The sequence below is a fragment of the Embiotoca jacksoni genome, unplaced genomic scaffold (assembly GCF_022577435.1).
Source record: "Embiotoca jacksoni isolate LCO1_2020_lvr unplaced genomic scaffold, fEmbJac1.0.p SCAF_1, whole genome shotgun sequence".
Classification (NCBI taxonomy): domain Eukaryota; kingdom Metazoa; phylum Chordata; class Actinopteri; family Embiotocidae; genus Embiotoca; species Embiotoca jacksoni.
In genome coordinates, this window is record NW_027185229.1 from 12,891,211 (window position 1) to 13,013,106 (window position 121,896).

At 42.4% G+C, this 121,896-nt stretch overlaps 6 protein-coding genes, 1 long non-coding RNA gene and 1 other non-coding gene across 11 annotated transcripts; 3 read left to right on the plus strand and 5 right to left on the minus strand.

Annotated features, from left to right (window-relative positions):
* Positions 1–19,913: 19,913 nt before the first annotated feature.
* Positions 19,914–27,799, minus strand: LOC138211927 (uncharacterized). Its single transcript, XR_011179381.1, has 2 exons — positions 25,649–27,799; positions 19,914–25,492 (listed from the first exon to the last, which is right to left on the minus strand). It is a non-coding gene; the product is annotated as an uncharacterized lncRNA (long non-coding RNA).
* A 57-nt stretch (positions 27,800–27,856) lies between these two features.
* On the minus strand, positions 27,857–49,250 carry LOC138211744 (uncharacterized). Of its 3 annotated transcripts, none has more exons than XM_069171957.1 (2): positions 48,759–49,250; positions 27,857–30,362 (listed from the first exon to the last, which is right to left on the minus strand). In XM_069171957.1, the coding sequence occupies exon 2, from the start codon at positions 30,337–30,339 to the stop codon at positions 30,214–30,216; it is 126 nt and encodes a 41-aa protein (XP_069028058.1). In that variant the 5' UTR covers positions 30,340–30,362; positions 48,759–49,250; the 3' UTR covers positions 27,857–30,213. The 3 variants fall into 3 exon arrangements, with proteins under 3 accessions (XP_069028058.1, XP_069027994.1, XP_069028141.1); XM_069171893.1 differs by having other exon boundaries at positions 46,651–49,250; XM_069172040.1 differs by lacking the exon at positions 48,759–49,250 and adding an exon at positions 37,443–37,458.
* An 8,787-nt stretch (positions 49,251–58,037) lies between these two features.
* LOC138199565 (transcriptional repressor scratch 1-like) lies at positions 58,038–61,048 on the minus strand. Its single transcript, XM_069151748.1, has 2 exons — positions 60,776–61,048; positions 58,038–58,997 (listed from the first exon to the last, which is right to left on the minus strand). The coding sequence occupies exons 1-2, from the start codon at positions 60,927–60,929 to the stop codon at positions 58,186–58,188; spliced, it is 966 nt and encodes a 321-aa protein (XP_069007849.1). The 5' UTR covers positions 60,930–61,048; the 3' UTR covers positions 58,038–58,185.
* Positions 61,049–69,157: 8,109 nt separating this feature from the next.
* ube2v1 (ubiquitin-conjugating enzyme E2 variant 1) lies at positions 69,158–79,206 on the minus strand. The gene is made up of 4 exons (XM_069172242.1): positions 79,140–79,206; positions 76,026–76,174; positions 75,231–75,356; positions 69,158–70,475 (listed from the first exon to the last, which is right to left on the minus strand). Exons 1-4 carry the CDS (start codon positions 79,159–79,161, stop codon positions 70,329–70,331), a joined length of 444 nt encoding a protein of 147 aa, XP_069028343.1. The 5' UTR covers positions 79,162–79,206; the 3' UTR covers positions 69,158–70,328.
* A 1,838-nt stretch (positions 79,207–81,044) lies between these two features.
* Positions 81,045–99,535, plus strand: LOC138212200 (casein kinase II subunit alpha). The gene is made up of 13 exons (XM_069172525.1): positions 81,045–81,238; positions 85,714–86,012; positions 86,111–86,222; positions 86,312–86,413; positions 89,984–90,034; positions 90,324–90,383; positions 90,706–90,789; positions 91,682–91,792; positions 93,958–94,059; positions 94,830–94,930; positions 96,663–96,811; positions 96,934–97,023; positions 97,894–99,535. Exons 2-13 carry the CDS (start codon positions 85,912–85,914, stop codon positions 98,010–98,012), a joined length of 1,182 nt encoding a protein of 393 aa, XP_069028626.1. The 5' UTR covers positions 81,045–81,238; positions 85,714–85,911; the 3' UTR covers positions 98,013–99,535.
* On the plus strand, positions 90,083–90,219 carry LOC138203604 (small nucleolar RNA SNORA57). The gene has a single exon (XR_011178732.1). It is a non-coding gene; the product is annotated as a small nucleolar RNA SNORA57 (small nucleolar RNA).
* An 82-nt stretch (positions 99,536–99,617) lies between the features above and the next one.
* On the minus strand, positions 99,618–108,448 carry slc2a10 (solute carrier family 2 member 10). Of its 2 annotated transcripts, XM_069172425.1 has the most exons (6): positions 108,406–108,448; positions 107,454–107,529; positions 103,044–104,318; positions 102,692–102,814; positions 100,251–100,386; positions 99,618–100,159 (listed from the first exon to the last, which is right to left on the minus strand). In XM_069172425.1, the coding sequence occupies exons 2-6, from the start codon at positions 107,524–107,526 to the stop codon at positions 100,057–100,059; spliced, it is 1,710 nt and encodes a 569-aa protein (XP_069028526.1). In that variant the 5' UTR covers positions 107,527–107,529; positions 108,406–108,448; the 3' UTR covers positions 99,618–100,056. The 2 variants fall into 2 exon arrangements, with proteins under 2 accessions (XP_069028526.1, XP_069028448.1); XM_069172347.1 differs by lacking the exon at positions 108,406–108,448 and having other exon boundaries at positions 107,454–107,748.
* A 4,169-nt stretch (positions 108,449–112,617) lies between these two features.
* On the plus strand, positions 112,618–114,205 carry tp53rk (TP53 regulating kinase). The gene is made up of 2 exons (XM_069151757.1): positions 112,618–113,012; positions 113,601–114,205. Exons 1-2 carry the CDS (start codon positions 112,682–112,684, stop codon positions 114,086–114,088), a joined length of 819 nt encoding a protein of 272 aa, XP_069007858.1. The 5' UTR covers positions 112,618–112,681; the 3' UTR covers positions 114,089–114,205.
* Positions 114,206–121,896: the final 7,691 nt, after the last annotated feature.

The window sequence follows — 121,896 nt, forward strand, 5'->3', positions numbered from 1 at the left end:
TCTTTGGAAAATCTAGATATGAACTCAGGTCATCTGTGTAGCAACCCAATGCTTGTCGCAGTGAGCTAAACCTGGAGCCAAAGCTCGTTAGGGAACTCCCTCGATGTGTATACACACCAAAAATAGTTTATTGACTCAGAAATGTACTTCATCTCCACTTGAAAGATGTTTCAAATCTCACACAAATTGGGGATTGTCTAGGGAGGCTACAGTCTTCAGTCCATCCATTATCTACACCCGCTTTATGCTGAACAGGGTCACAGGGGGTGCTGGAGCCTATCCCAGCTCAATTTGGGCGAATGCGAGGTACACCCGGGGCAGGTCGTCAGTCCATCACAGGGCCAACACATATAGACACACAGAAACAATTCACGCTCTCATTCACACCTAAGGGCAATTTGTAGAATCACCAATTAACCTGACAAGCATGTGTTTGGATGGCCGGAGAGAATAGGCACAGGTGCAGGGAGAACATGCAAACTCCACACAGAAAGGCCCAAACAGGCCCAGGATTGAACACCTGTCACGGTGAAGCGACAGTGCTAACCACTGCAAATGCTCTTATCATTTTTCAGAGAATCTTTTGAACACTGATTTTGTTACTCTGAGTGAAGAAAAGAAAAAAACGCAGACTACTTTGAAAAAGGGTGTTTTGCATGTATTGTAATTTTTCAGATAAAAACCAAGTGAAAGTGGGCGCAGGCTTTATAAGCAAATGTAGCTCAATAAAACAAACACTTGCATATATATATAGTATAGAAAGAGTAATGTGTACGGTTAATGAATTATTTTACAAAATGCATTTGTATTTAATATAGTGCCCCCTCCTGGGTCACCTGAGTAATGGAAAAGTTTAAGGGCCTCTGATATTTACGAAACATTTTTTATTCAAACACATATATTAAAAACACAAATACATTTTGGCGCAATAACAAACATGGATATTTACAGCTTTGCTGAGGCGCCACCATGTGGTCGATTTGCATCAAAGTTTATATTACGTTTCTGGAACATACATGGTATGAGCATAGCAAAAATTGTGAAATTTGATAAAGACTAAATACAATCCCATTTCCAAAAAGGTTGGGACGCTGTGTAAATTTGAAATAAAAACAGAATCCAATGATTTGCAAATCCTGTAAACCCATATATTAATTGCAAATAGACAAAAGACAACATATAAAATGGAACATTTTTAAAATATTATTGTTTTATGAAAAATATGTGCTTATTTTGAATTTGATGCCAGCAAAATGTCTCAAAAAAGTTTGGAAAGGGTCATTTTTTACCACTGTTTTGCATCATCTCTTCATTTTACAAGACTGTCTGAGGACAGAGGAGACCAGTTGCTGGAGTTTCAGGGGTTAAATGTCCCTTTCTTGCCTAATAAAGGATTTCAGCTGCTCCCCAGTTCAGGGTATCCTTTGTCTTGTTTTTTATTTCATGATGCGCCAAATTCTTTAAATGGGTCTGGAGGCAGGCCAGTTTAGCACCTGTGCCAGAACAATAATCTGGAAGAGTGAATTTAGCGAATGACATACAGAAAACTTGTGGAGAAATATTATTGACTGAGAATTTATGAAAGAAGTTGAATGGCAGTCTATGGAGCCGGAGGCTTTTTGGAGCCAACCTCTAGCGGCACCCGGTGAAATTACAGGTTAAGGCACTTCCGCATCGGGCTCAGAGCCATGTTCATTTTTATATGCAGTCTATGGTCTACATTCACGTTGACCCCATGCTAAGTGATGATAGAACTATCTACAGGACTGTTCTCAGGTTTTTGACCCTGGCTCCTGAATGAATCTTTTCAAAAACGTCTTTGTCTTCTCTGATGACATGGCCAACCACCTCGGTGTGCTTTGTATCACCAACTTTTTGGATAGTAACTGTAATTCAATTACATATTTTTACACAGTAACTGTAACAGTTGTACAGGGCTGCGGCTCAGATGGTAGAGCGGATTGCCCACTAATTGAAAGGTTGGGGGTTCAATCACCTGCTCCTCGTGTCCATATTCCGAAATGTCCATGGGCAAAGCTAAGCTCCAAGTTGCTCCCGATGGCCTACCATTGGTGTGTGAATGTATTCCTGAAGCATGGCAGCTCAGCTCCATTAGTGGTTGAATGGGAAACAGTGCAAAGCACTTTGAGACTGCTAAGGTGATAAAGTGCTATATAAGTGCAAACCATTTCCCATTTATTTATTTTGTAATTCAATTATGTAATTCCATAAAGGTAATGTAAGTTATTCTTCAACAAAAGTAATCACCAAAAGAGTTTAGTATGCTGACTATATGAATGAATTAATATATGTTTCTAAAAAGATACAATGCATATGAACATGACTTTGTGTTTGTCTTTTTAAATGAAAGGCTGCGATAATGTGAACACAAACGGTTTTAATTTGTGCATGTCAGTCACGTTTTGATAAAATCTTTCTCCATGAGTTTATACAAATTTAGCTTTTGACCTTCACAAATGAAGAACGATTTGCAGCCTGACGCCTTATCCTCGGCTAGAAACCGGCCCCGTGCCATGCTGCGATATAGTCCCCCATCTAGCTCCCTTTTCTGTCAAGGGAACACCCTCTGCCCTGATGTCTGGATATCTACGTAGCAACACTGTCTGCTCAAAATCCCAAGCAGTTAACACAGCCCGTAGGTAACAGAGACAGCCAGGGCAGGAATCAAACTTCTGATAACAGTCTAACACACATACACATGCACACAATTCATCAGAATGATAAAAGCTGGTTGATTGTGTCAAGACAGATAGGTTTGGTTTGTGGTTGATTTATCTGACCTGAGCCACCAAGAATTTAAATCAGCCCAACTGCATCGATGTCAAAGTGAAGATCTGATGACTGATGCAGTTGTAGTACTGCAAGCTACCATTTGGTGTCCCTGCTTCACCAATAACATCAAAAATGTCTGTGGACTCAGTGGATGAGGTTTTCTTCAATCTGCTCCCAGTATACTGGCAGAACAGGTGAATAAACTGGAATTCTAAATTAAATCCAGCAGGTCTCTGTTGGATTTATTCTTCTCTCCTCTGTAAGTGTGTAGTATGGTGCAAAAATGTTAATTGCTATAAATTCTTATTCATCATGCTTCACCATTAGGGAGGGATCTGATTGTTTTCCACCTCATTCTTCAATTTAGTTTTACTGGCCAAAAGTTTTGAACAGTGGGCTTCTGTATGTGTGGCACCGTTCGCTCCGTTGAACACATGCACATGAAATAACTCATTTAGTCGGTTATTAATACAGATATATATATATATATATATATATATATATATATATATATATATTGATAATAGCAGCTTTAACTAACTTTGATTTATGCAAGTGAAAGGTGATTAATGTAGCTTTAAACCAGAGTACTATTACCCGACTCTGCAGATTCCCTCAGCTCATGCTTTGAATTTCGGCAAAGTTTGCAATTAGCAAGTGAACATAGTGCAGCATTTAGGCAGATTTTTCCTTCAGAATTTATCAGGTGGACAGTAACATGAGTCCAAATGAATGATAATGGTGCTCCATATCTGTTGGTCTGTTGCTCACTAACACGTGATAAATTTCAACATTATAAGGGGATAATAATATGTTAAAATTGTGTCTAAGGTTTGTTTCTGCTGCCCCCAGATGACTAATTCAGGTTTGTGAGTTAAAGAAAACAACACTACTTTTGGTCAAACACAAAATGCAGACCACAGCCTGATGTGATGCCCTTTAACCAACCCCCATCCCATAACGTTTACCTTTGACAGTCAATGTTAACAAGACTACGCAAGGTTGCCTGTCAGGACAAAATATGTTGTCATTATTTAATCCCTTAAACCCTTTACTATTTTCTAAAATTTCCACCGGAGGGAAAAAAACACAATTCAGTCTGTGACAGATCCACAACTGCAAACTTAGTGCTCCATGGATAAAAGACACGTGGGAGAGTTTTGAAAATCAATAAGTCTCCTCGTCTCCATCACCAGTGACATCTGAAAAGCTGACATTTTTACTTCAGACCAATTAAACTGTAAAATAGAGTATAAATAACAGTTTTATAACAAGAAGTCAGTAAAAACTGATGGTAAAGAAGATGCAAACTCTACATTTTTAATGAAACAGAAGTGAAGCAATACTGCATCCATTCCAATCATATCTAATCTTATGATGTTGCCAAAGTACAGTGCATGTATAGTGTAAGGATGGAATCCTGTGAAGTAGTGAGATGTTTTCCAGATGTTGAGTCAGTTGACCCTTGCGGTGTTATTCTGCATTATTTTGTGTACTGTGAAACTGATACTAGGCTGCCTCTTTGGTGAACATTCCCCGTTCAATAAGCTTTGAAATGCGACAGGTGGCATTTTAATAACCTGGTCCTGGTACAGGGACCCCAAGGTTATAAAGGGTTAAACAAATGTCCAAGCCTGTTGTCGTGCAGCAGGACTGTCTAAAAAATAAAAAAAAATAAAAAGAGTACAAAGATATCATTAAATCAAACCACTGGTAAAATATGAGTATCAGATGAGTGAGTGATATGGTGCAGTCTCAGTGATTCGGCTTCTTTCAAAACAGCTGTTCTGTATTTTTGAAGTTCCAATCAAGGCAAATGGTGAATCAAAGTCCCATAAACACCTTGAAGCTAAATGATTGGACTGTGGGTCAATAAATTAAATATTTACTTAATTATTGTTTATGTGCCCCTCATTTACAAACCTCACTTTACCTTATAGGCAATTTATAGGACGAACCTCACTGATTTAATTTGTTTCTTTAATGAGCCAGCATCCTAGTTGTTATGTGGCGTGTTGATAAACGGACCCAAATGCAGACACACAGCAAAGTCTCTTTGGAACCAGGTATTTATTTCTCCCAGGCAGTGAGAGCAAACAGGAAAACACACCAAAAGTCTGAGTCAAATAGAGAGGAAGAAAACTCCTCCTCCTCTGATCTCCACTGTGGCACAGAGGAGAAACTTCGTCCACAATGTGGACTTCTGTGATCCCCAACACAACCAGTCTCTGAAGTCCAAATGGGCATGTATGAGCTACTCCGATCCGAGCCGGATCGTAGCAGGGTGGGCGGAGCTTCACTGGGGAATCCCGAGGCTTCTCCACAGCAAGCGGCAGGCTGACGTGGCTTGGTGAGAATCCCGAGGTTCTCCACCAGCGCAGCCGATTGCCAGGATCAACTGTGTGACACCCAAGGATCTACACAGGATGGCCAAACCTTCGACAGCTGATCTCCGAGGAACAAACTGGAAGGCTTCTTCGTACAGGTGATAACCGAGGCTCGACCCTGGACGGAAAGGCAGGGTCGACTGTGTGACACTCGAAGCTCGACACAGGATTGCCAAGATTGCAGCAGATGATCTCCATGGAACGATCTGGTATCTTCTTCATTCAGGTGAATGCCCGAGGCTCGACGCTGAACGGCAGGAAACAGGAAACGGAATAGGAAACAGACCGGAGTCAGAACTGGAGTTTCTCGAGAACAACGATAGAACAGACTTACGGGACGTGATGTCGGGTAGGTGGACGGACGGACTGACGGCGAGTTGACTGAAGACCGGGTTATTTAATCCAGCTGGAGGTGATCAATGGAGATGAGGTACAGCTGTGCTGACTGAACGAGGCCCGTCACAGGGCGGAGCTCGGAGGAGGGTACTGTGGAGGAACACAAAACAAAACACAAGCACATGGCAAACAATCACAAACAGACAGGGAAATGACAGCACAGATGAGGAGAGGTGATCGGGGACAAAATAGAGGGAAACACACTAGGATCAGACAGGAATCCTCACACTAGTGTGCAAGTCCTAAGTGGAATTTGTGGCAGATTCATGTGCATTTTAGTCAAAAACATTCATGTGGGCCATTAAATTATCAGCTGTCTCTGGGAAATTTGGAGAAAGCAAATATTGGAAAGCTAAATTATCAATCAATATTAAAGATTTTGTTATCGGCACCCAAGGCCCGTGCGTTACCTGTTGCTAGTGATGTTACGAGATGTGCCGACGCTTCGAAGCGTGTGTCGAGTAATGGAGGGGGCGTTTCCTCGAAGCGCATGTCGAGGCTTGTTTCATTTAGGGGAGGAGCCAAAAATGATGACGTCCGAAGCCTCGCTGCCCGGCTGTACCACGTGACTGCTTCAGGAAGTGGTTCAGATTTTGCCAGGAGGTTTGACAGCAATATAAACCCCTCAGGCTCCATTCAAAATGTGGGTTGTTGGTGGAGAGTTGCGGTCAGTTGAGAGTTTGGATAGTTTGGATCGTGTTTATATAGTTTGGAGAGTTTAGAGAGAGAGAGAGAGAGAGAGAGATAGTTTGGAGATTTAGGAGAGTGAGGAGAGAAGGATAGGTGATAAGATGGAGCCAGCTAGGAAGAGGAGGATTTCCCCTGTGTGGGAACACTTTGATTTAATAACTCCTAATAAGGTAAGCTAAATCTAACTCTATTTCAGACACATTAGGTTTGCTTATCAAGAACTGTATTTTTCACAGTTTCTTATTTTATTCAAAGGTGAGGTGTTTATTGTGCTCCAAGGAGTTGGGGTACAATAACAACACCTCATCCATGCTGAGGCATTACCGTGCCTTGCATGAGAATAAGGAGGAAACTGGAGCTTCACCCAGCCAAGGTAAGTCATTACAATATTACAAATGCACCATCACAATTTTTCCCTGTTCACTTTTGTTTATTGTGCAAATAAAGACAGGTAACAGACACTGTATTTATTCTCTTTTAACCAGCCACCAGAAAACAAGAGCTGGATGAAGCCCTCGTCTCCATGATAGTGAAGGACACACAGCCCTTCAGTATTGTGGATGATGTTGGATTCAGGGCATTTGTGTCCAAACTGGATCCTAATTATGTTCCCCCTACAAGGCAGGTATGTATGGGTGCATGCATGAAACAAATGAATACTTTATTGTGTCTCACAGTTCAGCACTATATATTTTTTCCTTTAGGCTCTGAAGGCCATGGTGGAGGCCAAGTATGAGTCAGCTAAGGAGAAGGCTAAGGCTAAAGTGGAAAAGGTGGCTGTTGTTAGCCTTACTTCTGACATGTGGACATCAACAAAACCAAAAACTGTTGAGAAACTGTTATTTCTGAATAAAAATGAATAAAATGTCCCCTGTCCTGTACATCATTGTCCAAGTTACACAAGCATATTCAGTCCCCTCTTCCTAGTTCCACAAGCACTTTCACTGTCCTCTGCCTGCTTAAGCCCATGCCATTTTCCTAAAGTGACAGAAAAACATTATTACACAACCTGCCATATCATATGATACTACCATTTTGGGAAAATTTACACACACAGAATACATTCAAACAATGTTTTATTATGCACATATGTGATAATTTATGTACAGAAATTATTTGGTCATACATTTTTGTAATTCATAGTCATTCCCAACAGCCATAACAGACACAAAAATTCAATGCATCACATTATGTGGTTCAGATACAGCTGCCTGTGATTATACACTTGGCCAGTAGGTGGTTTCGTGTGCACATGAAGCTCCGAGAAATGAACCCTTTCTTGAACCAATTGGCTGAAGTGGTTCAATGCCTCATGAGGCTTCATCTCACCATCACTACCTGTTGCTCCATGCCGTCATTTTATTTAGGCGTCCACATTAACGGATAAGAGTAACCACAGTGCCCCCTGAGACGCGCATTTCAGCTGTGTCAGCGTGTGCGCTCTCCAGGTACCTCCTCCTCTCAGCTGGGTGATTGGCAACACCTGACTGTGATTGCTCATCAGGGGCTAAGTTTAAAAGCCTGGAGCGGCATACAATGGTTGCCAGTCGGCCATCTGACTCCAAGATGTGCGAGTTGTGGCAGCCCATGGGTCCCTTTGTGGACTGGAGTTGTTCACTTACTCCCTGTACTGGAGAGGCTGTTCTTCTTTGTGTTTAAGTTGATTTTGTCAGCAACAGAGGTTACCAGTTGTCCTTTTTTTTGTTGTATTAGATAGATCTTTTGTTTTACAGTGCCTCTGGCTGTTTGTCTTTAAGCTATCGCTTTTATTAAAAGGTTTTACTTATGATTGGTTTTTCAGCTTCTTTATATTTTCCCCGGGTTGTCTTTTTACTATGTTGCTCCTCACAATTCTGAGCCACTCCGGGGGAAGTAATATATTTGGGAGCTTGTCCGGGAGAAATTCAAAACGGGATCGGAAAACTGATTTGTTAGGCTTGTATTTTTGTAGCCTTAATTAACAGTTGGTCTGGTGAGTATTGTCTGGCCTCATTCGGTGTTTAACAACTTCCCTCAGATTTAGACAGGTGAGGGTTCAGCTGGACTCTTTCAACCTTTCCATTATTGTGTTGACTTTTTTTCTCCCGAGTAATCCTGGGCGGAGATTAAGTCTCCAATGGGGGTAGACTTTTCAGGGCTGTTTGTTGCTGCTAAAGTTAAGCCTTTCAAGTCGACTTGAGCCCGGTACGCTCCAGAAGATAGGTAGGTAAAGTTTATTTTAGCCAAGATTCTGGGGAAAGTTGTTTGTAGAAATCAAACTTCGCTTTCAGGTTTCTATTTGAGGTTCTTCCCCCTCAGATCCTCCAGAAAACCATGTCATGTCTTTTCCCTCTGCTCTCGGTTCGTCACGTTCCTCATCTCTCGTGCCACACTCTCACCCCCGCTGAGGCTTCACTGAGTCAGGCCTTTAAATGCAGGCAACGCATCAGTGGGCCTGGTAAAAAGAAGGATGAAAATGTTCCGAGTAACACTTATTGCCCATCACATCATTGATTCCTAAACATTCAGAAAGAACAAGAACATTTTCAGTAAGAGTCAACTCTAAACAAGGCTACAGCACAAATTCATTTATATAATGGTGCAAACTATTCACCCATCTGAAAAGATATGGAGTTGTGACACAGTGCCACTGCTCAAACTAGGACTATACAAACAAGTTTATTTGTCAGAACTATGGGAATTAGGATAAATTACAAGGCAAAAGGGGTTTCAAGTCACTTTCTATGGGGAAATTTACAGGACACAGTATTTCAAATCTCAGTATACGAGTAAGACATAAAACTGCATTACAAATAAGTTTCTTAATAAGAACTGTGGCAAAGGGGTCTTCAAGTCACTGTCTGAAAAATGTCATAGGAAACAGTGTTTCAAAAACAGCGATACACATACAGGATACAGTATTTCAAAACTCAGTATATCAGTCAGACATAAAACTGCAAACAAGTTTTAGTTAGAAATATGGCAAATGGGATAAATTACATGGCAAAGAGGTTTTCAAATCACTGCAGAAAATTTCACTGGAAGGATATATCGTGAGTGAACACTTTTTGCTGTATTGACACTTCTCCATTTTTCTTTTTTAGATTAAAGATTGCATTGTCAGCCAACTATGCCATTACTTAGTTGTTGAGATGGAAATTTACTGAGTAGAAATTTGCAGTATCATAACATCACATAGGATGTTAATTATAAGGTATGATTCAGTCAGTCATCTAATTCCATGACTATCGTATAAGGCCAATCCTTTTTTGGTCTATTGCAGTATTGCATTCTGCTCCCAACCAGGAGCCATTCCCCGATTTTATGTACTAGTTACTCACAGGTCTTTATTAGGGATTTCGGGACAAGGACTTCGCGCCTCTCACTAGCACCTATGTTTCCCAAAATCTTCAGTCAGCTCTTAATGAGCCAGAAATAGTCTCTACTCTTTTAGACAAAGAGGTTAGTAAAGACTTAATGATCGGCACCTGTAAGTGTCTTCTTTTTCAGGTCTTCTGCACAAACCCACCTGGAGTAGCCACTCAAATATTCAGGAAGGAAGAGGCTTATCCTTGACATGTCCGTACTTCACAATGGCCCATGCCCCGGTGTTAACGCCATGAATCCAGGCGAGATACTCTCTCTCCACAACACAACAATTGATGACACCATCAAGCTTATCAAAATTGCTGGGTACAGAGCCTGGCTTGGCAAACAAGCTAGCTAGCTTGGTCCTTCCCAGGGGCGTATGTTCGAAGCAAAATGGGAAAACCAATTCGACCTTCACATTTGGTTGTCATAGCAGTCCCCACATTTTCAATTCCCTCTCAGAAGCCGTGTGCTGGATCCTGCTAAACAAGATCCACTTCCCATTCGTTCTCCATCATCTTGAATATTTTTTGCTTGTCGATTTCCTATCTCCGAATCCAAGTCCCACACTGTCCAAACTCATCTCCTTTTTCAATCTCTCGGCGTCCTCCTGTCTGCTGAAAAAGTAATTGGTCCCTCCGCTTGCTCAGAGTTTCTCTGCATTATGCTGGACACCTTTAGAAAAAAAAATGCATTAATTCCTCAATTCCTTCCCACTCCAAAATTTGCATCACTAAATGTGACCCATTCTCCTTCCTTGGCTATTTCAATTTCGCCGTGTGCATCCTACATCAGGGGAGATACTTTCTTTCCGGCCTCCCTAGATCTCACCTCAATCACCAAAAACCTTCTCGACCCGGTTACCCTTGACAAGGGCTGCATGTCAGATCTGGCTTTTTGGAAAGCCCTTCCTGATGACTGTAATGAAATCTCTTTTCTCTACCACGACCATAAGACATCAGTAACTTCCCTCCAACTATTCACTGACGCAGCAATCCAAAGGCTTGTGGGGACACTATTAGGGAGAATGGTTTGCAGAAGTGTGGCCCCCTGAGCTAGTCCCATCAGGATTAAATCTTATTCATATAGCGCCAAATCACAACACAAATTATTTCATGGAACTTAACACATTAAAGTCCTTACAGCAGAACTTTGCAACGTTATAAAGAGAAACACAACAATTCAACAATTCCCACATAAGCTAGGAGGGAAAAATCCCCTTTAAGGGAGAAAAACCTCCAACAGAGGGAAGGAAAAACTCCCTCTTAACAGGAAGAAACCTCCGACAGAACGAGGCTCAGTGGTGGGCGGCCATCTGCCTTGACCTGTTGGGGTCAGGGGAGAGCTGAGGCAGAAAAAGACAGTACTCTTGCTACAACATTTTGGATCAACTGCAGGGTTTTTAATGAGTAATTTGGACATCCTAACAACAAGGAATTACAATAATTTGTCACGTTTCATTAACTCGCAACTCATTAAATAACTGTTTCATTAGCTTGCAGTCATTTAGCAATTGAAGAATATTTCTCTTACTTTGTTGTACTTCCCAATTTTCTTCTCTGCTTAAGAAATTTGTAAACCCCTTAAATGTCCTCCTCCCTGCTCCTAACAGTTTTTCACCTTAGGAGCTCCGTTAAGGGCTGGGGATGTTTTGTGAAAAAGTTGTATCTTTACAACGATCTACTCCAAGTGGCAACCAGCAGTGACATCGCCCATTGGTTTGGAAACGACCATGGAAACGATGCCTCGAGTTCGGAATTTGGTCACCGCCCTTTTGCTGGCACTGAGCGGTTTGGAGGCAGTAGTGACCACATTTGGGCGAGCTGTGGGGGAGCGAGCGGGGGATTTGACTCAATCGGATTGGAAACCCGGCGATACTACGTCCTGCCCCACCAATGGCCGTAACCTGACTGCACCACAGGCCTGTCAATCCAACAGAATCCAAAATAAAACTTTTTGAAGGATTATTTTCAGAAAACAAACAAGGAGTGACTTTAGCTAACAAAACTGAGATAACTCCTGGAGAAATTGTATTGACCAAGAACTTTATGAGATTAGTTGAATGGGAGTTTATGGAGCTGGAGGCTTTTTGGAGCCAACCTTTAGCAGCACCCGGTGGTATTGCAGCTACGGATGAGCGAGTACACCATCATCTGTATCCGTCAGGATCACCACCTTTCCCTCTGTTTTTTTTCCCCTTTGTTCTCCCCCATCACCTTTTTCATCATGTTTCCTGTTCCTTACTCTGTTTGTTTTTGTCCATCCTGTGCTCTATGTTTTAGTCTGTGCCTGGAGGGTGTGGATTCATCCACTGCCTGCCTCCAGACACCCCCCCACTACCACACCTCTAATCAGCTGTGACTCATTCCACTAATCACCACCTGGCAGTATATCAACCCCGATTCTGCACTCCACCTTCGTCTGTCCGTTCCATCAGATCACCTGGTACCACGCTTCACCCTCTAGTGCACCCTTCTGCAGTTTTGATTCTGTCCTCTGCCTGCTGCAGTTGCTACCAGCGTGCTTACCAGCCATCCAGTGTGGATCCACGGAAATCACCTGTGAGTAGAAGCCGTGCCTTGGCAATCCTGTGTCGGTCCACAGGAAACCACACAGTCGACCGTGCCTGCTGCCCTGCGTCGGTCCACGGAGATCACCGGGTGTCCAGCCCTCCTGCTCAGCGTCGGTCCTCGGAGACAGGAACAGGAGGGACGGCATCTTCGACCCAACCAGAAGCTAGTGTCCCGGCGTCGGCGACCCACCCAGAATCAGGAAACAGAAGGGAGTCCGTGGCGGCTGCGGGGGCTAGAGAGTCCGTCATCGTGGCTGCCAGGGCTGAAGATACAGAGGCTGACTTGGGCAGTGATGCAATTAAGTCCGCGGCTGCCCGACACATGTACTGCTGCAGAGCAGCAGGGTCAAGACCGGGCCACTCCTATGGTCAAGAAACCCCTCCACGCATTTCCGTAGTTTGGACATATTATTGAAAGTCTTAAAAACAGATGGAATAGCTGTCAGCCAGGGCCGTTCTCTCACTACCGACTCCATCAATCAGAGACCCAGCAAAGTGGTAGTTAAGGTCAGGGTCCAGAACATCGGAATAAAATCTTCCCATGACGGACCTCACCAACAAGAGGTCGTCTGCGAAGTAGGTTTCAGGGGATGGAGAGCGTGGCAGAGCCTGTTGGCTGGACTTTGGGGCAGTGGCAGGGGATGATCCAAGACCAGGGTCTTTCTGGACTGAGCCCGTGTCCGCTGGGTCCATAACTGGTCGGTCCATTCTGCTATGCGGTGTGGCTGGACTGGACCCAAACGCAGACACAGACTCAAAGTTTAGGTACAAAAACGATCTTTATTTTACAGGTGGCCAGGTGCCTAATGTCTCTTCCCCGCTCTCGTTCCACCTCCCAAGTCGGGAGGGAAACTCCACCGAACTCTGACCGGGAGGTGGGGGGGCCAGCTGGTGCGACCACGCACTCAGCTCTGGTCTGGGCAGGATCAGGTGGGGCCGTAGACAAGAGGGCAGCAGACTGGATAAATTGTGTGGTCTCCCCGAGGTCCGACACAAGAGGGCAGGCTGGATCCACCATGTGGATTCCCGAGGTCCGACACAGGGTAGCAGGCAGGATGAAGTGTGGAAATCCACAGCACGTCGACGGAACAGGAACGGACGGCTGGTAGTACTGGCGACAAGTTGCCGGTGAGTGGACATAGATGATGGTATGGACCAACAACCCAGGACTGCAGGACCAGGGTTGATATAGTGTCAGAAGGTGATTTAGTGTGATGAGCAACCGATGTGTCCACCTGCAGGTGGTGATCAGCTGGATAGTCTGCAGCTTTGCAGGCTGATCAGGGGCGTGGCCATGGGAGGTGTTCGGAGGCGGGGAGAGGAGGACACAGAACAAAACACAAAGCACATGCCAAAACAATAACAAACAGACAGGGGAATGACAGCACACATGAGGAGAGGTGATTGGGGACAAAATAGAGGGAGACAGACTAGGGCCAGACAGGAATCCTCACAGGCACTCTGACATTCTCCCTCTCCGGACTCTGTCCAAGTTCCTGCCCCAACCCCGGAAGTGGGTAGTGACTGCTGTTGGCTTCCAGTCATTCAGGACTTTGCTCTGTGCTCGTGCACGATTCCCTGGACTGTTTTCCCTGTTCTGTATGTTAATAAAATGGTCTGTATATTAAGTCATCTGCTGTGTGTGCTGCATTTGGGTCCATTCTCTCACCACTACATAAAAGAACGAGTTAAACCAACTAAATAATCTGTATCTGTACTCGGATGGGTGGGGTTTAACATTTACATTTAGGTCACAATGTTAATTAACCACCCATGTCCTAGTTGTTGTGAAGACATCTTCAGATTCCTTAAAAACTCTTCTAACTTAGTTTTCTCAAGATAAAAAAAAAAGATATTTAATTTGCTGCATGAAATAAATTCTGTTTTGACCTTTATTCTCAATCACGACTAAACTATCAGTCAAAGTAGCGTCTGGTTGCTTTCTTGTCTGAATTTGGAAATAGAGCTGCAACTTTAGAAACGGGTTCAAAAAATGTCATCATTCGATGGAGTGAACATTTTGTGTTGTCTTTGAGGATTCTGAAAATACCTCAACTGACCTTTTGGGGCTATTCACACATGGCCTGTTATTCACTATTGGAAAGATTTGCTCTATTACCTTCACACATGCGAATACAGTAGAAGCAGAAACTTGGCTAGGAAGGGATATCCCCAGAACTACCTTTTCTACATCATCTGCAAGTGTCCCACTTTTATTTTTCTTGAAGTCAGTGCAAATAAGCATTTAATCCAGATGTTTTCTGCTGCTCGCCCCAAACCAAATAGCTCGGTTTTGAGAGGAATTGATTTTGTGAGAAAACGTTGCTGCACTTTAAAGAAGTATGGCTGCATACAAAGTGGAACTGGATGTTCCGCTGACACAGCATATTATTATCATCACTCAACATGGTGTTTGCTCAAGTTCAGCACCGCACCCGGGAGAAACAGGGATGTTAACAACAGGCCCGTCTCTCCAAAAACAACACAGTATTGACTGTTCTTCTTTAAGTCAACAAAGAAGTCACATCCCAGCAATTCAAGTTGCTCCAAAAGTCTTCTTGGACGTCTTTGATGGGGTTTTTTTTTCAACCCTCCCTCTGTGGTGCCGGGTGGGTGGAGTTGGAGAGGTAATGTGATGCAGAAAAGCGACTGGAGCGAGACAGAGCTCCAAGAGAAAGCCCAGGTTCACACTAGGGTGGCTTACACTGCTGCTTTACCCGGTTTACGCACACACACACACACACACACACACACACACACACACACACACAAGCACCTGCGTATGCATGCGCGCACATATTCATGGGTGCACATGCAGTACAAGGAGCGACATACACATACACAGACAGATTCAGAGCGGCTTATGAGTTGTGCACCTCAATACCAGCAGCAGTATAGCCCATCTGTGAGAAGGTAAATTGAATTTTACAGGCACAAAGCCAACTCCCCTGTGGTCTTTAGAAAAAAAAAAAAAAAAAAAAAAAGCCCTACTTTGTGAGTCTAAAGCTTTTCTAAAGCTTTCGTCTCTTCATCGCTTTTTGTTCCCCCCTGTCCTTTTCTTCTCATCCCTCCCCGTCTCTCTCGCTTTCTCTCTCGCTCTGTGAGGGAAATGAACGTGTGAGAAACACTGACCGATACGTTCATTTAAGACTTGTTTCTTTGGGAAGCCTGCAGAGGGTCTGCACAGCGCTGCACAGTGGCAGCCACTGCACTAAAAAAAAAAAGCAAAAGCATGAAACAACATCACTTCTCACAATCACAAAGTGCAAACAGTGCGTAAACACAACTCTCCCTCTTATTTCTCGCTCTTCCTCCTTTTTCTCAGCTGTGCCTCCTCCGCCTCTCCCGTTGCCTCTTCGCTTACCCAGAGATGTAGTTAAAGCACTTTTATTCTGCTTTGGTGGAGGATTTTCCAATCTGTCCATGTCTCTATTATTAGACGCTCCCATACATAGCCCGTGTTTCTGTATTCAGTTAACACAAACAGCTTTGCAGCTAGTTATTCTGCCCACACAATTAACCCCCACACACACACCGAGGCACGGAGAAAAACAAAGTTTGATATGTTTCCTTCTAATTAACTACAGCGCTACCACCTCCACTGCTCTCCCACGTGGGTAGTGACTGTGTATGTGTGTGTTTGTCAGGGAGGAGGGATAGACCCTGCAGGTGGAATAAATTGCCGGTGCAAGGTATCCATCTGTGCAGGGTTCCACCATATGTATTTTAAAAACCTCTGCAACGTGTCAATGCCAAAACATGTAGGAGACGGACACTGTTACACCTGGCAGTACACTGTCTGAGGGGCAAAGGTGTGCACAGGGGCGGAGAGATTATTGCAGTGTCTCGTTTAATGGGAGAAGAGACTAAAAATAGCATTGGTGTTTCAAATTTGTCTAAAAATATGTTAAAAGGAAAGTAAAGTGGCTCATTCGAAATAAGATAAACAACTGGGAAAACGTTTTTTTCTGTGGATTCTCTGAATTAAAGGAATAGTTTGGCTTATCCACAGTTGTTACCAAGAGGAAGATTAGAAGACTCCCACTCAGTCTATTGAGCTGTCTCTTCCAAATGGCGTCATCTTTACCGCATCCACAAGAAGAGTCCATGTGGCTGCCCCCCCTCTCCCCCCCACGTGGTATTCACGACGTCAGAATCCACAAAAGTTCATGAGCTGTGATGTGTTGGAAGTGGATAATAAGTTAACATATTGTAATTTTAGACATAAAGGTTTTCTTCTAAGGAAAAGTTTGACCATCATTTTCTCACTTTGTCCTCCGACATTATGCTTTTTGCATTTCCTACATTACAACGTCCGCCTGCCAGCTCGCTAAATGCCACTGCGGCTTTTAGACATCATCGACGCTGCCGTTGCCTGACAGCGGTGTTCTCAACTCAACCACCTGATCACCAAGCCCACTGTACACACGTCTTCACATGTCGTAACCACAAGCTCATGAAGGCAACAATCGTTCTCATGCTACAGCCAACAGCCTAGCCAACCGGTTAGTCGGACCAAACTTGGAACAAACACCAGCACCTTTAAAGCTCACCAATAACATGCCGTTTCTCATTTGTTTAATCTGTACAAAAGCCACAGTGACTTCCCCATATCTCTGCTGGTAACCCGGCAACCGTATTGCGAAAATCAGCACTTCCAGTCGAGGAATCGCCCTGCACACAACTGAATAATGATGTCTCTCAAAGCAATCGATCTCCTGCACAGCTGGGAGACACCCATTCAAAATTTGATAAAAAAAAAATATCAAAACGATATTGTCATTTAACAAAATATGCCAAACTGCTCAATGCAACAAGTCCTCCAAACCAAGCGACAAGAGCCACGATAGTGTTTTTCACGAGGCTCTACGGTTCCGATTTATTTAAGGGAACGCCTCTGGAATTATGTAACTTTTTAAAAGTGTCGATTAAATAAGCACCCCGTTTTAAATTTGTGCGCCCTTCGATGTGCGCTCGAATGTTACGTGCTTCAAACATCACAGATGAATCCGGACACAAAAGCATGTGTAACTCTGGTGCTAAATTGTGATCATTTGACAAAACTTGTGAGTATTTTACTCATGAAAGGTGTAGCTTCTCTGAGCCCCGTGCACTTAGTTTGCGGAAGAGCAGTGAGGAACTTGCTGATCCACCCCTCGTATTAACAATTCTTCCCCTGGTGTTATGAGAACCGCTTCAGGAAGTAGTTCAATACAGGACAAAAAAAAAAAAAAACCTGTGTCTTAAATATGCCAAACACTGGCAATAATTAAATGTCGAAGCGAACAAAGACCACTCATCCAATATACTGTGTATTTAAATGACGTGCTAGAATGACATTGAGGAGTGAGCAGAAGTAAATTACGCACACTTAAAGCTGCTGGCGGCATTTTCAGGGGATTTCTGTTTGTCTGGACTTTAAAGGACGCAAAAGACAAGGGGGGGATTAAAAAAAAAATGGAATGGTTAGTTTAATCTAAAAATGATAATAATTTGTGTTATGTAACCCAATAAACAGTTTCTTTAAATACAGCTATTGTTGAATCACAGGATTGTCTGCAGTGTTAAGTTCTTCTACAATTGTCTTCCTTGTTCCAAATTAACTACTTGTGTGTTTTAACTTGTGTGTCACGAAGTGACATGTGTAAATGACGCAGTGTCACACTCCGTGGTTTTGCAGGGCTGGCCAGATTACTAAACCAGATTAGTAGATGAAAAGGCTTTTAAATTGTTACCTCTTAATGTGTCATGTAATTGCAATTTATTTGTAGTTAACCACAGTGCCTTCTATATGCTGCTGAGATTTGCTGCTGCATCATGACTCGCACCAACTGCCTAATTCACATCCAATTCGATAGAAAGGACTCAGGTTGATTTTTTATATATATATATATAATTAACTGAATCATAAGGTTGCATTAAAAAATATTGTTTTAATTATTTATCTCAGTGGGATTAAATATGTAGAACAATTACCAAATCTGTCTGATTTGTGGATAGGTCTGTTCATGTGCGCTCTGCCGAATAAAGCCACCAAAACGTGCCACGGACTGAACCTAGTATGAGCTGGCAGAGACGCAAGTTCACTTCTAAATTGACACCAAAATTCACTGTACTGACGCATATTCAACGACACTCCCCCTGTTGCGTCGCTGTGCCCATCTGGGCGCATTTGGGATTGCCTCAGCGGCAAATCATGACATAAATAAGAATGCGCTGGAAAATGCGCTGCGTTTGCATTGGGCTGAGAATTAAAATAGGGCCCTATATGGGTTTTGTCCTGCCAAATTAGGACATGTATAAACATTTTTGCCTTGAGAAGCAGCCGTACAAATCCTAATCATGTACTGTATGCGTGGTTAAAAGAAACCAACACTCATTGCTAGAACAGGTTGTAAACAAAGGGCTTCCCTATCAAACCCCACTGTATTTTTGATCCAACCAGCCAAGTGGACCTCCATTACCCGGAGGTTTTGCGAATTCCTAACAGACAAGGGTTATAATTCCGGCAGCCAGTAGAGCCGGGGACTCCATCCCGTTGCTCGCGTAGCTCGTTACCCGTTTCTGAGTAGCTCGCTGAAGGTTCAAACAATATTCAGTGCTTCCCATACATAGACTCACTTGGGCGGGCCACCCAGGTATGTTGACGACCGCACCAGGAATATTTGGTGATCCATTTCAGAATTTTGTATTTATTTATTTATTTATTAACCTACCCAAAAGAACGGCGCTATCAACGTGATCAATTAACGAGTGGACGATCTCCTCTGTGTCTCCTTCACCTGTTTCTGTGCCAAGAAATGGCTGCTGATAAATTGGGTAAATAACACAAATACAACACAGCTCTAACTACAGCAAAAAACAATGTGCGGAGCGTACTGGATGCGATTCAAACTTCAGCAAAGCTGTGATTTAGAAAGCAAAATGACTAGCACTGAACATAAAAATGCTGTTTGCTTACAGTAACAATTGCCAATCAGTGCAACACCCTTGGGTGAAAGTGTTTGCGGCGTGTGTGCTCAGACCCATGACTGTTGTAACATGAGAATGATGACTGGGGGAAGAACTCCATTTCAACTTCTGGTTCCGATGGTTGGACTGGCCAACTCTGTCAGCCCGGGTTACTGTATCCCTTGCGGATGGTCATCTTGCTGTCACGGTCCGGCTCAAAAGCCGTGACAAAACTGAGGAGACGCAGTTTGAAAGCCAAACAAAACAAATTTATTCATATTTTAACAAAGTTAAATCCAAAAGAACAATGGAAAACACATGATGTGCGGTAGTAAGTTAAGTCAGTAATGAAATGGATGGACGGATGGGTGAGACGGTGCGATGCTGCGTTGTGGGATTTCTCTCTTTATCTCAACGCTGGGTCTCTTCCCCCACCTCTCCTTTCACCTCCCCTACTGATTCTTCCTTTAGCTTGCTCTTATTTCATTATTTATTTCCCCTTCCTCGGCTCTTTTTGGCACAGTTTATCAGTTTAATCAGCCTGCACGGCAAGAGGGAGGAGGTGGTGAGTGAAGACGGGAGATGGGGGTGTGGGGTGGCAGCCAGTGATGTGCATCATTCTCCCAGCCTTGTAGTAATGCATCTTTATTAGGCTCCCAACATCAGCCCAGGAGACAAGTCTCCGCTATCACTGTCAATTAGCAGGGGGAGCCGCTCGGGGAAACGTCGCGCTTCTCTTTATTAATATCTCCAAACTACGACACAGCACTCAGATGTATAGAAGAGGCTTTCTCTTTATTAAAACACACTCAGAGCAGCAGTGCAAACCATACAAGAGAATGTCATCAGGCAGGGTAAGGTGCAGTGGCAGAGCTTTAGGTTTGATTTACTGAGAGAATAAAAAAAAAAAAAAAAGCTTTGCTTTATTCAGCACAGGGACAGATATTGCAATATCATTTCATCATGGCTTTCTGGCAATATGGCTTTTTCAATCAGTGGATACAGATATTATTTATTCATAAATGCATTTTTAAAAGGCACACAAGATACAGTGTAGTCGATCTCCACAGAGTTGACACAATCAAATATACATGAATGTAATATCCGTGTGAGATGGGGGGAGGGGTGGCCGATGGTTCAACTTTATTCATGCGGATAACAAGCAGAGGAAATGGAAAAAAGGATTAGAGAGGACATTTACCCAGCCACATGTATTCCTCCACCATCATTTCTTCACTGAGATTTCTATTCAATTTGTCCGAAGCTGCTTCTGCGTATGTGCCAGTTTCTGTTAGCCTCAGTGTGTGTGTGTGTGTGTGTGTGTGTGTGTGTGGTCTGGCAGTATATCCTTGCTTTAAGGCAAGTGTCTCTTTAATGAGGCTTTGCTGCAAAAGGAGCTCCCTCGGACTCTTGACGTGCTTTGCATTTCAATCGCACACTCTTCTGCACCATGCAGACCACTGGCCCATCCTCTCCTCCGTCTGACACAGACACACACACAATACCTCATGATATGTGCGTGTGCGTGTGCTGTGCAACAGCATTGATTGGTGGGTTTCCTGAACAGAGTCAAAGCTTGTCAATGAGACAACCTTTCTGAAGCAGTATATTTGCCTTCCCTGTTGCGCTCTCACACATTTTCTTTTCTCTTTCCCGCTTTCCTTCTTACTCCCCCGTCTCCCACTGTGATACTCTCTGACCTCATGTTTATGTATCTCACTATGTCGAGCTGTTCATCAGTGCTGCTCTGTCAAAGGTCCCTTCTCCGTTTCTCTCTCTCTCTCCCATCTTTTGCCTCGCTTTTCCCCGGGCCGCAAAGACCCGGAGATATGAATAAAATAACTCCAGAGAAATAGGGATAGAGTTGCACACACTCAGACAAAAAGGCTGTTGTATATATTGTTGGGTGAAAGTGAAGCCAAAAAAAAAAAAAAAAAGCCTAACAGGGTTGGAAGAATTTGCAAGATGCTACAAACAAAATCCTGTCAAACAAAAGTCTGGACGCTCACTGAGAAGCAGTATTAATGGCCTGAATCTGGAGAGCGCAGGTTTGCAGTGTGCCGGACGGCTTTGGCCACGTATTGGATTAAAGGCAGAGACTTTGTGTTGGCTACGACAATATCGTATTCAGGTGAGTGTATTTGCAGTTAAAGCACAAAGGCTTACCACCAGAGCTTCCTAAGCAAAGGCTGAGCCAGCATGCCGTTACTTATTTGGAGCTCTGATGAACTAACAATTTCCAGAATTGGCTCAAGATATAATTGGGACAAGAGTCCTCTGAGTGTGTGTGTGTGTGTGTGTATGTGTGTGTGTGTGTGTGTGTGTGTGTGTGTGTGTGTGATGCTGTGCTTCATTGTTTTCCAAGGATAATTTAATGTTTAATAGAAGATCACCTCATTAACAGCCATGCTGAATGCTCTTTAAGAATGCTATCAGTCGCAAATGAAAAGTATTGTTCTTGAGAACAACTAAATCAAAAGGTATTTAAAGTGCACACTCGCTGCACTCACACGCTCTTCATCAATGAGCCTTCGGTGAAGAGGTCCCAGATGGGGAGTCAACACCATGGTTACAGGGGCTCAAACCCCTCGAGAAATCAAACTCTCATTTAGACCACAGCAACTGCTCAATACCCGCTCCGGTATCGACCAGTAGAAGTGGGTGCATTTATGTGTGGATGAGAAAGAGTGTGAGAGAGAACAGGAGGTGGAGCAGGGTGAAGACAAAAATCTGAGGAAAAGCAGAGGTATTGATTTATCTCCCACTGATGATGGGGATTTGGCATCAAATATGTGGGACACCTGACCCTATTTACAGCTCCCAGTCAATTAGAAAAGTTTTCTTGTTCCTTTGAAAACACAGCTCAATATGCACTCCTTTGTTTTTTTTTTCCATTTCCAAAGCTTATGGTAAATATGAAATAATGTACGAGTGGCTGTGTGAAAATGCTTCATGAGCTTAGATTGCCTCGAGCAATTGTTCAAGTTGTGAGAGTTGTGGAGGACTCCAGCCCACTAAAACTGAAGGCTCTGGGATATTTCCAGTATTTGAGATTGACAAAAATTGGACATTATGTTGGCAGAGCTGCTGCTGCTTTTAAAAAAATGTTCTCATTACCCCCATTAAATCGTGACACTCAAGACTGTTAAGCAAAAGTGCTCCGAAACCCAAAATGTGGCAGTGAACCAGATTATATTCCTCAAAGAGTGTTCCAGTACTGTTCCCGGTGCAGCAAAGTATATACAGTAATCTCAGTTCTCAAATGTTCCGCCAAAATGGAGCCTAATGTTACACCATGACGACTGAGGTGGTGGAATACCTCATTTCCGAGGAAGGGTAAAGACAGCAAAAATCACTGCGTGCAGATATGTTAAATTTTTCCATCTAGTGGCAGAGGCCAAGGATAGACACAAGGGATTCAAATAGAAAGAGTTCATCTTTTGGTGCTTTGATACTGTATTTGTACTTGCAAAACACAGCAAATAGACCTTAAGGTTTTTACAAACTCTACATTTCAATCACCAAACTTAAAATTGGCACAAAAAATACAAGAAATTGGTGTAGGGGGATGGGTTTTTATTTATGGGCACAAAAATATGATTATGGTGTTTCAGCAGTGGAGCTAGAATTTTAAATAGTACTGAGGTTATGAGTCTAAGCCCCTGGCATCCCCACACCCGTAGAAACAATGACCTAACACCAGAAATAATCTTCTTTTTTTTTTTTTTATTACTTGTTACATGGCAAATCATTCAGCCTGTGAAATCAGTTGTATGTTGTACAATATATAATGTCTTTTGTGCATTTTTAGGGGTTTTTTTCTGATTGAGTGGCATTATTGGTTTGTAGCATCAAGTTTGATCTACTTCTTGTCTGCCCAGTCTGTCTGTCTCAGTTATATTGCCTGGATAGTACTTTCCACCACACTGTGTGATATGAAAACCATGTTTCCCCAAATTTGAACTTCAAATAAAAAACAGAAAAGGAGTAATTTACAGCTTTATAACATTGCATGTTTTAAATATTTCCCAGTGGATTGTATAAATTGGTTAATTTAGACCCCCAAAAAACAGGGCATTTTCTTAAAAACTAAAAGAAACAATCATTCAATTTATTAGAAACGCAGTTTTTATCAGCCTATTATTCTGCAAACTACCAGGTAGACAACACTGGTGGGAAAATAATTAATAACTCCTTTGTTTATTTACATATTAAGTCTGAATAGTGGAATCAGCTGATGAAATTGCCACTTAAACAGGACATAACCTTCTATCAGCTTCCCAAACCTTCGCTCAGTGGTGTAACCCAATAGCCATGGACCCAGATATAACAGAGTAACTAATTGTCCTTTTGTTTATGTAGTTCATAAATCATATTGTTTACGTCACATATATGGCTTTTGATTTGTGTAACATGTTTGCTAAAGCTGTACCATGTAAAAATACACATTTCCTATCGGCCAACATAATAAATGTGGCACAATGTCAAAATGTTTTGTGGCAACAGATATGTTCAATGAAATTAAAAAAGTAAAAGTCTAAACAGCAGACTGAGAACTTTGTCCCCAGCCTCTTGAATCTAAACCTTCTCAGAGCCTCAGCATTTAGAGTAGGATGTTCACTGACAGCACTTGAACAGATGTTGTTTGGTCATCAGGTCTTAAATTTCTGTTATATCTTGCCGCCATTTTGGTCTGTCAGCATGTTAAATTGTCAGGTGCAGCTTTAGGAGTGAATTTAAAGAGAAAGAATTACTCGACTTAATTTCGTCACTCCTCAGGCATCGACTTCAACCCTTGAGGGTGTCAGAATTGCTTTTCCATCACAAACAGAGCATTTTGGGTCCGCAGGCGAACATGAGCCGAGATAGGATTGTTGGGGGGGGTTTGGTAATGAACATGGTGCAGACCTGACGTTGGCACAGCAGGATGATATCTAATCAGTGCTGCACCATATTCTAATCTAGATGTGGGGGAGAATTCAATATTTAACGGTGGCAGTTTTGTCTTCCAATCACAGGCTTAGGTGGACACTTTGGTAAGCAGCTAGATGTGTCCAATCAGCTAGTGAAGGTGGGGTGTCCGCGTGAGTTCACGCATGTGTGTGATAAAGGGTGTATGGGTGCTTTTAGCTGGTTAGCACTCTCCAATCAGCACTATTTGTTTGTCTATGCGTGGCTTGCATTGGTGTTTGATGTCTGTACTGGCACAAATTGGCAATCAGATGAGGTTGGCATGGACGCGGGCCTCTCCTCACCAGGATACTGACTCCAATTGGTCTCTTTTCTGCTCTCCCATACGCTCATCCCTCTCTTCCTCTCTCACCAAAGCCATTTTAACTTGACCCTGACAGGTGCTCCTGACAAAACCCATTACAGTCTCAATTATGCTATACATCTCTCTCCTCCTCCTCCTACACTGCTTGTTCTTATCTCCTTTCCTGGCATGGCTTTTCCCCATTTTGTCCTCTGATGCTCCAAGCACTGGTGGGAAATCTAAGCGGCCGGCGTTGGCACTTCCCTCCTGATTCTATCAGCAGTCTATCAGCGCTTTGCATCTCAGCCCTCCTAATTAGCTTTGATGGGACCATCCCTCTCTTCTTCATTTGAAAAAATACAGCAAATGTAGGTGGTCGAAGAAGGAGTAATGGTGGATGCATAGAGGAGACGCAGGAAGGGAAAGAGTTGTGTAGACGGGAGTATCACTGCCAGGGTGGAGGTTCCCATTCCCCAAAGAAAGGTACTCACATATTAATTTATCTAATTGCATGCAGAACTCCAAGCAAACACTGGGTGGATGTGATATTTTTATTAGGAAGATTTTTTTTTTAATTTTTTTTTTTACCTTAATTTGACAGCGACAATAGATGGCCACAATTGAATTGTGGGATGTTGCATGTATATTAAATTCATCTAAATACTGTGTAAAAAGGTAAAATACTTTTTTTTTATTATTATTTTTACTCAAGGTTAACTGGCTAGCTTTTTCTAGAGTTTTCAACTCTAATATGTGATCTTAATCAAAAGTGAAGTTGTTATAAATACCTGCTTGGGTTCTTGCAACCCCATTTGCAAATCATGTAAACCCATATCTAATTGAAAATAGACCAAAGAAAACATCAAATGTTTAAACTGGAAAATATATGCTCATTTTGAATTTGATGGCAGCAACGCGTTTCAAAAAAGTTGGGACGGAGTCAACAAAAGACTGAAAAAGGTGTGTAACACGAAAAGAAAAACCTGGCGGAGCATCTCACAATTAATTAGGTTAAGTGGTAACAGGTCAATAGCATGATTGGGTATAAAAAGAGCCTCCCACAGCGGCAGGGTCTCTCAGCGGTGAAGATCGGGCGGGATTCTGCAGGGGCAAATAGGGCAACAACTAAGAATAATAGGCCTCATTCACTTACATGTGCGTAGAAACATTCTTACTTTGCGCACAAAGTAAGTAGGTGTGCGCGCAAAGTCACCGAGGGACTTATGACACGTGCGCTCCGGACGATTTTGTTCTCACCAGCTTGCGTGTGTTAGTGAATCAGAATCATTCTATATCCGTCGGTCGCTTGCAGCAATTAGCATGCTGCTACGCCCCCGTTTCTCCATGTAAGGACACCCGTTTGTCTGGAGCTGTATCATGAAGAAAGCAGTGAAGTGAAGAGAAGTTGGCAGAGATGGCACAAAAAATGTAAAAGAAAAATTACAGCATAAAGTGAAATAATAGCATTTGAGGTGGAAGACATAAAAGGGTCACTTTTTGAAAGTGTTTCCTCACGAGTAAATATGTTGAAAAGAAAATGAGGCGCAGGCTGCAATTATTGAGGCTGCCGTGTCCCCTGAAATGGTAACTTACTTAAAAATAATGATTACTGCGAACATTTTAGAAATACTTTCAAGGTTTTAATCTTAGAGAATGTCAATTCAAGTGGAGGATCCCCGAGTCCTGTGGGGTGGGGGGGGGGGGGGGGGGGCATTAAAGGTTTAATACGGAAGACAACTATTTCCTTTGCTTCTTACTTAAATCGAATGAGACTGGCAGAGATAAACTCATTTGAGGATGATTTACAAAAACTTGAGCTTGATCAGCCGAGTGAAGGTTTTTCTGAAACTCAAGAGTTTCGCTCATTTTATTTGGAGCTGTATAGTTCCGAAATAACATTAGATGTAAGTCTTTTCTACAGGATTTAAAACTTCCAGGTCATGAAGACGCAGAGTGACTTAGCGAGCCAATCACTCTGACTGAACTGAAAAATGTTACAGCTGGTATGAAAAAAGGCCAATCTCCTGGTCAGGATGGGTGGGGTTTTTTTTTTCATGGTATAATAGCTTAACCTGCAGTATTAATAATGTTAAATTGCCAGCTATTTTGTCTAACTTAAGCAACAACATTCTGTATTTAGTAAAGCGATCAAATTAGTAACATGTAAGCTCCAATTTGAATCATATTATTTCTTTAGCGTTCATCTTGACATGTTTTTCAAATTCATTATTTATTAATTATATCAAATAGATACAATTAATTTCATGTACCGTATTTAAAACATGACATGTCCACCGTTTGCAATTTACATGTCAGGAATAGTCGTAAATTGCTTGTGAAACAAGCCGTGGTCTTTGTACCCGTTCAAAATGTTGCTATTAGAACTGGGCAGCAGCTACAGGGGTAGCAGTCAGTGTCTCAAAGCACCCTCCGTTGCAGTTTGGTTAAGTTCGGTTTAGTGGTTTCATTACATTAGCAAAGTATTATCACGGGCGGGGAGAGGGAGTTCAGTTTTTTACGAGACAGAGGTCAGACCAACATGCTCCCCACTGGATTGAAGAAATAGTTTGACATTTTGGGAAATAGGCTCATTTGCTCTCTTCTCTAATGTTCCATCTGCTTTGGATTTTGATGCTAAGCTAGTCTAGCCGTGCTTCCTGTTGCTAATACTATGTACAGACATAAGGACGCCTTTTCAGCACAAAAGCAAACAAGGTGGTTTTCCAAATTTTCCAAATATTCCTTTAAACTGGAAACAGAGCCTTTGACGAGGCCTTAACATTACAGTTTGTTTGCGACTGAGATCATTCACTGCATGAATTTATTTATGCGCTTATTATACGGCGGAGGGCCTTGGATAGAATGGCATATATTAATATTCTAATATTATCTGACCTAGCTGTGGTTCTGGGTCTCTCTCACATTATACATGACCTTTTCTGCCCGACTACTTCTCCGTTGCCTTTTTAGTAGTTTACCATCTTTTCTCACTAAATTTCCAACCCCCTTTTCCTGGCGTCCTTGTTCCCATCATCCTCCCCTCCCCATCTCTCGCAGGTGTGTGCCCGACGTGGGAGAGTGAAGGGTGGTAGGGCTGAAAAGGTGTTAAAGAAGACGTGCACGAGGTAAAGGGAGCAGCGAGTGATGAATCTCCTAGCCGTCTGTAACAGTCGCCGCTTCGCCGACTCGTCCCTCGTTTCTGACCCAAATCTAATGCGACAGGACTTGTTTTCACTGTCCCCACACGCATACCTCCCCCCCTCGCCTCGATCACGGGAGTCGTACACCGCCCCTCTATTTTTAGCTGTTTGTCCTTGAGTTACATTCCCTGAAAATTGCCCTGATCCATAAAGGACTGGTTTGTGGTGCTTGAGGGAAAACAAGCACACAAAACCCTGCCAACACCATTTCCCCCCCACGCCCTTACCCCCCCAAAGACCCCCCCCCCCCCACCACACTCCAAACGCCAACACCACATCCTACTATCCCTGAGTGCGTTTGCATGTGTGTGAGCAACATATCGTTGCCAATTCTAAGTCTTTCGTCATTACTGGAGAGAATATTCCTCTCATTAAAGACGTAAAATGGAGGGAGCATTAAACCATTGCAACGCCGACAGATCAGACTGTTCTTTTGGCTGCCACCCCCCACCACCACCACCACCACCACCATCCAAACACACAGATACTCATCCCCAGCCTCAGAAAGTTATCCACTGTATCCAATTAGCATGACTGCTTTGTCAAGCATTAGCCCCCCTCTTCCGTATCCAACTCTCACTCTCATTACCGTCTTTTTTTCTCTCTTCCTCTCCTGTCCTCCTCTTATGCTCTCGCTTTCTCATTACGGCTCCATCGTAACACAGTGAATCATAATAGGTGCTCTGCAGTGTGAAATGGCTTTAGCTTTGTATAATTTCGCTGCTTGTAGTGGGAGAATGACTAAACACACAATCTTTTCCATGCAGGCGCAGGCACACATCAACAGACACAATCAGGGCTGTACATTAATCTTGTCGTAAAGCAGCTTTTTGCCCGACTGAAGAAATCCATGATATCCAGAGTCGGAGAAGGAGAGAGAGGAGGCTAATCTATGGGAGCTGTCATGCAAGGCCATGTACTATCCACTGATAATAAACAGATGAATTCGACCAAGGAGAGAGTTTGAGGATAGATGTAAAAGATGGAAGACGGGGGGGGAAGATAGTGGAAGGAAACAGGGGAATGAGGTGGAAGGCCAAAAGGTAGACAAAGAGGAGAGAGAGAGAGAGAGAGAGAGAGGAAGGCAGAGGAGGGGGTGGGGGTGGGGAGTGTGAGTGGAGTGCGGCAAGGGCTGGAGATGGTGGCACCGAGGCGTATTCTAAGCCCTGAATGTAAATATGCGTGAGGGGATTATCACAGAGTGCCAGGCGGCGCTTTTGGGGCTTTGTTTCCGTGACACCGTGACGTTGGCTTTGTTTCCCTGACAGCAGACGTGTGTGTCTGTGTGTGTATGTCATTGTGTGTGTTTGTGTGTGACATCCAGGCATCTGCTTCCTGCTGGAAAAGGTTAATTACATCTCCACTGTCTGACAGGACGTGTCATGCATAATCACACATGCTAATGAGACCCGTGTCTTTGTCTTTGTGTCTGAATGTGCATTCTGGGAAGGCTGTACCACTGCAGCCGAGTAGATATCTTAACCACTTGTTTCGTCTTTGAAAGTCTATTGTTGCAGCCAAGAAGAAACAGAGGTGCACACACAAACACGCGCTTGCAGAGTGATACACTCGAACAGGTGACAGCTGCAAAGCGCACCGCGGTGGCATTTACCGACAGACACTCCATTCCCACCGGGGGGACATTAATCGATGAGTCTGTATCAGTATGTGTGTGTATTCGTGATTACTTGTCTGGTCATTAATAAGACAGAGATGATACGGCAACAGAGGAGAGATTCCAGACAAACCATGTTTCTCAGTCTGACCTATGACTCCCATCTTCACACTCCAGCTAAGCTGCTGATTGGACAGCTGCTTGCCTTTGGATGGAGCCTAGCTCAGCGTGAAAAGCCGAGACGGGCTCCAGCCCTTCATGGGTGACTGTGGAAATTACTGTACGCTTTCTCACTTGGCTGAAGTTTTCACTAAGGTGATCTGACATAAGCAGGTAGGTGAGGAGGTGCAGAGCTCCACCAAACTTTGGTTCCAATACAGCCTCCCCAGGGGAGCTTCGATGAAGGTGGAGATGGGAGAGATGGGTTGTCGCTGAGAAGTGTGACTAAGAGAAATAATGGATTTCTAGAGTCTTGTCTCTTCTTCACACATTGTACAGTACAACAGCTATGGCAAAAAAAAAATTGTCAAACAGATAAGAAATGTGTTGGGTTTTTTTTTAGAATCACATCAGCAAAAGCAAAGTTTTCCGTCAGCTGCCAAGAAGAAATTAGAGTGCTGCAGGGATGGGTAACGGGGATGAGTTCACAGGCTTTTATTTTCATCAATCTGATTCATCTTCAGGATTGTGTCTCTAGACAGCCTCGTGGTGGTTGAGTTGAAGCTGTTATAGAGATGAAAAAAAAGTCGAATTTGAAGTTTTAGTTATAGATACTACTGGAAAAGATACAATATCTGATTCAAAAAGGCCAAATTGATTCAGAATTTTCAAAAAAAAAAAAAAAAAAAGGCTGTGCATGCTAAAGCCCCTTTACCACCCCTGTTGTAATATCCCAGACATTATATCAAACAGTCTCTTCTGAGCAGCAGTAACTCGGGTTGCACATCCCAGTCTGTTAAAAGGATAAATCTCTGGTGAAGGTGAGGAGAGCTCAGCTTGCGCTGCTGTCACACCTCTGTCTCCTGATCCCTCCATTGCTCTACCTCCTCTTCCTCCACTTGCTCCCTTTTCTTCCTTTTCTGCCTGCGGCAAAATTCATTCAAGCCACAGAAGCAGGCGCACGTGAAGGGCATGGCCTATCTGATGCACTGTGAACCTGTGAGGGGAGACAGAGATGGGGAGATGGGGATGTTAAAACATTCCAAAACACTGCTATTGAGGAGTTTTCACCTAGAAGTCTTTTGAACACACCTGTGTGCAACAGTTATTGCCTATGTAGGATATTGTGTAGCTTTTATGTAGCAAGGTAGAAAGCAAGGATGTGGAAGTCGGTTCGGTGGATGGCCACATGAAATGTCAGACTCTCATGCGAAAGATATGGGGCCTGATTTACTAAAGGTTTGCGTGTGTACTGTAAATAACAAAAACAAATCACATGTACATAAGTATTCACAGCCTTTGCCATGACACTCAAAGTTGAGCTCAGGTGCATCCTGTTTCCACTGATCATCCTTGAGATGTTTCTACAACTTGATTGGAGTCCACCTGTGGTAAATTCAGTTGATTGGACATGATTTGGGAAGGCACACACCGTCTATATAAGGTCCCACAGTTGACAGTGCATGTCAGAGCACAAACCAAGCCATGAAGTCCAAGGAATTGTCTATAGACCTCCGAGACAGGATTGTATCGAGGCACAGATCTGGGGAAGGGTACAGAAAAATGTCTGCAGCATTGAAGGTCCCAATGAGCACAGTGATCTCTATCATCCGTAAATGGAAGAAGTTTGGAACCACCAGGACTCTTCCTAGAGTCGGCCGCCTGACCAAACTGAGCGATCGGGGGAGAAGGGCCTTCGTCAGGGAGGTGACCAAGAACCCGATGGTCACTCTGACAGAGCTCCAGCGTTGCTCTGTGAAGAGAGGAGAACCTTCCAGGAGGACAACCATCTCTGCAGCACTCCACCAAGCAGGCCTGTATGGTAGAGTGACCAGATGGAAGCCACTCCTCAGTAAAAGGCACATGACAGCCTGCCTGGAGTTTGCCAAAAGGCTGAAAGACTCTCAGACCATGAGAAACAAAATTCTCTGGTCTGATGAAACAAAGATTGAACTCTTTGGCCTGAATGCCAAGCGTCATGTCTGGAGGAAACCAGGCACCGCTCATCACCTGACCAATACCATCTCTACGGTGAAGCAAGGTGCACCAACGCTCCCCATCCAACCTGATGGAGCTTGAGAGGCCCTGCAAAGAAGAATGGGAGAAACTGTCCAAAAATAGGTGCCAAGCTTGTAGCATCATACTCAAAAAGACTTGAGGCTGTAATTGCTGCCAAAGGTGCTTCAACAAAGTATTGAGCAAAGGCTGTGAATACTTATGTACGCGTTATATTTTTGTTCATTATTTTTAATAGATTTGCAAAAGTTTTAAACAAACTTTTTTCACTTTGTCATTATGGGCCATTGTGTGTAGAAATTTGAGGAAAAAAATGAATTTAATCCATTTTGAAATAAGGCTGTAACATAACAAAATGTAGAAAAAGTGAAGTGTTGTGAATACTTTCCGGATGCACTGTAGGCTGCATACTGTTCCCTTCCTCTCACGAGGGACCGAATGACACTAATTCACCTGCCTATCACAGAAAGAGCTGCACCTGCTGCTCAGTGTTTGATAGAGGCATTTTTTTAGAGGCTAAATTGCCGACATTTTATTATTAAGCCTTTTTTTTCTTTTTTTCTTTTTTTCCCCATGGCATAGACTTTCTTACTGATAATGTCCCATATAGCATTTTGTTCTTGATATATTTATATTTCTTAATTTCAATGGGATTAGATTTCCTTTTGAAGTCGCTCTGTTTTCCATTGCTGGAATCACTTTAACACATGCAAATCCCTCATTTAAATACAGTGATTTGCACCTGATATCAGTGACGCAAATACTCTTAGTAAATCACCCACAAAACGGGTGCAAAATCGGAAAAAAAAAAACATGAAATTTAGTACCTTTTATTTGAGATCTTAGTAAATCAGGCCCATATTATCGAATTAATTAGATCGCAATTAATGTTTGCTTTTTTTTTTTTTTTTTTAAATAAACTGTAACCACAATCTTTCTCTAACCTCCAGTGGTTTAGTATCTGTGAATTTTCCGCACCAATAAAGAAAAGGCCGGACTATTGCTGTATTTTATTCCCCCGCTCTCTGTCCCCACTTTTGTTTTCGACATTGTACCAGCTGAAAGAAATTTGCGCACACACACACACACACACACACACACGTAAAGATTGGCATGGCAGTCTATTGAGCCATGTCACTCAACAAGGATAAAAACTCCTTTACCATCACATTTTTCACCACATCCATATGATTTCAACTACTCCCTCTCTCTCCCTCTGTGTCTCTACCTCTAAAACTCACAAAACTACCAACGTTAACATTTTTTCACTAGCATGCTAGCAGCCAATCACAAATGATTGCTGAGATTAGGAGATGTGAGGTGAAACTGAGAGCTTCATTAAATACCAACCTGAGTCAGCAGCACTCTGGCTGGGGAGTGAGTGTGTGTGTGTGTGTGTGTGTGGCTTTAGGGATTGATGCGAGCTTCAACCTGTCTCATATGGGGGCAATTAGCTGAGCCAGACTCCAGGCTGCCTGCAAGCAGAGACAAAAACGCCTCGGGCCATGCAGTGTGTGTGTGTGTGTGTGTGTGCATGTACATATATGCTATTAAACCTCCATGTGCTCTGCCTTTATCGCCCCTCCGCCATTTCATATATCCATCTAATCCTCGTCTGTAGATCTCCCACTCTGTACCCAATGGCTTTAGACCCTATGTGACAGGCCAGAGAAAATCACATAGGAATAGAAAGCCATAAAACACAGCAGTGAGCCAGTCACGCTGGTAGCAGGAGTAAACTTTTATATCCACCCAAGGATTCATGTGTGTCAGTAATCGTGTGCAGCTCTTTCACGTCATGCCTTTAACACCCTTGCCTTGTCTGACAGCTTACAAGGCCCTGCAGAGGATTTACAACAGTGTTGAGACACCTATCTCCATTGTGTACCCTTCTTGTCTCCCATGTATGCTCCAATCCCTCAACTCTTGTCTTTCAATCTCTCCTTCCACTCACTCACAAACTCTTCGCTTCTTCTTCTTCTTCTTCTCCTCCCCCACCCCTACCGCTCGCTGACTCTCCATCCTCAGCCACACTGCCAACCATCAGAGTCATTGTCTTGTTTTGGCAGTGTGTAATTTCTAGGGGTTCTTTCACGGGCGAGCACAGAGATGAGACAGATGAAAACACAGCCTGCAGACCCTCTGAATTATTAACTGGCTAAAAATGGATGAGTCAACGTTAACAGAAAGAGAGGGAGGAAAAGCAGCCCACGTGCATCCACAAATACACACATAAATGAACAGCCACAGGCTCAAGTACAGAATGGCTACATGCATGAACCAACCGTTATGGGATCCAAGCTTGGGTTAGACCAATATTTTTTATTAGCGATACTGACTGCGGAAAAAGGATATCTACAGTGGAGTTAAATATACTCTGATAAAAGTTCCATTTATAAATTAATGAAATAATATATTGAAATAAGTAAATATGATGATTAATTGGCTGAGTCAGCTCTGACAGGCAGTAACTCCAGCAATTAATGCACTGGTGGATTATATTAAACAGAGAGTTTAATACCATCCCCCAACAATGTATTAACTAATCATTTTTACATGAACTTATTAATATACGAACATAAGTTTGAATAGAAAGTTTCACAACTCAAGAAAGCGACTACACCTACTATTTCATACTAGCAGCGAATGCCAAAGTCTGGGATATTTTAGATGACAAGTGAACAGTTCATTTTTATAGTCAGCTTGTTGGATGTGGAGGCAATGGGCAGGTGTAAAAACCAAAACAAGTTTGACAAAAAACAACTTGTTTTGGCCACACGACTGGCTCGGAGCATCTGTGAACAAGCAAGGTTTGTGGTGTACCTACTAACAAGGGTCCAAGTAGGGGCAAATCATGAAGCTGCGACAGTGTTTGGGGTGTGCTGGGAAACATCTGAACCAGTGCAGCTGCAATCTATAATTTACAGGAATTATAGCATCTGCTGCCAGCATCTTGGTGCTCAGTACCACAGGGCACCTTCGGAGGTTATCTAGAGTTCTTTCTCTTGCAATTCAGAGCAGTGAGGTTGTTCACAATGTTTTGGCTCGTCAGAGCAGTTCGCTTGATTATGGATTTATCTTCAGGCCATAAAGAAATTAAAAATAAATATTTCAGCTTTACAAAATTGACTATATACTTATACTTACTATGTTAGCCAACACTCTTTGCGATCTACGTAAACGCATTACATTTGTTGTGTTTCATGCATTCAAATGGTTTACTTTACAGGAGTGCACTTTAACGCACACTGTAACACTGTATCAACCATGAAAACCCTAATGGCGTCTGCAAACTACGAAACACATTTGACTTTCATGATGGTAACTTTGTCAGATGAGAACATAATAGAGTCACAATGTTGCTGAAATGTGGCCAAGGGACACCATTTTGGCTTGCAATTTTTTAAAACTTGTACTGAGCTGATCAGTAAAGGATCAATTTTGACTCCTAATAATCATTATCATTTGTATGACACCCCAAGACTGTCAGGTCGGGGCACGAGTGGGCGATATATTTTAAAGTTGGCTCTCATCATAGCACAAACCTTTTTGACAATCGTATCTGAACATAAAACATAAGGCCGCAGTCACTAGCAAGTTAGCATAGTTTAACATAAAGTCTGAAAACAGTGAAGGAGTTAGCTTGGCTCTGTCTAATACTAACAAAAATTGCCTTCAAGCACCTCTAAAGAAAAGTAATTAACACGTTTTACCTTGATTGTTTAAAATGTAAAAAATTACCATTTGCCTTTTTACAGGTGGTTGTGTATCAGACCTAAAGATGTCACAATACCAAAAAAATTGGGAGTAGGTACCGGTACCGTTCGAATTCGACACACAATGTGCTAACACTAACAAGCAAACAAAAATAAGTTTTGACAGACGGAACAGAAAAGACTGTAACTTCTAACTTCACAAGCAGCGCCCAGCTCCTATTATGAGTGATAAACACGCTCGCCGATACAACCTCACATTAGCCTTTGGGGACGTTAGCAGTTCTACAACAGATGCAGCTGTCACTTTACTAACAATATCGTTACCATTACAGGAAACGAACATTTCGACAGGTTGTTAATGTGATGGTTATAGATCAGAATCAGAATCAGCTTTATTGGCCAGGTATGTTAACACATACAAGGAATTTGACTCCGGTTGTAACTTGAGCTCTCAGTGTGCAAAAAAAAACAGACAGACATAAACAGACATATAAAACATAAATAGACGTATATACAGCTATGAAAAAATACATACATACATACATATATACACCTGAAACAACGGTGCAATTGCACCTAGTGCAAATGATGCTGATGGAGTTGGGTGTAGCGCAAAAAGGTCCAGTCATATTTAACATATTAAGTGTTTAAGAGCGACGGCCTGCGGATAAAAACTGTCCTTGTTCTTGGTGGTTTTGGCGCACAGTGCTCTGTAGCGCCTACCAGAGGGGAGGAGCTGGAACAGCGGGTGTCCAGGGCAGAGATGCCACCGGCCTGTTTCCTGACTTTCGATGTGTATAAGTCCTGAATGGAGGGCAGATCGTCATATATATGATGGAATACTGTGTACAGATCCAGATGTCTGTCTTTGATCTGCACAGATAAGTTGAAGGTTGTTCCTCCTTTCCTTCAAAATGCTCTGTGACAGTTTGCAAACTGGCTTTTGGTCTTCTAAAACTTGCGCCATAGAAAAACTCGAGGTATCAGAACTGGTGACATCCATGTATATATTTATTTTATCTAATTTCAATGATAAACTAAGCTCATCAGCTGTTGTCTGCCGCCTGATATTTTCCACACAGAGTAGGAACTCTGCAAATTACTGCTCAAGAAGTGCGGGCAAAAGCACACGTTCAGTATTTAAGGTCACTAATAACTAAACAAAAATACAATATCAAGAAATTTCCTCTGTATTTGGTGAAAAAAAAGAGTTGCTTTGCATTTTGGAGGGGAATTCCTTTTTTTCAAGAGGCTGCTCTAGCAACGGGCATGGGGATGGGAAGGTCAGAGGGCTGGAAAGACATGCAGAGATAAGAAGAAATGAGGGATCAAGGGAGCAGGGTTTGAGAATAAAGCAAGATGGGCACTCAGAGATTGTATGAAGCAAGTAGGATTAATGTCAAAGTCAACCATCCTGGTTTTAATCCATCTTTGTTAACCTCTTCCCTGTAAAAATTCACTCCTTGTATGTGATTGCATATATTTATATATGTGTGTGTGTGTGTTTATCCATGTCTGTGTAAGCTGATTTGTGTCTTATCGAGATCCTCTGTGGAAACAGACAATGTGGTTTATTTGTTATCTTCTTGTTTAGACGAGATAAGGCGATCAGTATTTGCAAGAGCGTTTGCAAGCGTATGAGTGAATGCATGTATGTGTGTGCACTTGTGTGTGTGTGTGTGTGTGTGTGTGTGTGTGTGTGTGTGTGTGTGTGTGTGTGTGTGTGTGTGTGTGTGTGTGTGTGTGTGTGTGTGTGTGTGTCTGTCTGTCTGCAAAAAGGATAGATAAGCCAAGTGTTGGTCCTTTGAGTATGAATGACAGAATCCTTATGCTGATCCCAATGGTCAACAGCCCAGAGACGTTCCACGGAAAGCTTATTAGACCTTTATCTATTATTAATACAGAGCCAGCCTTTGGACATGCACGGGCGCGCACACACACACACACACACACACACACACATACACACACACACACACACACACACACACACACACACACACACACACACACACATTCATACATGTATGTGAGTGTGATTCCTGCTGACATGTGCTTGACTTCTTATTGAATTTAAGTAGCCACTGAGAAACCCCCGTCTAGAACATTTCCCATCAAGCACTCTGTACACGTTGTAACTGGTGGATAAACCAGAAGTTTTACTCTAAAACAGCCTCAGATATCCCTTATCCCTAAGTGTTCTATTTCATGTACAGCTATTCTGGGTCATTAAATACAGCGGTTTCACTTTAGAGGAGGTATATTATAGCTCACAGCATTCACACGTTACGTTTTCAGAAGCAGAACAGCTCATAAAAAAATGAGAAAAGCCTTGTTTTACTTACATCTTGTATCTCTTACAATCAGCGGCAATCCTGCAGTCCTTTCTAGTTCCCTCCTCTCTTTCATTTTGTTACCGCAGATGAACTATTTCGCTCTCGGATCAAGTTAAACACATAGATTGTCTCCTGCCCTCTTTCCGGTCTCCTTATCCGTCTTTTCTTGGTGTTAAGCCCGAACCCCTGTTCTACCCTTTCTGTACCATCACTGAACCTAGTGTGGCTGCTGCATTCCTGCACTTGTTTTTGGGACCTGCACAAAGCTTTTACCTGTATCGGTTGCATTCCCCTCCACCCGCTCTCAGTTCATTCTCCCCTCCTATTCTCTCTTTCTCTTCTCTTTCTTCCTGTCTCTTGCTCCCTTGTCCAACACAAAATGCCCTCTGTCTGGTGCCCAGGTAAAAATTCCCACCCACCAACACCCCTCAAACCGAGATAAGCGAGAGGGCTGACAAAGCCGTGGAAACTGTTTCTGTTTTTCCAGTACAAAGACCCCAGTCTGAAGGTGGGATGAAGTGGGACGGAGAGATGCATATATGGCGAGAAAGAAGAAAAACTGGTGTGTTTTTAAAGAAGGTGAACCAGGTACATAGGAGACTGAATGATGTCCTGTTAGGGTTAGGTATTTAAAGTATATTTGTGTCTACAGGTACACTAGTGCATTGGAGTCTCAGTTTGCCCTCATGGCTAACTGTCTCCCAGGCCCAGTGAACAAAGAGTCCATTGACTCCTTAACACACTGCAGCTTTCTCTCTTCTCCACAGGGCACTGCTTTGTGCTTGTCCCCATCCCCCCATCCCCCTCACCCCCCCACACACACACACACACACACACACACACACACACACACACACACACACACACACACACACACACACACACACCTCCACCGGCTCCTTGATCTATCCACCCTATCCCCAAAACGGCTCCATACTGCTCACCTATGATTCAAAACTTTGTTATTAAAGGTCACTTTAATAAAGAGGTAAAAAAAAATGGGGTGAGATAATTCCACTACTTCCCACTGCTGATGCTTGCTAATTTATTTGAATCTAGAGGAAGTTACTTAAAACTTGGGGAGGGGATGTGCCTTTTTATGGATAATACATTAGTTATAGAGACTTATAAAATCCAGCAACTGCTTTAGAAACAAATGAAACTACCTGGTAAACTGAAAATTGTAATTTCTTGGAAACACTATGATTTTAAGGCTTAATATTATACTAAATAAGATTACATTATTATTTTAATTATTTGATATTCTCTAATGTGTGAAACCACTTCCACCACACCAGAAAAGCCTTTTTTTATATGATGACAGGCTTGCCGCCTCAACTACAAGCACGGCTGTTCATAACAAATCAAAACACACTATTCTGCCTTCAACGTGACTCGATAACACTTTGCACCAATCAGATGGTTTTTGGCTTATGCTGGCCTGAAAGAAGAATTCTGGTTTATTTCAAATCCACCTTATTTCCAATTAATGTGGCTATTGTGGCTCTGAGTTCCATGCTAACTTTACACTCCCTAGTGCTGTTGTAGGGATTCGGGAAAACAAGGAGGAGCACAAAACAGCATGTGAACGTTGTATATATAAGGGTGACGAGTGCAAGCTCCCTGCAGCTTTCGGAGAAACAGATTTTAACATGATGAATTTGTTTTTAAGTCTTAATGAATGTAAGCACAGAATTTAGACACCTGGGAAAGCCGTGGATTTTCATCCAGGGATTCTTGCTGTTTGATCTGAACCCTCTGCACATTGATGTTCGCATAACGGTTTGTTTAGATGTTTGAGGTCGAGTTTCTAGATAATCAACAGCTAAATATAATGCCAGAATACCCTGTAAACCAAAGCCTGTTAATGGATGGATGAGAAGTAATCTCAAGTGTGAAACTACAACAAATGAACTTGTAGCTTTGATAAACATTGCTGTCCAGTAGATGGAGTAGAACGTTCAGCTCTCCATACAGGAAGGACAAGCTTACAATGAGTAAAAAGTCATTTTAAGTGCTCGTTTTGCAATGACCTCTCTACCACTGAAAGCTATCCAGAGCTTTATTCTAATTTCTGTGTTTACGGTAGGCCATACTCAAGAATGACGTTTAAAATGTTTCATGTACAAACGATATTGTTTGGAAAGCTGCAGGGACCTCACGCTAGTCGCCCCGACATGTGATTTGCTCACTGTTTTGTGCAACTTGTCATTTCACCATAAGTGGATAGTGTAGATTTTGCATGACCCACAGGCAAAGCTGCCATATTAATAAAAAAAAATACATCAGGTTTAAAATAAACCAGAACAATCTGAAATGTGATTGTGCCTACTATCAGAAACAATACAATTTACCTGTTACGCCACAAAAAAAAAATCCTTCTTAACTTCCCTGATATTGCTGTCTCTGTGATACTCTGTTTGCCTTTGTAGATATCTCTCTCGATCCATTTGGGAGCAACACCGCTCCTATATACAACCACCGAGGTGCTACCGAGGCTGTGAGAGGTATGTTAATTATAACCTCCAGGTTCCCAACAGGGAATAAGGCTTATTGAGTCCGATGCAGAAACAGGGAGATTACGAGGTCTAAGTAGCACTACAGCTGCCTGGCCAAGCACTGAGCACCTCTGCAAAGTTATGAATATGCTGAATAATACGGCTGTAATTTATTGGCAGGAGCCTTTGTGGAGCTTTGAGTGTGTGAGTGTGTGTGTGTGTGTGTGTGTGAGAGAGAGAGAGAGAGTGTGACAGACAGACACTGAGAGAGTGTTTGTGTATGTGTGCTGCAGTCGAGAGATTTCTCGCCTCAGCTGGCTGGACAGATTACCTGAAAATGAGGAAAGAAAAAAAACAAAACAGAAAACAGGACAAAAAGGTCACAGTGATACTCAAACACGTTGGGTGAGAGAAGCAGAGAAAAGGACAGATAAAGAAACAGAATGCAGAGAAAACAATCGTAGACTAATGAGGGAAGATACTCAGCCAGGCTTCGTTGTATTGAAACAGGTGTATCTTCTTATAATATTCACATATATCACTTTTCACTGTAATCTCTCCTACGACCACTTCTTACAGCAAAGACACTATTTCTTTAAAAAAAAAAAAAAAAAAAAAAAAAAAAAAAAATGAATGGCAAGCTAAGGCTCTGGGGGTCTCGGCTGGCAAAATTATGAGGGTAGACGTGGTAACCTCGCAAAAAGACACATCACGGAAAATCCAAAATACAGATTTTGTTTAAAAAATATATATATATTTTGCCTTTGCCATTGAGTGTTTTTTTTCTATCCAGCTTGCTTTTTCATTCCAAACAGCCAATGCACTGACTGTACAGGTTTTAGCTGTAGCTAGCTAGCAACGCATGCACTGACTGTTTGTGAGTATGTGTGTTTGTGCAATTATTTTCCTTCTTAACTGCAATAAAGTGTCAATAATAAAAAAAAAAAAATATATTGTTTGCCTCAATTTGCACTGGTCAGAACTAGTGGGGGGATTGATAAATATCAGTCCCCCCAGGAAATCGCGATCTTGCAATTGCAATAAATAACGCAAATTCAAGCAATCTCTGCAATAGCAATTTTGCAAAAATGTCCTCAACAGAGGCTGTGGTAAAAGTATTACTGCATAAATTATCCTTTAAAACAAAACTCGCTTTATTAACAAAACAACTCCTCATTTACAATCGTTGAGGCTCTGCTTCCTTTTCAGCAAAGCCAACTGTATCGGCCAAGCGGAAAAAACGGAAGTGACGGGGTTTGTAGGAAATGAGGAATACTGTGTGTGAAATAAATGTTGTACACACTTAAAGTTGTAAGAGACTGCACTTGGTTTTAATGCATACATACTGTAGGCCTATGTGGTGAATTAATGTTAAGTAAACAGCATTTAAAGCTGTTATTTTGACAGCATATGTAGCTTTATATTTTGTAATGCAGTCACGGACTGTCTTTTCTGTCAACCTGTCGCTTTTATGCCTTGTTTGTAACTTATAGCCCCATAGGGACTATAAGTTCAAACTATAAGTTCAAACTATAAGTTCAAAAAATATACAAAATACGGTTACTTTTTATCAGGTAGTGCTAAAAAAAAAACAAAAAAAACTCGTTTTTTTTTTTTTGTCTCCACTTGCAATTTTTCTAAAGCCCATAATTTGACCATAACGAACTCACCTGCAAGCTGCACAAATGGCATTGCAATTTTTGAGAAAGTCAAAAGCAGCATTTTTGATCGCAAAAATCACATAAAAAAAAAAAAAAAAAAAAAAAAAAATCCCGGACAGACTGAAGAGTAAACCAGGGGTTGAGAAGGAGGGGGAGAAAACAGAGTCAGTAAGAGATAGAGAGAGCGCACCCTGCCCCAGATAGCTGCCTGTAAGCCGCTCACAATGCAAGCATAGCAATGGGCCGTGTGAGGCGAGCACATGAGAGGAGATGAGAGCAGGGAGATGGGCATAGGAAAAAAAAAAAAAGAAATAGGGGACGGTCAGGCCAGAGAAAGGATTAGCGATCAAAGAAAGCTAGCGGCCATCCTGATACACCCGCACCCACACACATGGCAGACATTCACAGAGCGAAGGACGGACTGAGGGAGATTAAAGTTTTGTTATATTTCCATGGGGGTTGATCATTTACCTTCCTCCATCCCATTTGCACATTAGCTGTGAGAATGAGCATGTTATACGTAAATCTATTTGCGTTAGCCCTGGTGGAAATGTTAAGAGGACAAGCACACACACGCGCGCGCGCACGCGCACACGCGCACACGCACACACACACACACACACACACACACAATGATTGATTATAGTGCTGTAATGAGAATATATGGCCGTCTATCTCTCTCTCTCTAATTGGTTCCATAGCCTTTTCCCTGGAGTGTTTTAGAAAACATAAAGAAAAAAAAAAAACAATATGACCTAGAACTTTTTTCAGGCAAAAATTTAGTGGTGTAAACTTGATTTTGGATTTTTTTTTTTTTTTTTTTTTTTTTTTTTAATCCCTCCTCAGCCTCTGTCTTCTTCACTCTGCCGAGCAGCATGAAGACATAAACAACAGGCTGAAGATACCAATTACGCTGTCAAACGGCAGCACAACAATCTTCAGCCCTCCTCCACTTCCCAGAGGAGCGCTGGTAGGGGGGGTGGGGGGGGGGGGGTGAAAGAAGAAAACAATGATGGAACAAGCATGGGAAGTAAAAGCTTGTGCAGTGAGGAGGAGGAGGAGGAAAAAGAACAAAACTTTGCGAGAGCTCAAATTTAATCAGGGAATCCTCCTTCTCAATATCACCGCGCAGCGCACACTCACAAAGAAGTACACACACACACACACACACACACACACACACACACACACACACACAAACAGAAATACCACACATCTCCCCTGTCAGCGGCTTGACCACAAGCTGATCTCGGTTCTTGGTATTCTATCGCCCTCCCACCGGCTGACCCGATTGGCTAATGACGGCTCATTTATCTTGACGCAACACCTGCCGTGTCGACAAGGCGTGTTTGAAAGAGTGTGTGTTTCCAAGAGTCTACATGTGCGAGCTCAAACACACGCTCACACATACACGCCGCGTATCTGATCCCTGCTAAACTAGCTTTGTTCACACGAGTGCTGCATTTACTGCAACAGCTTGCACACGTTGCTTTATCTCTGGGGGGATACTGGAAAGGAGAGTGAGGAGGATGGAGCTCAAGGGAGGAGGTGAAGAGTAAGAAAATGGAGACAATGACAAAAGAGGAAAAGAGGGTAGAAGAGAGAAACAGCAGGAAAGAGGGTGGAGAGGAGGAAGGAGGAAAGAAGGAAGGGAAAGTAGCAAGGACAAAAACAGATCAACGAGGAGAGTAAAATGAGGATGGGTGAAAAAAGAAAAACGAAAAGGAGATAAAAGAGGGGAATAAAAAATAAATTAAAAAAAGGAGAGAATAGAGGAGGGTCAAGTTCAAATGAAAGGGAGAGGGATTGATTGTTTTATTCACTCACCACGAATGCTTCTTTAATTACCACAGCTAAAATCACTGGCCGAGTGTGGTCACTGCGCGCGCGCGTGTGTGTGTGTGTGTGTGTGTGTGTGTGTGTGCGTGCGTGCGTGCGTGCGTGCATGTGTGTAGGCCTCCAGTATGTGTAATACTCAGCAACCATTAATTATCTAGTAGGCAGAATAATTGAAGACGGCCAAAGCAAGCCAAGCAATTCTGACGATGCAGCATAATCCCAGCATTCATGAATTCCCCTGTTAAAATTCTATATATTACTTTCCCTTTTTTGAGTTCTTCCACTTTACATCTGCAGCATGACCTCTGCAATTACTTTTTTTGTTGTTGTTGGTTTTTTTTTGTACTAACATTTGCACAATAATGGTGCTCTCATAGAACCTAATTCTTATTAGAAGCACTTGTATCAAACTAAGAACTAAACATGTTAGACAGGACATTACAACAAATGAATAACTTTCTAAGATTAGATTTATGTCAAAGTTTCACAGAACGTGAAGACACCCATTATGCATAATTAAACTATATTCCACCAAACTAAGTATTCCTAATTATGAAGTAGCTATATTGACTGAATGAGTGTTCATATTGGAATTTGGTGTAATTTTCAATGATAGAGGCTTTGCACAAATTTTGCTGGGGGGAATCATCGTTGTTGCAATAACAAATTCAGATTTATGAAGTGAAATTTTGTTCTACTTTTTTTAGAGCCCCTAATAATTATAGTCCAAATAATATGGCATGAACACAAGAACAATCACGGGTAGAAAAACAAAACCCAATTCCAGTAAATTGTAGTTTTCCATTCAGGTAAGGTTTAAGTTTAAGTTACTAAAACCACTTGTATCACAAGTATCTTGGGTCGTTGAAAGAAATATTTGTTGGATTTTGGTAAAAAAAAAAAAAAAAAAAAAATGCAGTCTCGACGTACCATTACAAAGCTTGTTCAGCTTTTTATTGGCATTATAAAACCATCACACTACTTCTGCCTTTTCTCATGAAAAAAACAAGCGTTTCATTGTGGACAAAATGTGAACATGGATTGTTTTACATGCTGAGAGACTCTTTACTTTTGATATTTTTTTTTAGCCTATCTGGATCTTTAAAAAGAAGAATGTAATCCTCAAGTTAAATTATGTCTTACTTCAATCTTTGTTTAATTCCAATTTTGTTCCCAAACTTCACCCCTTTGATTTTCCCTCTTTTTTCCACAAGTGTAGCTGTGTAGTTTCTCCAGAAAATTGACTTTTCTGGAAAACTATACTTGCTTTATAAATAATTTTTTTGGGACATTTATAATTTCATTACAGCAATCACCTTGCATGACATGACTTACTCGTCTACTGCTCCTCCTCCTCTCGTTCCTCACTATAGACGCAGGAGGGTTTGGAATGTATTTAGTCTTCTTTTATTCTTCGCTTGTCAGCTCATTATCAAAAACAAAACAACAACAAAAAAGAGGAGAGTGAAGAAGAAAAGGGCAGTTTGTTTGGGACGACAGGGGTAGGGGTTGGAAGTAGAGGATGAGGGAGTCCTGATATAATGTTCATCCTGACAGTGGGTAGACATTGGAGGCTTCACCCGCCTCTATGCCCCTTAATCTTTTATTTTCTCACTCTAGCCAGGTGTTGCTTATCCAGCCTTCAGCACGTCTTATCCTACCCCTCCACCTCTGTCCTGCTTCATCTCCCATACCATCGTCAAAAACTCACAATTTGGCATATGAGCACACACACGCATTCAACCTGCTCCATCTTTCGTCCTCCTCCTCTTCCTTTCTGATATCCCTGTCTTGCCCTCCTTCTCTCTCGCTCTCTCTCTCTCTCTCGCCGGAGGCAGCCGGTGGGCTGTGACCTATCCTATCGCTACTCTCGAATCAGACCGCTCATACAGACACAACATGCAGACAGACAGGCAGGCAGATAGACAGATGGCCAGAAACTCACCAACTCCAGATCTATATCTTAACTCCGGTCTTAAGAGTCTTAATCCATCGGCAGCCAGCTACTGCAGCAGCCAAGACGCAGAACAGACAAATCCATGCAGCTTAAACTGTCAGAAATTTCAAAGTTCCAAGTTTCGATGAAGCAAATAAGCCATTTTGTTGTATCAGGACATATCTTTGTTTGTTTATTTGTATTAATATTTCATGGGTGTTGCTAAGAAAATGAACTAAAAAAACACCTCATTCTCCAATTACCATTTTCAACATCTCCAAAATTGAGATGCCCTTTTGTCCCTCCTATGTCCAGCATTGAGGCCAAAGTCAGTGCTGGGTTTGGCAAGAAAATCAGAGTAGCTATTCTACACCACCGCAGCATATTCACTTCGTGTAATTCCACTGGTAAATTTGCAGCTAATGTTTGAACTTTTTTTCTTTTCTTTTGGAGTCTCAAGTGGTGTAGCTGCTGTCCTGATTTTGAATTATATCTATTTCTGTTCGTCCTCCATCCCCGTCGGGAAATATTTAAATCTGCCATGGAATGTGTGTATGTGTGTGTATGTGTGTGTGTGTGTGTGTGTGTGCGTGTGTGCGTGCGTGCGTGTGTGTGTGCGTGTGTGTGAGAGAGAGTGTGTTTGTGACAGAGAAAGAGAGAGCAACAAACAATGAAGAAAACATGAAAGAAAAGATCACTGGTTGTGTGAAAACTCTATTAAGCACACAGCTTTTTGTAATTGCCTATGAGTTGGTATGTCAATTAAGTCGCACGACTCAAATCAGACAGAATGAGAAAAGGCAGCGGTAGAGAAAGAAATCAAGAGGCGTAAAAGTGGAGAAAACAAAAGGAAGGCAGGCTAATTGTGATCTACAGGGTAGTAAGACTCAATCCGTGGTCAGTAATTCATAAGCAGAGCACGTACACAGACTGAGCCAAGCGCACCCTCTGGCTACACACACACACACACACATACAAGCATCTCTACACACTCACTTGCTCACAATCACACCAGCAGAGCCACATTCTCAGCTCCATATCCAATCCTGGAGCTGTTCAAATGTTCACTGCCAGCACCTTTGACCCCTGTTAATGCAAACACACACACACACACACACAAACCATTGCAAACACACTTTTCACCACTGCAACTGTCTCCGCGATCAAAATTAGACAGCATCGCAAGAACTAAAAGACAGATCAAAATAGAGTGTAAAAAAAAAAAAAAAAAAAAAAAAAAAAAAAAAAGGTTATTGCTGAATAAGGAGACGACACACACTCACCTCAGGGAGGAACCACACGCTCTGCCGTGCTGCCGTGTAGAAATGACTGACTGCACCCGTGTCCGCAAACAGACACATATATGCACGTGCACACACACATCCCGTAGCGAGGTGTTATGTGTGAGGACAATGAGACTGGACTGGATGGAGCTAAAGCATCAGAGGTAGGAGGAGGAGAACAAGGAGGAGGAGGAGGAGGAGGAGGAGGAGGAGGAGGAGGAGGAGGAAAGAGCGAGGAGGGAGATGTGTGGTTGGGCAGGAAGGTGAAGAGGAGAGAGAGAGAGAGAGTGAATAATGAAACACAGTACAAGGAAAAAAAGAAATCGTTGAAAAAAAGAAAGGAAAACGTGAAAAGGGTCCCACTGAAGCAGAGTCCCTCTTGTTCAATTTGTGGTTTTATGAGGGTGTGTTAAGTGTGTGAGATGTGTTGAGGCGTCTAATTCGGTGTAAGTGTGTCTGTTGAGTGTGTGTAATGACTCTGAAAGGTCTCCCGTCTGTCCCCTTGAGACTTGGCACCCTTACTCAAAGCATAAAGTGTAGCGGGAGCAGCTTTACATCTCTTATAAATGTGTATCTGTAAGTGTATTTGTCTGTGTGTGTGTGTGTGTGTGTGTGTGTGTGTGTGTGTGTGTGTGTGTGTGTCTGTCTCCTACGCCATCAACTAGTCTTTAACCCACCGGCATCACAACACATCTTATGTCTCCTTGTCCCAGAAGCCTCCTCTTTGTCTTCTTCATCTCTCTCTCTTTATCTCCCTCTCTACAGGGAAAGTACCTCTGCCACTAATCTCTTAAAATGTCTCTCGGCCACTCGAGCTGCCACACTCTTTCTCTCTTTCTTTCGGTTGCTTCTCGCTCAGCAAAAAATGTACTCGGTAAAAAAAATAAAAAAATAAAAAAATCTGCATTATCTAATCACTTTTGTTCATAACTGAGTCCTTCAGACTGTATTCGGTAAACTAACAAGTTGATGTTCACAACTCCGAGCAAGACAGAAAGAGGAAGAAAATGTCTGTTGAACAAACCAATAATGAATTTACCTATTAATAATAATAATAATAATGATATATTGCCTGTGCCATTGAACTCTATCGTTGCCTACAAACTATTAAAACCACAACAATGATTTCTTCGCAGCTTTTTTTTTCAGCCCATTTTACCTATACACTTGTAAATCCTGTAAAACCTCACCGGACTATGGTATGTGCATTCATTCCAAGGCTGAAAATAATCCCCAATAAATGCACTATTTCCTGCTGTTTGAGTAAAAAAAAAAAAAACTAGTGTCCAGCTATTCAAGGAAATGATTCAGCCTTTTGTAAAAGTGAAACTATATACTTGGAGAGACAGAAGTTGGAAATGTAGATTAAACACCTGACCTTTTCTTCAAAGACTGTTCAAAAATGACTGAAGAAGTTTTTTTTTACAGTTTGTCCAGCACTCCCGTTTTAAATGCATACACAACCACACAGCCTGAGCTCCAGGTGTACGTGTGTATGTAAATGGATTTTCTTTTGTGTGTGTGTGTGTGTGTGTGTGTGTGTGTGTGTGTGTGTGTGTGTGTGTGTGTGTGTGTGTGTTTCAAGTGCCGTGCAGCCACAATCCTCTGGCTCAGCCACAGAAAAGCCAATCTCCACATCCAATTATTTGCTTCTCAGAGGCGGACAGATGGAGAAAGGGTGTAGGGTGTGTGTGTGTGTGTGGGTGGGGGGGGGGGGGCACGGAGAGCGAGATCGAGAGAGACAGAGTCAGAGTAAGAGTTACAGAGAGAGAGTGAGAGGGGGGGGGGGCTCTTTAAGGGTCTGCGCAGGGGGGAGGAGGGGGGGGGGGAATTAATTCGAATGAAAAAGAAACTGAGGGAATAGAAAGTCTCGTCTTCGCCTGAGTCCGGAGAATAGTTTTACAATTAGTCAAAGTCCCAAACAGAGCCTGTGGACACAACTCGGTGAGAAAGACAGAGCTAGAGAGACGGAGATCAAAAAACCCAAATGAAAATCGCCAAAAGGGACAGTGGACTTAAAGTCGTTAGAGACATTATTGGCAAGAGCATGTCGTATCTTTTTTTTTTTTTTTTTTTTTGTTCTTTCTTTTCATTTTGTGTGTCCGTACCCCCCCTGAGGCAAGCGCTGGCCGTCCTGTCTTCTTAATCCTGTTATTCTTGTACTCCTTTGCTTCTTCTTCTTCTTTTTCCCTCCTTCTTCCCTCCGCTGTGCGGGATATTCCATCAAAGAAGAGTCCGGCTCACGGTGGACGGAGGCATCGCTCTGCTCCAAACACACTCCAGCCTTCACTACGTTGTTTTCCTCTTTTCTCTGTTTTGTCTCTTCTTTCTTTTCTTTTTTTTTTTTTTTCGACCGGAGCATTTTTCTTTCTTCCCGGCAGCGGTGACACACAGCGTAGGGAGGTGCGGGGAGGGGGGGGGGGGGTGGATTGAGGACATTGAGGGGTGGAGAAAAAAAAAAAAAAAAAGACGAGGAGAGGACAAATAGATGAATAAATGAGAAACTGAAGGATGGAGAGGGGGAAGAGCAAGTGTAGGAAGGAGCGTCTAGTGGGGAATGACGGAAGGAGGCAGGTGGAATGGATGGTGACACATTGCGGAGGTGTGCGTGTGTGTGTGTGTGTGTGTGTGTGTGCGTGCGTGCGCGCGTGCGTGTGTGTGTGTGTCACAGCTCGTGGGCCGTCGTTCAAGCCGACACCACCCATGAGGAAGAGGTGGATCAGGAGGAGGAGGAGGAGGAGGGATAGGTGGACGGATATGGAGATAGGTGAATGGAAGGACAGATAGAGGGAGTGATTCAGAAAACATGCCACCTCCTACCTTTCACGCACACGCTCGCGTTTGCTCAGTTCATCATCATTCACTGGATCTTGCCATGACATGCACGGCCAACCTACTCATGGACCCGAGCCCTGAACTGAATCCGAATAGAGGAAAAGGAGGGAGGATGAAGGGGGCGGGGGGGGGGGGGGGTAGGGAGGATGCCGTATCAAGTGAGCAGGTGTCCCCTCTCCATCTATTGTTTACTGTCAATGTGTCTCTATACATGCGTGTGCGTGCGTGATTCTCTCTTTCCAGTGTGCGCACGGACGCATAACCACGGACGTGCATCTGTTTTTTTTTTTTAAGAGCTGCGCCTCTATTTTAGAATCTAAACTGCTTTTAGCCAAAACTTTTGAACTATATAAGAAAAAAACAATGACGAAGGCAATGTTTTCCCAGAGAATTTCCCTCCCAACAGTTAGGTTTTGGCACCAAAACTAATTAGGGTTTGGAAAATATGTCTTTAAACGAATCCACGTCAGTTTCTCGTGGGTGACAGCCCTGCCTTCACGTTGACATGCTGTCCTCTAGCGGACTGCTGGTGTATTACACACTTTGATCTGTTCACCAAACCATTCCTGGCCCAAACCTCACAGAAGGGAGCTGGGATGTGAAATGCTTCAGCATCCATCATGTCCAGAAAGCATTTTTTTTTTTTTTTTTTTTTCATATACAGTCTCTGGAAAAGATGCAGCTGTCAAACTTTATTTATATTGGGAATTGTTGAATTGTTGAGTTTCTCTGTATAATATTGTAAAGTCTTGCTGTAAGGACTTTAATATGTTAAGTGCCATGAAATAACCTGTGTTCTCATTTGGCGCTATATAAATAAAGTTGAATTGAATTGAATTGAATATCATATTTTTGAGTGTGTAACAAGCCCTGCATGTTTGACCTATTCGCTCCATTAACGGGACAAGAGACATGACAAAACTATTTTGTCCTTTTCAACCGTCTGTGATCCAAGTCAACCGGCTTGATCAGAGGACGTTTCAAACTGAAGTACAAATGCTGTATGGGCCCAAAAATATGAAAGCCACCATGGAAGACAATGGTGGCTTTGTTGGCGTATCCGCCAGTGAGATACTTTCATAGTACTGAATGGAATGCCATCTTTGAGCACAGTACCTATTTCTCCTTAATGCATCCATGGCCTGAACATATCAGGGAGTCTCATATTGACATTCTGCTGCACCGTACCTAATGTCCCTTTTAAAGTTCAGAAAAAGCCATATTACCAAGCTTCTCTTCACTGGCTTCCTGTGAAATCAAGAATAGATTTTAAAATTCTCTTGATGACTTGCAAAGCCCTACAGTACCAGGCTCCATCATATCTTAGAGATCTTATAGAACCATATAATCCTATCAGAGCACTTCGCTCTCAGTACGCTGGTCTGCTTGTGGTTCCCAGAGTTTACAGAAGTAGAATGAGAGGCAGAGCCTTCAGTTTTCAGGCTCCTCTCCTGTGGAACCAACCAGCTCCCAGTTTGTGTTCGAGAGGCAGAAACCCTCTCTAGCTTTAAGATTAGACTCAAAACGTTCCTTTTTGATAAAGCATATAGTTAGGACTGGATCAGGTGGACCTGAACCAACCTTTAGTTATGTTGTTATAGGCCGAGGCTGCTGGGGGACCTCGTTACACGCTGAGTTTCTTTTCTTTCCTTATACTCTTTAACTGACTCATACCTCGCCATCTTTTTCTCTCCCATAGCTTTTTCTTATTATCTGTTGTCTCCCCATTCAGTTCCCTCGCTTGGGTAGTTTCTCTTCTTTCTTTTGCAGATGTCCCGTCATGGAGCTGCATGTCTCTGCCCTGCGCTTGTCGGCCCCACCAACAGTTCATGTTTTGGATCTCTATGCTGTCCTTTTCTCTCTCTGCTCTCCTCTCACCCCAACCGGTCGAGGCAGATGGCTCCGCCCACCTCTGAGCCTGGTTCTGTTGGAGGTTTCTTCCTTAAGCAGTGGCACTGTACTTCAGTTTTATGCTGTCTTTGAGCTTCTCTCGCTCAGATAAGGCTGTTTTTGAAACAGTGTGTTTCCTGTGAAACTGCACACACAAAGTGACTTGAAAACTCCTTTGCCATGTAGTTTTTTCCATTTGCCACACTGCTGACGATGAAATTTGCGTGTAAACAGTTAGTTTAAGCCGTAGCACTGTAGTGCAGTTTTACATTAGTCTTAGAAACTCAGATTTGAAATAGTGTTTCCTGTGAAATTGTACAGACAAAGTGACATGAAACCCCTCTGGCCATGTAGTTTATCCTATTTTCCATAGTTCTGACTAGATATATTTACGCATATATCTCTGTGTTGACTACTAATTATTGTATTAATGTATTGATGTGTTAATGTGTTGCAAACATGGGAGCAGATCAGTTCAAGGTAGAGGATAGAAGCATACCATTAACCAACACACGAAATTAAAATAATAATCCGGTCAATAATTCGGGAACTAATTCAAAAGCAGGAAAAGTGAATGTCCCGCGTGAACTGATATTTTATGCCCCTGCTCGCCAGCAGGAGTGGTAGGCAGACAGATATAAATAAAGACTAAAATGCCAAACCGAAACTTAACAATGGTCAAAATAAGTAAAAAAAAAAAAAAAAAAAGGGCACAAGCATCAAAATACTGCTTTTTGTTGCATTTACTCAATGAAAATATAGCAGAATTAAAACCATACTATACATAAACTTAAATTTAGCTCAAATACAACCTCCTAAAAAGAGTGCTTATACTTTAATGTTATTGACTATCACTACATGGCAGCCTTGACCAGGACCTGGACTGTTCGGACATTCTTTCCACCCATCCCTGGACATTAACCACACTACAACCCGTTTTCAATAAACCCGCTTTTATCATTTAACCCCGTGTTCTGCTTTTGGGTCTGTTTCCTTACATACCATAACACTACTAAAGACATGAATACATGTTTTGAATGGTGGCCATTGCGTCTCTAAATAGTTATCTCCAGTCTCAGGTCTATCGAGTATGCTTATTGAGAAGCACACTTGCTTGAGAGGTCGGTGGCAAGGCCCCACAGAGGGCTCAGCCCTGTCTGGTCTGGACGAGCAGCATAGTTCTCATGACACCTAACCCAGAGCACATCCTCTGGTCACGCGGCATTGTTCTGTTGTCAAGAACCAGGGTCTGAGAGGGGGATGACGGGCCTCGGTATGGACACTGTTGACAGATCCTGCTGCAAAATTTCTGCTTCTGAATGTGACTAACACATTAATCCTCTTTGTGAGTGCGCAGTATTAGTTCCAAGAATATGGAATCTTGTGGCTGTTTAGAATTCATGTGGTTGTCCCTCTGCTGGTCATTACCAACATTGCAGTAATGGAACTTTGAAATTGACCTTCTCTTTTCACTCTTGCCAAAGAGGGTTTATAAATTGGTGCACAAGTTAAATATTTAAAGTACACAAAAAAGCTGCAACTGGGGTATAACAAAAAAGCTGCAACTGAACAAAATACATTCAGATTTACAAAACCGATCGCACACAATGTTGTTTATTTCTAAAAATCTGTCTTTAATTGACCATCTCATCACCTGCGTTGTCAATTTCCCAAAACATTGTGTTCTCCAAAATGTTTGTATGCATGGGTGACAGTTTCTGTGTAGGTGAACACATTCTTCCATCAAATTGGTTTTATTCTTAATGACCCGATTTTGCCATATTGTTTTTTGAAATATTAGAGTCGTTTCTGTTTTCAGGCCTTTAAAATTATACAAGCCAAACAATCTGAGAGTGTACAATTACTCTTTGGTTTAACTATTTTAAACTCGTCAACAAAATGTAACCCATGTAATCTATGAAAAAGTTCCGTATGCATATGTTGCATTGTTTGTGACAGCAGTGGATACAAGCGTCCCTATGTCGGTAACCGGTGAGTCCGCAGGTTTCCCCAGACTGGAAGATTGCTGCCACTCCTCCTCCTCAGCCAGAATCTCTAGGAATATGATAATTAAGACAATTACAAATTGCTTCATTAATACCAACATATTCTTCCTGTTGCAGCCAGGTCTCTGACAGAATAAATCCATGTGATTATCAGTTATCAAGTCATTCACTAAGAGATTTAGATGAGAGATCTGATATTTAATAGACAAATTATTTTGATTCATTAATTTGGTAGGACACATTTTTATCGATACATCTTTTGTTAAGTTTTTTTTTTTTTTTTTTTTTTAAATATAGGTGGTCTGGGAATAGACACAACCTCCATAGGATGTTGAAGGTTTTGGGTGAGTGACAGCTCTAAAGAAACTGCAGAGGAGCGTGTAAGACTGCAACTCTGCATGCAAAGTTACACCAATTCCACATTAACTTCGGTGACCTCCGATTGGCTTAACCGGGTGTCATTACTACCGACGTTAATAACAATCTTACTATATTTACGATTAGCCTTAGCCAGCAGTTTCAGATTTGATTCTATGTCACCGGCTCTGGCCCTGGGAAGGCATCCGACTCTGGCCCCCGGGAAGGCATCCGACTCTGGCCGCTGGTTTCACTAACTTCACGTTCCACAAAATGAAATCTCCAATAACCAGAGTTGGTTTCTCAGCGGGTGTTTCACCGAGTGGGGAAACTCGGTCGGAGACGTGAAGGGGTCGGTGGTGAACCGTGGGCTTCTGCTTAGGGCTATGCCTCCTTCGTACTGCCACCCAGCCGCCCGGCTGTTCGGGTGCTGCGGGGGACCGGCTAACTAAGCCTGCAGCCCTGGGCAGCTGCGCACCTCCTACCTGATTAGATCCTACGGGTAGCTGGTTGTTTAACATGGTGCACAGCCGCGATTTTAATTCAGTGACCCTGGCCTCCAGAGCCCTAAATACACCACATTTATTACAGTTACCATTATCATTAAAGGAGGCAGACTAAACATGTCACACACCGAGCAGGAAAAACAAGAAGTGGAGGGAGAGAGGGAAGCCATTGCGAACTGCTAAGCCAGCAGTACCAAAACACCAAGTTAAGTGAACATTGGTCAAAGATTTAACAGTAGAATTGCTCAAGTTGAGCAAGCCTGACTTTTAACCAGAAACTAAAAGAAGTGCAGAGAGATTTAAGAGACGTTTAATTCAGGAAAAGAAGCTGAAACAGCAGAGAGAAGTAACACTAGTCACAATGTTTGTAGACAGGAAGTGACGCAATACACTCACCGTAATGTCGGACGTTTCTCCCACAGGCAACAGGTAAGTGATTAACGTGGTTTAGATCAGGCAGGCAGGGTGGTACACTGGTAAATAACTGCAGCAGGTAGAGGACAGACATGGATCAGAAACCAGACCATGAGTAACAGAAGCCACAACTCTGGAAAGGTTCCAGGTAAGCTGACAGATGAAGGTGGAGTGCAGGACTGAGGTTGATCTACAGCCGGGCGGCGATTACTGGAATTGAAAAAAAAAAAAAAAAAGCAGTGCCAGCTGAATAACAGAGTGGTGGTGGGAGGTCTCTGGAAGCAGGCAGCGGATGAGTCCACACCTTCCAGACACAGACCAAAACACAAGCACATCACAGAAGGAAGAGAAGAAAAACATAGGGAATGACAGAAAACACGCGGAAAAGCGATTGCGGGAAACCAAGGTAAAAAAACATACAGGATCAGACAGGTATTACCGACAAGGTTAATGGTAAATATATGCAATTTATCTAGTCTCTGGTCTCCATTATTTACATTCTACAGTGGCATTTTCATTATTACACGCTCTCGGTGTTGTGGAGGGGAAAAAGTGGAACGGACTACCCAGAGCACAGTGGTTGGGGGCCCTTTGAAAGGCATGTAATGACATTTTTTCTTTTGCAAGTTTTTCTTATAAAACTGGCAGAACAAATGTGTTGAGAGACTGATGATATAAAAAAAATAAAAATAATTTTTAAAAAAAACAATCGTTGAGGCTCCCCGACGCCCATCTCACCCTTTACAGAAGACAGAAAATGGTTTAGTCTGCCCTTCACTTCATCTCTAAATGAAGCCAATGGGGCCAAGTGACAGATGATGCTTAACCACTAATGTGAGCTGTACTGGAGTCATACCTTTCCCCAAGAAAGACAAATCTGGGTACAAAAACAACTGCAAATTAAGTTCTTTCAAAAATCACATTTTATAGTGCCAAATCACAACAAAAGTTATTTCGAGGTGCTTAACATGGTAGTCCTTACAAAATTATAGAAAAGGAACTCAACTATTCATCAATTACCACGTGGAAAGAAAAAAAAAAAGAAGAGGTTTGCGTTCTCTTTAAAAAGAGGAAGAAAACCTCAGACAGTGGGAAGGAAAACTCCCTTTCAACAGGAAGAAACCTGCAACAAGAAAGCTGCCCACCAGGTGGGGTGAATGGAGAAGAAGAGATAAAAGAACAGCAATTCCCTACCATTATAACACTTGGGTGCAGCCAGCACACTAGTCTTTTTTTACAGTACCTAAACTATATAAATACAAAAACTATTCTGAGTGTGTGGTAAGCGTGGGGGAGAGAGAGCACAAGTGTGATGTAAGGAGAGAGAGAGAGAGAGCAACTGGACAGGTGAGTGTAATAGAGAGGGAGAGAGAGAAGGTGTGTGTGGAACAGTGAGGATGACAACCGGATACCTGGCAGAGTATGAAGTTAGCACGTAAACAGAGAAATGTCCTCGAAACCACATGCAAACACAAACTGGGACCGGGGGGCGGGGGGGGCAGGATCTACTATGTGGTCTCCCGAGGTCTGACGCAGGTTTGCCGACAGGTGAAGCTTGACAGGTGGTCTCCAAGGACCGACGCTGGACTCACAGGCGAGTAGTCCGGTGGTCTCCGTGGACCGACGCAGGATTCTACAGCAGGTGATCTCCGTGGATCGACGCTGGCTGGGTAGAACAATCCGGTGAGCTCCATGGACAGACGCAGGATTCTACAGCTGGTCATCTCCGTGGAACGAGGCAGACTGGTAAAAAACAATCCAGTGATCTCCAAGGACCGATGCAGGATTCTTCAGCTGAGTGATCTCCGTGGATTGATGCAGACTGGGATGTCCAGGAGGCCGGTCGGAGGCCGGTCGGAGGCCGGTGAAGTAACGGACTGACGAAGGTGGAGTGCAGGACCGGGGTTGATATACTGCCAAACGGGGATTACTTGAATTAGAAGCAGCTGTACCAGGCTGATAGAGGTGTGGTAATGGGAGGTGTCTGGAGGCGGGCAGTGGAGGAATCCACGCCCTCCAGACAGACCAAAACAAAACGCACATGACAAACAAACATGGGGAACAACAGGAAACACAAGAGGAAAAGTGATTGGAGAAACACACAGGGACAGACGGGGATCCTGACAAATCCTAGCCAAACATTTTGCATTAATAAAAATTTGATTTTTGTTGTTGTTGTTGTTGTTGTTTGTTTGTTTCTTTTACAATGCAAAACCTTTCATTTAAAATTTCTAAAACATTGTTACAATTTTTTTTTTTTTTTTTAAACAAGGCATTTAATTTTTTCACATTTGGGTTTCAGGTTAGAAAATTGAGACAAAGGATAGAAAATGCTTAAATATCAAGGTTTTTTTTAATTTGAGTAGCAAAACCAGGAAATTGATTGAGATGAAGATACATGGATTGTATACAAATTATTAGTATTGTTTGCCCAAAAACATTTACATACGTAAACAGCCATTATCCGTGCGACAAGAAAAATGTAAATTAAAATCCAATTGATAGTGTTGGTTTTTTTGTATCTTGTACCTCCATTGGTGCTTTCCTTGCTTTAAGATATTCATGCATTTTTGCCAAAAACCTTTCTGGGACTTCTTTCAAATTGATTTTGGATTTGTTGTTGTAATAAATGTTTACTAAAAATCCTAATTCATAGTGAGACCAAAGTGATGTTTTAAAGTTACAGATAGTTGACAGTTGACGTCATATTCTCGTCAGTGGTGCACCTCCTGATATTGGTGTAGCTATCTTTTATATCTAATGTGTACCACACACAAGTACACCGGAGCTCAATGCCACTGTAAAATATGTCACTAAAACAGGATTGATATATCATTGGACACTTTAGATATCGGAGTCACTGTTTTGGACTTGATTCTTAAGTGGAGCAGTTTCTTTGAATAGTGCCAGCTTGTGACTGTCGAGGCACACACAGAGATTATTGGAACAATGTCAGCTTCACAAATAAATTCAAATAAAAGTGTCACAGGCATTAACAAAAGGTAGTTTCTGTAATTATTCAATTAATTGGTTTAATTGTCATCAATATTCTGATCAGACAAAGAAATATATTGTAATACATTATAACTTTTGTTCTGAAGAAATCCAATTTGAATAAATCTAAGTCAATTCAAAAATACTTAAGCCAATAATAAATAAATAACCTTTATATTGTCAAATAAATAGTTAAGTACATTAATAAATACTCAAACGTGTTATGTAACTCAAGAACTGCTTGAGGTAAATTAAAAGCTAGGTGACATAAAATAATACTGGCATGTTAATGATTGCAATTCAATTTATGAAAAAAAATTCAAAGTATTTTACATTTTTGCCAGAGATTTTGACAAACCTATCTACATACACGATTCCTGAAGAATTTAAAGTGAGATTATTGCTTATATTGAAAGGCAGAATTATGATGCATGCATGTGACAAGCCTGAGTCGCTAATTTTCATTGACTTTGATGTATGAAATATGAATACGTTTATAAATAAAAAATTAAAAAAAGTTTAATATTCTCCATTCAGTCCTCGGAGCTGCAGTCTTGCTCTGCTTGGTGCCCTTTGAAGCAGGCCGACTCGTAGTGCTTGTTCAGGTAGGACTTAAGTGCAAAGCCTTTTTGGCAGCGTTTGCAGGAGTAGTGCTTGAAGGCCGAGTGTGTTTGCATATGGGCTCGCAGGTTGGAACGGTCTGCAAAGGCTTTGCCACAGTGGGCGCAAGCAAACGGTTTCTCCCCGGTGTGAGACCTGATGTGGCCCTGCAGGAGCCAGGGTCGGCTAAAGGCTTTGCCACAGACCGTGCACTCATGCTTCAGGTCATGGGTCAGCATGTGCATGGCAAGTGCTGGCATGGACACATACACCTTGTGGCAGGTGGGGCACTTCCTGGCCTGCTGGCTGTCGAGGCTGCGGTGAGTCTGCTTGTGTCTACTCAGATTGGAGGATGTGGCATAAGATTTGCCGCACTCACTGCACATATAGCGCCTTTTGGAATTCCCTTTGACAGGGCAACTGTCTGGTGCGCGGACGCCCTCGCTGCTGTCCAAATGGCTGCCTCCCTTGCGAGTACACCTCTGATTGGGCCTCTGGCGAAAGCGACCATTAGAAACGAGGAGTGCATTAATGGTGCACTCCTCCAACTCAGGCCCGCCACTGTCTGAAACAACTGTTGCACTAGAGATAGGGCTATCCGGATGTTCCATATCGTGGTCTGAGAAGTCTTCCCCGCTGCTGCCCCCATGGGAGAACCGAGGCCCAGAGGAGAGCCTGATCTGCTCATGATCTGACTCCTTTGTGCTTGCCAACACTGAGGGAAGGATGTAATCCTGAATGTAGCCTGGGAAAGAAAAAAAGACATTTAACAGAGATGGAAACTATTTTTTTCATCAGAATAAAATGGATCAAGCATCTCTATTATCTGAATAAAAAGCACAGTCTTACCCAAACCTCTATACAATATAAACATTGTTCAGTAAGGTACAGTATTTGGAAGTGCCAGGTTAAGCACTGGAAATAAAATATTAATGTTCTGTTCTGCAACAATCAATACGTCCACTGGCTCCAGCAAATGCTATAAAAAAAAAAAATATATATATATATATATACAGTATATATATATAAAAGGCTAAATATAAGTCACAAATAATGACACTGACAAAAGTGTCACAGAGCAATCAATCCGATCAATCCAGGTGTCAGTGCTACGCAGCGATGGCAGCGACACATATAAATGTGATGGAAGAAGGGAGGGGATTATCAAAACAGAATGTCTCAGCAGTGAAATCCCCTGCATCACTAAATCATTTTAATCAGATCATTCTCCATCTGTGGTGTTTTAGAAAATATTCATGAGTATGGTAATGGAGAGACTGAGTGACAGGTGGGGGGCTATGATTTCGCAAAGAGAGAAGGGAGGCCCAGGGAGGGGGGTGGGGAGTGATCTTAACAGCAGTTAATGGTATGTTGTTAACCCCCCCCCCCCCCACACACACACACACACACACACACACACACACCTACCCCACCCTCCTCCACCACCACCACACACACACACATAAATACACACACACACACACACACACACACACACATAAACACACACACAAACACGCACACATAAACACGTGAACACACATTTTGGAAAACAAAAGGGAGCAGACAGCTGGCATCCTAAATCTCAGGGACAAATGATTCAACCTACACAAGTTGTATGATGCTGCTGATGTGAAAGGAACTGACGGGAGTTGTGTAGAGTTCAATTTAGTCAAAGCACATACTTTGTGCATTTTGTTTTAAGAAATATACAAATACAGACCCATAAAAACTCTTACTGTATTGTTTGTATCGCTGGGTGGTTCTCACACCCATCTTCTATAGAAATCCCATGGATGAAAATCTACACTCCGCAGTGCACTGCTCATGTTGCACTTTATTGAATTACCTGCAGCACTCTCTATTTTCCAGTCAATACCCATCCACTAAAAATCCTGTTCCATAACCTCTGGCTGCTCCACATATGGATTGTGTTGCTGCAATCCCACTCCCTGTGGCTATTGAACATGCTGCAGGATAAGATGAGAGAGATGGGAGAGATTGGGGGTGTGGGGTATGGGTGGGGGACTAATAATTGGAGAGACTCAAGGGCAACAGCACCATCTAAGGACAATAAAGTCCCACGTGGCTTTCTCGCAAGTTGTTGTTTTTTTTCTTCCTTCTTTGTAGTTGTCACTGACAACTTGATTCAGATTTTTGGCCTACTTCCCCCTTCATGTACACAATAGTATTAAAGCCCAATGCTGGTGTGTGATCTGGGTTCAGCATTAAGCTGACTAAGCCAGGATGACCTGATTACAATTTAGCATACGTTGAGTGAGAAAACACCAGTCCTTCGGTGTACAGAAGGGGGTTAGCTGTCAGTGTCCAAAGAGTGGTTAGGCAGCAAAGACAACAACCCCTACTGAATGAATCTCCGTCTGTTGTTTTTGAATTTTTTTCTAAATTCCTTCAAGGAAGAAACCATGTGGAGCATTTCCAAACAGAGAAATCAATCTATACTGTACCAGAAATACACACCACGAGGTAGAAAATACACAACTCACAGAGATGTCAACTAACCGTTTTCACTCAGAAGCACCGACAAGCTGGTGTCCGAGTCACTGATGGCATGTGTCACAGTGTAAGAGTCGGCCCAGTTCTGCTGCTGATGGTTGTAGTTGGGAGACGAGAAATCGTGAATCTTAGGCTGCTTCACCAAAAAGGAGCGTGGCATTTTTTCTTCCTGATGAAAACTGATGCTAAAGTCTCATGGAAAACAGTGAACTCGCTGATGACGAAAAAGAAACACAGAGCTTCCAGGTGGCCGGCTTGAAAAGGCCAAACAACTGTGGAATGGAAAAAATAGTGCAAGAAAATCCGTTGTGGACAGCCAGAGGGGAAGAGAAATCGAAAAAGAAGCATTAGACAGAGAGGGAGAGTGAGAGAGAGAAAGCACAGAGGACAGAGAGGATGGAGGGAAAGACAGAAAGTAGCAAGGGAGAGACAGAGGCAGAGGAAACAGAGACAGCGAGATGGCTGGGCTCGCTGAGCTCAGCACTACTGCAGCCTTTTATATGTGGGGCAGGAGCCCCAAAGATCAGGTGGTGCTTTGGAAGAGGGAGCTGCTTAACATTAATCCATCAAACATCCCCAGAGACACACATCAAATTACCACGAGCCGTCTGTGCTTCTCCCCACATGCGCTCACACACACACACACACACACACACGCACACGCACACGCGCACACACACACACACACACACACACACACACACACACACACACACACACACACACACACACACACACCAGTCAACTACAACCTCCTCCTCTTTCCATATCCTCCTCCTCCTCCTCCTCTTTTCACCCCTCTGTCTCCCCACTCCTAAGGAAGGAGAGCAGACAATAGCGGTGCAGAAGCACGTGGGTGACACTACATACAACATCTTGTCCGCCATTGTCTTTCAAAAAAAGCAGCTAACACAATTGATGCGGGCTTCAAACACAACCTCATCATGCCAATCTCACCGCAACCTCTAGTATTACATGATCATCACTCATACATCCGTCTCCTTGTTGAGATGGTAAATTGCAGGGACATGGCCTTGGTCTGGAAATCAGAATGCTGTGTCGTTTTTTTTTTATTTTTTATGTATTGTCATAACTGGGGTATGAGTCACAATTAACTTACATCTGAAGTATCTGCATTTAGAGTCTTATACGTAGCTGCGTGTGCAACCTCAGTACTTATAGCAGTTGCCAAAACTGTGTATGATTGTAAATTAGGTTTAAACCAAAGCTACCGCAACAATTACAAATGATTAATCTTGTTATTTCTGATATAACTCCAATTTTTTTTTTTTTACTAATTTTGTGCAGCTTTTTTGTTTTAATTCTGTACTGTAATCTTGACCCCCCACAAACACCACACCACCAGAGCTTAATAACCAATGAGATATGGGTTTCATAAATTATCCAACATTTTTCATTTGGTCAAAATTATATCTCGTAAATCCTAGAGAGCTTTAAAAATAACAATTTAATTTGTTTTTTTTATGTCATAACCCACTGCAAGGATGTTTGGAAAGGTTGAGTATTACAGTTATTGAAATGGTATAAATCCTTTTCTGCATTACACCCTGTCACCTTCCAGCAGTGCATGCCTTGATCTAAACTGACTACCAGGGCTGACTGGGCTTTTTCTGTAGCAGCTCTCTTCCTTCCCCCTCGAGATCAGGTTGTTAACCTCTCTACCACTAACCATTAAAAAAATTAATTTATTTTCACTGGTCTTTCCAGATTATACTCCTATTCAATTATTATTTACTCTTCTTTTTTTTTATTCTACACCGTGCTCTCCTTTGTCAAAACCCTATATTACCCATTATTACGCATATTACCGACAGTTTGGTGTAGGAAATGTGTGTTTGCTATGCAAGTAGCTGCTAATATAGCCTGGTGCCTACAGCAGTAGATGAGAAGCAGCTGTAGAGGTCTTGTAAGCTCACTTCTTTCCAAGTTCATAGACAGAATTTGTCTTCAGACCCAATTGATGCCGACACATGGGAGATAACTGTTGGTCGAATAAAAGATAAAAAGATGTTCGAGTATAATTGGCATTTTTCCCAGTTAGACATTCTATCAATAAAACAATTAATCCTGACTTGCTGCAGCCTTTCTGTAAATAGACATTTCATGTGTGTCATAGAAATATTATTTCTCTTGAAATGCAGGGAAGTCTAAAAAAATGCTATTGTCCCCATTGTTTTGTGACATTTTCCGAGAGAGTTCAACTTTAAATCTCAAGAAAAGGTTCCTGAAAAGGACCATGTAATTTGGCACTAATTGCAAAGAAATGGAAGATAATATCTAATAATTGAAAGAAAAGCAAATGGATGTCTTTTCTTCCACCCATTAGGTTTTCGTACTTGTTTCAATGAACTCTAGAACTCATTTACTCAGAATCAGCAACAAATTAAATGGTTGCTTCCAAGATTTTTTTTTTTTTTTTTTTTTAAATGATCAAGAATTTCTTTTTCACGAACCAAGAAATTACCAGAAAGGAAATAACCAAATATGTAAAAAACAGCAGGTATAATTTTGGTATTAAGGTTCTAGTATCACAGTGATCTCAGATTGGAAATATACCCCTCTTTTACATTAGGGTTTTGCATTGACTGACCTCCTGATATACTATGTTAATCATGCCACCACCATATCTAAGATATTGTTTGTTGATGTCTGAAAATCTGATTATGTAAATTAATGATTCATTATGCCAGGTTAGATAACTGCAGTATGAAAAGCACTTACACTATATTTCTCTGACATCGGTTTAAAGATTAAACATTTCTATTTTTCATCTCCATCCTCTGTCATTGGCAGTTTTATGACTCTCTAAAGACCCCCAACCCTCTATGAAACAATATAATCCTATAAAAGGGCCCCCACAACGACGGGCCTGTTGGATGTGACAGGCTGCCTGTTGCACGTGGGGTCACAGTGTCAGATTCTGGTTGGCCTAAGAGACAGCAGGGGCTTAAATGCAGCCTGTACGGCTCACTCACAGATGGCTCTGCAGGTTCAGTATGTGTGGATGTTACTGAAAAAAGAACACCCAGTCAGACCACAGACCGCTGCTTAGCGGGGAATTTAATACCTCATACAGTGGCATTTTTACAGATGGGAGATTCAATTCAATTCAATTTTATTAATATAGCGCCAAATCCCAACACAGGTTATTTCATGGCACTTAACACATTAAAGTCCTTACGGCATAACTTATTACTTTACTTTTAAATGCATTAAAACCCTACAATTCAACAATTCCCATATAAGTTAGGAGGGAAAAATTCATTTTTAAGGGAGAAAAACCTCCAACAGAGGAAAGGAAAAACTCCCTCTTAACAGAAAGAAACCTCTGATAAAACCAGGCTCAGTGTTATGATGTGGAGTGTAACTGGACCCAAACGCAGACACACAGACTCGGGTACAAGTTCAAAAAACAGTTTTTATTTGTACAGATCAGGTACCTAATGTCTCTTATTCTCCTCCTGGTCTTCTTCCTCCTCATCAAGTTTGGAGGGAAACTCCACCGACTCTCACCGGCTCTCACTCTCACTGGCGAAGCCAGCTGGAGTGAACACGCACATGCTGGCAGGCAGGCAGGCAGGCTGAACGCAGCGGGGGCGTGGCTCCACTGGGGGAATCCCGAGGTCCTCCACAGGAGCGGCAGCAGCCTGGATGTGACCAGGTAGCACTGACTGATAGCACGGACTGGTAGCACCGGCTGGGAGCACCGGCTGGTAGCACCGGCTGGTACGAGAACGAGTACGAGAACGAGTACGAGAATAGGAACAGGAACAGATGGACGGCTGGTGTGACTGGCGACAGATGGTGGGTGACTGGCAGTATGGACCGACAACTAATGACTGCAGGAACCGGGTTGATATAGTCCAGGGAGGTGATCAGTGAAATGAGCCACCTGCAGGTGGTGATCAGGTGGCAGCTGCTCAGACCGGTGAGAGGTGTGGCCATGGGAGGTGACTGGAGGCGGGGAGAGCAGGACACAGAACACATGGGAAAACAATAACAAACAGACAGGGGAATGACAGCACACATGAGGAGAGGTGATTGGGGACAAAATAGAGGGAGACACACTAGGGTCAGATAGGGATCCTGACACTCAGAGGTGGGCAGAGGAATCTGCCAGCAGCCCTCGGTTAAATCCAGTGTCGTAAAGAAACGTGCAGTGCCCAGTCGGTCCAGCAGTCCGTCGACCCGGGGCATTGGGTACGCGTCAAATCGTGACACATCATTCACCCCGCGATAGTCCACACAGAACCGCATAGATCTGACACGCCTGGCTACACCAGGCACTGTTGGACTCTTCTATTACCCCCATCTCCAGCATAGCAGCCAATACCCTCTGAACCACTTTTCTTTTGTGTTCAGGTAACCTGTAGGGTTCACCGTCAGAGAAGTGAGGTTCGTGCGTCCCGGTAGGAGGGAACACACATCAGCTAACTGCTTCTGCAACTGGGCAACGTATGTTCTCTAGGTCCCGGAGAGATGGGCGTCATAAGGGAGCGAGGCAGGATTGGTGAACTTTGGAACCTCTGGCCCCAGCTCCTCTCTCTCAGATACCGCGGACACCAGAGATACAGACTCCGAATCTCTTTCGGGATTCTGACGGACCAGGGCACCTCGTTCATGTCACGAACACAGAGAACTTCACAGATTACTGGGGGTTAAATCTATTCGGACCAGTGTGCATCACCCACAGACTGACGGGCTCGTGGAGCGTCTGAATAAGATGATCCGTAAATTTATACACGAAGATAAACCCAATTGGGATAAATGGCTTGCTGCTGTTTGGCAGGAAACCACGGGGGGGCGCTCGACCTGCTTAAGGAAAACTGGGCCCGGCGAAAAACGAAATTCAGTACGTCCCGGACCTCCGAGCAAAACTCCACACACTGGGTCAGATGTCACGTGAGAATTTGCTCCAGGCCCAGGAACGTCAACAACGGCTGTGCAACGGAGGGGGCCGAGCTGAGGTCAATTCACACCGGGAGAAAAGGTACTTGTATCGCTTTCTTCTTCCAGCTCGAAACTCCTCACCAAGTGGCAAGGGCCCCTTTGTGGTCACAGGGCGAGTAGGGGACGTCGACTGAGGTGGTGCGGTCTGACAGGGGCGGAGCTACACAAATGTACCACCTCAATCCCTTAAAATCCTGGAGAGAGGCGGAGTCTGTTTCTCTGGTGCTGGGGCCAGAGGTTCCAAAATCCACCAGTCCTGCCTCGCTCCCTACCTGGATGATGTCATCATCCACAGGACCACCCGGGCGGAGCATGTGCAGCGGGTGGGCGCGGTGCTAGAGTCCCTGAGGCAGGCTGGGCTCACCGCCAACCCAGGGGAGTGTGCAGTTGGACGGAGGGAGGTACGGTATCCGGGGTGATTTGCCTTTTTGGAGGATTTATCGTATTCAAAAACTCGTGAAAGTGGATACACGTATGACTCCCGGCGAAAAATTTAGTATTCTAGTGGAGTCGCGAGTGGGCGCGGCCAAATGGCTCGAGAGCGCCCCCTAAATTCACGAAATCCGGTGGACACGTGTATCACACCTGGACGCACAAAAAAGTTACATTGCACCGTTACGTCAACTCGACAGGAAGTCCGCCATTTTGAATTTAGTCGCCATTTTGGGCGATTCTGACACGTTGTACTTTGTCGAACTCCTCCGAGGGATTTTGTCCCACCGACTTGAATTTAGGTTCTATGGATAGAAAACATGTTTGGGATTAAATCTTCTTAAAATAATTCGTTTTCGTCGATGCGTGTGCCCGTAAAGAGGCGGCCATTTTGAGCGTCTCGCCATGAAACTATGAGTTGCTTTAAATCTGATGTCCATGGACCGACCTTCTCCAAACATCACAGGTATGATAACAGCCCCGCCCTGAAGACCCCTGTGTGGTAATATTCGCTCATAGTCATAGCGCCCCCTGTTGGCCACTGGAAATGACACTTTTCATACTTTCACATTCTACGTCGAGCTGGTTGATCACATGAACGTAAAGTCGGGTCACAATAACCTAAACATGTAGTTGATGATATATTGAGACATTCGTTCGACTTTGTCAATGGGCGTCGCCGTGACGATGCGGCAAAGTTTGATGTCTCGCCGTGACACAGGAAGTTGATGTTTAAGGTCAAAGGATGCTTGAAACCTCACGAAACGTGTGACATACGTCCAGCGTAGTGAGACGATACATCTGATGTGTTTTGCGAGCGGGCGTGGCCAATCGGATCACCAGCGCCCCCTGCTGGAGACAGGAAACGAGACAAAAATAGCAACTTTAAGCGGGGACACGCGGTCCCTCGCGTGCTGCACGTCGGGGAGATGGCTTCAGGGAGGCGGCGCCGGATTGTGAGGGCCCGTACATCACTGCTTGCAGTTTTAATTCACAAGTGTTTTTGCCCATGGGCTCGGGTCACTCGCCACTCTTTGTCCTTTGAAAAGACATGAGAGAGAAGAGACACATAGAGGCAACAGCAGCTGTTAAATGAGGATACTGAATCTGGTTACCCTCAGAAAAGCATTTTACACCCAGACCAGTGAGACAAACAAATGCTTTGTGTTGGCCCACATTAGCCTGTAGCTCAGCAGCCTACTTTAACCACTGAGTTGTCTCCAAATGTGATAAATGAGGCTGTAATACTCAACTGGGTTTTGTGACTTTCTTTTATTTAGTACAGTTCATAATAGTTTATGAACTGCACTTCAGTTAAGAATAGTTTCTTAACTTCATTGCCCTGTTGAAAAATTTACAAAATGTCGACACGTGGTCAATTTAAGGGTTCCCAACACAATATATGCTGCGCAAGGTAAGGCCATTCAGCTATTTTAGTTTATTTATAATTCCGTTTATTCAATCTTAAAAATAATGAAAGTCCCCAATATCAAGTTGAGCTGAAAGCTGGCGCAATGGATGTATCCAATTTTACACAACTACTTCCCATGAGGAGCACACTTTGGCCTGAGCGAAACTCTAATAAAGTGTCATATGTGCCTCTGGAGGAGCTTTTTGTTATCTGAAAATATAACTCAGAAAGCTCATATCACAATTACTACTGGGGGCAAATGGTGTAAAAGATGCAAGCGTTTACCTGCGAAGAAGAGTATCTAACACTAAAATATTGGTATTTTGGGTAATGTAGGATCCAGCAATAAAACATAATATACATACTGACAAAAAGATAAATGCAACAATTTAGTTTTTACTTTTTTTCACAAATAAAAGATCCAAGACTTCTTTCATAAACACAAAAGGACTTATTTCTCTCAGATTTTGTTCTCAAATTTGATCAAATCAGTGTTTGTAAGGACTTTTAAATACATCCATTGTGGGAAAATCTCTCTGAACTATTTGACTATTATTTGACTATAGAAAATCCTCCTGTTGGCACGCCTGACCTGATGCGTTTTTTTGGTCTCAGACAGTGACACCCCCCCCCCCCCCCCCCCCCCCCCCCCCCATGTCACTCAAAACATCTCTCCAGGTTCATTGCTTTATTGCCTATGGCTTCCTAAAGCATTTTATCCATCACACAACAATAACACCGTTGCACTGTTTGTTTAATTCGTTGCACTGTTGTTTAGTTTAGTTTAATTTCATATTTTTCTATTTGTATATAATGTGCATTTAATAAAACTTATATTTAATATTTTTTACTACCTCAATTTTTTATTAGTCATTATTATTGCTTTTCCCTGTATATGCTGCTGTAACGTAAAATTTCCCTTTGAGGTATTAATAAAGTATCTATCCATCTATCTATCTATCTATCTATAAAGGGTCCACAAAACTTAATGTACACCCTCTGGTCATGTTTACTGAAAAATTGCAGACGCGCTAGAGAAGCTCTCACAAAAACTTGCAAAACTCGGGTGCTGCTTTTGATCAAGCGACAAAATTTGAAACACCTACTCATTCAGGTTTTACCTTCTGCTTGCTCCATGCACGTCACGACTGTTTGCTGTCCTGGCTCCTAAATGGTGGAATGAGCTCCCCACCGACATCAGGACAGCGGAAACTCTGTACATCTTCCGCCGCAAACTAAAACCACACCTCTACTTTACCTTGAACAGTAGAACTTTAGTAGCACTTAAAATGACACTTACTGATAGCACTTTGTAGTTTGGCTTTCTTGAAGAAGTTGTATTTTCTTGATTCTTGTTGTTCTGGGTTTTGTACCCTCATGGTTGAAATGCACTTATTGTAAGTCGCTTTGGATGAAAGTGTCAGCTAAATGAAATGTAATGTCACACTGCTATGCTTCATATATATATATATATATATATATATATATACACACACACACACACACACACACACACATACGCACACCTATCCATTTATCATTTGGACATCACTGTGGAGAATGCCAACACAAACTTGTGCAAAAGTTATAACGTTTATTTCAAATAAAACCATGCAACAGGTCACCATCACCCTGATTCAACCCATGTTAGAAAATAAACATCCAAAGCCGTACATTGCGATTAGTGGGCATTCACTGTGTGAGAGAACAGATGACACCGTGGAGTACACACTGTTCAGCCTGAAGACTAAACGGACCCCAAAAGAACCCAAAATTAGAAAACAAACAGAATCAGTTCCTCCTCTCTCTCTTCCACACAGGCCACAGTACAGTGGTGATCGTGAAAAGGTGCCAAGAACACAAACTCTATATTATCAGAAGAAAGAAAGCACAAGGACCTGTAGCCTCCCCCAACCCTCCCCCTCCCCCTCTCCAACCCCACCTTTCCTCCTCCTCCCACTGGCTGCTAATCAATCACCGTCAAAAAGTGATATGAACCATATGGCACACAGAAGACAAGTCTGAGAACATGAATGATAAGCCAGCAGTGCCTTGCCGATAGATTTGTTGCTAAATGTCTGGTAGCAGTTCATTCCCATATATGAGACATACATTCATGTAAAAAAAAAAAAAGGCCCCTCAAATTCACATCGTTGGGATATTGGGAAGCTGGGGAGTTTGACACTGATGCAGCCTGAGAGACTACACAAACAGGTGTTTATTTTGTGAGGGACATTTTTCAGCATACTCTAAAATGTTGAGGTTTCTCGTGTTGAAAAAACAGATACTGAAAAACAATAGGGTTTTGTCCCTACAGGGCTTGAACCCTAATTATCCAAAGCATTTTAAGAGTCGTATTTTAGCCGGGGTTACAGAAGTAGTTTTGTTTTTCTTAGCAGTGAGTTGATTCACATTCCTCATGATGATATCCATATAACAGGGATTAACTGTCACCACTTTTGAAGAAGTAAGAACACACACATAATCGATACACTCAAGTCAGGTCAAATCAGGTAAATCGCAAAAAAAACAACAAAAAAAAACAACAACACGAGATGTACAGAATTCTTGTTTTCTAAAGGTCTGGTCTGTACCATGAACTTTTACTTGGATGACTGGGCACTGGGTGAGGTTCCGTTTCACCTACAAACCCCTCTTTTCATCCGATGGAAGGCTTCCGAAAGCGCAAACAGGAAGTCAAAAGTGTGTCTGTGTGAGAGATAGGGAGGGATAGCAGCAGGAGCCTCAGTTGCTGTACACCTGGCCTTCAGGTGGCTGGGAGAGCCTGTTATTTTCTTTCATCATCATGTGCTGTCTAAGCTCCTGCAGTACCATTCGAATGTTGTAGGAGTTTTTCCACCGGGACAAGGCTGTCAACGTCTTTATGTCCACCTGAAAGTAAAGGGAGGAGAGAGGCGTTGGAGATCAAGGTGCTTTTGTTAGGGCCCCACCAATGAAGTTTAACCTACTCGAAAAGACACAGAGCATCATAACCGTCCATTTTGATGAGGCCATCGCAGTTGACCGTATTACTGCGTGTGGCGCATCAGAGTCGACAACTGATGCCGTAACTTGGATGCGTCAAGGCAACTTTTTTTTTTCTTTTAACCTTCTCTCGCTTTGTACACCAACTTCCCCAATATGTTCTGTGTGTGCAGTTCTTTTTCTTTTCTTTTTTAGGTTTTCCAAACACAAGACACCCAGTATCATACACACTGCGCAGACTTCAGACTAACTTTGTACATCGGTTGCACTAGTGCGCCTTTCCTTTTTCATCGTGCCTTTTGTCTCTGCAATAATACACACTCAAAAGACAATTTTTTTGGGGGGGCAAAATTTAGCAAATACCTAAGATCCCAGGACAGAGCCCCGCTGGTCTACAACAGGAACCTGGTCGTTTTCTTCCCTGACTACACACCCAGCGTTGCCAAAGCCAGAGCCGCGTTTGCAGAAATACGGACGGCGCTACGAGGAAGGAACGGAGTCCGCTACGGTCTGCTGTGCCCAGCCAGACTCCGCACGACAACGAAGACCGTGATTTCTGGATCCCGGCAAAGCCATGGAGTATGTCCAGAAGAAATACGTCCCATCTACCGAGCCTGCTGACTAAATGTATCCTTACCAGCACAGTTAACCACAATAAGCACTGCTCGGTGACATTTGCACTGCCACATATCGGCACATAATTATTTCCTGCTTTATTTTATATTTCTTTTTTTTTTTTTTCATATTATTAAAATTCCACCCGAGACGGGAAAAGGAAAAATGTGCCTCGTGGCTAATATTTTTTTAATATACCCGTCTCCCTCACGAGGCCACAAACCCTTATAGCCTACATTGTGACTGTTATTTATATTAATATTATTTGTATCGTTTTACTATATTTGCCTCACTGGCAGCGACCCTAAGAGGAGACCATGAACATTCCTTTAGTTTTGCGTGCAACTCAAGAGACTATTTTACCACGAGGACCCGTTTGATTTTACAGACCTATGCTGCTTGCCCTTAGTTGCTAGGGAATAGGTCCCACCGGACTGTTGTTAATGTTAGTTGACAGTAGTTATAAGAGTTGTGTTTTTCCTGTTTTGATCCCATGTCAGCATCTATTTATCTTCAATTTTTTTGTTTTGTTTACCCCACTCCTATTGGTTTCACTATCTGGTCCAACTCCTCACAATCCACACAACAAGATTCAGGACTCGTACGCAGGCTTGTTTGTTTTCTAATCCCCATCTCTCTTCACAAACTCCCAGAACATTGCAAATTGCCTGTCGTACGTAATGGACTCGCTAAAAATTATAAGTGATAATGTCAAAGGCCTTCAGAGTCCTTTTAAGAGAAAGAACATTCTGCATCAGATGAAACAAGCCAACTGTCGTATCGCATTCCTACAGGAAACCCATTTATCTGAAAGTAGGGGAGATATATTTTAGTTCATGGATTAATTGATGGTATAGAAGTGTCCCTCACAAATGTATATGCGCCTAATGAAGACGAGCCCGGCTTAATCAGGACATCGTCCAATAAGATGTGACAATATAGCTCAGGACTGGTGCTGATGGGAGGACACCTAAATTGCGTAATGTCACAATTAATGGACCGACAACCTGCCTCTGAAGCTCCACTCTCTAGAATGAGTGAAATTGATTGATTATATATTTACCACTGAGGCAGCGCTACATACGACAGTGGACATACTGCCTGTAACCGTCTCCGACCACGCACCAGTGGGATTAAAATGGGACATGGGCCATAGACCAACATCTAAACAATGTTGACATAATGCGTCGCTCCTTAATGATAAAGAAATGACCTCCCTCATCACAGCAGAACTCGAGCAATACTCGTACGTCGGCTGAAACGACACCTCGTATATTGTGGGATTGTGCCGAAGCATACGTCAGAGGCCGTATCGTTTCATTTACATCTGCTGCGAGAACAGAAAAAGAGGGTAAACAGAGAATTGGAAGAAAAAAATAAAATAAAAGATTGAGACTATAAACACAAACAATCGGCGTCGGCCAGTCTTAAATGACCTAAACGCAACCCTGAGAGAACTCAATAGTCTACTATCAGATCAAATTGAGGGAAGTTGAAGATTCACACACCAAAGGTACCATGAACATGGTCACAAGGCAGGCAGATTATTAGCATTTAGATTACGAAAACAGCAATCATTTAATATAGTACAGAAAATAAAATCATTCAATCAAATTTTGTTACAAAGCAGAATCCTTTGCAGAGTTTTACGAATATTTATACAAGAATACAGATATTTATTTTCAGAGTCAGCAGCTAAGGAATTAGATGAGCCTATTGAGGAATGGGAGATCAAGCAGGTGATCTCAACACTCAAAAATAATAAAAAGCCCAAGACCAGATGGATATGTTAATGAATTTTCATAAACCCTTTAAAGATGTTATCTCCACTGTTGCTAAAAGCATAACATCGTGCATTAGAATCTAAAACTATGGCATCGTCTTGGACGGAGGCACTTTTGATCACCCCAAAACAGATTTCTTCAGATATCTACGATTGAGAACTTTCCCGACGACGCACAAAGAGTGAGGAAAGCTTGTGAAGCGCACCCCTAAAGAGGAGTTTTTAATAGAAACACAGATGGGGAATGGAGATAATAAAACAATAAGTAAATGATATAACATATTTCTATGAATTAATCTGCATAATCCCCTACAGCTAAAGCAGAAATGGGAAGCGGAAATGAGCGAGGTTAAACCACAGCTCATTTTCTTGCGTTCTCCCAGATGTCCACCTCCGTGCTCGTTTCTCCAAGTTTACGACAACAACGATTAGGTAAGATAAGGGTTAAATAAAAAATTTTTAAAAAAACACGAGTAAGTATTCCAAGTAACATCGCTTGATCAACATCAACACCTGAGTTACACACGTTTTTGTGACCAGTGATACTAGTGTATTTGCCGTGACACCACGAACTTAAAACAGAGCGCATGTAAACGCATGTACCACATGTACCACATGTACCACATGGACCACGGGTACCGATTTTGATCAAGCAACGTTACTTGGAATACTTCTACCTCGTGAAGGTTATTGCCGCACCCTTCTGATGCACGTCGCTGTACCAAGCGGTCTTCGTGCATAACGGGAACAGCCTCGGATCCTTCTGATTGCTCCTCGTGTAAGCATTACGCAGTGTTTCCAACAGCTTGAGCATTTACTTGTGACGGTGGGTAGCAGCACAAAGATGTGACGAGCTTCAACCATTTTTTTTTAAATTTTTTTTTTTAGCATTACTTTTTGGAATGAAACTATTTAAATGACATGTTGACTTTCCTTTATATATAGTGAGTGAGGAACGTGGATGGATAGTGTTAAGATTTTTTTTTTATGATGCTGCTGCGCTTACTTGTACTGCATATAATCCAATACAGTAATGATACTCTCGTTGGTTCTTTTTTTTTATTTTCTCAGGAGAAAGACAAACCATCAACCACCAATCATGCACTTCATAAATGAACATTCTTGAATAGCGAACTACAACGTCATTATTTTAAACGGGACTTTTTTTTCTTTGACAGTTGTTTCTACTGTGCAGCCGTTTACCCACATCACCAGTGATCTGCCCCTACTCTTAGTGATATGGAAACGAGAGCTTCTGAAAGACGGATTGAATTAATGAACGCACTCCAGTGTTTCCCCTCGGCAGACAGCCTTGGCAGGGTGGGAGAGATTCAAAATCGATTAAAAACGCTGGAATGTTTTGCCAAATACACTTGTGTATTGGGCGGCCATATATTTATGGGAAACACTGGATTAAGCGTAAATCTTCATTACATACGATATACAAGTCTGCACAGATGCGGACGTAAACTAAAATTTGACACGTTGACGAAAGAATACAAACGCGAGGTGGTAATTCTGGTTTTAATTTAGACATCAGACATCCGAGGAATCCAGCTGGTTTCCTTTACGCCGAAATGTTTTCCGGCACACTTGATAAAGTGTGATCTTCAGAGACAGCCGTTTAAAAAAAAAATACACAGATCTCCCGTTTTATATGTTGTGAACTCGTTAATCGTATCCGTAATGACTCCCGGGCTCACTGTTACTTTCCGATCTGAGATTACCCTGCCCAATAGATGCCAGTAAACAATAATCACAAAATATACAGGCCAAAACCATGTTGATATTTTTTGCTGAGCCTACTTGTCAGCTATTTTTTTTTTTTTATCCAATTCATTTCTGCTGTAGGAGGACAGAAAGGCAGTCAAGTCTGAGGTGGAGGTTGGAGTCGACGTAGATCGAATGGGTCAGTAGCGCGTACGTGCCCTCCACATATCGCATCCAACGTGTATTCTCAGTAAACGAGTACAGGTTGTGACCTGTACACTGCAGCATCGCAAAAATGATCAGATAACTGATCAGTCAACAACTGCCACTTCCTCTGACAGCGAAACTGAAGAATAAAGTAAAGTTGAAGTTCCACCAGTAGCACCAGCTGCTACGGGGAGCAGAGCACGTTTTTTGGTAAATGAGCCGACGAGTGCATTACGACAGTCTCACCGATTGCACGACATTCCAATGAAAACTGAATGAATGATTGAACTTGAAATGTAATCCATCAGGAAGGAAGGAAGGAGGGTTTGGGGAAATCTGGTACTCACCACACCAGTTGAACTGTTCACGCCACTCAGGTTGATCTTGTTAACAAAGCGGACATGAGGGGGATACTCCGGGTATCTGGGTCCACAGTCGAGTTTCAGACTGTATATCCTGCCTTCGTAGACAGTCTGCAATTAAAGAAAGGACAAAAGATCGTCTGTGAGTCAATTCTGATGACGTAATCCTTTAGACTCAAGATCACGCACGCACACCTAACCGACAGATGCTGAACTTCCCCTTAAATGATCAAGAATCTGCCGGCCAGACCCGACGAGGCTCACTTAGGGTGGACTGACCTTTAAGGTGGACCAACTGTGTGATTTCGGTGACAATGTGTTCATCTTAGTTTGTAACCAATTCAAACTTTTCAAACTATGTTCATCGTTCTTTCTAAACGTTACTCATTATTTATTTAGGAATATTATTTATTTTAATTACATTTTTAATGAGACGGACTAAGAGCAATTACATAATTTTCATTATGATCATTTTAGACTCGCCTCACACAGTGTGACATGCAAAAAAGGCACATGGTCGCTGTTGTTGTTGCTGCACAGTTTAAAGACAATTAAAGGGGAAAACCAACTCTGCACCAGTTTATGTTTTGGAGCGCAACGAATGTTTTCTCTTTGTCAACTATAAAAAAAAAAAAAAAAAAAATTAAAAAAATGTCCAGAGTTAAATGGCCCGTTCCATTTTACATAGTGATTCCAATGTAATGCCAAACGTGTATTGTCTAAATGAAGGGAGGAGCATCGCTCTGTATTCAGGTGCTGCAGGCCCCGGGCGTGGCTCACCTTGGCGGGGCCGATGATCATGCCATTCCAGTGAGTGAGCAACATGTCATCATCATCTGCGAGACCCCAGCTCACTGTACCGTCTCCACCTCCCTTTTGACCGTCCTCCAGTTCCTCGAGCAGCCGAAAGCTGCGGGGAACTACGACGCCTTCGGACACAAATACACAAGACAAAACAGAAAAAAAGATAGTTAAATAACTTCTGTCTGATCGCATCATTCATACTGAATAATTTGACTAAACATAAGCTAGGTTGAGGTTATGGTCTGTGTAACAAACATGTCTCCCGTAACGTTCAGAATTTTTTGATAACATGATTTTTAATCATTCCGCTTGCGATTTTTATTAGGGTTGGGCATTTCAAGCAGAAATACCATCCAATATTCCCTGGGGACGAGACATCTTTCTGTTTGATTATCTAGATAAGCCCGTGTTTCTGTAAAAAAAAAAAAAAAAGCCATCCAAATGTTGTGCACCATGTGCTCAAAAAAGGAAACGAAGGCCCAGTTCATGCCCCCCCCCCCCCCCCGATGCCAGCGTCTCTGCCTCTCCTCATCACGGCAAAAGGTTTCTCGGGGTAGTGAGGGCGACCAAACAGACACAAACACACACCGGACCGCGTAAACTCTGATAGCCGCTGAGAGAAAGTCCCTATTAGGCTAAGATACTATATTCCATGTTGATATAAACTAAGGCTGTGTTCAAAATGTGCACTCGTTCCCTGCTCCCTACATAGGGAAGTTCTAAGTAGGGCCCTATCTATATATATATATATATATATATATATATATAGATATAGGTGATATATATCACCATCGCTGCTTTAGTTATTGTGGATGTCTAACCACTGCTTTGCGCTGAAGATGCTTCACGTGCATTTCATTTCATACACATGCCGGCATCACCGTAACCACCGCCAGCCGGTAGGTGTCCACAATCAGCAGAGGTGATCCCATTGTCAGGATTATTAGCAACCAAAAGAGAAAACGGGTCTCGCAGCTTGACGTGAAGCTCCCAGAGTAACGCGACAGCCACCGCACTCATTCGACAGCAGGACAAGGAAACACAACTTCAGTAAAAGTTGGGAAATATTGTCCGCTCCAAACGTCCTGAATCGATAGCTCATTAAGTAATTGTTGTCAGAAGCCAAGCGACATCTCATTCCTCTTGCAGGAAGGTAGACAACCGGGCTGCAACCCCAACTTTCGCCAAAACGAGTCGTCCTCGGAGCTGGACACCGGTCCCCAGGCGAGCGAGAGACGAGTGCAGGTATCGTCTAAGGAGTGCGACACCGCCAAAAATAGAGATGCTTAACAAATATATGGAAAAAAATAAATAAATAAATAAAGTGTGAAAATGTCGAGATAATTCTGGAACAAAAGGAGTTAAGAACGAAGACCTGCAAAGAAAGAACGAAATAGCTTTTTGTTATGTTCCATAATGCACAATTCAAACCAACGCGGTAATAGTTGCCCAGGGGAAAAAAAAAAAATTCTCCATGGGGGAGGGGGTAATAAAATATATCACATCATATTTAGTCAAATCCCATTTGAATCTTCAGATTTCACTGAATACGGGTGATTGTCGATATATATATATTTTTTGTTCAATAAATGTCAAACTTTTTGAATGAACAAAACTCCATCCCGGAGAAGACACTTTGTGTGGACACCTCAAAACAGATCTTCGATGCATTAGTAAGCGGCAAAAATTGTGATGCAAAATGTTGTATCGGTAGTTGTTTTTTTTTCTTGCATTTCTGGGTCTTTATGTAGGTTTTAAGCGGCTTGTTCTGCCGTCACGGGTACACGAACGAGAAAGAAAACAAACACATTTTTGCATCGTCACGTATGTACGACACGCTTGAACAACGACCGTTAGTGAGAAGGATATAGCTGAACGGGGGGGGGGGGGGCTCCCTCTCAACATATCTCGCATGGCATAACGGAGCCACGTGGTGACAATAATAATGAATAATAATCATAGTAATTATGATGTTATTGATGATAATATATCTAATCAAAAAAAAAAAACAAAAAAAAACATTTTCCTATATAGTTATTGAACTATGTGGCGCGGAAGTTGACGGGGTGTAACTTTAGTTGTCGGACTGGACTACGTGTTTTGTTTTTTTTGGTAACCAAGGAGAAAGTAAAGTCATTATTTCAGCTATACATCAGTACGGTATATGAAAAATTTAAAGCGTAGGAAAAGTGCATACCGCCGAGCAATCGGCAAACTAATGACAAAACAAACTGTACTGAAAACAGTTTCAAATGTTGCCCGTGTGACTTTTGTTTAGTGGGCTTTCTAAAAAGCATTAAAAAATAAATAAATAAATAAAAACAAGCGATAATCAGCTATAGGACAAACCCACTACTATTTAACAACAGGGCGTGAATATGTAAAATTAATCAAATTGACTTGGTTTGATATTCTTCCCCTCAGTTTTGAAGCTGCTTCTTTAAACTCTTTCTTACCTACTTCACTATTCAAATTTAAAAACGTGCCACTAAACACATATTTTGAGATTTAATAAGCAAGCAAAGACTTAAGTTGTTGTTGTTTGGTTTTTTTTTTGGTGTTAAACCAGACCACGTTGTGTGTTGTTTTGAGCATTTTGTTCCGGAACACCAGACCTGAAGTTGTCGATCTGTAAACTAAAATAAAATAAACTAAACGTCCTGTAAGAAAACAAACTCTGACAACGAAACGTCGAGAGAGAAAAAAAAAAAAAAAAAACACGTGCGTCACCATTTTTTTTTTTTTTTTTTTTCGAATAAAGCAACCGACAATAAAAAAAATTTTTAAAAAAGGCAAATGTGATGCGGATTTAGTCCAAAACGTGTAACTTCTCTGACGTAATGTCTCATCAAAGGTTTGACGTCGACGGCCGAGCTGCAGCTCAAAGACTCGAGCCAGCTTAGCTAGCCATCTAAACGAGCTAGCAGCGTTAACGACGGCGTGTTTCTGTCACCCCGGAGAGACTCTCCGGTCGAAACCGGAGTGCCCTTAATTGTTCAAGAGCTACGCGACACACGTGATGTGTTGTCCCTCTCAAGGAAAAGCAACGAACGCATACTGTCGAAACTGTCGGTGGAAGTCGAGACTTACATGATCCGGCGGCGGCCGCCATCTTTTTGTCAGTGCCTTGACGGGAGCGCGCACGTACAACTTACTATTTCCCTTGCGCGTGTCCGCCATCGTCGTCATCACCGTCATCACCTTCTTCTTCTATTAGATTTTTTTTTTTTTTTTTTTTTTGGGCGGTTGGCAGACGAATTTAAAGGCGCATTACCGCCACCTGCTGGACTGGAGTGTGGCGCGAAAGATTGGCAGGAAATAACAACAACAAAATAAAAACCTAAATTGTTTTAATTAAACCCGTTTGAGTGATAAATTCCATCACATGTTTATGTGCTTTGATTATATTCAATGCACTCCAGCAACACATGCTGGACTGTCTCTGGCTGCCCACAATGGGCACATATATTGTGCATTTTATATTTAATATTTTTTACTGCTATTTTATTGCTTTTTATTATTCTATTATTATCTTATTGCTTCCTGTATGCTGCTGTAGCGAAAAAAATTTCCCCTTGGAGATTAATAAAGTAGCTACCTAACCTAACCTAATCCTGTAGGGTGTTTATTTATTTTCTAAAGGATACGGTTGAGTCTTGTATGTCCTATTTGAAGACGTGTAAAGAGGGTCTCGTTTGCACTGTGCTGATTTTTGTTCGGATATAAACGTGTCCATTTCCATCCCAGTATTCTTGCCAGACTTTGTGTGCATATTTATTTATGAGACTTTTGACTTCACTCTTACTGAGAGATACTCGTAAGTCTATTTTCTGTAGTTTCAGTGGATGTTAAGCCAACTTGTCAAAAAATTTTTTTGACAAGGCTTGAGTCTATCCCAGCTCACTTTGGGCGAAGGCACGGTACACCCCTGGACAGCTCGCCAGTCCATCACAGGGCCCACTTGCAGTTGTCATAATCAAACAGAGTCTTCGTTTTTGTTTTTTTAAATTCAATATAGGTTTATTGAAAATCAAGGTTCTCAACAAAACCGAGCGATCTCATGAGAGCAACTGAAGTGAAATCGTCAGGCACCGTCTTCATAACCCAGTCGGATGTCAATGTTTCTATTGAGTCCTATTAACCTAACACATGTTTGTCATAAATCCTACACAACACACATCTTTCATGAACCCTATTCACCATCAGCTGCTGTTTCCCCGACGTAGTGACACCACCACCTGCTGCAGGGACAGCGGAGCACTTTCTCCAAAAGATTCCTCCAGCTCCGCTGTCACAAGGACAGATACAGGAGATCATTCCTGAAACAGGAGATCATTCCTGATCCATGAGATCATTCCTGCCGACCGCAATAAGACTGTACAATAACTCACCTCTGGCAAAATACATCACACAACAATAACACTGTTGTCTGTGTTCTTGGTTGTTTGTATATAATATATATATATATATATACTGTACTGTATATACTGTGCATTTTATATTTTATATTTAATATTTTTACTGCCATTTTACTGCTATTTTATTGCTTTCTATTATTCTATTATTATCTTATTGCTTCCTGTATGCTGCTGTAGCGAAAAAAAAAATTCCCCTCAGGGATTAATAAAGTAACTACCTAAACCTAACCTAACCTAAAAAGGTGTCATCGGTCTGAATGACCCGCTGACATCAGCCGACACACAAACCGGCACTTTAAACTGTGAATTACACGCAATCAATACTCCAATAAACTAACATTCAAATATCAACATTCAATCAAAACTGAATTACACAGATACAGTTAAGTATAAATCAATAGGTGAGTACACAAATACATTTTACGCAGACGAGCACGCAAAGAAAATAAATAAATAAATAAGGATCCCGCCACCGTCGGTGTTTTTTTTTTTTTTTGGGGGGGGGGACTCCCATGCACCGTGACACCGGTGTCACCCCGTCCAGCTGGTCCGCGGCTTCGCAGACACTTGACCCTCGACGGACCCCGTCGCATCACTCGGGGACGTCGGTCAGCCATATTGTCTCTGATACAGCAGAAATCACACACACACACACACACACACGCGGGGTAACAGGCAACACCGGCGACGGAGGGAGGCGAGGGCCGCTGGGTTTACGAGACTTTTTTTTTTTCCGAGCATTTCGTGATCGAGGGATTTGATCCGAGGGGGGTAAGTACCCGCCCCGTGTCGTGTCTCCTCCCCCCGTCGAAAGGACCAAACTCCCCCCTCGACCTTGTCTGAGGGGGGAAACAGCGCAGCGCTAACACGTGTAGCTCCGCTCAGACCAGCAGGCTAACAACCAGGGCCCCGATAAGTTACTCACACCTTCACGTTGAAAGACATTTCAGTTTTAGGGGTTGGTTGGTGGGGGGGGAGACATTTAACGACCTAATAAAAACCCGCTTTCGGCATCGGGAGGGCCGCGTGGCTGCTTTATCCAACTACTGGAGACAGATGTGGACGACTGGTGGAGCTCGTTGTGAAAGTTGAATTAAGTGTTAATTGTTCAATTAAAGTTAACTGAGGCGTTGACCGGGTGTCGCCAAATAAAAGGGAGTTTCGGATTATTATTATTATTATTATTATTATTATTATTATATAGCGAGTGTGTTGCAGGCGTTGCTTTTTCAGGACGCGTTGTCGACTAACCAGGAAATAAAACATTCACGGATGTCCTCGTCTTGAATTGAAATGTCCGCGTTGTCTTTTGAGGCACGAGACACAATAAAGTCGGTTTTGCTACGTCCCTTTCATTATTCGTCCTCATTTCGAAAAACCATTCAGTTTCTAACCACACACACACACACACACTGTAAAAAATAAATAATAATAAATAAATTTTAAAAAGTTGTGTGTACGTTTCCACCGGAGCTTTGATCGGTCACCACAGATGTCTCGGGCCTCGGGACACGTTGACTGCGTGTCCTGCTCCTTCCCTCTGCCATGCTGCACGTGTGCGTTTGTCCACACTGGTGTTTTAAGTGTAACTGGAGACAAGAGACAAGAGACAAGAGACCAAGACTCACTCAACCGTTCAGTGTACAATAATAACCACGTGCTTCTGCTCTTCTTTGTATGCATATCTTGTTTTGATTTAATTTGTGGTATACATACACAAATATTATTATTATTATTATTTATTTATTTTTTTGGCATTTCAGCTTTAGAGCAGCTTGTAGTTCAACTGTAACATGTTGAGGATCGACTCTAATAAAAGTCAGCGAAATAAATGGTTGTTCAGCCACATCCTGCGTGGAGGAATGCTGTGTGGTACACACCTTTGCGGTTACGCCCCGTTTCCACCTGGCATCATCGTCCCGAGGCGTCCTGAGGCGTCCCGAGGCGTCCTGAGGCGTCCTGCTCTACGAAGCAGGTTATGTTCAAGATTTCGGATCAAAAACGTCCCGCCTACCGATCAATCCATTGTTTTCTGAAATACGTCGTCACCGATCACAGTAGATCCCGCAGAGCTCGGTGCGCTGAGTGAAACGGTCCTCTGTGGAGGGCGGTGTGTTCAGAGACTTGTCTAACATCTGTGTCTTTCCTCTGATTTTTATGAGACATAGATTCTTTTTTATTATTTTTTTTTACTGATATATTACATCCTACAGCAGAAAGTGGCTGAAGCATTAAAGCCCTGTCGGCGTACTTGTCCTGTTTTTATATTCGTTTCTTATTCGCCCCTCAGCCCGGTCTGAAATGATAAGACTACAACTGTCATACACGTCATGAAAATACATCTAAAAACACTGTAAGACGCCGGGCCTTCGGGGTCCTTTTCAGAATCAGACTAATGTTGGCTCGCGACTTTGTTTCAGGTAAATGGTGGGTTGTATTGTGGCTGTAGTTGCAAGTTCTGACCAGATAAGGAGGGAGCTTGTTTTTAAAAGCTTTAAACCACTCCACCGTGAACCCATGCGGGCCTGTCGATTTTCGCCACTGTGTATTAAAGCCGTTGCTTCTAATATTTCCTGTTCTTTTGTTTGTGCAGGTCATTTAATTGGAGAAATTTTGAATTTTAGAATTTTTCCCTCCTGGATCTCTCATCCCTGCTATATAGTGTTGTCATTTTGTTTCTGGTTGAGTCGGCGAGCCAAATATTTACTGGCTTTATTTCCATGTTCATACAGTCGTTGCTTTTGATCAAATAAAGATCTAGACGCTTCCCCATTCAGAATTGAATTTAGTGCTCCTCTAAATAGTTTGTACTTTGATGAGATTTGTTTTAGTTGGACTACACTTATGGGCCAGCTCTGCCTTTTTTTTTTTTTTTATTCTTTTTTTTTTTTATTTCCAATTCATTTTGCTTCTGCGGCAGAGCTTTTTCCGGTGCGACATATATGACAGTGAATCCCAATGAAACTCCAGATTTGTCACTTTCTTTTAAGTTACTCGTCAGTGAGGAGATATGATGGAAAACGCCACCTCTGTGTACCAGCTATAGCTTCACTCGCATTCATCTCCGAGATGTGTATAGATCCTGTACTGCATGTTTTTACTTTGCTTTTACTTATCTGTGGCAGCACAAAAAAAGTAATCGATATGTGAATAAGAAATATGCGGATTGAAGTAAAACGTGACCGATGGGTTCAGATTCCTCCCTTCATTTATCAGATTTATATCATCTAACATTTTACCTAGTAAAGCACCTGCATCTGTTTTTGTACACGTGTCTGCTGGAGACCTGTCCCAACGGGTTGTCCCGACAACGATTAAAATCACCACCCAGCACTGTGAATGAGGATCTCTGTTCCTCTATTTCTGCTGCTACTGTAGTCCAAAATGACAGAGATTGTGAATTTGGTGCGTAAATATGAAGTCACTTGTGTGCCATGCATCGACCATGGACAAGAACGTACGTGCCCTCAAGAGTCGCTTTCACATTTACCGAGTACCTCGTGTATTATGACAGCGACTCCTCCGCTATTGGAGGAAAATGATGAGTGGCAAGCCTGGCCTAACCAGTCTCGCTTAAGTTTCATGTGCTCCTTATCTACTAATTGGGTTTCTTGTAAGAAAGCTATCCGTACCCTGTCTTTTTTTGAGAAGGCTTGATATTTTATTCCACTTAATTGGATGATGGATCCCTTTTACATTAAATGTACAAAATGTAATGCTGTCTATCCCTGAAATGTTCGACTTCTTTCTTTTGTCACAGAGAAATGCTGTCCTCTTAGAGACCCCCCCCCCCCGGGGGGGCGCTCTGGACATATGTTGCGTGACCTTAGCCGACTTAGTTCAAATGAATAGTCCCTTCTGGTGGTGGGGTACAGAACAGAACATTTGACAACACTGAATAACAAAAACAAACTCAAACACATAAATTGACATTACAAGGGTACACGTGAGGCCTCTTGCTCGCGACCATTTTACCCTCTTTTCCTGACATACAAACACCAGTAGGATGAAACGGAGCTTCCGAGACTCCCTATTGTAAAAGAAGCATTTTTCAGGTAGAGCAACTCTTATACTCCACAACCTTTGAAGTTTCTTCCCAATCTTAATCAGGCTTAATCAGTCAATGCAGGATATAATAACCGTGGGTCAGTTTCCTTAAACATAGCGATATAGATTAGCAAACTAACTCGTTCCACTGAGTTTCAACATGTAGAAAGAAAAAAAAAAAAAAAAAAAGTGCTACTTGTTGCAGGGGTTCAGCCGTCGGGTACAGCTCCGGGTTTGACGGTGAGCTTGCTAACATTAGCATCCTTGCGACTTTCAGTAGGTGCAGGTAGGGTGTATTTTAAAAATGCTGATATCCTGGTCTGGTTTTCAGCAATTTTGAAGTTGAGATTTGTCCATTGATAGCGTACTATAGGCTGTTTCTGTTCCTGTTCTTGTGCTTATTTACTTTCATGTTTTTTGGGATGTGCTCATTTGCATATCGAGTGGGGAAATGAGATCTGATCACAAGTGGTCACTCGAGATGCAGATACATACTAATACCAGGAGTGGACAGATAGCTTAAAGCTGGCCGCTTGTGATTTGATGAGGACTGCTTGATAATATGCCGGGTGTGCACACAGTCAAATTCTTGTAAAGTTAGCTGCCGGTACTGAGTCGTAAACATTGGTGTTACTTCTATTGAAACATTGAAATATTTTGTCACACTAAAATACGAACCCTCTTATTATTCTTTTCTTCAGTAATGCAAAGAACCTGGAAATAGTATGGGGAAGATAACATTTTTTTATTTTATGCATAATCAGCTGGCTGCTGGGTGAAGACTGACAATGGGAGGATCAGAAAACCACAGTTCAAATCCATTAACTATAAGCCATTATTTACTTGCGCAATAACCGATTAAATATCTTATATAATCTTCGTTGTCTTGCATTCTCTTTCTGGGACAGCTGAACAATAGTTTTCCCGTTTTGGTCGTTTTTCATCAGCCACCTCAGTGTCCTCTTTACTATCAACGGATGATTTTGCCATCAGACGGGCAGAGTAAACGAGATGAATAATGCATTAAGGAATGCCAAACATTCACTTCTGTGCTGATCGGTGGCTTTTTTGCACATCACTGTGATAGATAAAGACACTTCAGACACGTGCTTGTAGAAACTGCCACGGTGATGTGGGGGGTGTGAATCAAGAATTCAATTTCTCTAATCCCCTGTTTTCTGTCCCACCTTCTTTGTCAGCTATCCCACCGTGCTCCTGGTGGCCCCTCCCCCCGTCCTCAGGTAAAGCCTCCCCCCCCAAACCCCTTTCCCTGTTGGGATCAACCCCCATTATCCCCTACCTTCCCTCATTTTCCCCCCTCCCATCCATTGCCCCTGCACTCCAACCATCCTCCACTGCAGTAAGATCTCCCCACCATCTTTGCCAAGCTGTCGGACATGTCAGGACCCGTGCCGAGCCGGGCCCGAGTGTACACTGAGGTCAACACTCACCGGCCAAGGGAGTACTGGGACTATGAGTCCCATGTAGTTGAATGGGGGTAAGTACTTTGTTGAGCTTCACACAACACTTCAACATGTTTTGTTTTTTTGGTCAAATCTACATGCTAGACTTTTGATCATGGTTTTTCTTTTCCAGGAACCAGGATGACTTTCAATTGGTGCGGAAGTTAGGACGTGGCAAGTACAGTGAAGTCTTTGAGGCAATAAACATCACCAATAATGAAAAGGTGGTGGTGAAGATACTCAAGGTATATCTATACAAAGATTTAGACAGTACCTGCAGTTGAATAATTTGAGGTCCCATTTGACTAACTTTGTCTATTCCTTCTCCCATAAGCCTGTGAAGAAAAAGAAAATCAAGCGCGAGATCAAGATTCTGGAAAACCTACGTGGTGGTCCTAACATAATCTCCCTAATAGATATTGTCAAAGACCCTGTTGTAAGTACCACATATTACTGTGCATTAACATTTGATTATATATATTTAGTATAGTTTGTGTTTACCTTTTATTAATCTGTATGTTGCTGTCCTAAAATAACACTACTGTACCAATAGCGTGATGGGCCTTAACCACCTGTGCCACCTTATCGATTTTGCTTGGGAAATATGTATCTGTAAGTACTTGGTCAACTATGACTAGATCGACATATGTTTGCAGTTATACGAATATGCTATGTCAGCCTCTCCAAAAAAAATTGAACAATACGATAGCGCAGTGCCATCATAGTCCTTTTTAATTGACAAAATTTAAATTTAAATTCATGGTTTGATTGATAGAAACCCTTGTTTCATGCTCGACTATAGTTAGTACTCGGCATTAAGTTTTTCCCACAATGTTTATCATGACAATAAAACCTAACTAATCACAACTGGACCGAAGACACGAACGAAAGTGCTGTTTCAAGCTTAAGCATCTCCTCAACACTGCAAAAGTCAGAGAGACTGAGGGAAACAAAGACCATCTAGAACCACCAATTAACCTAAGGTGCATGTTTTTTGGATGTTGGGAGGAAGCCGGAGCACCCGGAGAGAACCCACGCAAGCACAGGGAGAACATGCAAACTCCAAACAGAAAGGCCCAGGACCGGATTCGAACCCGGAACCTTTTTGCTGTGAGGCGACAACGCTAACCACTGCACCACTGTGCCTCCCTACATGTCCCATGAACATGTCAGTAGTCAGTACCTCCAGGAAATCAACATCTTGTCATCACAATAATAACACAGATTTAGGCAACATCTGCAATATTTGCGAGAGCTCGCAATTTGGCAAAATTCTGGCGAATTTTCCATAAAAAACACAGAAGCTCCAAATAACTCCTCCATTTACAATCGGCACAGCTCTGCTTTCTCTCCTCTCATCAGCAAAACAAACTCAATGCTAACTAACTGGGAAAAGCAGAAGTGGCGGGGTTTGTGGGAAATGTCATCTCACAATTGGAATGAGGACTACTGTATGTTAAATTAGTCCTATACACACTTAAAGTTGTAAGAGACTGCACTTTGTTTTTGAGCATACAGTATGTCTTGAATTAATATTAAACAGCCTCTAAACCTTCTATTTTGACAACAGCTTTAACCTTTTGTGTTCTATATTAGAACTTTTTACGTTCAATAAGTAAAAGATCATAACTAAAATATTTCTGTGATGTGCAGCATGGTTATTATCAATAGAAGTTATTACATATTAACCTTTATGAGGTAGTAGCAAAAATGACATCAATAAAAAAAACACTGCAAAATGTAGCTTTTTTTTTTTTTTTATTGCAACCTCAAAAAAAATTCTAAATCCAAGAAGGACTGACTAGTAGTGACAAGCTAGAGTGTTTGATGGTTATTTGTTGCCACTTTGAAAGGAAACCACAGTGAAACCAACAGCATACAAATGCTTCTTTTTCACGAGTATTCTTGTCATAAGCAATTTGTCAGCAGAAATGTAATCAGAAAGATATACAAGCCCCCAAAAGTTTTTTCTGAAACAATATTTTTTTTATTATCTCAGTAGTTACATAACCTCGTCGTATTTTTGTGTAACTTTTGCATCATCTTGAAAGTATGTTTGCGTTACCTCTCAATACATTTTGCATTACAGGAAGTGTCGTTATACTTCTGATCTATATAAACCGTTATGTTGGTTCCATCCAGTTACACTGCATATCCCGAAACTCTGCACATATAACAGAAAGAAGAGATGATGTGACACTTAATGTGATCCATTCATCGATCATCTTAAAAGGCTGATCTCCGGCAATGCTCTACCTGGATGTGACGGCCGCAGTTGTGTCTGGATATATGGCTATTGTTTGGACTTCTGTTTGTTTGTGAAGTTAAGTCTACAGTGCTATGAGTACTATTTGAACCTGCAGTGCTTCTGTGTAGGGATGGCTATTTCAAACAAAACTACTATAAATCGCAAGTTAAGGGGCTTTACTCTATTTACATCATTGTAAATCAAATCCATTTTTAAGGCAAGCAAGGCAGTTTCAAGACATCATAGGCTCTCACAACTTGTGATTTTTAGAAGCTGATTGAACATAGTATTATATGGTTAATAAATAACTAGAGAAAGTTGCTTTGTAGAGGTTGCTGTACTTCACACTGTAAACGACTGTGTCTGTGGGTTGAGTCAGAGACTCAAAGTCAGAAACGATAACATTTTTCATTCATGTATCTTTCAAATGTTTTGTAAATGAGTGTTTAATTTTAAATGTCAGCGTAATTGTAACAGATTGCTTTCAAATGGTCTGTCAAAACATCTCAAATATTACCATGGTGGTTTGTTATACATCTAATCTTTTGTAGTTAGCTCACTTCCATGCTACTGAGGTCACTGAGAAATCAACTCCTTCTCCTGGAAGCCACTTTCAGCCATGCTTGTGGTTGCTTCGCGTTGGGTTATGCATGTACATTTGTCATACTGATATGACGCATAACAGTATAACGCCATACCAGCACAAATCAGACTATTGCCATTATGACAATTAGGGGTGCCATGATATACCGATATTGATGATAACCACGATATCACAAAATGAAACATTGATACTGTGTTAAATACAGTTGTAATCATTCCCGTCCCTCCAGCTGACTGCTGAAGTCTAAAATATAGTGAAAATGGTTAATAGTTTTTAGCATTGGCTCAGAAAACCATTGCCTGTGAACACAGCTTCTCACTGCATCCACAAATGCAGGTTACAATTCTACGATGCAAAGAAGAAACCATATTTTTTTTTATAAATGATCAGGAAACTCTGCCACCTTCTCTGGCCCTGTGCTCATTTAAGATGGACTGAGGCGAAGTGGAAAACTGTCTTGTGGTGTGACAGATCAAAACCGAATGCCTGTTTTCAAGGTTAGGAGTGTGAGTGAATTTGAACATACTGCATAAAATAAGCTTGATTTTTAATGTAATTTGTTGTTTATCTCCCTTACACTCATGTAAACCGAACATCTTTCAATATTTATCTATTTATTTCGTAATCTTTTAATATTTGTAATGAAGATATTTGTGTGCTCTCCAAAGGCATCTTGCACAAGATGCAGAGCATGGCAGAATTGACCAGAGTACTAGAGCGCTAGATTTTGTTCTTGATTTTTTTTTTTTTATTGGCAACATGCCAGAACTAAATGGATAACACATTTTTTTTTTTTTTTTTTTTTTTTTTTTTTTTTTTGTGTTCACTTTTCAGTCATAGCTACATATGTCCTTTGTTGATCCCTTACTCTGGAAATTTGCAAGCATTAAATAATCATGATCTGCAGTCAAAGTTTTTATGAGCAGCTGGTAAAATAAAGTGCCAATAAAAAATGATGGCTGTGGGTATAAAGGAATTCTGTATATTGTAGTTTTTGCTGTTGCAAAAAAAGTAATTTAGATGTCATAATAAAAGCTTTTATAGTTTGGATGTATTTGATTAGGGTACCTTTAAAAAAAATGCTTTAACAGGGCTTGAAATTTAGTTTTTAAAAGCTGTACGAACTCTAAATACACAACCTTTGTCTTTTACAGTCGCGGACACCCGCCTTGGTGTTTGAACATGTAAACAACACAGACTTCAAGGTAGGACCTAAACTTTGTTTTTACTCTATACCACATTGTTGTTTAAGACCTCCTCCCTTGGCATACAAGTTTTTTTTTCTCATACGCGTGTGTACGTGATGGAGGAATATAAAAGTCCAGTGATATGTCTTTGATTCCAGAAAGTCAACCGTCCTCTAGTTCTATCCTCAATTACTGTGACAGAGTAATCACTTCGTGCGGCTGGATGTGATTGTCCACAAATGACTGCTCTCTGCTCATCGAAGGACATTAACATAGAGCACTTAATGACTTTGTTTTCGGTCTCCAGCAACTCTACCAGACTCTGACAGACTATGACATCAGGTTCTACATGTATGAGATCCTCAAGGTGAGTCCTCCATGGTCCGGGTGCCACTCACTTCATAATATGTAACCCGTAAACATCCTGAAGGTGATGAAGCGTGAAGTCCTGAAACAACACTGTTCATGCCGTGGAAAATGGTTTGTTTTTCTTCAATTAAAATTGTTTTTCACTTTTTTTTGTACATGCTTTGGTACTCTGGCGTTACTATGCCATTATTTTTTTCCACCCACATTATGCGTGTTGTCTAGGAGGCACCATCTTGTTACCTGGTTGCTGTTTTGGAATTGCTGAAAAGGAAAAAACTGTCAATATTGAATATATAAAGTACCTTTGCTCTTGTCCGCAGGCCCTGGACTACTGCCACAGCATGGGAATCATGCATAGAGATGTGAAGCCGCATAATGTAATGATTGATCATGAGCACCGCAAGGTGAGCAAGAAACTCAAACTCGGCATCTGATTAAATGTAACTTTTCGTCAAGTTTCATCATTAATCCGATGTTATACCTTCTGTTTGGCTCTTATGTCTCTACTTTTGTCCTTCGGTTCTTGTTCGTCATTCTATGCTTGAACCAGTGTTTCCTGCGGGCTGATAATTTACTTGTAGTTATAATATTGCATTATTAGATGTCAAAAACTGTTTTTGTTTCAAAAGTGTCTGGAATTCGTTTGAGAAGAGTGAAATAGCTACTTTGCAACTGGAGATCCTGTTACCGTGGGTTACTGATACAGGCGAACACTGGGTCAGTATTTATATATGTGCACAGTAGGTTTTAATAAATAACCTAGACACCCCCCCCCCCCCCTCACACACCTCATAAACAAATACAAACACAAGTAGCCGTGCGCTGTTAATTCTGCCCGGCTGAGAGCACACGCTGCACAACCTGGTCCAGACCTTTGTGGTATTTTGGTCCTCTCAGTATTCTCTATGTGAGACATTTGTCCCAGATCCCTACTGTGGATTCAAAGGAAAGGAGAATAATCAGTTAACCAAGCAACTGTGTTGCCTCTCTTCCCGGCACCATTCCCTGACCCACTGTTCTCCCTTCTGCAGCCGACATGCAGATCATGCCTGCTACCAAAGTGTTCGAATGTAACTTGTACCTAAGATTGAGGGAGGGTGGGGGGATTTTAATCCACCTGGGCAGGTTTAAATCCACCTGTGCAGCCAGCTAAAGTATACATGGGGAAATGCTGCTGGAATGCATAAACTGAATAAAATGTGACGAATGAGCAAATGTAATTTTCCCCTTGTTGTGTGTGCGTATTAATGCACGCTCTGTTTGTCAGTGCTAATTGCTTAATTTCTTTGTCTTTAGTTGCGCCTTATTGACTGGGGTCTAGCTGAGTTTTACCACCCCGGACAAGAGTACAACGTCAGAGTTGCCTCTCGCTACTTTAAAGGACCCGAGCTCTTGGTGGACTATCAGGTATGGCTGTGGAGTAACATGCTTCAAGTTAACTTGGCGTGTTTATGTGGGTCCCGTTTTGTCTCATCTGTCCAAAGGAAGTTCTCACAGAAGCATTGTGGCTTTTCAATTTGCATTTCAGCAAATTCAAGTTGTTTTGTTTTTTGTTTTTTTAAATCTTTTCTTTCAAAGGTGGAGTCCTCCGAGGTTGTATTTCATTAGAGTCCGGTGCACTGAAAAAGCAATGCAAGTTGTTACGAGTACCAACAAATGAATCCAAAACTGTAATAAGTAAAGTTATTCACACTGCGCTTTATTACAAAGAATTTATATTTATATTGTGCCTTTTAAAAATTCCAAGCACGTGCACAACAACAACGGTAACGGCAGAAGCAGTCGTGATTTTTGAATGTTTTGGAACAACCAGCAAAGAGACTGAACGTTTGAATTCATTTCAACACGGTACATTGAATCTTAAGCCTAATAGCATTCGGGTCTATGCCACGTCACCGCGATAGCCTAGCTCGTAACCAGGAAATCGGGCCTATTTAGACACGTTATGGCTAATTACGGTATCTCAAATCACCCCCGTCGGTTGCAGGCTACGTGCTGGTAGGGCTGGTCGCAAGGCTCCAGTTTTAGTTGGCAATAATGTCTCGATATCATTTCCCAAATCCCTGTCTGTTTGTCCTTCGCATATCTCGACACCCGTTCGTCCCGCTTGCGAGACGTGCGACGCTTTCGATATTAATAATAATGTCAAATTTGTTGCGTTTGTGGATCGTTTCAGTTCCGCGAAGCAGCGGGCGCGCCACCCTTACTTGTGACATTTGGTGAGTCGGCAACAAAGAAGATTTAAGAACGCGATTTTTACATTTGTGATTATTTTGGCGGGCCCTGTTGAAACTGTGACAGTGCGTCGGGGGAAACACTGGATTTTTTTTTTTTTTATCGTCATCGGGTTCTGTGGTTTTATATTGTACACGCTGCGCCCTCTTAACAGGCTCTGCTCTTTGGTAATCCGCTCGAAGCTCCGCCTCATCGCCCTACAGCGGATATTTTGTACCGACCCACCGGATGGGCGCCCCGTCGTTCAAACCCGGGGCTGCGATAACGTCCCGCCTTTCCTGCCACAGTTGGGAGCCTCCAGACGGCGGCTGAATGACGTGCGTGGATTTTAGCAAACCGATTCTCCACACGTCCAAAAGACGTCTCAACTTTCCTGCGCAAAGATATATGCCCTTACAGCGGTGCTGAAAATGGCATCACAACTGCGCTTAAGTCAGCAGAGTCCACCTAACTTTCATCACGTTTTTTTTTTTTTTTTACTTCTTATTCTTTTCTTTTTTTTTACTTCAATTTAATATATGGTTTGTGTTTTTAGTTTGCTAATCCTGTCATACACGCTGTATACATTTTGTGTGTACCCCAACCACTTTCATTGATTGTACAAAGGTTTTGCGAGACAAGTCACAGCAACGTGTATGATTTCAGAGACGGATTATTGACATTTACATTTGCTGCTGGGTCGTATTTGCACTCGCTGCCTTGTGATAAAATGTAAAAAGTGTTGTTTATAACATTAATAAGAACAGAAAAACCACATGTATGCATAGTTGATATATTTGATTGGCACTTGTAACTGCTTTGCGGTCTATTCTTAATGTATACGTTCATATTTTCAATAACGCACTATGTTAGGGGGTTCCTTGTACAATTCACAGAATCAATTCTCAGAGTCTGTTACATATCTTAGCAAAATAGGTACTATAACTGAAATATCCCTAACTGAATTGATACCGAGTTAAATTGAATTGATTCAGAAATTGAATCGGTACCTTGTGAATCAGAATTGATTTGACTTGGGAAATCGGTGGCAATACCCAGCCCTCGAGCCTCAAGTGGATTTACCAAGAGCAAAGCCTGTTAGAGGGCGACACACACGTACTCATAGAACTGGAGTTACACCCAGTAATGCAAAACTGCATCCTAACTGCTTTTCTTTTTTCTTTTTTTCTTTTTTTTCATTAATGCTCATTTAATACTATCTGGCTAGATTACAGGGATTGCATCTCAGATATTAAATTGTTCTCCTTTCATGCTGTTTGTGCTCGTTCTCACTCTTCCACTGTGTGTGTGTGTGTGTGTGTGTGTGTGTGTGTGTGTGTGTGTTGTTGTTTTTTTAGATGTATGACTACAGCCTGGATATGTGGAGCCTGGGCTGTATGCTCGCGAGCATGATCTTCAGAAAGGAGCCCTTCTTCCATGGTCATGACAACTATGACCAGGTAAACAAAACAGCGTTTTTTGTTTTTGAGGCTTAATTTCTACTTAATGACTTAATGATTACTTTCAGATGAACCGGCAGAAAACTAATAAAAAAGGAAGGACTTAAGACACTATTATAACTTATGTAAAAAAAAAAAAATGTATTGGCTCGTTTATAAAGTGGGAAGCTTTTTAGGGCCAACCCCTAGCGGCCCTCAGTGGTATTGCACTTTATGGCACTTTGGCACAGGCCAAATTCTTCAGACCCGGAAGCCACGTTCACTTTTATACACAGTCTGGATACACAACATGCCGCATGTCTGGCATGGCTTTGAAAGGTGGTGAGTGTGGTTGCAGGGAGAGTCCACCCTGTTTTGGGCAGCGCCTTTATTAGGAAACCACGGATACCCAGCATCTTAACTGATGGCCACTTGCACGGAATTTGGAAATCATAAATGCGCCAGAATCCCTCCCATGCGGTCATGCATTGCCCTAGTTCATATCGTGTCACCCCATCTTGACCGGATCTTCTCCATACTCTCTTATCTCTCGGACTCTCTCCCTCACAGAGTCGCAATTGCTCACGGTGTCGCACTCTCTCCCTTTCTCGCGTTCACCACCACAACACACATTTTTTTTTTGTGTGTGTTTATTAGACTTTGGTGCTGTGGAAGAAACACATTTTTCTGTAACAAAACTTGTCTGGTAGCAGTGTATTTTTGTGCATTTTGTAAAGGCAAATGCCCAAAGGCATTGAACCACTGTTTGCTCTATGCTTGCTGTCCTGTAGCTGGTGAGAATAGCCAAGGTTCTGGGGACAGAAGACCTCTACGACTATATTGACAAATACAACATTGAGCTGGAACCTCGCTTCAATGACATTCTGGGAAGGTAAGAGCCGTTTCTGAGACCACATGATAATGGTGGTATCTTCTCTCTATTGGCTTTTGTTTTGTTTTGCTTTTTTTTTGGTAAATATTTGAAGCGTTTATGTTGGAGAAAAAGAACTAGCTACAATCCTATGAGATAGTTCATTCAATTATCTGTCTAAAAGATCATTTTCTACAGTGTATACTGACGTCAGAATTCAATGTTTTCATCCCCAAGCGTGGACAATAGCCATAACCAGCGGCATTATGTTGTGTAAATTGTCCACCCGTCTTTTTCTGTGAACGTGATCTCAAGAATACCTTGAGGGAAATTCATCAAACATGGCAAAAAGTTTTTATTTGGTGCCAAGGCTGAACTGATAAGATTTTGTGGCTCATAGGTAAAGGTCACTGTGAACCCAATTCAACAATTTTAATGAATGTGTTATCTCAGGAACTCCCGGAGGGAATTTCTACAAATGTGGCACAATCGTTCACTTGGCCTCAAGGAGGAACTGAATTGTTTGGTGGTCAAAAGTCAAAGTTTAAGATCAATCTGACCTCATATCCCTGTCATCTGTCCGTCCCATTCTCGTAAATGCTACATCTCAAGAACGCCCGAAGGGACTTTCTTCAAACTTGGGGGGGGGGGGGGGGGGGGGGGGGGGGACATTCACGTGTTATCAACAATGAACTGATAAGATTTTTAGTAGTTACGGTCGCTGTGACCTCAGATTGACCCATGCTCGCGAATGCGATATCTCACGAATGTCTTGAGGGACCTTCTTCAAATTTGGCAGAAATGTTCGTTTGGACCTATTTGCCTGCTGCGTTTATGTGAACGCAATATCTCAGGTTGTCAAAAGGTCACTGTGAGTTCACAACCGTGACGGTAATGTCTCAGGAATGCCTTCAGGGGATCTCTTTCAAATTTGGCACGAACATTTACTTGGACTCAAGGACAGACTGATTACACTTTGGGGCTCAATGGTTTAGGTCACTGTCATGTGTTGATCCATGCTCACGAGCATTAGGTCTGGGGAATGCATGGAGGGAATGTCTTTAAATTTGGCACAAATGTTCACTCGACCTCAACAATGAAGTGATTACATTTTAGTGGTCAGAGGTCCCAGCCACTATGACCTCACATCTTTTCCATTCTTGTGAACACAATATCTCAGGAATTCCTAAAGGGACCTTCTTCAAATTTGGCAGACACATTCAACTGGACTCACGGATGAAGTGAATAGATTTTGGTGAATCTAAGGTCAGTGGTCAAGTTCAAAATGACCTCACGACCATCCTATTCGAAAGTCCCATTCTTATCATTGTGATATCTCAGAAATACGTGAAGGGAGGGCCATAACTTAATAATTCATAGGTCAGGAATGAAAACATTTCACACAGATGTCTATTAGGACAAAATTATTGTTATTCTTTTTTTTGTCTGTTATTTAATACCACAACTGAGGAGCAGAAGGGGAGATTGTGACCATATTTCACTTTTATGACAAATATGGAATTTGTGACATTACCCCTGGGTGTCCATTTAGAAATTGTGGTGATTGCATAGATCTTTTGTGCTGTCAGAGTTGAAGTTGTGTGGGAAGCATCCACGTTTTAGAATGAACATTTTACATATGTTTGGACATATGTAGATGTTAAGATGTGCAACTTAAGTGGTCAGTGGAGGCATACTAACTGCTAGGTGGTATTTCTAGTTTTTGGTCATTTATTACATTTCTGCCCTACAGGCATTCTCGTAAGCGATGGGAGCGGTTTGTCCACAGTGAGAACCAGCATCTGGTCAGCCCCGAGGCTCTGGATTTTCTAGACAAGCTGCTACGCTATGACCACCAGGCCCGACTGACCGCCCGCGAGGCCATGGATCACCCTTACTTCTGTAAGCCCTCATCATTCGTTTTTTTTTCACCAGTTTATAACAATGAAATTACAATCTGTTCATGCCATGAAAGAAGTAAGTGATTTATTGTGTTGTTGTTGTTGTTGTTGTTGTTCCTACAGTCCCCATTGTGAAAGATCAGTCTCGTGTGGCTGGATCAGCCAACCTGCCCAGTGGGAACCCGGCTGTTAGCACAACCAACATGATCACTGGTAAGAACATGCCATGAAGCCATTATACTGCAGGCTCAAAGGATATCTACAACAACAAAAACAAAAACAAAAAAGGGAAAACACAAAATGAGGGGAGTGAAAGGAAAGCTGAAGGCTCTGCCTCCCATTCTACTTTTGGAATTCTAGGAACCACAAAGCAGGCCAGCGGTCTGAGAGCGAAGGGCTTTATTGGAATGATAGTTGTTAAACTTTCAGATAAGATGGAGCCTGGTCATGAAGAGCTTTGTAGGTCAGCAGGAGAAACTTCTATTACTTCTTCTGTACTTCTATTCTTGATTTTATCAAAAGCTAACGGAGAGAAGTTGAAATAGGAGAAATGTGATCTCTCTCGCTAAATCCTGTCAATACTCTCGTTGCAGCATTTTGGAATAACTGCAGGGTTTTTAATGAGTAATTTGGACATAGAAAAGCCACCTGAGTCTAATAAGAAATGAAATGGAGAACTGAGGCTGTCCTCGTCCACGTCCATACGAGCGTTTAAGTCACCCATTATAATCACGTTATCTCTACTGAGCACTAAGTCAGATAAAAAGTTGGAGAAATCAGTTAAAAAAAAAAAAAAAAAATGTTTTTATGTGTCATTTCCTGTTTGAGTATAAGAGACAGAGTAAGACTTTCAAAAATGATTTATAACAACGTTTAGGTCCGGGGGTTGATTGTTAAGCTTAAATGGGAGATTTGCTGCGACTCCTTTTTTTTTTTTTTTTTGCCCAGAATCTGGAGGAATGTGATAAATTGAACCCGTGACGCGTTCCTCTTCCTGAAGGTGTAAATGCTACGCGCGATCGGCTCAGAATGAAATGGACTGAATATTGTCTCGTGTTCGATGGTGTCCTCTCCCCGCCTCAGGTATCTCTGCCTTGCCAGCTTCCACTGCCCTCGGCCCTCTCACCGGCTCACCGGCCCTGTCTGCAACCACCAACGCCCTGAGCGCCCCGGTGCCCCCAGCTGTCGGCGCCCCACAGTGACAACCCCAACCAGATCTGCACTTAACAACCCCCTCCTCCTCCTCCTCCTCCTCCTCCCCCTCCCCCCTTTTCTCCTCAATCTCTCCCACTTCCGCCGCTACCCGGCCCGGACGGGGGAGAGGGGCGCGACGAGACCAGTGCCACTCTCGCCTTTCTTACCGAATCCAGATTGGTAGTCTCTTTTTTTTTTTTTTTTTTTTATACGCGACTCTCCCCGTTTTGTTGTCCGTCGATTTGTTTTCTAATCAAAAAAACGTTTCAAGAATACTGGATGAGGAGATGATCACCGTGAAGTGGTTTGAACTCTTTCGAGTGTTGTGCTATGATCTCTGAAGAAATGGGGCGGGGGGGGGTTACGATTCATTCAGGTTCTCAAAAGAAATGGATTCTTAAACATGCTGCTTTCCAGTTCCTTGAATTACTTCAAGTTGCTTCGCTTGAATTGCTTCGAGACATAACCAAAGTTTACTTACCTGCGTTTTTTTTTCCCCACCGGGCACGGGTCTCGTCACGCCGCGACGCATGTGCACCGCCGTTCGGGTTCGGTTCCGTCCTCCGCATGGCTTCATACCCCGACGGGAGCATTTTTGGAAGCATAGAATTGTTTTTTTGTTTTTTTTCATGCTTTGGTTATTTTCCTTTGATTTTTTTTTGTTGTTTTTTTGTGTGTGCTTCTTGCGTGGGTAAAATGTTGTTAAATTATCTTTTTTTTTTTTGGTCATTATAATTTCCTACTTTGTCCTGCAGCGTACAGACAAAGTTAAGACAGCTCGCTGTGCTTTAGTTGTTTAAGAAAACATAATTCTCACAATGTATTTTTGTAACCATTTCATATACCGTGCCTCGGGCGGGAGGAGAAACGCATTTCTTGTCCTTCTTCAAAGCCTCGGGGCGGGGGAGACAAGGATCTGTACAAGGTTTTTTATTTAAAAAAAAAAAAAAAAAAATCGACCGGGTGCTTTTCGCTTTCCTTTGTCTGACTTCCTGCTCGTCCGATCCGCTCCGTTCCAACTTGTTGCGATATTCCAACTGGAAAATAGCTTTTACTCGGTGGGAAGAAAAGACCGACCAAACCTAGTTTTTGTTCTGTGGGAGTTGCAGACGGAGATGCTCGTAATGCGGGATGAAAATGTGTCATGAATAAGACGCGAAGGAACAATCTCCTGGAGGTCACCGTTAAAGTGTTGAGGGAAAGTCTTAGTTCATTTAAAACTGTAAGTAACGTGGGGAAGATTTTTAAGGAGCCTTATTTTTCCAGCACATTGCAGGAAGCGGTGATGATAAATAGCACTTGAAGGGTAGTTTCCCCTCCATTGTTTTAGTGCCAGAGTTTGAAAGTGTAAGTTTTAGACCCTGCTGTATATAAATGTCCTTTTCTTTTTTTTTTTTTCAAACCCCGAAAATGCAAAATCAGACCGTGTATACATTGACCTGGGAACTAAGTCCCTACATCACTGTATATATTTTTATGTCCTTATCTAGAAGAATATTTGTGTAAATAAACACGTTTTATTTATCAGTTACATCTGGCTGTTATCTCATGTTCATACAAGACCGCTTGTCCTCATAAACACAATATGCATCACGTTACTTCCACAGGTTACAATTGCACAGTATAAATTAAAAAAAAAAAAATAATAATGCTACAATTTATAGTACAAGTTCAGAGGGATTCCCGATTTCAGGAACTCCGTCGGCCACACGAGGGCGCTCTCGGACGGATTCCCGAACCGCACTCCGATTGACTTCGACGTCACCTGGGGGTGGGGGGGGGGGGGGGGGGGGTCATCTCGCCGGAAAGCCCCGGCGATCGCCGCGCGAGGGAACCCCATCGTTCTTCAAACCGGCTCGGTGTTCCAAAGGATCCACGGCGCCCGGTCACGCCCGTCGAGTTTTACCTGCGACGGCGCAACACTTAACAAATTTTAGTTTCGAGCTGCGTTTCAAAAAAATCAAAACGCAACGATCCGCGAAGCGCTTTTCACTCGCGAGCTCAGTGCGTAGGTGCGCCCTTACTTGGAAACGCTTCCGACGACGAAAACATCTAAAGTAACGCCCCCGCGGCGCCGACTCGACAGTGCACCCTGCGGTACTTGGAAGTATTTCTACCGCCAACGAAGCCGTAGCAATCCCCGCCGCGGCGAAACCTGCAAAACAAGGTCCGGAGACGCACAACTCAGGGTCTCGTGGCGTCAACGCAAATCGCGTGTATCCCGTGAGGCAAAACGCAGATCGTACCCGTCCGCACGCAGCTCCTCGTCTATCTCCTCCAGAGTCTTCCCTTTGGTCTCTGGCAGCAGGAAGTAGAAGAACACTCCAGCCGCGACAGCGGTCAGCCCGTACACGATGAACATCCCCGACAGACCGATCATATCTGTTAAATAAAAAAAAAAAAACACATATCAGCTTGTTATTATTATTATTTATTTTTTTATCTTCATGAGCTTGACAGCATGAATTCATCAATGAATCAGACTGACAAAGCTATTTAATGACCTCAATCATATTTTGTAATACAACATGTGTTTTCTCTACCGTCGACGTTTTTTTTTTTTATGCTGCGTGTTCACTTTTAGGTTCGAGCTTTGGTTAAGAAATCTCCATCACAGCTGCCTTAGTGAAGACGTTCCTTTCTCTAATTCTTCCTATTTTACATTTTCAAAGTTCTCTCTCTTCAGTTAGAAAGAAGTCATGTCAAATTTACTTTCAACAATTTCAGATTTTTATTTTTTTTTTATTTTTATTTTATTCCCCCCCCATGAAATATGGGTTTACATGATTTGCAAATCATCACATTTGGTTTTTATTTACATTTTACACAGCATCCCAACTTTTTGGGGAAATGGGGTTGTGGTAAAGTTCTTACAAAAGAGCCTTACAACATTTTAGAGAGGGACCCAACAATTCAACAATTCCCACAGCTGGAAAGATAAAGCTCCTTATCTTGACAGGAACAATCCCTAAAAGAACCAGGCTCAAAGGTGGGCAGCCATTTGCTCGGCTGGTTCGGGTGAGGGGAAAGTAAGAAAGAAAAAGACCAGCAACACAATAAACTCTTGGGTGGGACCGGTAATCAAAGGCCGGAGACGTGCAGCTGCAGGACAAAGGATACCTCCCAACAACAACAACAACAACAACAAAAGCATTAAACAATGCGAGCGAGGGGAACTTCATAAAGAGAAAACAAACAAACAAAACTACGGGAGAGAGAAGTCAAGTCAATGAAACGTAACGGTGTTATGCATGGAGAAGGAAAGAGAGAGAGGAGAGGAGCTGCATGCTGGGAGGTCTCCCAGCAGCCGAGGCTTATCGCAGCGTAACTAAGGGATGGTTCAGGACTAAAATATAAAAGCCAGCTCTATAAGCTTTGTCAAATAGGAAAGTTTAAGCCTAACCTTAAAAGTAGCGATCGCGTCCGCTTCCCAAACCAAGACAAGGGAGCTGGTTTCACAAGAGAGGGGCCTTAAAGCTGAAGGCTCTACCTCTCTATTCTACTTTTATAAATATAATATAATAAAGTAACTACCTAACCTAACCTACTTTTGGAAACTCTGGGAACCCGGAGCAGGCCAGCAGTCTTAACGGTGGAGTGCTCCGTCCGGGTGAAATGGTTCTCTAAGCTCTTTGAGTGGTGTTAAATGCAGTTGAAAAATCAAAGAGAACATAACTTCCCACGTGGCTGATCCAGATGACAGTAGCCCAATAGTCCCACTTTACAAGACACGGGTGTTTTCGACCAGAAGCGCGACTCTCCCCGTTTGCAGACTCAAAAGGTCGAAGGTCCTGCGAAGAGGCTCAGCCAGTTGGGCTGCACAGACCTGAAGCGCTCTCAGACACACACCGTCAGGCTGCTTTTTTTTTTTTTTTTTTTCCCGCGATGCAGCCTCTTAAGCGCCGCCTTCAGGGTATATCGTTTGTTGTTTCGCTGTGCTGTTCTTTTTTTCCCTCTCCACTCAACCAAACTGGCGGATGGCTGCCAACCTCTGAGTTTGGTTCTGTCAGATGCTTCTTCCTGTTAAGAGGGATTTTTTGTTGTTGTTGTTGTTGTTGTTTTCTCCCCACTTACACTCATGTGGGAAATGTTAAGTTTCTCTCTCTAATGCTGTAAGGTCTTCACCTTACAAAAGTAAAGTGCCCTGAGATGACGTGTTGTGATTTGGCACAGCGTTAATAAACTTTTTTTATTGAATATCTACAGTGGAAAAACCTCTCAATACAGATGGCTGCCAGCACACCTACACCCAGACGGTCAGTTATCGATGGGTATAATGTGATGCGTTTTTTATATAAAAGGCAAATAAGCGACTACTGTATTGAGCAATAACTAAAAAGAGGCTCAGCTTGTTGCTGCGATGTCCTGCTTTTTTGGATCTAAAATGAGGGAATGCGATTATTTGATCCCGAGGCGGTTGATTGACTTATAGACTAAAACAATGTTTGTTTTATTTAAGTTCTTAATCACGCAGTTCCTAATAGGCCTTTTTATATCATGAAAAGCGTAATTAGCAGAACGTCAATATTCATTTATTAATTTTGGAGGCATTTTACTGACGTGCCCCAGCTCCAAAGCCTCGGTGGTGGTACGACTAAATATTGACTAAAATATGACAGCTTTTAACCAGTTTTGTGACGTTTGCTTCCGAGGTTGTTGTGCCATTGAGACCCCCGCTGAAACTCACCAGCAACATCCAAGAAGGTGAAAGTGACCAACAGGTTGGCAGCCCAGTTGAAGCAGTTGGCGAATGCGAACGCCCTTCCTCTGACAGCGGCTGGAAATATCTCGCTCAAGAGAAGCCACGTCACTGGTCACAAAAAAAAAAAAAAAAAAAAGATAAAGCTCTGTTAACCCACAGGGGAAAAAAAAAAAGTGAAGTTGAATAATGGTATCATACTTAAATCTATATTAGTCAACTCGGCATGCTCGTTGCACACAAAAGCACAAAAATATATATTTAGCTCGAAATGCGCGAGTAAAAACAAGTACAGTCTTACTGATCTGTAAAATGATCTATTTTGAGTGAGTATACAAACTTGGTCCAAATCCGACGGAGTATGCAGTGACGACGGCCATCATGCACGCGAGGATGATCCACTTCGTAACGCTGCCGCGGCTGTTCAGAGAAGATTCCGGAGCGGGTTCCGCAGGAATCCGGGCGACTTGATCAAACACTGCATCTTCATCTCGTGCGCCGTTATTAAAAAGTGGGTGGCTCCCATTGAGAGGCGTATCAAAAACGGACCGATTTCCACCGGGTAAATGAGGTAGATCTGTCGCGTTAATATCGTAGTCCCGTGAATGACATGACCCCTCAGAATTGATCAGCAAATGTCCACTGAGGAAACCCATAGTTATCAAACACGTGGCCATAACGAAGCAGCCACTAATAAGCAGAGGCCTCCTGCCCACCCTGTCTGAAAACACCATGGAATACAGAGTGGCGATCACTTTGACCAACCCCAAGCCCACGGACGCCAGCACCGCCGAGGCATCGCTCTGAAAGCCCACCGAGTGGAATATGGTGGAGGCGTAAGAAAGGATGTTCGGCTGGCCTGTGAACTGCTGAAAGAGAACCAAACCCAGACCAATGACGGTCCGAGTCCTCATGTTGTCCCGGCGCCGGAACAGATACAGGCTGTTGCACCCGACCTCCTCGGTGTCTTTGCCGTAGATTACTCTCGAGTCACCCGCGTCTTGGGCTTCAACGGTGCCCGCGGGGTCTCGCTCAGTTTGAAAGCAGTCACCTTGGGAGTTCGGTTTCTCGGCGCTCGCGGGGAGAAACCCGACGGAGACCAGCTGGACCAAAGTCGGCAGCGCAGCTAACCCGAACATCCACTTCCACCCTCTTGCGGAGCCAGAAAAGATATAGTTCATGATGTAAGCCGCCAAGATGCCCACGGTGATCCCCGCCTCGTACAGCGTCACCACGAAGCCCCTGCGGCCGGGGCTCACCATCTCAGACGCAAAGATGCAGCAGGACATGGAGGACGTGCACATGGCGAAACCCACCACGATCCTCCCCACGAACAGGGCGGGGTAAGAGCTGATGAGCATGACGAGGCTGCCGGTCAGGACCAAGATGTTGCTGTGGAGGATGGAGTTCCTGCAGCCGTAACGGTCTATCAAGCAGCCACCCGTGACGGAGGCCAGCAAGGCTCCGATCAACAGAGAGCTGACCAGAGCTTCCTGCTGGACACACGAGAGCCTGAACTCTGCCTTCAGCTGCAGGAAAGCGCCCGAGATGATGCCCAGCTCGTAACCAAAGACCAGGCCGTTCAAAGCTGACACCAACAGGAGGACGGAACAACCTGGAATTGAAAGCAAACATTCGAGACGGTTTATCTGCTGAGATACAAGAGGACACGCGCGCGCACTTACGCACACAAATAAATGCTGTTTTGAATTTATGAATTTCCGCGTGAAAAGTTTCAACTTAACGGAGCTCTCGTCAGAAATCAGTTCCACCATCGGGGGGGGGGGGGGGGGCTCACTGGTCTACACCATCCATCCTACCGTCCATAACCAAAAACTACACCGGTGTCCAAAAAACGAGATACGGGGTGTCATAAAAGTGACCTTTTCCGTCAAAGCGGCTGCGCCACACGGCGAGCTACCCGGATCGCCGACGGTCGCGGCGTCTGGCCGACGGGGGGGGGGGGGGGGGGGGGTTGCGAGGCAGTTTCGCGTTTGTCAGCGTCAACCGTTTAAATGTTTCACCGTCGCAGAATTAAAAACATCTTCAGTGTGCGAATATACTGCAGCAACGCAGGCTGGGGGAAATGAAGGTGCGAGTAAATCAGAGCGTGCGGTGGGAAGGTTTCTAACTTTAAACGGAGCTTGAAAAGGAGAGCGCAAAAAATACTCTGAAGGGATGCCGGGAATTAAACAACAACAACAAAAAAGTTTGGTATCGATGTGCTTCAACCTACATAAGTTTCACTGGCAACTGAAGGCTTAACTCGCACTTGCAATACTGAAGTTCCCTCATCAGAAACCCCTTTATGCCTCGGGTGAAACAGCAGCGTCACGAGCTATTTGGTTTTGTTGGGGTTTTTTTTTGGACTCGTTAACCAGATCGACGCCTAAGGAATACGTTTCTGTTAAGTCGTGGTCCTCGACGCGTGGGAAGTCCGCGGAGGAATCTCCGGTGAGTGGCGAACGTATGTCGCTGGCAGTCAGCCGGTTGCTGGCAGAGACACGGAGGAGGGAAGTCATCACACCGTCGTTCAATTTGGACCGAGGATATCCATCGGGTCGGCACGGTGGTGCAGTGGTTAGCACTGTCGCCTCACAGCAAAAAGGTTCTGGGTTCGAATCCGGTCCTGGGCCTTTCTGTGAGGAGTTCGCATGTTCTCCCTGTGCTTGCGTGGGTTCTCTCCGGGTTCTCCGGCTTCCTCCCATCATCCAAAAACATGCACCTCAGGACTGTGCTGACAGGTCATCATTGTAAATGAGAATTGGTTCTCAATTGATATTACCTGGTTAAATAAAGGTCAAATAAAATCGGGAGGAAAAGAAAATCGGTCCGACGTAAATGTTCATTTGTTGTCGAATTTTATTGTCGGAGCTCGAACTTCCAGAGTGTATCTGTGATTGCGCGGCCGCGTGTGCGAACCGAGTGCTGCGGGGTTGATACGCCAGAACGTGTTTTTTTTGACTGACGTTTTGTTTTTGACGCTCAGCACCAGAATCAAGTGGTCAGATTGGGAAAATAGTTTTTGAGTGTGTTGCTTACTAACTGTGGAAGATCAAATAATGCCCGTCGGGTATAAATTGCAGATCCCACTGAGACCTTGAGTACATGTGTAAACGACGCCATGTGTGAAATATGTTGGCATGTTAATATTGAACACAATGAATAGTATTATATATATATATACATATATATATAAGTGTAGTACTATATTGTGTACTGGTCATTTACTGTTACGCTGGGGATATGGGAGTATGTCGTTGCCATAAATCGAGAGCACACTCTCTCAGTTTGAGAGCGTGATTTCTTGTTTTCACAATCAATTATTGTAATGTTTTTTTCAAATTAGGATAAAACTTAAGTTATTGTATTTGGCCGGAAACATCTTAAAAATTCTTTATCCAACCAAATTACTCGAGAAGATGTTGCCTTAGACTCCAGTAACGCCGTGAGGAAAATTGGATCCTTCAACTCGCACGTAATGCAAGTTACTGGGACTGCTTTATTTCATTTGGGCACTATTAATAAAATAAGGAACATCCTGCTTCAGCATGACTTGGAAAGGTTAATGCGTACAGTTGGTACTTCTGGGCCAAACTACTGTAATTCCTCGTCATCACGATGCTCCAGTTTCTCTTTTAAAAGTCCGCAGCTGATCTAAAATGCGACAACAAGAGTACTAACGGGGATTTAGCCGGGTAGATCATATTTTTCCTGTATGAGCTCGTAGTCGCGGGTTTCCCATAAACTCAAAAAAAAATAGAATTCAAAATTCTTTTGCTGACTTACGAAGGTCTCCGTGTGCAAGCTCAATCTTATCTGCTATCTTATCTAAGCTGCAGAATGGGAAGCAGAGCCTTAAGCTTCCATGCCCCCATTCAAGTGGAACTGGCTTCCAGTTTCGGGATGCAAACACCCTCCCTCCTTTTAAGATTAGGCTTAAAATATTCCTATTTGACAAAGGTTATGGTTAGTACTAGTTCAGGTCATCCCTTTGTAATGCCTCTTTAGGCTTAGGATGCTGGGGGGGGGGGACCTTCAATGATGCACCGAGCACCACTCCTGTCCCTCATTCTTTTATTCTCTATGTATTTATATGCCACCGCTGCGTCTCACTAACTTTATGTCTTCTCTCTCCTGTAGTTTGGTTTATTATTTGTTATCTCACCATTGCAGTATTCTTTCCTCGCATATTCTTTTTCTTTTCGCAGTTACTATTGAGGTTAAAACAACAACAGATTCAGACAACGTTTCGATATTATTTTACATTGGTTTACTGTATCTATCATGTTTGAGTTGATTTCTAAGAAACGATGCCCGTTCGTCAATTTGACTGCTCCTCAGATCAACCTCCGGAGTCTTTGATGGACAGGATCCACTGACTGAAACGCAAATGAGGAAAACAGAAACCAGCATGAAACCTTATGGATTTCAGTATTACAAGTCTGCCATTACGCAGAGAAAACGAACACGCAGTCCACACGTTAAACCCGACAGCGTCATGTTTGCAGCCCTCGATTGTTTCAGGGGCTGGAACAGAAAATATTGGTCATCACCGGCCATGACATTGAAGTATGTGGATCTGCATTGACAAATCATGCTCGTCATCTCTCATGCATCTCATACAAAATCTAATACTTCCCTCACCTCAGAGATCAAATAAACACTTGGCAGGGTAACATTACTTGCAAAACTGCTTTAAAATGGGAAGAAAAGAAAAAAAAAAATCACTCTTTTACAAATAACTTACCCGTTGCTCCTGTTCCGTTACGTGCGCGTTTGGGTCGAGCTGTGCAGGTCTGAATCCGTCTGTGAGAAGGCATCCTCTGTGAAATATGTATGCAAAACATTAAAAAAAAAAGATTAAAGGGACAATTTACAGTTCCCGTTGTGCTCTCTTGGTCTGCCGAGGAAAAGACAAAGGACCTTAAAAGAGCCTGTTGCTGCTCCGTTGCCTTGACGACCCTCTTGTTAATTGCCATGATTTCATCAGGGAGTCCACTTGATGGAGGATCAACAAAATTGATGTTTGTGAGGAAACTTGTCAGCTGGTTTACTCTGCTATTGAGCAGGTTTCCATTTTTTTTTTTTTTTTTTTTTTGTTAGTTGATCAAAGCTTAAAATTCAGGACTGGATTAAACTCCCCCTAAATATATAAACTAATCGAACGTTTTTACTTCAGGTAAATGTACTAATATCTCATTAAGTTGAGTTAATCAAGAAAGCTACTGCTTGCTGTACCCTTTTGATAGTGAACGCTGAATTTAAATGCAACTTTTTATTTTATTTTTTGTCTATCATTGTAAGGGACGGTCATTAACAATCATGGTATTCCAAGTTTGACGTTTTTGTTACACAGTTTGGCTTCCAATTTCAAACCCTGGTCAGATAAAACTAGTGGAAATATTTCCTTTTTGAAAATAGAGACAAATACAGCCTACTTAAAATTGCAGTAACTGTACTAGTTACACTAGTTACACTAGTTACCCCTTTCAAAACCAGCTCTTGGGACGACCGGGTCCTCCGCGCAGCCTTCTTGCGTTGTGGATCAGTTTTTGACCCCGTTATTCATCAGCTCGGACTGTTAGTTAAAACGTGCAGCAAAAGCTTTGCAGTTTTACGTCTCAGGACGTCTGAAGGCGCTTTTGTTCCACTGTAAACTTGGTATATTTTCTGTGACGGGAAGAGAAAAATCCACTCACCGTGAGCAAACAGAGGAGGATGGCACCGAAATGCTCCCCCCCCCCCCCTCTCTAACTTTCTGGCATTTCAGGAAGTCGGAGCTACGTGGCAGCCGTGACAAATTGGTTAAGCGGGACACGTGTCTTGACGGGGTTTTAACGCCAGAGGGCGACAGGAGAGAAATTGGACTCGGGACTGTGTTGCACGGTGGCGCACAAAAAAAAAAACAAGCAGTCCTGTGGTGTAAAACCCATACATATTAAAAATTAATTAATTAATTAAATTTAAAAAAAAAAAAAAAAAAAACACAAAAAACTCCCCAAAAAAACCTGTGGTCCTGAGGTGCAAATCACAAAAAACTAAAATAAAACAACCAGACAAATGAGCGGCCCTGAAGTGCAAATAACAAATAAAAAAAATTGTTTTTAAAAAAAAAAAAATGACAACAAGTAAAACGACTGTATCGATCTGAGGCGTCTGAGGAAGTTGAGTCCAAATGACCAGAACTTGCGGTGCGATGGCACTTGGGTTCTCCAATGCACCCGCTCATGGCGCAAACGAAAACATATAAGGTAGGTGTCTTGGCCCACAACAAACAACACACTCGGTAGTTCCCCACCAACCCTCACTCACCGAATATCACTCCCTGCTGCTTCTTTCTGTTTCCCCCCCCCCCCCCCGTTAATTTGTCACAAACTTTTGACGTGCGCTCTCTGCTAAAGTTTCATGTGCGTAAACACAGTGCCAACAACATTTGGACTACTGCTCACAAAAATGTGTGGAACTCCAAAAAAAAAACTGATGATGATGATCAAGCGACTAAATTTGAACCGGTTACTTATTAGTGGTACGCCTTTCTCCTGCGCCGTGCACGTCACTGTGATCCGCGTGCGCGCGCATAAACAGCAGTCGGAAATTATCCATGCTCTAATATTTGCTTTCGGCACATCTGTTTCCATAATTTTAGGGCTCTTCAGGACTGTTCGTTAATGTTGTTGTGTTTTTTTTTCTTTTGGTATTTGTGTTTTGCAATTCAATTCAATTCAATTTTATTTATATAGCGCCAAATGACAACGCAGGTTATTTCATGGGTCTTAACACATTAAAGTCCTTACAGCAAGACTTTACAATATTATACAGAGAAACCCAACAATTCAACAATTCCCACATAAGCTAGGAGGGGGAAAAAAAACTCCTCTTTAAGGGAGAAAAACCTCCAACAGAGGGAAAGACAAGACTCTTAACAGGAAGAAACCTCCGACAGAACCAGGCTCAGAGGTGGGCGGAGCCATCTGCCTCGACCGGTCGGGGTGAGAGGGAGAGCAGAGAGAGAAAAGGACAGCATGGAGATAGAAGAGAAGAACTGTTGGTGGAGATGACAAGCGCAGGGCAGAGACATGCAGCTCCATGACGGGACATCTGCAAAAGAAAGAACAGAAAATACGCGAGCGAGGGAACTGAATGGAGAGACAACAGATAATAAACAAAAACTATGGGAGAGAAAAAGCATGAAGTGAATGAGATGTAATGGTGAGATATAGAGAGTAAAAGAGTGAGAGGAAAGAAGCTCACATGAGGTCCCCCAGCAGCCTCGGCCTATAACAACATAACTAAAGGTTGGTTAAGGTCCACCTGAGCCAGTCCTAACTATAGGCTTTATCAAAAAGGAACGTTTTGAGTCTAATCTTAAAGCTAGAGAAGGTTTCTGCCTCTCAAACACAAACTGGGAGCTGGTTGGTTCCACAGGAGAGGAGCCTGAAAACTGAAGGCTCTGCCTCTCATTCTACTTCTGTAAACTCTAGGAACCACAAGCAGACCAGCGTACTGAGAGCGAAGTGCTCTGATAGGATTATATGGTTCTATAAGATCTCTAAGATATGATGGAGCCTGGTCATGTAGGGCTTTGCAAGTCATCAAGAGAATTTTAAATTATATTCTTGATTTAACAGGAAGCCAGTGAAGAGAAGCTAAAACTGTAGAAATATGATCTGTCTTGCTAAATCCCGTCAGTACTCTTGCTGCAGCATTTTGGATCAGCTGCAAGGTTTTTAATGAGTAATTTGGACATCCTAACAACAAGGAATTACAATAATCCACCCTAGAAGTAACAAATGCATGAATTAGCTTTTCTGCATCACACTGAGGAAGGATTTTCCTGATTTTATGGATAATATGTAGATGAAAGAAGGCAATTCTGGAGATTTGCTTTATATTTGAGCTGCAGGACAAATCCTCATCAAAGATGACTCCAAGGTTCCTCACAGTCTATCTATCTGAGAATCTGAGACTCTATCTGATAAGTAGGATTTGAACCAGTCTAATGCAGTTCCTTTAATCCTCGTAACATCTTCTAATCTCTGTGATAAAATCATGTGATCAATCGTATCAAAAGCAGCACTGAGGTCCAGAAGAACAAGTACAGAGACGAGTCCATTATCTGAGGCGAAGAAAAGGTCGTTAGTAACCTTCACCAGAGCTGTTTCTGTGCTATGATGAACTCTAAAGCCTGACTGAAAATCTTCAAACAGATCATTCCTTTGTAAATGATCAAAAAGTTGATTTGCAACAACTTTTTCAAGGATTTTAGAAATAAAATGGGTCTGTAGTTTCCTAAAACAGCTGGATCAAGAGTTGGCTTTTTAAGTGAAGGTTTAATTACAGCCACTTTAAAAGCCTGCGGTACATAGCTGGCTACAATAGATCGGTTGATCTGATCTAATATGGAAGTATTAATTAAAGCGAAGACTTCCTTAAAAAGTTTAGTTGGGATGGGATCCAAGAGACAGATAGATGATTCAGATGAGGAAATAATTGCAGTTAACTCAGAGCTCAACAGGAGAGAAATGTTCAAGCTATAAATCCGGTCCCACAGTTGCTTTCAGGGCCGCTGTCCTTAGCAACACATCAGTGACGGTGGCAGGAAGGGTCTGCCTGATTCTTTTCCTAATGGTAATAATTTTATTAGTGAAGAAGTTAATGAAGTCGTTACTGCTGAGAGCTGAAGGAATAGAGGGCTCAACAGAGCTGTGACTCTGTCAGGTTGGCTAAATTGCTGAAAAGAAACCTGGGGTTGTTTTTGTTTTCCCCTATTAGTGATGAATAATATGTCGTCCTGGCCTTACGAAGACCTCTCTTATATGATATTAGACTATCGTTGCAGGCTAAGTGAAATTCTCCTAGATTAGTGGGACGCCATTTCCTTTCCAGCTTTCCCGTTGCCTGCTTAACAGAGAGTAATTGTGAATTGTACCAAGGAGACAACCTCCTCTGGTTCATGACTCTCTTCTTCAGAGGAGCGACATCATCTAGAGTTGTGCACAGAGAGGCTGCAGTGTTTTCTACAAGATGATCCACTTGTGTGGGAATAAAGTCAAAGTAGCTGCCTTCCACTGTTTTGGCACATGGCACTGAAGAACATAAACACGTAACTGCTTCCTTAAACTTGGACACAGCATTATCAGACAAACATCTACTGTCATGGAATTTATTCCTTCATGCTGTGTAGTCCATTATTGTACCTTCAAATGTAATTAAAAAAAGTGGTCCAACAAAAGAGGGTTTTGAGGAAATATGATTACATTCTCAGTTTCAATGCCATATTACAGAACCAGATCGAGGGTGTGGTTACCATTATCATGAAATCTGTTAATCCGCACTTCATATATTAATGTTCACTCGGGTTGTGATGTATTTTTAAAATCATTTTGACGTGTATATAAAAGAAGATGAAATATTGAATGTTCCTTTTGGAAAAGGGGAGGCTAAGAGAGGGAGTACCGGATTTGTGGCAGAAGAAGTGGGACAATGACAACAAAGGAAGACATTACTATAACATTCAGAAGTCCATAAATGTGAAGGCTTTCAAAGGGAAGTATACAAGAGAGGAGGTCATTTTTTTTTCTAGGCTAAGATTCAGTCATACGGGACTAAAGTCAACTCTTTATTTAATGGGGAAAAAAAAAAAAAAATCGCTTCAAATCAGTGCAATATATGTAACGATGCTGAAGATGTGGAGCACGTTGTCCTAAAGTGTAGCAGATACAATCTAGAAAGGGACACTTCGAAGGAGAAGATTTGAAAATTGGGACGGAGATGGAGTTTGGAAGGAATTCTTGCGTGAAGAATGGCGTTGCTGCAGAGCACTAGTCCGTTTTCTTAAAGAAACGGTATTAGGCCGTAAGGATTTACGTAATTTTAGTTTTGTTTCGTTTTAATTATTATTATCGTTATTATCATTTAAAACACTTATAAAACGACCACCCTGAAACTACACACTCCGGGTCGGTAGGTGGCGGTATGAACCGTGGTTGCGATCCGCCAACCAAATCAGAAAAGAAGAACAACAACTACTACAAGAAGAAGAAGAAGAAGGAGAAGAAGAAGAAGAAGAAGAAGGAAGTAAACATGGCCGAAGTGAAGAGCGCGGCGGTTCCAGAATTCCTCCGTAAAGCTGAGTTAATAAAACAAGGAGCAGAGGCCCGGCTGTTCCGGGCGGAGTTTCTGAAAAAGGCAACAATAATTAAAGAAAGGTTCCCGAAACGCTACAGACACCCTGTGCTGGACGAAAAGCTGACGCACCGCAGGACGGTGCAGGAGGTGCGATCCATCCAGCGCTGCCGGAGAGCAGGCAAGTTACACCGCCGCCCGACACCAGTCGTCTGGATCTGATTTTTTTTTTTTAATTATTATTGAGAGCTGTGTGGGTTTTATCAGGAACACAAGAAATATAACTTATACTGGGGGTTAAACGTCTCCCATCTTTACCTCTGACAGACACACTGCAGTTTATTTTGAATCAACGCCGCGCACATGGTCCTGCTGCTGCCACACATAGTGACGAGAGCAGCTGCACATGAATCCGCCACTGAAAAGCCCTACATTTTCTTTTGTTCGGGTTTGTTCAACATTGCAGTACCGCAGGAAAGTACTTATCCTTTTTTTTTTTTTGAAAATTGAACTGTGGATTTTTGAGATGTTTTTAAAGATTTCGTAGAAAACACGAGGCTCAGTGCTGAGTGAGAGAAAAACTTCTCTGGTTTGGTGGATTCGTGGAAATTTTTTTTGGGACATATTTTCTTCTATACGAGGTGCCAAATCTTTAAATACTCGACTTTTCATTGTCTTACTGGCTTGATACGTTTCATAATGAAGCTTCCTTGCATATCTTTACAGCCCGCATACAGTTTGTTAAATTCCGACTTTCTCTTCTCCTCAGGCATATCTGCCCCCGTTGTCTACTTTGTGGACTACAACTCCCACTGTATTTTCCTGGAGGAAATCGTGGGCTCCTCAACTGTGCGTGACCAAATTGCATCCAGTCAGCAGCGTGACACCTATAACGTGCGGGAGTTGCAGCAGCTGGCCGAGCGGATGGGCCAGATCCTGGCCAAAATGCACGATGAAGACGTCATCCACGGAGACCTGACCACTTCTAACATGCTGCTGCGACACGGCACAAAGGACGGAGAGTTCGACTTGGTCCTCATCGATTTCGGACTAAGCTACATCTCGGCTCTGCCGGAGGACAAGGGGGTGGACTTGTATGTGCTGGAGAAGGCTTTCCTCAGTACCCACCCCAACACAGAAGCGCTGTTTGAGAAGCTGCTGAAAAGCTACGCTGCATCATCCAAGAAGTCTCCGGCCGTCATTAAAAAGCTCGATGAAATTCGGTTGAGAGGGAGGAAGAGGTCCATGGTGGGATAAACATCTGGGATCTATGTTTCTGAAAACGCTAAAATTATGATGCTTTTATTGTGCACAAAAGACTTCTACGTAAAATAACACGAAATAAAAAACGTGTTTTGATATTAAATCATTAAAGTTGTTTTTTGGTTTTTTTTGAATGAATGATGCTTCATTTTAGAGCAGTTTCATTTGTCAAAGAAAATATCAAAAGCAAAATTTGCCCTATGAAGCTAAAAGTTAAGAGCAGAATTTAAGTTTTGGATGGCTGTTTTTACTTCTGCCATTGAACGGAGTCAAACGTTTTATAATTCATCAGAAATATATCATTTCAGAAAAAATGATGTATTTGTAGGGACAACAAAAAGGTAAAAAAGAAACGCCCACCACAGTAGAGCTAGTGTAGCGTTGCCTAAGATAGCCCTTTTTAGAGCTAATTATAGATATTTTCAGACCTATGTTCTCTAAATCAATTTATTTATTGTCCAACATCTGAGGAATTGAATTGGTTATACCTTATAAACAAGGCAGATGCTACATCTAATCACAACGGAAAAAACAAGCAAAGATTTTTGCTAAAAGTAAACTAACCAAGCTTACCTGTCTTTTAGATCGTCCTGACATAGAAGCCAATGACCAACTGACGCCTCCGCTACTTGCTGACAAATGCAGAAAGGGGACTTGCAAAACGTTTCGTTTTAATATTGCCAGAAAACCAGACTGTAAGAGACAACAAAGACCATCTTCAAGTGTCTACACTAAATCAAACACAAAACAGTGCGTGAACGGTTGGTTGTTGTAGATAAGATGTTGGATGCAGGTGAAATGAATTCCTAATATATAAATTAAAACTACAATTACCAATCTCTATGCATGTCATGTTCTCTCTCTGCTCTCCCCTCTTCCTGTTAAAAGGGAGTTTGTCCTTCCCTCTGTCGGAAGTTTTTTCTCCCTTAAAGGTGATTATTTTTTATTTTATTTTTATTTTTTTTCCTGGCCTGGAAGGATAGTTTAATAACATCGGAAAGCTTTCCATAATGCCAGAACTGCTTGTTAGTCATCATTAACAGAGGAAAACAAGAACAACCCCAGGTTTCTTTTCAGCACTGTAGCCAGGCTGGCAAAGAGTCACAGCTCTGTTGAGCCCTCTATTCCTTCAGCTCTCAGCAGTAATGACTTCATGGAGTTTTTTCCTAAAAAAAAAAAATTCTTAACACTTTGGGAAAAACATCGGGCATACTCTTCCTGCCACTGTCACGGATGTGTTGTCAAGTACAGCAGCCCAAGAATTAATGGACATTTCTCTCCTGTTGAGCTCTCTAAACTAATTGCAATAATTACTTTATTTAAATCATCAACCTGTCTCTTAGATCCCATCCCAACAAGGCTGCTCAATTTATATCTTTCCCTTAATTAGTACTTCCATATTAGATAAGATCAATGCATTTCTCTCAACCGGCTATGTACCGCAGGGTTTTAAAGTTGCTGCAATTCAACCTTTACTTAAGCCTACTCTTGATCCAGCTGTTTTAGAAAACTCCAGAATGATTTCCAACTGACCCTTTCTTTCTAAAATCCTTGAAAAAGGAAAAATGGTCTGTTTGAAGGTTTTCAGTGAGGATTTAGAGTTCATCATAGTTCAGAAACAGCACTGGTGAAAGTTACAAACCAATTTTCTTATAGCCTCAAATAATGGACTCGTCTCTGTACTTGTTCTTCTGGACCTCAGTGCTGCATTCGATACAATTGATAACAAGATTTTATGACAGCGTTTGGAATATGTTACGAGGATCAAAGGAATTGCATTAAACTGGTTCAAATGATATCTATCAGATATATTTCGATTGGTACATGTCAACAATGACTCCTCCAGGCAAATTAGTTAATTATGGAGTTCCACAAGGTTCAGCGTTAGGCCCAATACGTTTCACTTTATACATGCAATATCGCAATATCACCAGAAAAACACTGCATAAACTTGAATTGTTATGCTGCATGCAAACAGCTATATCTTTCCATTAAACCAGACCATAGAAATCAGCCAGTTAAATTTCCAACATTGTCTAAAAGACATAAAGGCCTGGATGACCTACAATTTTTACATCTAAACTGACAAAACAGAAGTTATTGTACTTGGCCCTAAACACTTCAGAATTTTCTTCTCCAATCACGTTACTCTAGATGACGTTGTCTTGGCCTCCAGCACCACTGTGAGGAACCTTGGAGTCATCTTTGATGAGGATTTGTCCTTTAGCTCACATATAAAGGAAGTTTCCAGAACTGCCTTCTTTCATCTACGTATTGTTAATAAAATCAGGAAAATCTTGCCTGAGCGTGATGCAGAAAAGCAAATTCATGCTTTTGTTAATTCTAGGCTAGATTATTGTAATTCATTTTTGTTGGGATGTCCAAATTACTCATTTAAAAACCTTGCAGCTGATCCAAAATGCTGCAGCAAGAGTACCAATGGGATTTAACAAGACAGATCATATTTCTCCTGTTTTAGCTTCTCTTCACTGGCTTCCCGTTAAATCAAGAATAGAATTTAAAATGTTCCTGCTGATTGACAAAGCTCTTTATGACCATGCTCTTATCTTATTTCAAAGAGCATATTGAACCATATCATTCGAATCAGACTGCTGGCTTGCGTGTGGTTGCTAAAAGTAGAATGGGAGGCAGAGCCTTCAGTTTTCAGGCTCCTCTCCTGTGGAACCAACCAGCTCCCAGTTTGTGTTTGAGGGGCAGACAAACTCTCTAGCTTTAAGGTTAGATGTAAAACTTTCCTTTTTGATAAAGCTTATAGTTAAGGCTGGCTCAGGTGGCCCTGAACCATCCCTTAGTTATGCTGTTATAGGCCTGGGCAGCTGGGAAACCTCTCGTGAGGCACTGAGCACCGTTCCTCTCTCTCTTTCACTGTCTATGCTCCTATATGGCACCATTACATCTCATAAACTTCATGCATTCTCTCTCCCATAGGTTTTGCTTTTTGTTTTTGTTTCCTCGGTTGCGTAGTTTCTGTGCTTTTTTTTGCAGATATCCCCGGCCATGGAGCTGCATGTCTCTGGTCTGCGATTGCTGGCCCCACCAACAGTTCATTGTCTTAGACCTCTATGCTGTTCTGTTCTCTCTTTGCTCTCCCCTCACCCCAACCGGTCGAGGCAGATGGCCAGCCACTGAGCCTGAGCCTGGTTCTGTCGGAGGTTTCTTCCTGTTAAAAGGGAGTTTTTCCTTCCCACTTGCAGAGGTTTTTCTTCTTGTTAAAGGGAATCTTTTCCTCACAGCCGCTCATGTAGGAATTGTTTAATTGTAGGTTCACTCTGTATAATGTTGTAAAGTTCTGTTGTGAGGACTTTACTATGTTAAGTGCCCTGAAATAACATGTTGTGTTGTGATTTGGCGCTATATAAATACATTTGTATTAAATCGAATTGAAATGAGTTGAGAATGGAATTGCTGTCCGTCACTGTCTTTGGGTAAGTGATAGGTTGTTGAATATCCTGCAACTACCCATGCCTCCCCCACCATCAATCGCCTACCAGCCTGCCTCCTTACCCTCCATCCCCCTTCGAAGCCAGTCCTCACAGCTCCCCTCTACTTTCTAAAGACAAGTTGGTTCTCAGAGCAGCTTTGTGTGTGTGTGTGTGTGTGTGTGTGTGTGTGTGTGTGTGTGTGTGTGTGTGTGTGTGTGTGTGTGTGTGTGTGTGTGTGTGTGCAAAATTTTGAGATGAATGGCTTAGTGTTTTTCACAGGGCCATGAATACAGTGTGTTGCCCCTGACAGACAGGCAGGCTCTTTCACACTCTGCTTTTCCACTTTTCCTACCCGCTTGTCTGTCAACTTGCTATGAATACAGGCTTGTGTTCAGAAACATACACCCAAATCCACACAAACAGCCACACAGATCAAGGGGTCCCCTTAGAGTCTCTGGACCTAACGGTAGGCCTACTTTAGCATTAAAAAAAAAAAAAAAAGAGAGTACCTCTTTTTTACTTACAACATGTAAGAATGTACCATACTTACATCTTCTAATTTATCTCCACTCTGTTCAATGTGTAGAGTGTGCAGTTCTTTGTCCTGTTTTTTGTCTAAAGGATTTGATTGTATTTTTACTCCACCTGTGTTAGGGTTTTTTCTGTTACACCAAAACACAAATGTAAAAAGTAAAAAAAAAAAAAGTATCTTTACAACTTCCATGTGTTACAGGTCCCAGGAATGGTACCGCAGCAACAAAAATGAATATCCTTTACGCAGGTAAAGTTCAGCAGCAATGAAGACACGAGGCATTCAGTTCTTCTTTCAGATTGCATCTTATTCTTAACTTCAAAACAACATTCAACATAATCATCACTGTGTGTGTTGCAGCAGTCTCTTTTACGGTCTCCTACTGTCTCTGAAATGTACAAGTGTCAAAAAGTCTGGTTATCTTACAATTCTTGACAAAAATGCATCCATCGCAACTAGCACAATATATATTCGGTGTACTTCTCACAGTATTGCACTATAAGCAACATAAAGTACACTTAATCACCTGTACACGAGTGATTTAGGGCAACTGTAAAGATACAGTGCAATTTACACCAATTATCAACTGTGTTTCTAACAAGCTATATTAAACTGTCTGAAAATAGATTTGACCTTGACACTTCCGATGGACCTGCATATCACATATAAATACAAAACAAGTTCACTAAAGAACATTTAAACAGCAGCATGTGCAGCTTCAAAACTCTATAAACTGTCATTGACCATTAACTAATGTTTCATTTTCTATTTATCCCTGTTCTGAAACTCAAGGCACTGAAACATATTAACACTTTATGTAACTAACAGCAGTGTGAGAGCCCAAATAATTACTGCGTGTGAAAGTCGATAACATTAGCGACATCCCTGCAAGCCAATATTCAGGTACAAACACCCCGCGTGAACCGCATGATTCCTCCTGAGGTGCTGCAATTCTTTACTGTCCCTCTGTATGTTATATGTTTAGATTACATTCTGTAATTATTACTTAAATTACTACTTAAATCCCTAAAATCATGTTCTACATATTAAATCATTCAAAATAAACCATGACAAATGAAATCATAAATTAACATAAATGTGGTCACCTTTTTTTTTGGGTGTGCCACACATGCATGTTGAGCAACTTTCCTGTGGATATTAATCATTTTGATCTGATTCTGATTTCAATATAAGAACAATTTATATAGAAGGCCAATCTAGAAAAACTGCTATGTACTGGATTAAATGTTGTGTTAGTACTGTACATGTTCAATATTTACAGACATGAGACAAATGAAAGGAAACATGCGGAAACATAACAAATGCAGAGGTAGTTATACAGTAAATGACACCACTATCATCAGTAATGGAGGAATTACACAGATCCTTTAACTGCCAATACCACACTGTAAAAATACTGCTTTCCAAGTAAAAGTGATGCACTAAAAATAAGCAAGAAAATGCTTAAAGTATTAAAAATAAATGTATTTATTACAGAATGATAATTGCAAATGTACCCTGTGACAATTATACTAAATCATGAGATTATTATTACCTGTGTAGTCATGTGAAACAGCTTAATTTGTGGCGCTAAATTTAACTATTCTGTATATAAGATAAGACAAACCTTTACTGATCCCCTGTCGGGAAATTCTGTTGTTTTAGCAGCTTACAGCAATAAATAAAACAGTTAGATAAGAACAGTCAATATATAAAAGATATGACTGCAATTAATAATTAATATAATTATTGACTGACCTTCTGAATTTATTGATCTTTTGGTTTGTGAAAATCCCAAAATTAGAGAGAAATGCTGGCACCCAGTGATCCCTTCATAATCCTTGTTTAGTCCAACAGACAGATCAAACCTTAAATTACTTTAAAATTCATCAACTGACTAATATAATTAAACATAAAAGCAGCAAATCCACAAATTTAGGAGGAAGAAACCATGAAAATGTTATAAAGTACCTAATTGAAAATGGTAATTGGACTGCTCTTACATAGCACTATTTTTCCTGAGGGATTTACAACGTGCTTTCCAATCGTTTCCTTTCAATTCTTCTGGCAAAGCATCCGGTGCCTCAGAAAGGCAAATTAGGGTTTATCCCAGCCTCCTCTCACTAAGGGAGCAGAATTTCTAACTTGTCCTGGCGATATTGTTGGGTGGTGGATGGAGCATTTTGAAGAACTTATGAACTCAACCAACATGTCCTCTGACGACAAGGCCGAGTTTAAAGACATAGAGGGAGGCTCTATATCTCTGGCAGAGGTCTTTGAGGAAGTTGGGAAGTCAACCAAGACAGCCTCGTGATTTCTTCAGCTTCTCAGTGCAGATCCCATCCACTCCCAGCGCCTTGCCCAATGAGAAGCTGAAGAAATTATGGGGCTTGGTTGATAGTAGTGGAGTAAAAGCACAATATTTGTTTGTACATTGTAATAGAGTCAAAGTATAAAGCATCATGAAAAAAATGGTGCCACAAATTTGTGATGAAGTACAGCAGAGGAAATGAACGGAGTGACATTCCACCACTGACCATAATTAGATAAGGAAAAATCTTTTGGAAAAATGCTGGTCCTCCCTCGATTAAACGCTTTGAGAATCAGTACCAAAAGGAGCACTAAGGCTGATCTGGAGGCTCAGGACGGAACTACCTCACTAACAAAAGTTGACGGCTTCCCGTCTCGATCATTTTCAATGTTGGGAGGCTGTGGCTCAGACGGTAGAGCGGGTTACACACTAATCGGAAGGTTGGTGGTTCAATCCCCAGCTCCTCCTGTCCACATGCCTAAGTGTCCTTGAGCAAGACACTGAACCCTAAGTTGCTCCCGATGGTGTACCGTCGGTGTGTGAATGTGCTCTTGATGCCGTGCTCTGTCTCATTAGTGTGTGAATGGGAAAACCATGTTAAAGCGCTTTGAGACCGAAAGGTGATGAAGCGCCATACAAGTACAGACCATTTAACATGTTACCTGGTTCCGGATTTGATGAAAATCTGAAACTTGTTATTTTTTCCTTCTCATTTGTAACATCTGCTTGTATATACAAGTGGCTAGCACATGGAGGGCTGTGCGGCCCTCCAAAGAAATGTCTCCCCAGACCATCGCTGACCCACCGCCAAACCGGTCACGCTGGAGGATGTTGCAGGCAGCAGAACGTTCTCCACGGCGTCTCCAGACTCTGTCACGTCTGTCACACGTGCTCAGCGTGAACCTGCTCTCATCCGTGAAGAGCACAGGGCGCCGATGGCGAAGCTGCCAATCTTGGTGTTCTCTGGCAAATGCCAATCGCCCTGCACGGTGTTGGGCTGTAAACACAGGCCCCACTTGTGGACGTCGGGCCCTCGTACCACCCTCATGGAGTCTGTTTCTGACAGTTTGAGCAGAAACATGCACATTAGTGGCCTGCTGGAGGTCATTTTGTAGGGCTCTGGCAGTGCACCTCCTGTTCCTCCTTGCACAAAGGAGCAGATAGCGGTCCTGCTGCTGGGTTGTTGTCCTCCTACGGCCCCCTCCGTGTCTCCTGGTGTACCGGCCTGTCTCCTGGTATCTCCTCTGTGCTCTTGACACTGTGCTGACAGACACAGCAAACCTTCTTGCCACAGCGTGCGTTGATGTGCCATCCTGGATGAGCTGCACTACCTGAGCAGCTTCTGTGGGTTGTAGACACCGCCTCATGCTACCTGTAGTGGTGAGAGCACTGGCAAAATGCAAAAGTGACCAAAAATCATCCAGAAAGGATGAGGACAGAGAAATGGTCTGTGGTCACCACCTGCAGAACCATTCCTTTACAGGGGTTGTCTTGATAATTGCCTCATTTCCACCTG

Coding starts and splice junctions, on each gene's coding strand:
- LOC138211744 (XM_069171957.1), bottom strand. CDS start 30,339: ATGCCCTTCACGTGCGCCTGCTTCTGTGGCTTGAATGAATTTTGCCGC.
- LOC138199565 (XM_069151748.1), bottom strand. CDS start 60,929: ATGCCACGCTCCTTTTTGGTGAAGCAGCCTAAGATTCACGATTTCTCG. Junction 58,998..60,775: donor GGTGCTTCTGAGTGAAAACG/GTTAGTTGACAT, acceptor TTTCTTTCCCAG/GCTACATTCAGGATTACATC.
- ube2v1 (XM_069172242.1), bottom strand. CDS start 79,161: ATGGCGGCCGCCGCCGGATCAT. Junction 75,357..76,025: donor TGATCATCGGCCCCGCCAAG/GTGAGCCACGCC, acceptor CTTTAATTGCAG/ACTGTCTACGAAGGCAGGAT. Junction 70,476..75,230: donor TGAACAGTTCAACTGGTGTG/GTGAGTACCAGA, acceptor CTTTACTTTCAG/GTGGACATAAAGACGTTGAC.
- LOC138212200 (XM_069172525.1), top strand. CDS start 85,912: ATGTCAGGACCCGTGCCGAGCCGGGCCCGAGTGTACACTGAGGTCAAC. Junction 90,790..91,681: donor TTGATCATGAGCACCGCAAG/GTGAGCAAGAAA, acceptor CTTTGTCTTTAG/TTGCGCCTTATTGACTGGGG. Junction 97,024..97,893: donor CACAACCAACATGATCACTG/GTAAGAACATGC, acceptor TCCCCGCCTCAG/GTATCTCTGCCTTGCCAGCT.
- slc2a10 (XM_069172347.1), bottom strand. CDS start 107,685: ATGGCAATTAACAAGAGGGTCGTCAAGGCAACGGAGCAGCAACAGGCT. Junction 104,319..107,453: donor TAACGGAACAGGAGCAACGG/GTAAGTTATTTG, acceptor TTTCAATTCCAG/GTTGTTCCGTCCTCCTGTTG. Junction 102,815..103,043: donor CTCCGTCGGATTTGGACCAA/GTTTGTATACTC, acceptor TTTTGTGACCAG/TGACGTGGCTTCTCTTGAGC.
- tp53rk (XM_069151757.1), top strand. CDS start 112,682: ATGAACCGTGGTTGCGATCCGCCAACCAAATCAGAAAAGAAGAACAAC. Junction 113,013..113,600: donor CCAGCGCTGCCGGAGAGCAG/GCAAGTTACACC, acceptor TCTTCTCCTCAG/GCATATCTGCCCCCGTTGTC.